This window comes from Artemia sp. Qi Xiang Cuo, chromosome 19, assembly GCF_049724085.1.
Source record: "Artemia sp. Qi Xiang Cuo chromosome 19, ASM4972408v1, whole genome shotgun sequence".
NCBI lineage: Eukaryota > Metazoa > Arthropoda > Branchiopoda > Anostraca > Artemiidae > Artemia > Artemia sp. Qi Xiang Cuo.
Genome location: NC_142812.1, coordinates 41,856,694 through 41,958,921, shown reverse-complemented (window position 1 = coordinate 41,958,921; position 102,228 = coordinate 41,856,694). Strand labels below are relative to the sequence as shown.

The 102,228-nt window shown below is 35.4% G+C and overlaps 1 protein-coding gene and 1 pseudogene across 3 annotated transcripts; one reads left to right on the top strand and one right to left on the bottom strand.

The window, feature by feature from the left end:
* Window positions 1-22,360: 22,360 nt before the first annotated feature.
* LOC148940854 (tyrosine-protein phosphatase non-receptor type 5-like) lies at window positions 22,361-99,464 on the bottom strand. Of its 3 annotated transcripts, XM_089104776.1 has the most exons (7): window positions 99,371-99,453; window positions 65,956-66,485; window positions 61,616-61,874; window positions 37,644-37,901; window positions 35,252-35,533; window positions 32,892-33,100; window positions 22,361-27,484 (listed from the first exon to the last, which is right to left on the bottom strand). In XM_089104776.1, exons 2-7 carry the CDS (start codon window positions 66,444-66,446, stop codon window positions 27,394-27,396), a joined length of 1,590 nt encoding a protein of 529 aa, XP_088960902.1. In that variant the 5' UTR covers window positions 66,447-66,485; window positions 99,371-99,453; the 3' UTR covers window positions 22,361-27,393. The 3 variants fall into 3 exon arrangements, with proteins under 3 accessions (XP_088960902.1, XP_088960901.1, XP_088960900.1); XM_089104775.1 differs by lacking the exons at window positions 22,361-27,484; window positions 32,892-33,100 and having other exon boundaries at window positions 35,197-35,533; window positions 99,405-99,464; XM_089104774.1 differs by lacking the exons at window positions 22,361-27,484; window positions 32,892-33,100 and having other exon boundaries at window positions 35,198-35,533; window positions 99,375-99,443.
* On the top strand, window positions 80,680-81,579 carry LOC148940855 (uncharacterized; annotated as a pseudogene).
* Window positions 99,465-102,228: the final 2,764 nt, after the last annotated feature.

Here is a 102,228-nt window from a genome sequence, read left to right as displayed (position 1 = left end):
GCGATCGCGCTGCCTATGATTTCTGTTTGTTTTGAGTTTCATTTATTTATTGATAGTGACTTGCCGTAGTTCTACGCTTGGAAGATTATTTGACTTTATATCCGCTAATTTTTGGCTTATTGGAGCTCTTTACTTTTCTTTTAAAAATTTGTTTTGAGAAAAAAATTTGTAAACTAATTTCTATAAGAATGCATAGTTTGGGTTGCTATTTGTATGTCGGAGAAACTTTTTCAACAATTTTTAACCCTGACACAAACACTATTTTTTAATTTAATTCTATAACTTATGAAGTTGACCTGAAAAATAAAACAATATCATTCCCAAAAGATTCTATTTATGCTCTTTGACAACCTGTATACATTTACATTCTTTATTTTTGAAATTGTATGAGCAAAAGTAGTAATATTATTAGCCCCAAAAGTTTTAACTTAATACTCCCAGTTGCTCTCCATATATTGCTGAGATGTCTTCTTGGCAACCATAAACACAATGCCTTTTGATTTAGTTTAAAGCAACATTTAGTTTTAAATCATAATGGGCCAATTGCATGATTGTGGGGGTTGGAATACCGAATCATAGGCAGCTTAATAGCGCTGCTGTCTAAATAAAGAGCAGTGTGGCCACAATGTAGCGCTGCCTAAGTAAGGAACGATGTTGGCACAATGTATTATTTTTTTTCTTTTCTAGACCAGGCCACTTCGTATCGAAGAAGTTGTCATAGGAACTTCGAAAAGGGCTCATTTGATTGGAAATTAGAAGGGATTTTGCCCTTGTTAATAGCTGAAAGTGATTGGAGGGCAACTAACACCCCTTCCACACCCACCATTTCCCCAAACACATCCAATGAAAATTTTGAGATAGCCATTTTGTTCAACGTAGTTGTAAGGTTCGGAAATTATGTCTTTGAGGATGAGCCCCCCCCCCAGTGCCCTCAGGGCAAAGGTTGTAAGTTATGCTCTGGGCGCATATAAGGTTTATATAGAAAGGGTAATCAGAGGCAACAATGTAGCGTTGCCTATAGTAAAGGCCATACGGTTCCAATGTTTTATTATATAATGAGATGTCAGCGCCTACCTCACTGGTAGCGTGAATACTAGCTCTGATAATACCCACTTCACTGTATACCCTTCACCAGGGTATGATAACGTGATCGAGCGGTCAAATTGTCACTTTAAGGCCAAGGTTAGCCGACCTGGGTTACTTATGATTTCTAAATGTGTCCTTAGAGGTAACGAACCCCCCTGTCAATATAATAATGACGGTATCTCGTAACTCTGTTCCTACCCTGTCTGGGTTACGGGAAAATTAATACAGAATTTGTAGAAAATATCTTACTTGTATTCCTCCAAACGGTCACAACAAAAACATCTATAAATTCTCATTACAGACTCCGTATACGGGTCTCAAAGTAGACTAACTCAAAAATAATATTCTGTACAGCAACTTTTCATAGGGGTGGACCTTATAGACAACTTAATTACACGCCTTTGATAAATCAAACGTGATTTTTTCACGCAACAATGAATGGATCGAAAAAATAGCTTCAAAAGACAGTAGTTAGGCTATTTCATTTGCTGATGCAGAAACAACAGGATCATTTTGATTAGACCATTTTTCGTTTTTTTTGTGCCACAATAATTTAGAATTTATCGTAAAGTATGTATTTTAACCTTATTTTAAGTATGGCTGTAATTTTAAGTATTTTAGCAATTTCAGTTTGAGAGAATTTCTGGGAGTAATTGGATAGAAAATTCTTTATCTAGTTCTTATTAGTGAACTTTGATGTATCTTAACATCCCTTCAAAATTTCTTGAAACTTTTAAATTTCGTCCTATACAAAACTTAACCTTATTAAAGTCTTTGGGGTGGGGGCAGGTAGTTGGCACAAAAATGATAACTTTACTGTACATTGTAGGAGACGGGAGAGGGTGAGGTCTTTGAACTATTTAAAAAAAATATGTCTCAAAGATCTTATTGGATGGGTTTGAGAAAAAAAGGGCGCGAAAGGGAGAGGGGGGGGGCTAGGTGTCCTCCAATCTCTTTTGACTCTTAAAAATAAGACCCATATATGCCCCCAGGGCATAACTTACAACGCCTGCCCCCAGGCCCTGGTGGGTTGTGTCAACACCGGAATTTTTTTTATATGATCTTTGAACTATTTTTAACAAAATAGCTATCTTAAAATTTTTATTGGATGTATTTGGGAAAAAAGGGTTTGGGGGGAGCTGGTTACCCTCCAATATCTTTTGAAGCTTAAAAAGTGACCAAGATATTTAAATTTCCAATCAAATGAGCTCTCTCTGAGGTTTATAAGAGCATTCCTTCCATAAGGACCATATATGCCCCCAGGGCATAACTTATAACCCTTGCCCCTGAAGACTTTGGGGGGAGTGTCCTGCTCAAACATATAATTTCCAGAGATTTCAACTACGTTGAACAAAATGGCTATATCAAATTTTGATTGGATGTGTTTGGGGAAATGGTGGGCGTGGAAAGGCTGTCAGTTGCCTTAGAATCACTTTCGACTATTAACAAGGGAACTAGACATTGAAATTTCTAATCGAATGAGCCCTTTCTGAAGTTTCTACGACATAGTTGTCTATACCAAACCTTATATGCCCCCCGGTCATAGCTTACAACCCTTGCCCTGAGGGCTGTGGGGGAGTTGTCATCCTAAAAGACCCAATTTCCAGAACTTAAAACTACGTTTAATAAAATGACTGTCTCAAAATTTTGATTGGATGTGTTTGGGGAAAAGGTGGGCGTGAGAGGGAGGTTAATTGTCCTCAAATCACTTTCGACCATTAAAAATTGCACTAGCCCGTTGAGTTTCCATTCAAATGAGCCTTTTTTGAAGTTTCTACGACACACGCATTCTATAAAAGCCTTATATGCCCCCAGGGCATAACTTAAAACCCTTGCCCTGAAGGCTGTGGGGGAGTGTCCTTTTCAAAAACATATTTTCTATCTGGAAATCAACTACGCTGAACAAAATGGCTATCTCAAAATTTTGACTGGATGTTTCTGATGGATGTGGGGGGGCTAGTTGCCCTCCAATCGCTTTCGACTATTAAAAGGGGCATTACCCCTTTGAATTTTCAATCGAATGAGCCTGTTTTGAAGTTTCTACGACAACGCCTTCTATAAAAACCTTAGATGCCCCCAGGGCATAACTTAAAACCCTTGCCCTGAAGGTTGTTGGGGAGTGTCCTCCACAAAAACATATTTTCTATGGGGAAATCAACTACGCTGAACAAAATGGCTATCTCATAATTTTGAGTGGATGTATTTGGGGGAATAAGGGGCGTGGTGGGGGGCTAGGTGCCCTCCAAGCCTTTTTGACGAGTGACACTGGTAGGAACGCTTTGAATTTTTAATTGAATGAGCCTTTTTTTAAATTTCTGCAACACCATTTTCTATAAAAGCATTATATGCCCCAACTCTCAGTTCAAGATCTTTGCCCCGAGGGCTTTGGGGATGTGTCCTTCTCAAAATTATACACTATTGTGACTTGAGCAGCGTCACACAATCTTTTATCATAAACCAAAACTCATTCACTCTTTCTACTCTTATCATACCATTCAATACAAATTAACTCAATTTAACTTTTTTTTAACCTTTTGTTTTACAACCTAAATTTTACTATAATTTTACTTTTTGTTTTACTATAGGCAACGCTACATTGTTGCCTCTGATTACCCTTTTTATATAAACCTTAAATGCGCCCAGGGAATAACTTACAACCCTTGCCCTGAGGGCACTGGGGAGGGTGTCATCCTCAAAGACATAATTTCCGAACCTTTAAACTACGTTGAACAAAATGGCTATCTCAAAATTTTCATTGGATGTGTTTGGGGAAATGGTGGGTGTGGAAGGGGTGTTAGTTGCCCTCCAATCACTTTCAGCTATTAAAAAGGGCAAAATCCCTTCTAATTTCCAATCAAATGAGCCCTTTTCGAAGTTCCTATGACAACTTCTTCGATACGAAGTGGCCTGGTCTAAAAAAAATAATAATACATTGTGGCCACACCGCTCTTTATTTAGGCAGCAGCGCTATTGCGCTGCCTATGATTGGGTATGCCAACCCCCACAATCATGCAATTGGCCCATTATGATTTAAAACTAAATGTTGCTTCAAACTAAATCAAAAGGCATTGTGTTTATGGTTGCCAAGAAGACATCTCAGCAATATATGGAGAGCAACTTGGAGTATTAGGTTAAAACTTTTGGGGCTAATAATATTACTACTTCTGCTTTTACAATTTAAAAAATAAAGAATGTAAATGTATACAGGTTGTCAAAGAGCATAAATAGAATCTTTTGGGAATGATATTGTTTTATTTTTCAGGTCAACTTCATAAGTTATAGAATTAAATTAAAAAATAGTGTTTGTGTCAGGATTAAAAATTGTTGAAAAAGTTTCTCCAACATATAAATACCCACCCAAACTATGCATTCTTATAGAAATTAGTTTACAAATTTTTTTCTCAAAACAAATTTTTAAAAGAAAAGTAAAGAGCTCCATTAAGCCAAAAATTAGCGGATATAAAGTCAAATAATCTTCCAAGCGTAGAACTACGGCAAGTCACTATCAATAAATAAATGAAACTCAAAACAAACAGAAATCATAGGCAGCGCGATCGCGCTGCCTAAGTAAAGAACGATGTACGCACAATGTATTATTTTTTTCCTTTAGACCAGGGCACTTTGTATCGAAGGAGTTGTCGTAGAAACTTTGAAAAGGGTTCTTTGGATTGGAAATTGGAGTGGCTTGTGCCCTTTTTCATAGCCGAAAGTGATTAGAAGGCAACTAATACCCCTTCCACGCCCATCATTTCCCCAACAACATCCAATCAAAATTTTGAGATGGCCATTTTGCTCAGCATAGTTGAAAGTTCTGAAAACTATACCTTTGAGGAGGACACTCAAATATAAATAATGAAATTATGTTTTTGAGGAGGAATCCCCCCCCACAGCCCTCAGGGCAAGTGTTGTAAGTTATGCCCTGGGGGCATATAAGGTTTTTATAGAAAGCGTTGTCGTAGAAACTTTAAAAAAGGCTCATTCGATTGGAAATTGAAATGGCTAGTGCCCTTGTTGATAGTTGAAAGTGATTGGATGGCAACTACCCCCTCTCGTCATTTGTCCAAACACATCCAATCAAAATTTTGAGATAGCCATTTTGTTCAACGTAGTTGAAAGGTCTGGAAATTATATCTTTGAGGATTAAACTCAACCCATAGCCCTCAGGATAAGGGTTGTAAGTTATGCCCTAGGTGCATATATGGTTTTTATTGAAAGCTTTGTCGCAGAACCTTGCAAAAGGGCTCAATCGATTGAAAATTCAAAGGGCTAGTGCCCTTTTTAATAGTCGAAAGAGATTTGAAGACAATTAACCCCCCTCTCACGCCAACCTTTTCCCCAACCACATCCATTCAAAATTTTTAAATAGCCATTCTGTTCCACGTAGTTAAAAGTTTTAGAAATAACGTCGTTGCGAATGATAACCCCCTCCGAGCCCTCGGGGCAAGGGTTGTAAGTTATGCCCTGGGGGCACATAAGGTTTTTATAGATAGTGATATTGTAGAAACATCAAAAAGGGATCATTCGATTGGAAATTAGAAGGACTTGAGACCTTTTTAATCGTCAAAAGTGATTGGAGGATACCTAACAATCCTCTCAGACCCATCCTTTTCCCGAATACATACAGTCCCAGTAGTTAAATAACCATTTTGTTTAGCTTGGTTGAAAAGCCCGGAAATTATGTTTTTGAGGGGGACATTACCCCCAAAACCCTCTGGGCAAGGGTTGTAAATTATACCCTGGGGTCATATAAGGTTTTTTTTATAGAAAGTGTTGTCGTAGAAACTTCAAAAAGAAATCATTCGATTGGACTTTGAAAAGGCTAGTGCCCTTTTTAATAGTCGGAAGTGATTGGAGATAGCAATTTTTTCAACGTAGTTGAAAGTTCTGGAAATTAGGTTTTTCAGGATGACAATCCCCACCCCCCTATCCCTCAGGGCAAGGGTTGTAAGTTATGCCCTGGGGGCATATAAGATTTTTATTGAAAGCGTTATCGTAGTAACTTCAAAAGGGCTCATTCGATTTGAAATTGAAAGGGCTAGTGCCTTTTTTAGTAGTTGAATGTGATTAGAGAGCAACTAACGCCCCTCTTACGCACATCATTTCTCCAAACACATCCAATCAAAATTTTGAGATAGCCGTTTTGTTTAACGTAGTTGAAAGTTCTGGAAATTAGGTTTTTGAGGATGACAACAGTAGAGTACTAACTTATAATTTGCTTGTCTTATGTTCCTTCCTGTGCTATTTGCTTGCCTTATGTTCCTTGGTACCTTTCCAGAGCATGTACTTATGGATTTGCTTGCCTTATGTTCCTTCCTGTGCTATTTGCTTGCCTCATGTTCCTTGGCGCCTGTCCGAGCACAGTGATCACCCACTTTTTGGGGCCAATCACGGAGAGTGGAGGCTATTCCATATACGATAACCTGATTTGTAATTGGATTCAAATATAAGGAGTGATTTTCATTGCAGTTCATATTAGTAATAGAATTGAATTCAGAGAGAATAATTTATTGGAGACGATATTAGTAGAAAAAATGAGTGGAACATTTACACTATTGGAGGTTCATGGTGGAGCAGGTAGCAGCAGCAATGATACAAGAGTACCAAACGTGGCTGTGGAAATAACACGAGGATGTAGACTAAGCCTTGAATGGGACGATATGTATGGTAGATACGTGATATCATCTAGCAAATTTAAAATGGAGGAGCAATTATGCTTTGCTGCGAAACTGAACATTGTGCATATAAATAGACTTCAGGCAGCATTAGATGCACTAGTGAAATATATTGATGAAAACAAATTGAATCAGTGATTATTATTGTTTTAATTATGCTCAATAGAACTGTTTCTAAATCAAAGATATTTTTTCTTTCTATAGTAGGTTAACGTATATTTTTTTTTAGCGTGGAAAAAAGAATCCGGGTTAGTCTGAAGTTGGTTGTGAGAGTGTTAGGACTCTAAAAAAATGGATAGATTTGAGAAAAAGTGAATCATGGGGAATCTTGTGTTTATGGAAAAAAGTTTGATTCTAGATGATGATTTTCTAGAGTTGTCTATTCAAAGGAAGATATTTTCTCAGGGGATGCTTGTTGATATAATGAAAACTGATTCTCCATCATTAGACTATTGCATGAACCTTTTACGTTTTGGTCCAAATGCATTTACACAATTTATTGACATAGTAATCACGACACAGCAAAATGACGTTGTGGATATGCTTTTAAACACTAGTTTAGAAATTTATGATTTTTTTTTCATGAGAAAAATGGAGTTCAAGGATGATTTACTCCTCTCTCTCTCTCTCTCTCTCTATCCCACTCAATTTGTTGTTGGTAGCTGAGTTTCATTTTGGCGGTGAGAGTGTCAACACATGAAAAAATGTTCCATACATGTCCACTATGCATGTACACACTGGGCAGCTGGTCATCATGTGAAAATTGTACAATGATTGATGAGTATGATGAAAAGTGTAGATTATGTAACCCATATAAATTGCATAGAGGATATGCTGTACAAATTAAAGGTTGTAATTCATGTCTTGAAGTGGTGTGTGACTCTCATCCTAGAGGGCAGCTATTCTCAAAGTAACTATGATAAATGTAGTTAGTGGGAGAATACATATCCTGGTATGATTGAAAAGAATCCTAAGCGTGATTTTAGTTTATTGCTAAGAGATTTGTATTGTCATGGCTTAAAATTGTACTGGGATGAGGAGCCAGGTCAACGATTCAACTGTTGGAACAACAAAAGAATTTTGTTTCTACGTCATCGTTGTGAAGACAATGGCTGCTATGATTACAAACCCACTGATTTTTATTTGGCTGTGACGGAATGTGATTCGCCACTTGAGACACTGTTTGTGACATTGCTTCAAATAAACAAATTTAAACATGCGAATTCTATAAAATGAATGAGAATAGTATCATTGACTATACAAAGAGATATGACAAGAGTGAAGTTACACTCTACTGTAGAAAATGTGACCCTGACATTGCAGCACATCAGGATCAGTGTGCTATGAATTCAGATTATCTACCTGCATTAGTTGTTCTCTACAAATACCTTTACCTAGTAGAAGATGAAATCTAAAGGGTAGAAAAGTCGTTTTTATCATGTATATACATTATTTTTATTAATAAACAGTTTCACATACATTTTTAGAAAATTTTATTCGTAGGGCACTAAAATCAATATTAAACACGCTTGTAAGTATAGTTTCTACTACAAAGTCAGTCAATCAAGTAAATTCAACGTAGACGTTAAGAAAATGCTTTTAGGTATAACCGTGACATATGAACATGAAAAAGAGTAGTGTATGAAAGCCACATATTATATTTATTAAATCCTTTACTCTTCGCTGATTTTGAATAATAGTTTTCTCACTGCTCCGAATAAAGTTGTTGGTATGTGGGGTGTATAATTTACATAATAGGCCAAGAGATAAAAAAATTCGATATTCTTCGTTGTTTGAAAGATGCATAGCCAATGGCCTGTCTTCAAAGTCGAGGGACTGCTATTAACAACGATTAGGGTATTGTTAACACTCGGAATTTTTTCAATGAAATCCGATGGTATGCAATAGGACTTGTACTGGGACATGTATGAATCCATACTAAATATGTTTATTATTTGGTTTGTGTTCATGGTGCTAGGTCTTATAGAACACTGCCGTCGGGTGTGATTTCCCAATAGGTTTCAAATTGACTCAATGATATTAGCGTGATACTCTCAGTCAAAGCATCGGCAAATGTACACTCTAAACGTACATTCCCTGTTCGTACTATGCTCATATCCTGGGTCCCCGACAGGTACAAAACAATTACGCCATGATTTTTTGAAAACATTGAATCGGTTATTCTATTTTCAAATAGTTGGGAGTCATGAACGGCACTGCCACTCTTCACAAAGGCCAAAGGAAGTTTTGATGGGATTTCTCCATTGATAAATGATGAATCAGTGTAGCTACAAGACCCGGTGGTAATGTGACGTTGATTGGTGATTGTATGGAGGACAAGAAGTTTAATGTTGTTGCCATTGGCTCTTAGGTTTTCCACTGTCAATGCAACAGAGCTCATAACCTGTTGTTTTCGGACATGAAGAATTGCCAAAGTGATAATGTCATTCGCATCGGATGCTGCAGGAAGTGTTTTCCTCAAAATAAAATTCGACGGGGCCAGTTGCAACTTTATGTCAATCTTGACATTGGGGGTAACCATTTTGATATATTGAATATCTCATGATTTAATTTTCCAACTAAATGCTACTCCTGGGTCACTGCAGTAGTCAACTCACCGTCAGTATCAACACCTGAACGATATTCATAGCCCAATGACTGTCCTCTCAACTCCTTATATGCCTTTGGTGTCATCATCATAAATTGTATGTACCTTGCATAGTTGGATAAATTATTGCTAGTGCTCACCATTAATAAATACATTAATTTGTTTGAACAGGTTGTGGAGAATAAAGTTTTCGTAGGACAGACCATCGGCAGCAGTTGGAGTTGTATTATCTGACTTTTTCTTCACCGCAACATTTAAATCAATAAATGATGATGACAAATCAATGAAATAGTCTTCATTGGAAAATATTTGAAAGTGTATTTTCCGAGAGGGGTTGCTGGGGATGAAATTGTTCATAGTAGCCATACTTGACACTGACATCAACATTTTCAGCACTGAACAAATTCAATGAAGAACTGATTGATGGATGTGATTCCTTGTGAGGGAGATAAGTCATCTTAAGAGAAGAAATCCTTCTTTGTTCTAACAATCTTTTTCTTTATCTTCTTATTGGTCTTCGTCGTTTTATTCCTAGAAGTCCTTGTTGATGTCCTTGGCTTCCCACCTGGGTAGAGACTGATGAGTGAATGACGCGCAAGCGTCCTTTTCAACCCCTTACCATTTTGCTGAGATTTTAATTGCTCACCAACGGCTCTTGCTGAAGATCTAATATTTTCTTTAACACTTTCGTTGAAATTTTACTTGATCCCTAGTCTTGTAGTCTTGGGGCAGCAAATTTGATGCAGCAGGTAGAAGATATTTTCTGGCAAGGGGTAGTGCAGAACGAAATAACCTAGCAAACCAGCTACCAAGACCAAAGCCAGACATTGTAGTAGCCTACGCCCCTTGTATGCCCTGGACTCAGAGCACCAACATAGCAATTGATATCAGGACAGACAAATGGAATTTTTCTATTGTTCATTTTAGGCGGTGCTGGTGGTGTCGCCGACAATGGGTCGAAAATGACATGTTAATCACTGCTAGACCTTTTGTTATTGCTAGAGGATCGCCCAATTCACTTCTTAGTGTTAACTAACAGAGCTCCAAATACGAAGTGTTTACAGGAACATACTGAAGATGCTTTATATTATAGTGATGAACAAGTTCATGAGTTGTTTTTCGTTCAAGAACACATAGAAGGGGGACATTTGAATTACCAACTCGATATTTCTACAAAGGATGAATAGCGAAATAGGCAAGATTCCGTGGCGAAACCAGGTGGATAACGATAAAAATTAACTTGATCCATTCCGTTAACAGTGCCAGCGTTTTCCCCATGGATCATATTCTATCTAAAGCCAAGAACTTCTCTCAGATTATCATTGAGATAAATTATTTCAGTTTCAACAGATGAGGTAATGTAAATCCTATCGTGTTCCATTGAATAATTAAAATGGAATGTACCATTCCTACGATATGAGATTTTTCTATTGATTGTACGACACAAATCTGTCATACTATGATATTCAATATATTTCAATTTGACATGTGGATATTCACTAGATTTAACTGCTTCAACCCATTCATACTCGACAAAGAGTGACCAATCGAATGGTATAACTTTTATGTCATACACACGATCCTTTCTCAGGATGTCATAGGTATTTTTGAGAATACAGTCGACAAGAGCCACTTCATACCCACCGTCAAATTTGATGGCAGGGGAGAGTTTCGTCCAAAATCACTTGTTTTATTCAAGTCGTTGTAGAGAGGATCGGAAACGTTGGACATAAATGTTACATAGAAATCATTGGGCATTGTCAATATCTTCAACACGGATCCAAGAATCAAAATCAGAGTTGTATCCTAGCCACCGAACAAGTAACTGTTTCTTACCCCTGTGAGTACGAGTCTTTAATATATTTTCAATTTGATAGATTTCACTATTATTTTTAACTTTTTGTAGTTCATAATCATAAAAACCGACAAGAATCTCTTCATCTTTGGTATCGCACAAAAGATAAGTTCTGGGTTTGGTGTCTAGGACTTTTGCCACTTTAAAAAGTTCTGTGGACCACAAGTAATTACCCTTTTCACAAACATTAGTTGTTCTATTAATTCGAACAGTATCACCAACATTAATTTTTTTTTTCTTGACAATCGTTTCATTGGAATATTGTTAAGAAAGGTGTCAATTGTATCATGATCAGAAGGATGAACTTCCGTTGGGGTTGAGTTGGACAATGATCGATGAGGTCGTTGATTATAAATCAACTTGATTTTATCTAAATCATGAATAAAATCTGATGAGTTTTTCAATGTGCAATATCTTAAAATTAAAATTCGAACAGTTCTAATCAATCATTCGGCCAATGCAGCATTTATAGCACTATGAATGGGATAGAACATTGTGTTGTATTTCGCTAGTACTTTTGCAACATGGGGATTAACAAATTCACTACCGCGATCCGTTTGAATTTTTTTATATGAATCATGTTGGAGAATACTTTCTATAGCCTGAGCAACTTCAAGATCTCTCTTTAACCGCGAAAATTATTTGAAAAAAACTACGTTTTCTAAAGAGTTAAAGAGGCTGAGTCACAAGTTCGAACCTTAAAACGTACAGGGATTAGGGGATACAGTTAGGGGGCTGCCGCCCCCAAAATCCCCCGCTTTCGCAGCCTTAAAAAAAACAAGTTTTTTAAACTGAAAGTAAGGAGCGACATTAAAACTTAAAACGAACAGAAATTATTCCGCATATGAAAGGGGCTGTGTCCTCTTCAACGCCTCGCTCTTTACGCTAAAGTTTGACTTTCTCACAACTCTTTTTTTTAAACAATAAAAAATTTAGCGTAAAGAGCGAGGCGTTGAGGAGGGCACATCTCCTTTCATATGCGGAATAATTTCTGTTCATTTTAAGTTTTAATGTCACTCCTTACTTTCAGTTTAAAAAACTTGTTTTTTTTTATTTAAAGGCTGCGAAAGCGGGGGGTTTGGGGGTGGCATCCCCCCAACTGTACCTCCTAATCCCTGTACGTTTTAAGGTTCGAACTTGTGACTCCGCCTCTTTAACTCTTTAGAAAACTTAGTTTTTTTAAATTAATTTCTGTAAATTTTTGTACAGTTTATTAATTATTTGTGCTTGACTAACTGTTCGCTGATCGTGTCAGAAGTTAATGTGTAGGGGCTGCCGCCCCCCAAACTTGCCACTCTTGAAGATTCTTGTGTTAAGGCTTTTAATTCCAGAATACTCAAATCAAATACACAGTAAGATTTTCTTTTTTCAACTTGTCTTCGAGCATGCGGGTATACGGCATGTTATCAAAGCAGTTGAGACTTGCCTGTAACCTGAAGGCCGACTGTGATATTCTTCTGGAGACGCCTGTTGAGCCAAAGGATTTAATAGATTGGATTCAAAAAAGAATCTGAGTTTCTTTTTTAAACTTTAAATTCAATATATAAAAAATTTCCTCTGACAGGGAATCGAACCCGGGTCTTCCGCCCGACAGTCAGGAGTAGCGAACACTGTACCACAAAGACACTTGTTACATTATTTTTAGTCTCTGCAATCTATTTTTGACGCAAGCAAATCCCCACAAAACTTGATATTTGGTTTTAAAACAGAGGAGCGATCGGATTCAGCTGAAATTTTGAGGATAAGCTCCCAGGCCCCAGGAAAGCTTATCCTCTAAATTTCAGCCCGATCGGACAACGTTAAAGGGGGGCTGTGGTGGGAAAAATTAACATGGACTCTAATAGGAAAACGAGGTTTTTCGTAAATGTAAATTGGGGGGAAAATTTTTTCGGTCTGAAAATATCAAAAGGCCCTAACAGGTCGAATTCCGCTTCGAATGAGTCCTCATTCATCCGGATTCGTTGCCAATGGCGTGGCTAATAAAAAAAAAGAGAACTGAACATTCAGTGGCTATGTCTGGTTTTTGGAAAACAGGGAAGGAGTGATCCGATTGAGCTGAAATTTCGAGGATAAGCTCCTGGTCCCTATTAAAGCTGAACCTATAAATTGCAGCCCAATCAGAAACCGTTAAAGGGGGCTGTGGTGGGAGGGTCAAAACTTCCGGCCCACTTTTACCCATGAAGATAAAGTCGGAGGGGGTGAAATTTTGCACGTTTCTTATTTGGAGCTTGGGCTACAAAATGCAATCACCGCCGTCTCTCTGCGACCTCTAGGACCGGAAATCGCGTAATATTGTGGTGGGTCGCCTCTTTAAAGAGGCACAAGTGTGCCTCCTTGATGGAATGGCATATGCATAGCGACTAAAAATATTGATTACAAGAAGAACTTACTTTTCCGGTGTATTGGGACATATTTGAACCACATGTAGATTTAATAGATCTACTTGCTTTATATAAAGTCGGAAAAAGGATTCAATTCTTCAATAACGAGTAGCACAAAGCCTGTGAATTTTATGCAGAGTGTAATTTGTTTTATTTTGTAGATAGTCTTGTAGACTTTTAGTGGGAACACCAGTGAATTTGGAAAGACTGGTGGGGGAACTTAAACTTCCCACTGCGCCAATATTTTCATAAACACGTTTCAGAACTTCAACCATTTTGAATGTAAACACGCAGTGTGACGTCCACTGCCCTTTTGTATATTGGTGGTTGGCGGTGGTGGTGGGGACGTTGACTTGATACGTTTTCACTTTCGTCTAGCTATCAGTGGTGTGCTCCTCATTGTCAAATCAATGTTTCCACTAGGTGTGCTAGGATTTTCCAAGATTGATTTAAAATCTTTTTCTTCTTCTTCGTGTTCATGATTTAATGGTGTTGAGGGTGCATGATCATTTAATTTTTTTATAGTTTGCCTATTGCTAATAAGGCTTTTGGGGAAGTTTAATGTATTTAGAAAGTTGTATAGATGAGTGTCAAATGATAAAAGTCCTTTACGATTTGTAACCATATCAAAGATTAAATCAAGTAGATTATAGCTCTTGCCCTGAATTATAATCCCCTTCCCATTGATAGCAACTTGAATATAAGCTTGACCGCCTTCCATGAGATATGTTATGAGTCGTGTAAAATTTTAAAGAAAATATTGCGGCCGTAGATTTACAATGGTTTACATAAATTAGTACAAACACACCTTCTTTAAATGTGTTCCAGCAGCAGAAGAAAAAGAATCCTGAGGGGATGATTCTTTTTCTTGATCAATACCATTGGTCTTGGCATGATGGGGCTTACGTGTGTCCACTCGGCGAAGTGCATCTTGAAGTAAAAGTTGTTTTTTATCATCCTCAATATTCTCGTTGTTAGTGAATTTTCTCAGGTTGTCCTCAAAGTGTTCCACGGGTGAGAGAGCGAGTTCTATTGGAGTCAGTTTATAGGGTTTAGCAATCTAGAGAAAACTGTTTACAAGTACTGCATTTATCGGTAGTAAAAGCGTGAAAAAGCTACCACCTGTCTGAAGAAGACGCTTCCTTTTAAAATTCTTTCCTTTCTTTTTACAGGCCAATGTACGTACAATGGAACGATGTTGCTTTGCCTGTTGTTTAACTACTTCTGGCAGTTAAACATTGCCCTCGGTCAAATTTAAACAAAGTTCGGATATTAGATTAATGAAACCATTATCAATACGATGTTTGAGTATGGCTTTCCTAAGTGGGGGTTTTGAAGTGCTTAAAACTGAAAATAAATGTCTATTTTCATGTAGTTTCTTCAGAGTCATGATAGCAACTAATAAGTCTTTTTACAGTTCACGGGGAGATATACTGTAATTGCCTGATTGTATGCTGAGAGCAGAAATTTAGGTGCCTCGGGGTATATTTGTCTTTTGAGGGTTATTAGCGAGCTAGAATCACGAACAACTCTGTATATGATATAGTAGGTGCAGTTCAATGCAATTGTTCGCATACATTTGCTCTGATGAAAGAGGTTGTGTAAAACCAGAGTAATGGAAATCTGTTCACGATGAAAGCGAACGGTGAACAATTGTAGCATTTCCTGGGACCATTGTTCAATAGATTCAGCCAGATCGTCAATTGGAGGGCAAAGACAGGAGCAAATTATGTCTTTGCCCCAGGGGCAAAGACATAATTTCCGAACCTTTCAACTACGTTGAACAAAATGACTATCTTAAAATTTTGATTGGATATGTTTGGGGAAATGGTGGGCGTAAGAGAGGGTTAGTTGCCTTCCAATCACTTTCGACTATTAAAAGGGCACTAGCCCTTTCAATTTCCAATCAAATGAGCCTTTTTCGAAGTTTCTACGACAACAAATAGTCATCTCAAAGTTTCTATCAGATGTATTTTGGTAAAATATAAGGTGCGAGGGGGGGTATCCACCTTCCCATCCCTCTGTATCTCAAAAAGCGCACTAAAACTTTTGATTAGCAATCCAATGAGCCCTTTTCGAAGTTTATACGATTACCCTTTCTATATAAACCTGATATACACCCAAGGCATAACTTACAGCCTTTGCTCTGAGGGCACGGGGGGGGGGGGTCATCCTCAAAGACATAATTTCCGGACTTTCAGCTACGTTGAACAAAATGGCTATCTCAAAATTTTGACTGGATGTGTTTGGGGAAATGGTGGGCGTGGAAGGGGGGTAGTTGCCCTCCGATCACTTTTGACTAGTTGCCCTCCAATCACTTTCAGCTGTTAAAAAGGGCACAATCCCTTCTAATTTCCAATCAAATGAGCCCTTTTCGAAGTTCCTATGACAACTTCTTCGATACGAAGTGGCCTGGTCTAAAAAAAATAATAATACATTGTGGCCACACCGCTCTTTAATTAGGCAGCAGCGCTATTGCGCTGCCTATGATTGGGTATGCCAACCCCCACAATCATGCAATTGGCGCGTTTCATGATTTAAAATAAATGTTGCTTCAAACTAAATCAAAAGGCATTGTGTTTATGGTTGCCAAGAAGACATCTCAGCAATATATGGAGAGCAACTGGGAGTATTAAGTTAAAACTTTTGGGGCTAATAATATTACTACTTTTGCTCTTACAATTTCAAAAATAAAGAATGTAAATGTATACAGGTTGTCAAAGAGCATAAATAGAATCTTTTGGGAATGATATTGTTTTATTTTTCAGGTCAACTTCATAAGTTATAGAATTAAATTAAAAAATAGTGTTTGTGTCAGTATTAAAAATTGTTGAAAAAGTTTCTCCAACATACAAATAGCAACCCGAACTATGGATTCTTATAGAAATTATGCATTTCGGGAAAATACAAGGTGTGGGGGGTATACACCATCCGATCATTCTGAATCTTAAACAGGGCACTAGAACGTCTGATTACCAATCCAATGAGCCCCCTCCGAAGTTTATACAGTCAGCCTTTCTATATAAACCTTATTTGTACTCAAGGCATAACTTACAACCCTTGCCCTGAAGGGTCTGGAAGGTGGGTTTTCATCCTCAAAGACATAGTTTCCAGAGCTTTCAAGTATGTTGAACAAATTGGTTATCTCAAAATTTAGATTGGATGTGTTTGGGGAAATGGTGGGCGTGGCAGGGGGGCTATTTGCCCTCCAGTCACTTTGGACTATTAAAAAGTACACTAGCCCTTTCAATCTCCAATCGAATGAGCCTTTTTCGAAGTTTCTCGTTAAAAAATAGCCATCTCAAAATTCTATCAAGTACATTTCGGGAATCCTTGCCCTGAAGGCTCCAGGGGGGGGGGGTCATCTTCAAAGACATAATTTTTGAACTTTCATTTACGTTGAACAAAATGGCAATATCAAATTTTGATCGGATGTGTTTCGGAAAAGGGTGGGCATGGGAGGGGGGTTAGTTGCCCTCCAATAACTTTCGACGATTAAAAATAGCCCTTTCAATTTCAAATCGTATCAGCCTTTTTTGAAGTTTCTACGACAACAAATGGCCAGCACACAATTCCTATCGGATGCATTTCAGGAAAATACGAGGTGTTGGAGGGGAGGGGGGAGTATCCACCCACCGATCACTCAGAATATTAAAAAGGGCACTAGAATTTCTGATTACCAATCCAATGAGCCCCTTCTAAAGTTTAAACGATCATCCTCTTTATATATACCTTATATGCTCCCAGGGCATAACTTACAACCCATGCAATGAGGGCTCTGCGGGGTGGTTTCATCCTCAAAGACAAATTTCCGGACCTTTCAACTACGTTGAACAAAATGGCTATCTCAAAATTTTAATTGGATGTTTTTGGGGAAATAATGGGCGTGGGAGGGGCTTTAGTTACCCTCCAATTACTTTCGACTATTAAAAAGGGAACTGCCCCTTTCAATTTCCAATCGAATGAGCTTTTTTCAAAGTTTCTACGAGAACTAATAGCCAGCGCAAAATTTCTATCAGATGTATTTTGGGAAAATGCGAGGTTCGGGGGGGGGGGGGGGTATCCATCCTCCCATTACTCTGAATCTCAAAAAGCGCACTAAAACCACTGATTAACAATCCAATGATCCCCTTCCAAAGTTTATACGATCACCCTTTTTATATAAACCTTATATGCCCCCAGGGCATAGCTTACGACACTTACCCTGAGGGTTGTGAAGGAGAGGGGTTGTCATCCTCAAAGATATAATTCTGGACCTTTCAAATACGTTGAACAGAATGACTATCTCAAAATTTCGATCGGACGTTTGGGAAAATGGTGGGCGTGGAAGGGGTGTTAGTTTCCAATCACATTCGACTATTAAAGAGGGCACAAGCCCTATCAAATGAACTCTTTTCGTATGAACTCTTTTCGAAGTTTATACGACAACTCCTTCGATACGAAGTGCCATGGTTTAGAAGACCCCCCCCCCCCCCAAAAAAAAATACATTGTGCCTCTATCGCTCTTTACTTAGGCGGAACCATTGCTCTGCCTATGAAAACTGACAACACATAATTTTTTTTTTCATGAAAAAGACAATGTCAATGAAAACGAACAGAAATTAATTAAAAAAAAACTTTTTCCACAAAATAAGTTTTTCAAAGAAAAGTAAAGAATCCCATTAAGCCAAAAATGAGTGGAAATAAAGTCAAATAATCTTCCAAGCGTAAAACTACCACAGACCACTTTCAGTAAATAAATGAAAATCAAAACAAAAAGAAATTACAATAAATATCCGAGTTCAACTCAAAAAGAGCAAAAATTAAACATTAGTACCGCTGATAATCCACATGCCTTCTCAAGACCAGAACATGATTCGCACTTTACTGAAAACAAAACACCTTTTAAATGTTTTTGCTTTTTTACTTTCATAAATAAAAAATTGTAAAAACCTTAAGGAATAAATATCAGTACATTTCAATTAAAGTGACAATCAACGGTCATTCGTTTTCTTTTCTTTCAGTAAAGCGCAAATTATGTTCTGGTCAAACAGTTCGTGGTAACGAACTGTAAGTAAGGAGCGACCCGGCTCAATGGTAACCGAAACTCTAAAAAACGGAATTTTGATACCAATAAAAACATCAAAAGAATCAGATTTTAATTCTGATTTCAAATATATAAATTTAATCAAGTTTAATCTTACCCATCAAAAGTTACGCGCCTGAGAAATTTGGCTGATTTTCGAAAAAAGGGGGAAAGACCCCCTAAAAATTATAGAACCTTAATGAAATTCACACATCATATTCAGCATATTAGAGAATCCTACTATGTTGGTTTCTAGATCCTATTTACAAAAATATTGAATTTTGTGTTTTTTGCCAGAAGAAAGATCACGGATGCGTGTTTATTTGTTTGTTTTTTTTTCCCCAGGGGTAATCGTATTGACCCAGTGGTCCTAGAATATCGTAGGAGGGCTCATTGGAACGGAAATTAAAAGTTCTAGTGCCTTTTTTAAGTGACAAAAAATGGAGGGCAACAAGGCCCCCTCCCACGCTAATTTTTTCTCAAAGTCACCCAATTAAAATTTTGAGATAGCCATTATGTTCAGCATAGTCAAAAATCTAATAAATATGTCTTTTGGGATGACTTAATCCCCCACAGTTCCCAGAGGAAGGGCTGCAAGATATGAACTTTGCCCATTGCTTACATATTGTATTGGTTATTGGGAAGTATACAGACATTTTCAGGAAGAATTTTTTTTCTGGTGGTGGGGGGGGGGGGCTGGAGGAGGGGGTTACTCGGGAGATTTTTTTCGTGGAGGATGTTTCTTTGGGGTAAGGGACATTTCTACGAAGAGGGCGCCGGATTTCCAAGCATTATTTAAAAAACGATCAGAAATTAAATAAAAAAACAACAACAGTTTTTTCAACTGAAAGTAAGAAGTAACTTTAGAACTTAAAATGAAAAAAAATTATTATGTATTTGAGGGGGTTCACCCACAATTCAATACCTTGCTCTTTACGCCACAGTTTTTTTTAGTGGTTTCGTAAGAACTATCTATTATAATTAAAAGGCTTTTGTGATTTAGGTGTTTTTGAATTAAATTTTTTTTAAGTTTTAACGTAAAGAGATTGATATTGACTAAGGGGAGAACCCCATCATATACGTAATAACATATACGTAATAAAAAAAACAATAAAAAAAAACAAGCGATACGGCTCATTAGTAATCGAAACTTTTAAAAACGGAATTTTGATGTCAATAAATGTAACAAAAGAATGGGCTTGAGGAAACATCCCCTACAAATGAAAGAATTATAATGAAAATCACACCGTCAGATTCAGTGTATCAAAAAACCCTATTACATAGGTTTCAAGCTCATATCTGCAAAAATCTGCAACTATATCTGCAACATATTTTTTGCCAGAAGAAAAATATACGAATATAGAAGTTCGTTACGTAAATTAATTTGTAAATTACGTCAGAACCAAATTTAGAGACAGCAATTTAGCAAAAGAAGAGTAAAATTTTTATGCGAATTTTGTTTACTTATTCAATGACGGTGAGCCAAAACAAAAGCTGCATTAACTAAAAAAAAGATCAGAAATTAAATAAAAAAACAAAACAAGTTTTTTAAACTGAAAGTAAGGAGCGACATTAAAACTTAAAACGAACAGAAATTATTCCGTATGTGAAAGGGGATATCCCCTCCTCAACGTCTCGCTCTTTGCGCTGAAGTTTGACTCTGTCTCACAACTTAATTATTTAAAACAATAAAAAACTTTAGCGTAAAGAGCGAGGCGTTGAGGAGGGGACAGCCGCTTTCATAAACTGAATAATTTCTTTGGGTGTATTGTTTAAAAAACGATCAGAAATTACATAAAAAAAACACGTTTTTTAAACTGAAAGTAAGGAACGATGTTAAAACTTTAAACGAACAGAAATTATTCCGTATATGAAAAGGGCTGTCCCCTCCTCAACGCCTCGCTCTTTACACTAAAGTTTTTTATTGTTTAAAAAATAAGAGCCGTGAGAAAGTCAAACTTTAGCGTAAAGAGCGATGCGTTGAGGAGGGGACAGCCCCTTTCATATGCGGAATAATTTCTGTGCGTTTTAAGTTTTAACGTCGTTTCTTACGTTCAGTTTAATAAACTTTTTTTTTTTTATTTAATCTTGAGAAGGGATGGGGGTTATCAGCCCTGCTCGTGTTAATTTTTGTTCGTTTTAAGTTTTATTAGGCTATATATTGTAATTTCAGTTCGTTTTGAATTTCATTTATTTATTGATAGTGGTTTGTGGTAGTTTTACACTTGAAAGATTATTTGACTTTATTTTCACTTCTTTTTTTTATTTCACTTTTTTGTTTGACTTTATTTTTGGCATAATGGAGCTTTTACTTTTCTTGGAAAAAGTTTTTTAAATTAATCAACAGAAAGATCACATGTAATCTTTTCAACATATTCAGGTGCAATGTCGCAACCACCAAACTGCAACTGATTTTGCAGTAGAGAAGTTACTAGCATGAAATTAGGTTGCATAAGAGCAGCAGGATTTACAAAGAATGATCACACAGTTTCATCAAAAATAGCTGTTTATCGCTTTCTTTGCAGACAAAATGTCATTTATTGAGTGTCCAAGCTCGTCCTCGTCCAAGTGTCCTCGGGAATAACCAAGGGAGCACTCTTGGTTATCGACGTTCGTAGCAGCTACAATACTAATTTAAGGCAGCCTGTTATTGTTCGGAGAGGTATTTCATGATTTGGAGTTTCTACGCATCGATCCTTAATTCAGTACTTGAATGTCGAATCAAAATTAGGAACCCCTCCGCTATTTAACATGACGCTGTTTCAGTGCTTCCTCTACAGACAAAGTGCTACATAATAAATGTCCAAGCCTAGAGGCAGGAAATAGACAAATTCAGATCCCTGCCTTAAACTTGCTTTTTAGAAGTCTCAATTTTTATATACGACGCTTTATCATTAATAAGAATCTGTTTGACACCGGTGTCAAGAAGTAGTAAGTAAAGTAATTGGATTAAGGATGTTTCTTGACTACTACGGTCTCTGAGTCGGCCTTGAGGCGTGTTGCTGCAGCAACGTTTGATATCTGGGTCCCGTATTACCAAGCTAAGGTCAAACATACTGCGCCACTATAGAACAGGTGTCTATGAGTTATAACTTAATTTATTGTTTTCGAATATAATATCAATATGTATAAATATCTTGATTTTAGCCCTCTAGCGATGATTAATATTATCTTTAGACCAGTTCTTCTTTTGCAGGCAGAATGCATATTAGTGAATACCCAGGTTGAGACATTGGAAGCAGTCGAACTCCGACTCGTGCCTTTCAATATTAGCTCGTATGAGTCTATATGCTTATCTAGGGTAGTTTGTCGTCAATCGAGGTTCGCTGGACACCGACCTTTAAGAAATATCACTTATTTTCCCGATTCCAAATCGAAAGCATGAGTTTATAACTACTCCGAGTCTTACCCCCCCCCCCCCCCCACAGTCAAAATAGGTAAGATATTTTAGTTCTTCCCTTGCAAAAAAACAATTTTACTCGATAAACACCGAAGCTTACACTAATGTAGCAGCCGAAATAGAAAAGTTCTTTTTAATATCGATTTCTAGCAGCAATCTGACATGGTTTAAAATTTAGGACACTGGCCACAGAGCCCTGCTTATTGCAATCTAGTTTAGCTCTACCTTTGGAGATACAAATATTAATTAAAAGGTTCTCCAGCTTAGACTTTAGAAACAGTGAAATACTGATATCATGAGAAATAGTGGTTTAATACTGAACAATACTGAACATGTTAGTAATTAACACACAAGTATATAAATATACCATATATTCAGCAACAAAACTATACAATAAAGAGTACCGGCTCCCTGACAAAAGTAAAATATGTGGTCATGGCCCATTTGTACTATCAGTAAATACAAAGATTTAATATGGCCGATTAAAAAAAAAAAATCTTTAAACATAACTTCAAGTCAACCTGGCATCAACAACACTGATCTAGCACATCTGAATATATACGAATGGCAATCAGATGAAAAAATAAATTATCCCTATAAGCAGTGCGAACAATTTAGATGATCCAATAATGCTTTATAGCAATAGATAATACGAGGAGCAAAAGAGTAATAGAATTCATAGAAAAAACCCCTTGGCCCTAAATTCTGGCTATGGTTTGCAGGAAAAGATTATAATTGTCATAAGAACTTTAAAACGTTTACACACAACAACTTGCCTATTATCAGCATGCTATCTTTCCACTGGCGCAATCTATGACACCTGAATGCTAAGCATCTATTTTATCTGAGTTCCTTCTACTTTTAGTTTGTTTTTTCCCAACATAATTATTTTTTTTTACTCTATTGCATTTCCGAATAGCATCTGCTACAGATAAAACTAGATGGCGATATTTTGGGATGGAAGTATTTTGCATGACATGATTTTTCAAAAATAGCTACAGTTTTGCAGCATAGTCCGAAAACGGAATTTTCAATTTTTACGAAATGATTATTGGAATAAACTGTAAACAAATTGTAGAAATCAATATTGGTGTAAATTAGCAGACTGTAAGCCAAGTTAAAACCACATTTTAATGAGCTATTAGCAGGTATGTTATCTTATATTCCGTTCACAATATTAATTACTAAAATTTAGAGGCACCAGTTCATGAAAATCTTGGGGGGGGGGGGTGTATTCCGAAATCAAGGCGGAGGGGTGATCTTTTTTCGGTTTTTCAGAGGAAAAATACCAAAAACAGTTGTTGTTTTTTTAATGAGAATACCCACAAATATTTTTCGAAATCAAAGAGAAGGGGAGGAGGTGCCGACTTGTCCATTAGGCACCACTGCCAAGGTAAGATTCTTGTGAATAACAAAACGGATATTCAAACTATTCATCTATTAAATACAGAGATCTTTAAAGACAGAAACACAAATATTACGGTTATGTCCGTCGGGTTATGATAAAATCATAACCCGAAAGGAGGGTCTTAGGACCCTTCCCCGAGAAAGAAATTGCTGCCTAAATGTACTTTTTTTAGGGTTTAAGAATAATCTCTAAGACCTCTCATTCCAGATTTTAATGCTAAAACATTTTCGACGATAAAAAGAACTAATAGCTTTAAAATTCAATTACAATTGACCACGCAATGTCTTTGTGGCAGGGTCCTCCATATAAATTTAATATCTTGATAATAAAAAAGAAATAAAACATTCTCTAAATATCTACAAATGTATCTTAGGCTGTGCATAATCATTCCTATTGCCATCCAAATCCATGACGCAAATTCTGACACAAAAACACGTTCCAAGTTGCATCATTATGTCAGTTGCAACTGTGTCGATGTGCTATGTATGCAGAATTGTCAGACATTTCATTTTCAGTATATGCATACTCATAACATAGATCCACAACCCAAGGATCTTTACTTCAACTGCTCAAAACTTGTGTTAGCGCTGAATCTGTTTTTACATAAATGACCAAACTCACGGAACATGACCAAAAGTATAAAATACTATAATAAGTAATCTGCGAAAATAAAAAATATTCAGATGTGCTATTCCTGTTAAAACCAATAAAAAGCAGTTACTTTGAAACAAGCAATACAAATTTACAACACCAACTTCGACATAACAGAAAAGCTAAAAATCCTCATTATTAAGCTTTGGTTAGGCCAGATAAATACACAATACAATGGAAGATTACGTACGTCTAGCACCATTTGTATTAATTACATAATTTTTGGTATTTGACGAAACAATGTGACAAATATACGGTGTTACGGTGTTTGTACGGTTTCATACAAATATATACGACTCGTATGAAAACAGATTGGCCGCTAGTTAATTAATTAACTTCTGGTTAAGCTAGGCTAGTCAATATAAACACTACAAACTCTGGTAATAATTTGAACCCAAATATTACCACCTTTGATGGTAGTCCCTCGTCCCTAAATATCATGCCCAGGCATTTGGAGGGGATGTGGTTGTGTCAAGTTTTTTTGTCAATAGTTGGAATAAAATAAAAACTGCAAAGTTAAAATTTCCTTTAAAGTAAAATTTGCTCAAGTTACATTTCTTGTTGCTTGTCTTCCGGACCTAACAATTTCCAGTTCCAGTTCCAAAAATTTGTAATTAGGGATTTGAACTACCAATTAGTCCTTTCACCGCTTTGACTCTCCAGAAAGAGACACCGGATATTCAGAAATCCCTTGTCCTTCTCTGTAGCCAAGTCTTCTTATCAGTTAAAAAAAAACCCAATCATCCCAATTAAATTTCTTAATTCTATTGATGGGTTGTGGGACCTGCGAGTACTTGAGTTATCTATCCCCAGCAGTTTGGAATCGATAAACCTATAGGCCAATTTAAGCCAGCATGATCAGTAATTTGAGAACCACGTCAATTTTTTTCAATTAACGGAAGTCATAGAGAAAGAAATGGTCAGAAACAATTATCTCGTAACACTAAAATGAAACATCTGACTTGATTGCCTCTTGCAGCTAATAGATATAATAAACACAGAAAAAGAAAAGCCGCCAGTTTAATTCAGGTAACTATAGATGTGGAAGACATTTATTGGTCTGAACAAATTTAATTTTAGAGAATTTTGACGAACTTAGTAATGAAGATAATTATTACCCCATACCCCATCAAAGACGGCTGTGTAATTTATTGGAATTGGTGGAATTGTTTCATTGTGAAGGTAAGTATTATGTCTAAGAAACTTTGGAATGTTTCTTGGTTATAATTACATAAACTTGAACAAGGTTAATAGATCTTGAGCCATTTACATGTAACGTGGACTCGGACAGGCTCATATTAAATTTTTTGTTTAATTGTATTGGCGATCGATCGTAAGCTACTACGAGCAGTCGCAAGATCTTTGAGCACCCAACATGCTACGTTAACAAATAACAAGAGTATCCTCGACGCACGAGCGTGACCTTAGGGCAAAAAATCCCATCATTAAAATTCCCTCATTAGCTTTCTGGCCATTATTGCCTAGTCTGTGATGTAAATACTGAAGTTTTTCTTTTTCATCTCTTCTTATTTTCCAGCAAAAAGATGGTACCTCACATATGATCCCTGATGTCCACATCAATAACAAATATAAACAATAGAGCATGAATAACGATAAAATTCCAAAAGATGAAGAAGGGAAAATAACCTCACCCTCACCAACAGAAATAATACCAAAGAAAAAAAAAGTTGAAACTCATTTTTTTTTTTTTCGAAAAACAAAGCTGGGAAAGAACGAAATAACAATTATTAGTGATACATTAGGCTTTAAAGGGGAGAGAGTCAAGACATCTTAATCTCGATTCACTTCTGGTTAGGCTTCTCGCGCTTAAAAGACGAACGTCCATCTTTAACTTTATACACGCAGAATCCTTTATATATACTTTATACCGATGATCAAAAATGCCCCTAATTATTGAGAAACAATAAAAAAAATTTCTGCTTTTTAACCTTGACAGTTCATTCACACAAAAGTCATGAAACTGGATGATTGGGAAATCACGTTCGAATGTCATCTATTTCTTATTGATCTCCAACCAAAAAATGTCAAATTTTGGGTTTTAAAACCATTTCTTTGTGGCACCTTGTGGCTCCAACAGTGCGTTACCGACACGCAGGGTCCGAAACCCCTCATGCAAACAGGCTCTAAGACAAAGATTAGATGAAAAAGATTTTCAAGCTAGGGTGTTTAATATGCACCCTGGGATGATTTAGGCGCGGCTAGCGACCCAATTAACAACAACAAAATGTTACAAATTGTAATATAAGAAGTTTCAAAACATTTCAAAAACATTAACCTTAAACTCAAGAATGCTAAATGCTAAATGACCACTTCATTAAATTAGCTCACTGGTGTATTTTGAAGTAATTAACATTCTTAAAGAATTGAATCTGACAACCCTATTTATGGAAAATATTCTACTAGAGGTACTCTATTATATAGAATCAATGCTCGCTTTTTCTCTGTAAAGATATTTGGAAGGAGGCCTAGCCTCATCGTGGCTTTTTTCTAAGATTTAGTAGAATTCGCACGAAACATAAAATCAGAAGTAAAGCGCACCCTGTCGTTTTTACAATATAAAACAGCGTTTATCAAACCAGCACCGACTGACTATTCATCATAGCCTAAACCAGTATTGAATAAAGTTTCTAGTGATAAAAAATTTGCGACTAAAATTAGTTTTTCTTGAGATACCATTCTTAGACTTAGGAAGACAGCATTTTCGCATTGAGGAATTACTCGTTTCAATATCTCTCAACATGTCGTTTCAACCATTAAAACATAAAAATAGATATATATTTTTAAGTAAAAGTAACGTACAGCAATAAAACTTCAAACAAACAGAAATTATTCAGTATATGAGGGGAGCTGCCCCCTCCTCAATTCCCTGTTATTCACGCTAACGTTTGAATTATTGTCCCAATTCTTTAAAAACAACTCCTGAAACCCAGGGGCCGTAATTGGAACCAAGATCTTTTCTTAAAGCTCTAAAAACAAACGTAACGAGCGAGGGATTAAGGATAATTTCTGTTGCGTTTTATGTTTTACTGTTGCTCCTTACTTTCAATAGATGGTTTTTTTTATTTAATAGCATTGAGATATTATTTGTTTCAAAGAATCCCTCATGATGAACGGACCTCTCTAATAACAAATATAGAATATTAAGAGTGATTCACTCTACACATCAACAATTCAACCCTGTCAAATAAAATAAACCAAAGTCATACTGAAAATAAAACGATTCAACAACGCTTAACATGTGATACTTCATTTGTCGAGCAAACCAAGAGCCGTTCTAAACAAACACAGACCTCGGTGAATGAATTCGTATTGTTCAGCGGTTTGAACCATACCACCCCTGAAAGAAAAAACAGTGTTGACGTGTAACTTTCCCAAAACATAAAGCCCAAAACTGAAACCTTAAGAAGGAACCAATTTTGAAGTACTTTCTTTCATTGGAAGATAGATTGTCACTATTCCGGATTATCATCCAAAAACAAATCACAGGAAAGCAGATTAAAAAGCATTCTCTAGAGCACCAGCTTTTAAGCTAAGCTCTTTTTTTTTCAGGATAAAGGGATTGAGTGCTTTTTATCAGGAAAGTGGCATATTTGGCCCAAATCTTCTAGAATTTCATAGTTTTTGTGGGCTTTCAGTCATCTAGGGGCGAGGGGCGGGGAAAAAACATTTGGTATGCCCCACTTTCTACTGGCTCTCATACATTTCCACTCAACATTTTCCTGACATCGACAAATTAAAAAGAACAATCTGAAACGAGCAAGATATAAATATAGATCTTTAAACACTTATTATTGTCAGAAATAATTCTTTACTTATTATAATAATAATAATTTTAATATATTTACTTAATAATACTTTTATTATTTATACTATAAATAAAGTATATATTAATACTAATTAAAAGTAAATATTATAATTAAAAAGCAAATTATAATTTACTTTTATATAATAATTTAATATAAATATAATTTAATATAAATAAAAATTTAATATATTTAATATAAATACAATTTAATATATAATTTAATATAAACATTAAAAAAGTAAATTATAATTACAAAATTAAAAAGTATAATTAAAAAGTATATATTAATAATACTTTTATTATTTACTTATTAATAATTTTAATAGATTTACTTAATAATTTTAATAATAATAATATATTTACTTATTATTATAATAATAATTACTTATTATTGTCAGGAATAATTCACAGGTAAAGTGTATGCATGCTAAAACTTTTGGTGTCCTATAGTTAAAAATTGGGCATAATGACTAGCAATAAAAACACTTTCACAAAATTAGAAAGCTCCCGATTTAGTTATCTATCGAAGTCAGTTTTTAGAAATAGGAGTATCCACTATTACCGTCTATAAAAGTTTTCAATCATATTCAGTGGAAAGGTTATTGAATTTTTTTCACAAACTAAACGGTTAACAAATCAGAAACTTTTATATTTATAGAATCCATAATATCCAATTGAGTGTTATTTATAATTCCCTGTTATTCACGCTAACGTTTGAATCATTATCTCTTTGAGTTCCAATTTTTAATGAAAAAAACTCCATATGCAGTTATGTAATTATTGATAGTAATGGACGCTAAATTATTAAAAAAATAAATGTGGGTAAACACATAACACCAAAAAACTTAGGAAGAAGTACTACTTTGACTGTGTACTTGTCTCCCGGGATCAACATTTAACGTTTGAATAATTACGATAAAACACATTGTCTAATTTAACGAATTAATTTTAATTATTTATTTTCATGGTTCAACATGGCAATACTGGCGAAAATGCGCCAGGCGGTAGTGCCTTAAAAACTTCATAATCCTAAAACTACAAGAATTTTTGTTTTTCTGGTATAAACTGATCTCCTTGGTACATTAAGTTGTTTAAGACGTACGTTTGATGTTTAAGATGTTTTTAAAAATATTTAAGATTGTACTTTAAGATGTTCTTGGTACTTTTAGGATTACAGAAACGGCTAGAAAATAAACGATCTAAAGTACCTAGGTTGCTATGAAAGGCATTCCAGTTAAAACACAGAAAAAAAAACAACAACACTGTACTCAAATATTTTCAAATAACATCTTCGAATGTTAGGGCATGCTCATATTTACAAATTAGAACTTGGCTAGATTTAGAGAACAGGGAGCAAGAGTACATGCCAACCCAGGTATCAGAGAGAGATAAAGAAAGAGAGAGAGGGAGATAAAGAGAGAGAGAGAGATAAAGAGAGAGAGAGAGAGATAAGAGAGAGAGAGAGAGAGAGAGAGAGAGAGAGAGAGAGAGAGAGAGAGAGAGAGAGAGAGAGAGAGAGAGAGAGAGAGAGAGAGAAAACACCAAAGGCACAGTGATATGAAAACTCTTTAGACTATAAAGACGCATACCAAACTATATGATTGGATTCTAGTAACATTTGTACAGAAAGTAACATTATTAATTCAAAGCTGAAATTTAGGAAGGGTAACTACGTTCCGGGAAACTACAACGTCGATAGACTCCAGGATAAGGATTTCAGAGAAACTTTCCAGGAACAGTTCAATACCGAACTGGAGTATTAAATTTGACAATGTGGAAGATAGGTGGCATAATTTAAGGAAAAAAGTTCGGAACGCAGCTAGGGATATTAGTGAAAATATTTATATTTAATTGAGGAGGAGGGGCCTCTAAGAGAATTGTTTGAGTGACAGATCATATGAAAATAAGAAGAATGTAAAAAAAAGTGAAGAAAGCATCAAAATATCAATTAAGGAGGTGTGAAGTGGAGGTCATGGACAAAATTGCAAAGATCTGGAAGATGCAGACAGCATAATAGTTAAATATTGTACTGGCATGCTAATAAATTGAGAGGGAGTAGCCAATCTGGACTTGCCCCAGTTTGAGATAGGAACGAGGCTATAATCACTGATAAGGATAGGGTTAAAGAGAGATGGAGAGAACAATTAGAGAATGTGCTAAACCACGATAAAACTACGGGAAAAGATATGGAAATGGGTGCAAAAGTTTGTGATAATTTAGATTGGATACTTACTAGAGTAGTCAATCTGGACTTGTCTCATTTAGAGATAGGAACCAGGCTATAATTACTAACAAGGAAAGAGTTAAAGAGAGATGAACATAACAGTTAGAGAATGTGCTAAAATGTGATACAATTACAGGAAAGATACGGAAAAGGGTGCAAAAATTTGTGATACTTTAGATGTGAAGGAAGATTTTGTAAAGAAGAATCAGTGATAGCATTATGATTTTTGAAAAAGGAAAAGTACCTAGCAATTTTAGGAAAAGTTGATTTAAGCAGTGTTGCGTCCTATTCCCATTTACGGATAATTTTGATGGACTTCGTCGTATGGAGCATAGGAAAGGGAATGTGAGATCAAAGAATCGAATGGCGAAGTGAAACTCCTCTAAACTTAGATTATGCTGATGATTTAAGCATCTTAGGAGAAAATGTGAGCAAAGTAGATGAATTTTTAGAGGTTTTGATAGTTCATGGTGGAAGAGTAGGTTTAAAAGACTAAAGTCGAAGACTCGGTCATTATGACTAAGGATAGGTGAAGGTTAAGAGGTGATGTTGGGTAATGAGTTGATCGATCAAGTGGACAGCTTCACTTATCATTATCATTAGTAAATACTCTACACATCAGTATCATTAGTAAAGACGGTGGATGCAGTTAAGCTGTCAAAAGTAGAATAACCAAGACCTAGGGTGTTTAATCACAATTGAAAAAGTTTGGAAGAATAGGAAGGTGAGTCTGAGAACCAAGAGTAGAAAATTGGACTATACAGTTATGACAGTGATCGAGCAAGATTCTAAACCGTGGGCGCTCCGAAAAATGGAGGAGGTTTTGCTAGAGGTTTTCCAGAGAAATTGCCTGTGGATATCCAACAGACTAACCGTATCTCAAACAATAAACTGTGCAAATAAATGCCATTCAATCCCACTTTCTTGGGCTTTAATGTAAGAAAGACGGAGATGGCCAGGATACGTTCTGCGGATGAAGGATGAAAGATTGCCAAAGATTGTCCTTTTTTACCAACCGTCTAGGGCCAAACGAAAAGCAGGTTGTCCCCGAATGGGGCGAGAAGATGTTGCAAGGAAAGATTTAAGGGAAATGGTAACTTCTTGGGAGGGTGTAAATAGGGAGGCTTTGAATATATTGGGAAGGAAGAGGGGTGTGCGTGACTGTGTTAGCTTTAGGCGGCTTGGTGCTGCAGCGAGTTAGTAGTAGTAGTAGTAATTTGTACAGACATATTAGCAGCAGTAGTTTGTACAGAAACAATATCTATTAACGATGATCCAAACCAAAATTTAATTAAAATAAAGCCAATAATATTTATAATATCAATAATGACATAATTTTTGATGTTAATAACATTAGATTCTTAGAGTTCGGATTTCAAATTCTTTGTCTTCCTAGGAAAAAAAGAAAAAAGGGCCCTCGCTGTTGTAGTTCCATTGATACTTAAAAGCAATCATAGGCAGCATAATAGCGCTGCCTAAGCAAAGAGCGATACTGGGGCAATGTTTTTTTTTTGCCAGGGCACTTCGTATAGAAGGAGTTCTCGTAGAAATTTCAAAACGGCTTTATTCGATCAGAAATTGAAATTTTTAGTGCCCTTTTTAATACTCGAAAGTGATGGAGGCAACCGCACCCCCCCTCTACCCATCACTTCCCCTAACATATCAAATCAATATTTTTATGTAGCCATTTTGTTCAGCATAGTTAAAATGTAATTATGTCTTTACTGAAAACAAATACATTTTACATTTTTACACTTTTTTGACTTTAATAAAAAAATTTTTTATGAAAACTTAAAGGAATAAATATCATATATGTATATTAAACTGATAATCCACGGTTATTAGTTTTTTGTTTGTTTGTTGTTGTTTTTTTTTCAGCAAAGCGCACATTATGTTTTGTTCTGTAGAAGGAATGTGGTTGTCAACCTTACTCATGTTAATTTTTGCTTGTCGTGATTTTGAATCGATTATTTATTGTAAAATTCGGTTAGTTTTACACTTCGAAGATTATTTGACTTTATATCTGCTCATTTTTGGCTTAATGGAGCTTTTTTCCTTTGAAAAAGTTGTTTCGTGGAATTTTTTTTTCAAATTAATAAAATTAAAGCAACAAGCTTGCTTGCTGCATCCTCTCTTTATTTGTGGATATATCTCTTTCAAAGGGGAAAAATAGGATTAAGCCTCATTAGGTATATAAGCAAGAAACGAATAATTATTGTTTTTTTTATTATTAAACAATGTCTAATTTTTGTAAGGAAAGTGAATATCCAAACGTTTTCCCATGCTTCCATAGAAATGAGATTGTGGGCTGGATTCTTACAAGGAGGGGGGTAAATTGGATGTTGGATGTTTATTCTTTAGGATAAGAATTTGAAAAGAACTTTCCAGGACAAGTTGAATATTAAGTCAGATAGTCTAAGATTTGATAATGAAGATGACGGATGGAATAATTTTAGTAAAATAGTTAGTGAATTAGCAGATGTGATTTAGAATGGAAACTTAGAAACGCAGTCAGGAACAATAGTGAAAATACTTTAAGCCTAATTGCAAAGAGGCGAGGCTTGTACAAGAAGTATTTGAGCTGATTTTTGAAGCTGGATTACTTTGTAATGCTGGTTTTCTTTCTCCCTGCATTCCTGGCCATAGGAGGGGGCATTCGATGTTTCATTTTTTTTTAGGTTCAGTTAATAAAACTTATACAAAAAAAAAAATTACCGATCATGTCTCAAGGCGCAAACAGCACCAAGGACGTCAACTACTTCTTCTTCTATGAGTTGTTGCAACCCCAGACAAAGTGCTAGGAAACAACCAGTACGACCTAAGCCTGCACTGCAATGTACTATCACTGGTCCACACTGGGACGATTGAGCGATTTTACTCTCAGGTGGAGCTGAGCGAGGAGCTTTTGGAAGGCCAGGTACAACCTGAAAAACGATTATGTTGTAGAATAGTAGATACATTGTTGCTTGAAAAAACAACTATGTTCGGGAAAACCATAAAAATTGCTTTGATTGCTAAAAAGAAGTCCATCCTAAAATATGGCCGTAACGATTTTAAATCTTCTAGATCAAAAAGGCTATTTAAATAAGCTTGCGCAGCTTATATCCAATGGTTGGAGAGACAATAAAACATGTACAACCCAAACTAGATATAGAATGAGAGGCCAACGTGAAGTGTTATAGAAACCCTTTGTCAGCCTTGATCAGCCTTGGAAAAAAACAAAATCTTATCTAAGGTGAAAAGTTGATTTGCTTGCTGCAGATCAACTTTCTAATATCAATACTTAGAAACAAGCAAAGGACAAATTATAATTTCTTTGGTGATGAGGCCAAGTAACCGTTGCATATCTTAAACACTTTCTAATTTCGGTCCATCTTCGATTTCATAGAAATGCCTGCCTCTTTGTCTACTAGAACGAAGCTTTTTAGTCAAAAGCAGAAACATGGCTCGATTGAACGAGAGCTTGGCTGCATAAATTCCAAGATATACCACGAAACTCCATTTAAAATCATACACTCTAGAGCCTGGCTCATTTATTATTGAAAATCATCCTTTTTGGCCCAAGGCAAGAGTTATACGCAACTTTCCAAAATCTAATGTCATATTCACCAATCTAGCCACACATGGTCCAAACTTTCTGTAAAATTGCAGAGGTTCGCCCTTACGACCTTCTAGCAAGCTGTAGCCGACGGGATATAAAAAAAGAGGAAAAAAATAAGAAAAAGAATTGCTCTCGCAAAACAATTACCAAATAAAGAATTATTATATATCTTAACTGAGTGTAATACTAAGAATAATGCCTTTCGGGTATAGAAAATTTAGTGGGTTTTCATTCATCTTTTAGGAATGTGCTGAAGTTTAGCTTCAATATCCCACTTGGAGACTAAATTATAGATACATTAACTCAAAAGGATGGCAACAGAAATTACAAAAAGTGTATAATTTTCTTTAGGTTAGTTAAGTTTTACTTTTCCAGGTTAGTTCTTCCCATTATTATTTCACAAAACACTTTCACAAAAACATTTTCTTCGATATCCCGCTTCGATACTTGTTTTTTAGTCTGATTTACTCATACTGAATAGTGTATACCACCCTACCGTTAAACTATAACGGTTATACCATTATACTGTAACGGTTATATATAACGTTATACTCTAAAGGTTATACCGTTATACCATAACTGTTATATATATAAAGTTATGGTCTAACGGTTATACCGTTAAACTATAACGGTCAATATTAAAAAATAAACAACCAACCTCATGAGATAAATAAGAACGGGATTTGGCATCATCAAACGAAAATGATTTAACAGTAAACTTAATCGAGTCCCGCTTAGACGAGCTGTATAACCGTTAAACTATAACGGTTATACTTAACAGTTATATATAACGTTATCATCCAACGGTTATACCGTTATACTATAACGGTCAATGTTATAGTATAAAAAATAAACAACCAACCTCATGAGATGTATCAGATCGGGATTTGGCATCATCAAACGAAAATGATTTAACAGTAAACTTAATCGATTCCCGCTTAGACGAGCTGTATAACCGTTAAACTATAACGGTTATACTTAACAGTTATATATAACGTTATCATCCAACGGTTATACCGTTATACTATAACGGTCAATGTTATAGTATAAAAAATAAACAACCAACCTCATGAGATGTATCAGATCGGGATTTGGCATCATCAAACGAAAATGATTTAACAGTAAACTTACTCGATTCCCGCTTAGACGAGCTGTATAACCGTTAAACTATAACGGTTATACTTAACAGTTATATATAACGTTATCATCCAACGGTTATACCGTTATACTATAACGGTCAATGTTATAGTATAAAAAATAAACAACCAACCTCATGAGATGTATCAGATCGGGATTTGGCATCATCAAACGAAAATGATTTAACAGTAAACTTAATCGATTCCCGCTTAGACGAGCTGTATAACCGTTAAACTATAACGGTTATACTTAACAGTTATATATAACGTTATCATCCAACGGTTATACCGTTATACTATAACGGTCAATGTTATAGTATAAAAAATAAACAACCAACCTCATGAGATGTATCAGATCGGGATTTGGCATCATCAAACGAAAATGATTTAACAGTAAACTTAATCGATTCCCGCTTAGACGAGCTGTTCCAGTGAAGTTGACCAGATGATACAATTTTCTCTTTGAGCCCATCATAAATGTCATTCAAAAATACACCTCCACTTCTCGCATTTTCCACTTCAATAGCAAGGTTAACTAGAGAACTTGGATTATCTGGAATCTTATGGTCTGGCCAATCTGTGTACCAGAAATGCAGGATTCGGTGATTCTCCTCTTCCCTCTAGAAATATTATTAAAAAATAATAAGAGCATATTGATTTGATATGGGGGAGAATTCCATGATTCTCCTGTTCCCTCTAAAAATATTGCCAAAAAATAATAAAGGGAAATTGATTTGATACGGGGGAGGATTCGGTGATTCTCCTCTTCCCTCTAAAAATATTATTAAAAATAATAAAAGCATATTGATTTGATATAGGGGAGGATTCGGTGATTCTCCTCTTCCCTCTAAAAATATTATTAAAAATAATAAAAGCATATTGATTTGATATAGGGGAGGATTCGGTGATTCTCCTCTTCCCTCTAAAAATATTATTAAAAATAATAAAAGCATATTGATTTGATATAGGGGAGGATTCAGTGATTCTCCTCTTCCCTCTAAAAATATTATTAAAAATAATAAAAGCATATTGATTTGATATAGGGGAGGATTCGGTGATTCTCCTCTTCCCTCTAAAAATATTATTAAAAATAATAAAAGCATATTGATTTGATAGGGGGGAGGATTCGGTGATTCTCCTCTTCCCTCTAAAAATATTATTAAAAATAATAAAAGCATATTGATTTGATATAGGGGAGGATTCGGTGATTCTCCTCTTCCCTCTAAAAATATTATTAAAAATAATAAGAGCATATTGATTTGATATGGGGGAGAATTCGATGATTCTCCTGTTCCCTCTAAAAATATTACCAAAAAATAATAAAGGGAAATTGATATGATACGGGGGAGGATTCGGTGATTCTCCTCTTCCCTCTAAAAATATTATTAAAAATAATAAAAGCATATTGATTTGATATAGGGGAGGATTCGGTGATTCTCCTCTTCCCTCTAAAAATATTATTAAAAATAATAAAAGCATATTGATTTGATATAGGGGAGGATTCGGTGATTCTCCTCTTCCCTCTAAAAATATTATTAAAAATAATAAAAGCATATTGATTTGATATAGGGGAGGATTCGGTGATTCTCCTCTTCCCTCTAAAAATATTATTAAAAATAATAAAAGCATATTGATTTGATATAGGGGAGGATTCGGTGATTCTCCTCTTCCCTCTAAAAATATTATTAAAAATAATAAAAGCATATTGATTTGATATAGGGGAGGATTCGGTGATTCTCCTCTTCCCTCTAAAAATATTATTAAAAATAATAATAGCATATTGATTTGATATAGGGGAGGATTCGGTGATTCTCCTCTTCCCTCTAAAAATATTATTAAAAATAATAAGAGCATATTGATTTGATATGGGGGAGAATTCGATGATTCTCCTGTTCCCTCTAAAAATATTACCAAAAAATAATAAAGGGAAATTGATTTGATACGGGGGAGGATTCGGTGATTCTCCTCTTCCCTCTAAAAATATTATTAAAAATAATAAAAGCATATTGATTTGATATAGGGGAGGATTCGGTGATACTCCTCTTTCCTCTAAAAATATTATAAAAAAATAATAAAAGCATATTGATTTCATATGGGGGGTGCGATGAAAATTTGTGTTGCAAATATCGAAAGAGATAAAATAACAGTATCTAATAGATAATTCGGTTAATTTTTTCGGAAAGGAAAGACTAGTTACATCATTCGAAATGCTGAAGATTTTTAGCATTTATTTTAGCATTTTAGTTTACTAAATTTTAGCATTTATTAAAGCTACAGCCTCAGGCACAAACGTTCTGAACACGCTGGCATATTCATACCGACCTTTAATTTTTTCCAGATTGACGCGGGTACTCCGTGCATACTTTGTTATTTGATTTGTACTGATAATGACTTTATCAGTTCACGGTACAGCGTTTCAAGAAGCGTTTTACGGTTGTTGCTGTGAAACAATTACATTGTTAATACTTATGCATTATATATATATATATATATATATATATATATATATATATATATATATATATATATATATATATATATATATATATATATATATATATATATATATATATATATATATATATATATATAATATAATATATATATATATATATATATATATATATATATATATATATATATATATATATATATATATACATATATCAAATATATTAGAGTAAGTACATGGAATAAAATCCCTTTCGTAAGTTACGTTTTATTTAATACCTCTAGCAGTAAATTACGGACAGTAAAACCATTCATCTTTTCTTCCTTTTCAACTGTGACTCTGACACCACCAAATTCACCTACAGCGCCTTCTTCTGGGATATACCTCTCACACTTCACTTGGTGGCTTTCTTGTAGTTGGGTTATTTGTACTATTATGGGTGCCTTCTCTGAAAATACCATTGTCCAGAAATCTTGAATCGTATGAGACATAGGGCCTTGGGTTGCGATATATGCTTTTGTCTGCCCATTATGTCCCTGTAAATATAATCATTAAGTAAACAAACAACAACAGGTAAAACAATAAGGAATTTATTTTTTGGAATTAACTTGCCTTGTTTCGTGTTGTTTTTCTTAAGTTCTAGTTGAACTTCCTTAAAATAATGACTCTAGGACTGCTTTAATTTCAGTTTTAATGACCGAACACTTTACTTAGTTTTTTTTTTTTTTATATGTGCTTTGTATTCAGAACTCCCATCAAATCACGTGCCTGGCACCGCAAAGTACAGATAGACAAAAGTACATAGCCTAGATTCTCGCGTTCATTTTTCACGTTAATCCAGTCAAGCTAGTTTTGAAGATGGAATTTCAAAATGGAAGATTGGAATGAATGCCACAAACAATCCACAATCTGGCCCCTCTTTTTTTCACTATACGTGTTGCCAAGCAAAGTCGTAGCCAGGACTTTTTCTCGGAGGGGGGGGGGGGAGCTCCCTCCCCTCCTTGAATAAGGCCTTGTATAAAAAAAACTAAAGTAACTGTGTCATAAGGACTATTGTTTTGCACTGTTTTAGGAGTAATTATAAGCTCTGAAATAGCCAGACAAGCACAGTTTGACGAAACCACTCTCCAAGAACATCGTTTAATTTCCATCCCTTAACTTAAACAAAACCTCCACAACCAAAACCTTAAACCAAAAGTAAATACAAGACACAGCTCCATACATGACAAGAGCAGTAACTCAAAAGGTGTTTATGAAGTAATCCCTAAAGGGGGAAATGGAAAAAATCAACTTCGGGGCATAAACGTGTTTCCTAGAAAGTTCCATTCTCCTAACTGAACCTAACCAACCGAACTTCTAACTCTCCCATCTTCCAGCCAAGATAGCAAAACCTCTAATCCAGAATTCCACCTAATTTTTAATAAAATTCCTAAGGCTACAGCTGATAGGGTAATATTAGCCTGCTTCGAAAATCTTGCCCCTGGTCGAAGAAGTTATTTCTATAAAATCTACAGTTCATTTACTAGTTGCTTTTTGAAATTTAGTACCCAAAAATTTAGTAACCTGCAGTGTTTGTGTGGATATAAAAAAAATAATTGTCTACAGCCATCTATCCTCATTAAAAAGCACATAGTTTTCCAAAAGATGACTCAAACCAAAATAAGAAGTTTTATTTGGTCGCAGAACCTTGGTAAGAAAGATGACTTAAATCTCATTGTCAATTTTTATTATTATTATTATTTTTAAGACAAAAATTCCCTACGACAGAAAACGTGACGTCATTAAAATCAAAAGCTAAAGTATGTCTTTTAGCTGTCATTGGTCCGGCTACGGTTTTTATCAGACATTTTTGATTAAACACAACACAAATGACGTAATCAAGGGCTGCAGAGGTTTCAAAAAAAGGGGCGGAACCTAGCGAAGAGCATATAACACACAGAACATGCCATAAGATTTGAGTTCATTTTCAGAAGCGTTTGACTAAGTATAATGAGTAATAAGACAAATATGAATATAAGTTGTGCGAGTCAAATATTCAGTTCTGTCGATGCAGATTGGGAAAACTTTGTCTGAAACACATATTGGCATGCAGACAGCGGAACAACAGTAACTGCAAGCAAACAAAATATACTAGACATGCTATTTGAAAAATTTAGATAAGGAATTAAGTCAATTTCAGTGTTCAAAAATTAAGATAGAAACTAGACTACAAAGTCAGACGAACACAGGAAATATAGAAATGGGTGTTTTTATGAACGAAAAATACAGCAATAATTCATACCCAAATTCAGAAGATATTTCATCTTTGCTACCAGAACATGGTTTCCAATTTCTTTTTAAAGCTTGCCAAAATTCAAACAAGATTGATAGCTTTGCCTGTCCGTCCAAAATGCAGGCTAGTATTAACAACCCTGTCAGTTTCAATAAAAAAGAGGATAACCAGGTTGAACTACAAAACCAGGCAAACACATGGAGAGCAGAAATAGACAGCTTCAGGAATGATAATTTTAACACTGATCCCCATCAAAATATCAAAGGAGCTTCGTGTGTGGTCTCGGTACCTATGTACGCCATCAGCTTTTCCATAGAAGGTTACCAGGGTACAAATCCGCAAGATAGAGCAAAGGACAACAAATATAAAGGCCAGAAAAGCGCTGCCGAGAGATCTAAAAATCGTCCCCGCTATGCTGAAAAGAAATGTTCAAGTTATCCTCAAGAACATGTGAAAAGACTCAAAGAAATAAATACGGAAGCCGCCCGAGCTTAGAGGAAAAGAAAAAGAAACCAGTATTGAGAACTTGAAGCAAAGTTAGAATTATTGAAAAAGATTGCTTTTGGAGAGATTTCTTTCAAAGATTTTAAAAACTTCTTTAAACACAGAAAAAGGTTTACATTTATTTCGGTACTACCTAAAATTTTCTTTTTTTTTTTTTTTTTTTTTTTTTCTTTTTTTTGATTCTACAGTATTTTATATGTATGACAGTTGCCGGCTGTATACGATTGTATAGCTGGCAAATTTCAGGCTGTACAACCGTATCAACGCTAAGCAGTTGCCTCATGAAGTCATGCAGCATTTTTTCCAGCTGTATATGCATCTTACTGTTGTTCAGCCCAAGCCTGATCAAATAGCATTTTCCTGGGGAATTTTTCGTTTAATTTTGAATGATAATGCTGATTTAACAGTTTCCTTAGGAATAAAATAAACACTTTGAAAAAAAGACTGAGACTTCAAATGTATAAAATCTATAATAAGCTATACAGGTTCAAAAGGCTCTGCAGTAATAAAAGGGGTTATGTTAGACCTCTGGTGTCCGGTTGGCTCAAAACTCTGAAAGAGCATACATAAGGGAAACAGGAACATACATTTTTTTGGGAGATGGGGGCCCAGAAATGGGCAAAAAATATGTTGGTCCCTGATCTCTTTGAAAACATTACAAATGGAAGCCCTTGGGACAAGAGGAGCCGAATGTAAAAAGATATGTTTTTGGGGAGGGGGGGAGGGGGGCTCGACATGGGTCCACAAAGTGCCATATATGTTTTTTCTGGTGGATTAAAAACTCGTGTCTTTAAGAAGTCTTTTTGTGTTTACTTTAAATGATATTTTTTTTTTTACTTAAAAGTAATTTACACCCGGAAGTCAATGGGCCAAGAGGAAGCCAGTGTACAAAAATAATTGTTTGGGAAAGGGGTTCCCTAGAAAAGGGTACTTTTTTTTAGTTTTTTTATTATTGGCCAGAAATATATTTAAGACTAACAAAGGGCAAAAAATGCCAATTTTTTTTTTTCTGAACGACATGGAACTATGAACCAATAAGCAAAAAAGGTCCAGCAAGTTTGGCATTGTTTTTTGTTTTTTTTAGATACTTATTGGACGTTTCGATAACTTAAAAAAAATATCATAGGCACTGCCTATGATAATATTTTCTTGGTGGTGGCACTGCCAAGTATACAGATAGACAGAAGCACAGAGCCCAGATTCTTGCAATCATATTTCGCGTCAATCCAGAGTCAACCTAATTTTGAAGATAGGATTTTTAGAATAGAAGAATGGAATGAATGCCACAAACAATTCACAATCTGAACTTTGTAATTATTTTCATCTCTATGATGCCAAGCAAGGTTGTACCCAGGATTTTTGTTCCGGCAGGGGGGGGGGGGGGTATAAAATATTTTAAAAACACATCAAGAATTTTTTAATAAGCATTTTTGTTAAATAATACAAGTCGGGCAAAAAAATGAGGGAAAGGGGGACCCCCTCCCTCTACCTCCCTGAATACGGCCTTCTAGCCAAGAAATCAAAGTAACTGTGTCATAAGCACGGTTATTTTGCACTGTTTTCGGAGTAATTATAAGCTCTGAAATAACCAGGCAAGGACACTTTGACAAAATCACTCCCCAACAACCTCCTTCAACTTTCAAAAATTACATCCCCTTCTAAAACACCACTATGAGACGAATTGAACGAAGAGTGTAGGCTTTAAGCTTTCAGATTCTTATCTTTCTGGAATTTTCCTCGGGAAGAAATTTCCCAAGCTTCCATAGTCAGGAGGGATGGTTATTTTATTTGATAGCCTTTTGGTAGGATTGGGGCGAAACTCCCTCCCGTTTCTAAAAAAATTCTCCAACAACACCTTTAGGCATCAACCTTGTGTAGATTCCTTTTAAATCTCGATCTTCTATCCAATCCTGGTGATCTTTCACTGACACCTAATGAACATATTTCCAGTAGCTCTTGATATATATTATATATATATATATATATATATATATATATATATATATATATATATATATATATATATATATATATATATATATATATATATATATATATATATATATATATATATATATATATATATATATATATATATATATATATATATATATATATATATATATATTTGCTTTTTCTGTCGCATTACTCTGTCGAGATGGTATCGGAAGTTACCGCTACCAATGAGTGTTTACCCGCAGTTGCCAACGGAAACATTTAGATCATAAGACTATACCTACCCTAAGCCCATTCAAGGATCGATAATATACTAGATACATACTAAAAAAAGAGAAGAAAAAAATATATTGACTTGAACCATAAGAATTCTTGAAAGGTTATATTTTTTCGATTATGGAGCCTAATGAGAATGGAAATGAGTTTGACGTGAAACTCGGGACTTTGTCAAGATAAAAATTCAAATATTTTGGCTTTAATAGTCAAGAGCATCATTTACAAAATGTACTATTAGAATTAGAAAATGGCGATCTAAGCTTTTAATAAAAAACGAGTCAAGACTAAAAAAAGACAGAGCTGCATATATGACAACTGCAGTGCCTCAAAAAACGTTCATGAAGTCATTGCTAAAGGGGGGAGGAAAAAAACTAGGAAGAGGAAAAAAAAAATCAACTTTGGGACATATATGTGATTCCTTGACAGTTCCATTCTCCTAACTGAATCTAATCAACCGAACTTCTAAGTCTCCCAGCTGAGATAGCAAAAGCCTCTAACCCAGAATTCTACCGATTTTTTAGTTAAAATTCTAAGAGTACAGCTGATAGGATAATATTAGCCTGCTTCGAACATCTTGCCAATGGTCAAAGAACTTATTTCTATAAAATCTACAGTTCTTTTACTAGTAGTTTTTAAAATTTAGTAGCCTACAATTTAGTAGCCTCTAGATGTTTGTGTAAAAAAAAAAAAGGTTTACACCCATCTAGCCCCACTAAAAAGCACATAATTTTCCAAAAGATGGACTCAAACCAAAAAAAGACATTTTATTTGGTCACAGGACCCTGTTAACAAAAAGTAACATAAACCTCATTATCAGTTTTTTTGAAAGAAAAAAAAATTCCCCATGAAAGAAAACGGACCAAGTGACGTCATTAAAATCTATAACTAAATTATGTCTTTTATCAAGTTCAAACTTTTATCCGTCATTTTTTTCTCTAGTCAACGAAGATGACGTCATCAATCGCTGCAGAGATTTCGTAAGAGGGCGGGACCTAGCGAGGAGCATACAACACAGAGAACAGACCAGAAGATTTTAGTTCATTTTCAGTAGCGTTTGTTTAAGGAAAATGAGTGATAAGACAATTATGAATATAAGTTGTGTGAATGAAATATTTAGTTCTCTCGATGTAAATTGTGAAAACTATGTCTTTAACAGAGATTGGCATGCAGAGAGCGGAACAATATTAGCTACAAGCAAACCAAACATACTAGACATGCTATGTGGTAATTTAGAATTAGACGAGGATTACAGTCAATTTCAGTGTCCAAAAATTCAGATAGAAACTAGACTACAAAGCCAGACGAACACAGGAAAAATAGAAATGGGTAGTTTTACGAATGAAAAATACAACAGTATTTCATACCCAAATTCGGAAGAGATTTCATCAATAGTGTTGCTACCAGAATATGATTTCCAATTTCCTTTGAAAGCTTGCCAAGATTCAAACACGGTTGACATTTTTGCCAGCCCACCCCAAACTCAAGCTAATATCAACAACCCTGTCAGTTTCAATAGAAAAGAGGATAACAAGGTTGAACTACAAAACCAGGCAAACACATGGAGAGCAGAAATAGAAAACATCAAGAATGATAATTACAACACTGCTCCACTTCAAAATACCACTGGAGCTTCGTGTGTCGTTTCGGTACCTATGTACGACATCCGCTTTTCTATAGTACGTCACCAGGACGCAAATCCACGAGCAAGAGCAAAGGAAACCGTCTAAAAAGACAAAAAAACGCTACCGAGAGATCTAAAAATCGCCCCCTATATGCTTAAAAGAAACGTTCATGTTGTCCTCAAGAACGAGTTAAAAGACTCAAAGAAATAAAAACGGAAGCAGCCCGGGCTTACAGGAAAAGAAAAAGAATCCAGGATCAAGAACTTGAAATAAAGTCAGAATTATTGAGAAAAATTGCTCTTGCAGAGATTTCTTTGGAAGATTTTAATGACCTCTTTAGACTTAGAGAAAGCATCCCCTTAAGTGGAATATGAGCCAATGTTTCAAATGATCAAAATTATAAGTTTCAATCTTAGTTTTAAATTTTGGCTATTCTTGTTTAAATAAATTATTTTCTTACATCATGTCTTATGTTACAATTTTGAACCTAACCTGAGTGAGTCTCAATTAGTCACGAAGCCAATACTTTGGGTGATCTGGCACCCTCCTCCCTAACAAAGATAGGTTAGACATAATATATGAATAGTCACTCTAGAAAAGCCCAGGAACATATTGAGAACCTTAAACACTGATATGGGAATTAAAAATGAATGTGCCAATAACAACAGTTTCCCCAAGTAGAACTAGATAAATTCATACCAAGCTACAGGTTAATTTATTGGACTTGGATTTCAATTTAAAGTCTAAATTTAAACGGCCCAACCTAAAATTTTCGGACATTTTTAATTTCTTGGTTTAAAATATTTTTTTAGTGATTTCATAACATTTTATATGGATGACAGCCACAGGCTGTATACGATCTCGTATACAGCCTGTATACGATCTCGTATACGTAGCCGGCGACTGTCAGGCTGAACAACTGTATCATGACTAAGCAGTTGTCTCGTAACGTTATGCGATATTTTTTTCCCGTTGTACATGCATCTTACGGTTATACAGCCCAAGCTTGATCAAATAGAATCTGCCTGAGAAATGTTTGCTTAACTTAGAATGATAACATTGATTGAATAGCTTACTTAGGAATAAAATAAAGCTTTTAAAGAAAAGACTGAAACTTCAAATGTATAAAATCTGTAATAAGCTATACAGGTTCAAAAGGTTTTGCAGTAATAAAAGGGGTTATGTTAGACCTCTGGTGTCCGGTTGGCTCAAAACTCTGAAAGAGCATACATAGGGGAAACAGGAACATACATTTTTTTGGGAGATGGGGGGCCCAGAAATGGACAAAAAATATGTTTGTCCCTGATCTCTTTGAAAAAAAATTACAACTGGAAGCCCCTGGGACAAGAGGATCCTAATATAAAAAGAAATCTTTTTTTTTGGGGGGGGGGGGAGTCCCTAGAAATGGGTCCGAAAAGTGCCAAATACGTTTTTTATGATGGGTTAAAACTTGTAACTAAGTATTTTTTTCTTTGTTTACTTTAAATGAATTTTTGTTTCTTAAAGTAATTTACAGCCCGAAGTCCTTGAGCCAAGAGGAACATAATGTCCAAGAAGAATTGTTTGGGACAAAGGTCCCCTAGAGAAGGGTACCAAAGAAGAGTCCAATACTTTTTTTCATATGCTAAAAACATACATCTTTAAGTGTTAGCACTAAAACGAATGCAATGCAGAAGTATATTTAGAAAGAAAACATTTACTCCCTCAAACCGGGGCCTAACAAAGGGCAAAAAATGCCAAATATACTTTTCTCTGAACGACATGGAACTGTAAACCAACAAGCAAAAAAGGTCCAGCAAGTTTGGCATTGTTTTATTTAGATATTTATTAGAAGTTTCGACATCTAAAAAAATGGGAGGGGGGGGGGGTACGAAATTCTGAAGAAATACAAAACAAATAATGTAAGACAATAGCTTTTTTTTCTGATTTGTATTAAAAGAAGTGAACTAAAGAAACAAACCAAGAACGAAAATGTAGGAAAGGCATAAGTAGGTTTCTCATTGTAAATGAAATGAACATACTATAATTTAATATAGGTGACGGTGAAAAATGTTAACGCATCAAAACTTTTTTTTTCCCTTTTTTCTTAGTGTTATGTCTTTTCAACTCGTTTCAGTTTTTCTCCAATTACGATGATCAATCGTTGCAGTTAGATCACACACAGGAATCAAACCAGTGATCAAACTCATTATCGTCCCTATGACAAAAACAATCAACGGCATCTAGCAATCTAGTGTTACCCAGCAAAATCATAAACTTATTTATAAAATTTCACCTCCTTTATTCGAAAACTAGAAGGAACTGTCCCAGTGGAATTCCAAAAACAAGGATGATCGATGGTACTAGATTTGCATTACAATTTTTATACAACAATAGACCACCAGCAAAGATTTCAGTCAAGGCGGTAGGCACAACAGGGAGCTCTCAAAGCTGTCACATTATTCAGTGAAACTTCTTTTCAGCTGATTTTTAATATTTTCTAATGAGGTATACTAGAATATTTTTAGGGACCGTCCTTCCTGTACCTTAGAAAGAAATTTCTCCTCCATTCAACTGATAAAACAAAATTTACGCTTTCTAATTATGTAAATTTCGTTAAAACTGAACATCTCTAAAAGGCCAAACATCGGCATTTGAGCAACAGAAATGTTTTTGGCACCGAAATGTTCCGAAAAATTTACTTAATAATATATCAAAAATCGGCCTTGCAGAAATACCACTTTGTTCAGGGAAAAAAGAAGGAAAGGAGGGGGGGGGGGAGGACAAACTTTCACTAAAGATTCAACTTACATTTGGGCAATATTAAAGAACTCAAGATCTTAAATGAACGGTCTAATAAAAGGAGTTATCCCTATTTGAGCTTTTATTTGTGTTACTTGAACCACAATGTAAAGAAGTATGCTTAACACGGAACTTAAAAACAAGGCATGAAAGATTTGCTTATACACAATCACCATAACTTTAAGACCCACAACTGGAACTGGTTCTTCCATCCAGAATTTTTATGTTTTTGGATATGCATTGCAATTAGGAAAGTGAAGGCTGGAAGAGAAATTAACAAATTTAATGATGAAATTTTAGATTTCAAAGCATTTGTAAAAGTTTTATTTTACTTGTCTTTTGAAGTTTCGTGGCGTTTCAGGATACCTTTGAAATTCCCCAAAAATCTTTTTCGAAAAGAATTTTTACTACTAAGATTCATTGGAATAATTGTTACCATTCCTGTACTATTTTCAAATGACGATTCTCCCTGTCTTGACACTTATTATTTGATCAAAGCACCTTTTTAAATTTGTGGTTACTGTGTGCTAGAATTGGTTCTCTAGTAGGTTGCAGCAGAAACCTTGATATTGTTCAGTCAATGCTAATGGCCCTTTTATTAATGAATTGACGTGTTTCACCAATAGGTGGCTAGCTTATGAGTTGCGCTCCATGCAAGTTGCTGCACGCTAATTTGATGATTCAGCCTACGAGTGTCATACTTTGTTCGAGAAAAAAGGTGTGCTGTTTTTTTGGTCTTAAAAAAAAAAAAAAAAAAATTACGCAGTAGATTTGTTTCAAGAATTGCAAACTTAATCGATTCCAACGATACCGCTAAATAACATTGTTCCGTAGTTATTAGTGAGGTATTGTGTGTGGCACCCTTTTGGGGTTAGAGAGAGTTAAAATTATTCCCACTGTCAAATTGAACAGAAATAAATAATAAGTTTTATTTTTTAGGAAAAATAACGTAGCCTTTACTTCCATATGAATCATTTTTAGAAAACGTTAGTAAAGAACAGACTTTATTCCCAATATAACGAAAATCAAAAACACATTTTTGAATAAATATTCAAATATAAAAAATCGCAATTTGACACGGATTCAACGCAGGGAACTATTTTTCACATTAAAGATAACAGTTATAAGAATTTACGAAAGTAGGTTTAAGGGAATTTCAAAAAAGAGATTTAAAACGGTTGTGAACATTAGCAGAATACCATTGGAATCACCATATGTGAAAACCCTTAACCGAAGGTTTTCTGCGCCCAAATAAGAAAACGTGACAAAATCATACTTAAACCAGTGATTTTTTTTTTTTTAACTATATAGATCGGCTTAGGTTATATGTTTTGCGGTGAAGTATTACAACTCATTAGTTAATACAGATGAAGTACAAAATGAAGTCGATTTCCAGAAGAACTACCTTATTCTATTGCCATCTTCATGGAGTGTCTCATCATGTTTTTTTCCAAAAAAAAAAGATTATTCGACACAACTATCATGATAAAAAATAACTATAATAATAGATACTGAGATAACCGGACCATTTAAATTATTTGCCGCTATTCCTCTGTAATTGAAACTAGTGTTCCGTCTTCTTCTTTTTTTGTCTTGCCTCTTTCAATGCAAAATAGAGCTTTAGCTTGTTGTGCGCTGTTGAACGTCTTGTTCTTAAGGCTGTTCGATACTAGAAAGGATCACCCTATTTCGTCCATTATAAACTTTATTAGTTTGTTTCGCCAAACTTTTCAGAATTGATTAGGCGGTCTTGCCATAACTTCTATAGCTTTGATTAGAGATCCGAGTAGCATCAAATAAGTAAAAGCAGACACCTACTGTCCCAAAAATCTTAAGAAAACCATTCAATCTTTCTCAATTCTTGCCGTAGATATAGTCCAGTAAAAATACAATTTTGACCTGGCATTTGAGTAACATAAATATTTTGGCACCAAAATGTCCAGAAAAATTCGCTTTATAACATATCCTAAATCGGACGTGCAGAAATATCCTTTTTTCAGGAAAATAGAGGAAGAAAGAGGTGGGGGGGGGGAATATAGAGAGAAAGTGGGGCGGTCGTTTCCTATTAATTCGAGTCCAGGGTGACCAAAAATGATATCAGAATTGTAAAATTTGAAAGAATTGGAAAAACATTAAAATCTATCATTTAGTACCCCATTTCCATCCTAAGCGAGGTCAGTGGGAAATGAAAAACCAGAGTCTTAATTTGCTTTCACCCCCTTCTGATCTTGCTTAGGATGGAAATGGGGTACTAATTAATGTAATTTTTCAATTCTGATATCATTTTCGGTCTTTCTAGACTTGAATTAATAGGTAACGGCCTTTCAAATTAAGATTCTGCTATTTCATCTAAGCCAATGAATTTGTTTTAATTGTAATACTTTAGTTTATCTGCTGATGACGATCACTGATGTATGTAGTCAAAATATCCAGAACAATTTGTATCTGTTTTTCACTGTATAATAAAAAGACTTATCCCTATTTTAAAATATAGTTTTAAATTAGAAGAAGGGAATAGAAAAGAGAAACCAGCGAGGATCTGCCTCTTATTCTCATTTTTGTTTTTGCGTTGCCAAGAACACCCAAGTTACTGTTTAATCACCGGCAAATCGACAACCTTTTTTTTCAATTTATGAGGACAAAAACTGGCTGTATGGCAGCCAAGAGGCCCGAGAGCAGGCCTTTTCGGCTAGCATTGAACATGCCAAGTCCTAATCTCTCTATTTCATAAATCTTTCTTTATAATAGGAGCCTCTTGCGTTCCTTATCCGCATTGTGATAGGTCTATCTCACCATATTAACACAGTCAGGAAAAAGGTGAAATTTTACTCAAGCTTCCATAGTCGAGTAGGATTTAGGAGCCTATTAATGGGATCTTTCAATGTATTAATTAAATATAAGCTTTAAAAGAATAAACTATCACTGGACCCCTTTTCATTTGCTAGTAATGTTTCTTAGATGGCACTGGAGTCAATTAAATAGAAATTTAAAAAGAATAAACTATTAAGCCACAGATAGAGCACACACCAAGCACACAGATAGAGAGAAATACAGAACCCAGATTCTCCCAATCATATTTTGCGTCAATCCAAAGTCAACCTAATTTTAAAGATAGGATTTTTAAAATAGAAGAATGGAATAAATACCACAAACAATTCACATTCTGAACTCAATAATTATTTTCATCTCTGTGATGCCAAGCAAGGCTGTAGCCAGGATTTACGTTTTGTAGGGGGGGGGGGGGGGTAAAAAAAACTTTTAAAAAAACATTAAGAATTTTTCAATAATAATTTTTTTTCAAATTTTACGAGTCGGGCCAAAAAAAATTGAGGGGACCCTCCCTCCCTCTATCTCCCTGAATACGGCTTTGTAGCCAAGAAATCCAAGTAACTGTATCATAAGCACGGTTATTTTGCACTGTTTTCGGAGTAATTTCAAGCTCTGAAATAAACAGTCAAGAACACTTTGACAAAATCTTTCCCCAAGAATCTCCTAAAACTTTCAAAAATTACCTCCCCTTCTAAAAGACAGCTATGAGACGAATTGAGCAGAGAGTATAAGCTTTAAGCTTTCAGATCCCTAGCTTACTGGAATTTCTCTTCGGAAAAAATTTCCAGAAATCCCATAGTCAGGAGGGATGGCTATTTTATTTGATAGCCTTTTGGTAGGATTCGGGAGAAACTCCCTCCTGTTTCTAAAAAAAATTCTCAAACAACACCTTTAGGCATCAACCTTGTGTGGATTCCTTTTAAATCTCGATCTCTTATCCAATCCTGGTGATCTTTCACTCACATCGAATGGCCATATTTCCAGTAGCTCTTGATACATATATATTTTTTTGCCTTTTCTGTCGCATTACTCTAACGAGATGGTATCGGAAGTTACCGCTACCAATGAAAGTGTTTACCCGCAGTTGCCAACGGAAACATTTAGATCATAAGACTATACCTACCCTAAGCCCATTCAAGGATAGATAATATCCTAGATACATACTAAAAAAAAGAGAAGAAAAGATATATTGACTAGAACCATAAGAATTCTTGAAAGGTTATATTTTTTTTTTCGATTATGGAGCTCAATGAGAATGAAAATGAGTTTGACGTGAAACTGGGACTTCGTCAAGATAAAAATTCAAATATTTTGGCTTTAATAGTCAAGAGCATTATTTTATAAAATGTACTATTAGAATTGAAATTGCGATCTAAGCTTTTAACAAAAAACGAGTTGACATAGCTGCGTATATGACAACTGCAGTGACTGAAGCAACATTCATGAAGTCATGGGAAAAAACAGGGAAAAAGGGAAAAAACAGGAAAACACAAAACAAAAAACACAAGGGAAAAAACAGGAGGAGGAAAAAAAAAATCTTGAAAGGTTATATTTTTTCGATTATGGAGCCTAATGAGAATGGAAATGAGTTTGACGTGAAACTCGGGACTTTGTCAAGATAAAAATTCAAATATTTTGGCTTTAATAGTCAAGAGCATCATTTACAAAATGTACTATTAGAATTAGAAAATGGCGATCTAAGCTTTTAATAAAAAACGAGTCAAGACTAAAAAAAAGACAGAGCTGCATATATGACAACTGCAGTGCCTCAAAAAACGTTCATGAAGTCATTGCTAAAGGGGGGAGGAAAAAAACTAGGAAGAGGAAAAAAAAAATCAACTTTGAGACATAAATGTGAATCCTTGACAGTTCCATTCTCCTAACTGAATCTAATCAACCGGACTTCTAACTCTCCCATCTCCCAGCGGAGATAGAAAAAGCCTCTAACCTAGAATTCTACCTGTTTTTTAATTAAAGTCCTAAAGATACAGCAGATCGGATAATATTAGCCTGCTTCGAATTGAGCTTCGAACATCTTGCCCCTGGTCAAAGAACTTGTTTCTATAAAATATACAGTTCTTAAACTGTAAAAAAAAAAATAATGAATAAATAAAAATTGTTTACACCCATCTAGCCTCACTAAAAAGCACATAATTTTCCAAAAGATGTAATCAAACCAAAATAAGACATCTTATTTGGTCACAGGACCCTGGTAACAAAAGGTGACTTAAACCTCATTATAAATGCTTTTGAAAAAAAAAATATCCCCTAAGAGAAAACGGACCAAGTGACGTCGTTAAAATCTATAACTAAATTATGTCAATTATCCGGTTCAAGCTTTTATCCGACATTTTTTATTGTAGCCTACGAAGATGACGTCATCAAGCGCAGCAGAGGTTTCGTAAGAGGGCGGTACCTAGCGAGGATCATGCAACACAGAGAACAGAGCAGAAGATTTTAGTTCATTTTCAGTAGCGTTTGTTTAAGGAAAATGAGTGATAATACAATTATAAATATAAGTTGTGGGAATGAAATATTCAGTTCTGTCGATGTAAATTGTGAAAACTTTGTCTTTAACAGAGATTGGCATGCAGAGAGCGGAACAACATTAGCTACAAGCAAACCAAGCATACTAGACATTCTATATGATAATTTAGAATTAGACGAGGATTACAGTCAATTTCAGGGTCCAAAAATTCAAATAGAAACTAGACTACAAAGCCAGACAAACACAGGAAAAATAGAAATGAGTAGTTTTACGAATGAAAAATACAGCAGTATTTCATACCCAAATTCTGAAGAGATTTCACCAATAGTTTTGCTACCAGAACATGGTTTCAAATTTCCTTTGAAAACTTGCCAAGATTCAAACACGGTTGACATTTTTGCCAGCCCATCCCAAACTCAGGCTAATATCAACAACCCTGTCAGTTTAAATAGAAAAGAGGATAACAAGGTTGAACTACAAAACCAGGCAAACACATGGAGAGCAGAAATAGAAAACATCAAGAATGATAATTACAACACTGATCCACTTCAAAAAACCACTGGAGCTTCGTGTGTGGTCTCGGTACCTATGTACGACATCTGCTTTTCTATAGAAGGTCACCAGGACGCACATCCACGAGCAAGAGCAAAGGACATCGTCTATAAAGACAAGAAAAACGCTGCCGAGAGATCTAAAAATTGCCCCCGATATGCCGACAAGAAAAGTTCAAGTTGTCCTCAAGAACGTGTGAAAAGACTCAAAGAAACAAAAACGGAAGCAGCCCGGGCTTACATGAAAAGAAAAAGAATCCAGGATCAAGAATTTGAAATAAAGTTAGAATTATTGAAAAAAATTGCTCTTGGAGAGATTTCTTTGGAAGATTTTAATGACCTCTTTAGACTTGGAGAAAGCATCCCCTTAAGTGGAATATGAGCCAATGTTTCAAATGATCAAAATTATAAGTGTCAATCTCAGTTTTAAATTTTGGCTATTCTTGCTTTAATAAATTATTTTCTTTCATCATCTCTTATGTTACATTTTTGAACCTAACCCGAGTGAGTCTCAATTAGTCACGAAGCCAATACTATGGGTGACCTGGCACCCTCCTCCCTAACAAAGATAGGTTACACATAATATATGATTAGTCACTCTAGAAAAGCCCAGGAACGAATTGAGAACCTTCACATTGATATGGGAATTAAAAATTAATATGCCAATGACAACAGTTTCCCCAAGTAGATAAATTTATACCAACCTACAGGTTAATATATTGGACTTGGATATCAATTTAAAGTCTAAATTTAAACAGTCCAGCGTAAAATTCTCAGACGTTTTTCCTTTTTTGGTTTAAAATATTATTTAGTGATTTCACAATATTTTATATGCTTGACAGCCAAAGGCTGTATATGATCTCGTATAGCCGGTGACTGTCAGGCTGAACAACTGTATCATACTGTATAACAATACTGTAAACTGTATACTGTATAACAACTAAGCAGTTGTCTCATGACGTTATGCGGTACTTTTTTCCCGTTGTACATGCAACTTATGGTTATACAGCCCAAGCCTGATCAAATAGCATCTGCCTGGGAAATTTTTTGCTTATCTTTGAATGATAACATTGATTTAACAGCTTACATAGGAATAAAATAAAGCTTTTAAAGAAAAGACTGAAACTTCAAATGTATAAAATCTGTAATAAGTTATACAGGTTCAAAAGGTTTTGTAGTAATAAAAGGGGTTATGTTTGATCTCTGGTGTCCGGTTGGCTCAAAACTGTGAAAGAGCATTTATAGGAGAAAGAGGAGCATATATATTTTTTTGGGGGCCCAGAAATGGGCAAAAAATATGTTGGTCCCTGATCTCTTTGAAAACATTACAACTGGAAGCCCTTGGGACAAGAGGGACCCAATGTAAAAAGATGTTTGTGGGGAGGGGGGGGGGCTCGACATGGGTCCAAAAAGTACTATATATGTTTTTTCTGATGGATTAAAACTCGTGTCTTTAAGCCTTTTTTTGTTTACTTTAAATGATATTTTTTTACTTGAAGCAATGACAGCCGGAAGTCCTTGGGCAAAGAGGAAGTTTACAAAAAGAATTGTTCGGGAAAGGGGTCCCCTAGAAAAGGGTACCGATGAAGGGCCCAAAAGTTTTGTTTTATTATTGGCCAGAAATCTTCATCTTGAATGGATTATACTAAAGCGGATCCAATCCAGAAGTATATTTAAAAAGAAAATATTTGCTACCTCGAACCCGGGACTAACAAAGGGCAGAAAATGCCAAGTATTTTTTTTCTCTGAACGACATGGAACTGTGAACCAATAAGCAAAAAAGGTCCAGCAAGTTTGGTATTGTTTTTTTTTTTAGATATTTCATTGAAATGGCTAGTGCCATTTTGTGATGGATAGCCATTTTGTTCGACGTAGTTAAAAAGTCTGGAAAAAATGTTTTTGAGGATGACACTCCCCCCACAGCCCTCAGGGCAAGAGTAGTAATTTATGCCCTGGGGGCATATATGTTTTTTTTTATAGAAAGTGTTGTCGTAGAAACTTCAAAAAGGAATCATTCGATTGAAAATTGAAAGGGCTAGTGCCCATATTAATTGTCGATAGTGATTGGAGGGCAACTAACCCCCCACTCACGCCCACCATTTCTCCAAACACATTCAATCAAAATTTTGAGATAGCCATTATGTCTTCGAGGATGACAACCCCCTCAAAGCCCTCAGGTCAAGGGTTGTAAGTTATGCCCTGGGGCATATAAGGTTTATATAGAAAGCGTTGTAGTAGAAAGTTCAAAAACGGCTTATTCGATTGGAAATTGAAAGGGCTAGTGCCCTTTTAAATAGTCGGAATTGATTGGATGGCTACTAACCCCCCTCTCACGCCCAGCATTTCCCAAAACACATCCAATCAAAATTTTGAGATAGCCATTTTGTTCAGCGTAGTCGATTGCCAGATAGAAATTATGTGGTTGATAAGGACACTCCCCCACAGCCCTCAGGGCAAGGGTTTTAAGTTATGTCCTGGGGGCACATAAGGTTTCTATAGAAAGCGTTGTCGTAAAAACTTCATAAAGGGGTCTTTTGATTGGGAATCGAAAGGACTAGTACTCTTTTTAATAGTCGAAAGTCATTAGACGGCAGCTAACCCCCCCCCTCTCACGCCCATCCTTTCACCCAAACACATCCAGTCAAAATTTTGAGATAGTCATTTTGTTCAACGTAGTTGAAAGTTCTGGAAATTAGGCCTTCGAAGATGATTACCCCCCTCAGAGTCCTCGGGGCAAGGGTTGTAGTTATGCCCTGGGGGCATAGAAGGTTTTTATAGATAGCTATGTTGTAGAAACGTCAAAAAGGGCTCATTCGAAAGGGCCCAAATCAGCATCGATAAATAACTGAAACCCAAAACGAACAGAAATTGCAATAAATAACTAAGTCAAACTCAGAACGAGCAGGAATTAACATGAGTAGGGCTTAAAACCCCTATGCCTTCCCAAGCCCAGAACATAATTTACCCTTTACTGAAAAAAATACAAATGGATGTGCATTGTCAGTTTAATATATATATATATAATGATATTTAGTAATTATAAATATTAATATTATTTGATTCATTAAAGTCATAAAAGTACAAACATTTATATTTTTTCAGTAAAGTGCAAATTACATTCTGGCTTTGGGAAGGCATAGGGGTGTTGAGCCCTACTCATGTTAATTTTTGCTCTTTGAGTTTGACTCGGTTATTTATTGTAATTTTTTTTTCGTTTGGGTTTCATTTGTTTATCGATGCTGATTTGTGGTAGTTTCACGCTTGGTAGATTATTTGATTGTATTTTTGCTCAATTTTGGCTTAATGGAGTTCTTTACTTTTCTTTGAAAAACTTATTTTGTGGAAAAAGTTTTTTTTAATTAATATGGTAATAAACCGGTTCTAAGCAGGCTTAAGCACTTTGGTGTAGACTTAAAAAAACAGTAATGGGTACAGGCTTTTGCAATTTTGTAGGTATAACAATCTAGTTATAACCAACACGGTGTTTGGTCATAAAATGGCTTATAAGTTAACATGGTATTCACGTGATCGTAAGACAGCAAACCTTATTGATTATGTTACAGTAAACCGAAGACTGGCAGGATCAATATAAGATACTAGGGTATATAGGAGTGCTGTTATTGATGTTAAAAGTAAAGATCACCATCTGGTAGTGTCAAGGGTTAATTTGAAGCTCAAATTTCGGAAGGGTAACTATCTCCTGGGAAGTTATGATGTTGGTAGACTCCAGGATGAGAATTTGAGAGAGACTTTCCATGAACAGTTGAATACTACACTTGAGAGTTTATATTTTGATACTGTAGAAGATGGATGGAATAATTTGTGAAGTAGCTGAAGGTGTCATAGGGAACAATTATTTAAACCAAACTGCTTTCCCATTTACGCAAAATTAAGCAGTGATTATTCACTGCTTTATCAAAATTAAAATTCGTTTTTCTTGCTTAATTTTTCGTGTCGTAGGGAAGAGAGCTAGGACTGCAACTAAGAATATTAGTGAAAAAGCGCTATGTTTTGTAGAGAGAACGGGCTTGTACAAGAGTTATTTGAGTCACAGATAATATGAAAATAAGACAAAGACACGGAAAGTATATACAATAGTAAAGTATGAGCTAAGGTGGTTAGAAGTAGAGGTTATAAAATATCTAAGGATCTGGAAGATACAGCTAGACGGCATAATAGTAAAATATTGTACTGGCATGTCAATAAATTGAGAGGGAGTAGTCAATCCGGACTTGGCCCAGTTAAAGATAGGAATGGGCCACAATTAGCGATAAGGAAAGAATTAAAGAAAGATGGGCAGAACATTTTGAGAATTCGCTAAACCGAGATACAGTTGCATGTAAAGATATAGCTCGTAGAAGAAAAAGAAAAAGTTTGTGATACATTGGATGTGAGAAAAGATTTGTTTTACGAAGAAGAATTAACGACAGTACTCAAAGGATTAAAATACAATAAGGCTCTAGGTGCTGATAGGGTAGTAAATGAGTTTCTTAAATATGGTGGCTCTAAGGTTAGAAACAAGTTACTGAATATTATGAATATGATTTTTGAAAAAGAAGAAGTACCAAATGATTTTAGGAAAACCTTAATTAAGCCACTTTATAAGAAATGTGATAAAAGTGAGTGTGGTAATTATCGAGGCATTAGTCTGGTCTCTGTAGATAGCAAATTACTTAGTAAGATGATGCCTTTTAGACTTTTAGAGAAGAACAGTGCGATTTTAGAAAAGGTATTGGATGCGTCGACCAAATTTTCACTCTTAGATTAATAATTGAGAAAGGCCTGAGTCGTCAAACACCTTTGGTACTCAGTTTTATAGATTATGAGCAAGCGTTCGATTCTGTCGATAGAGGAGCTTTAGCAAAGGTTTTCTCCTTGTATGGTATACCAGACAAATACATTAAAGTGATTAGTGCTATGGACGAGAAAAACACGGCTGCGGTTAAGGTAGGAAATGAGGTTAGCAGCTAGTTTTGTATTAAATCAGGAGTTAAGCAGGGCTCTGTTCTATCTCCCTTTATATGGATTATTTTGATGGATTTTGTATTAAGGAGCAAAGGATTGATAATGGGAGACCACAGAATCAAGTGGGGAGGAAAAAGTCTCCTGGACTATGATTATGCTGATGATTTAAGCATCCTAGAGGAAAGTGTGAGCAAAATGAATTAACTTTTAGAGGTTTTGCAAGTTCAGGGTGCTAGAATAGGTTTGAAAATTAATGTTGAAAAGACTAAGCCACTAAGGCTAGGAAGAAGTGAAGATGAAAAGGTGACGTTGGATAATGAAAAGATTGATCTAGTGGGCAGCTTCACTTACCTTGGTAGTAGTATTAGTAAAGATGGTGGGAGCAGTGAAGATGTTAAAAATAGAATAGGTTAAGTAGAATTAAAAAAAGTTTGGAAGAATAGGAAGATAAGTCTGCAAACAAAGATTAGAATATTAGAAGCTACAGTGATGACAGTAGTCAAATATGGCTTGGAAGCACGGGCGCTTCGAAAAGCGGATGAAGATTTGCTAAATGTATTCCAGAGAAATTACTTAAGGATTGTTCTGGGTACCCGGATGACTGACCGTATTTCAAACAACAGGCTGTACGAAAAATGTGGTTCAATACCGCTTTCTAGGGATATAATGAAAGAAAGGTTGACATGACTAGGGCAAGTCCTGCGGATGAAGGATGACAGATTGACGAAGATTGTCCTTTTCGGCCAACCGTCTAGGGCTAAACAGAAAGCAGATCGTCCTCGTCTGGGGTGGGAGGAGGTCACAAAGAAAGATTTAAAGGAAATGAGAACTTCAGGGGAGGGTGTAAAAAGGGAGGCTTTGAATAGATTGGGATGAAGGAGAAGGGTGCGATGCTGTGTTGGCCTCAGGGGGATTGGTGCTGCGGTGAGTTGTTAGTAGTAGTAGTAGTAGTAATAAACCAAACAGATTATGGATAAAGGCATAGAACATAGTAATAAAATTTTCATACGGCCCTGGGAGTATGTATTTACATCTTGATGGTTTGCCATTTGCACTGAAAGCCTTTAGCCGGGCAATAAAATTCCAAAAAAAAATCCAAATTTCAATTCCGGATTACAAAATCCGGAATTTGAACTTCAAAAAATTCATAATTCCGGCTTTTGATAACAATTGGCTCATTATTGCAAACGGGAAAGTTCGGAACGACCGATTTGGCTGGTAAGAACTTTCAAGTTATCGCTAAAAACAAAATACCTGATAGTTTTAAGTAATCGGATTAACGACGCTTTTCGAATACTAAGGTCCCTGCGTCGGCCCTGCAGTACGTTGCAGCAGCAATGTTGGATCTCTGTGTCCCGTATTACCAAGCTCAGTTCAAACCCACTGCGCCCCTACTGGACTACCTGATAATTTTGCTGAGTAGATAATCTATAATGATTTTAAAATTGTCTGTCATTTGCTAATCCATTAAAACCGGAGGACAGCGGAAAAAGAAATTGCTAAAGAGCACAAACCTTAACAGAGGCAGTAGATCAATTCGTTACAAACCTCAATTTACACATTCCTGTGTACATATTTATATTTATTTTTATTTCTATATTTATATTTATTTTATCTAGTTCACTGTCTTGGTCAATGGTTTCACCTATTGAGTTACATTTTTATATTTCCATTTTAATTGTAAATTGAAAGCAGAAATTTAATAAAAACTCCGATAGTTTTCCTGTTTATAGGAGCATAAAACGCGCCAGATATCACAACATTTATATCAATGAAGAAGATATTAAAAACAGTTTTTAACGTTTGGATCACTGTTTAAGACACGACTACTGTACCAATTCAGAGATATTGTAATGAGCAACAAAGAAGTTTTCAATAGAGTACAGAGTCTAAAAAATACGTAAACTTTCTTCAAGTATCCAAAAAGTAGCAATAATTTTCGTTCCTCACATAAAAAATTTTATGTTGTGGAACGTAACGTCTAGCTGAACTACCAGTCAAACTGGGCATTTGGCAAAATGGTAAAGCAGCCATGTGGACAAGTTAAATCTAGACCCCGCCTCTCCCCTTCCCTCCCTAGTTACGTCCTTGTTTGATGACGTAAAATCGAAAACATTCAATGTAGCTGATAGTCTTGCCCCTGCTTCCATAAAACTCATGTTGTGGGACATAACGTTTTTTGAGTTACCACAGCCACATTGGCAATGCAGCAAAATAGATAAACATCCGTTTAAACCAAATCAAATCCTGAACCTCCCCCCCTTTTTTTCTACCTCTCTGGTTGTGTCCTTGTTTCATGAGATAAAATCGAAGATATATTCCAAAACCAATTATGCTTGATCCAGCTATTGCTTGCTCCTTCCGTCCTCAAGACCACCCAAGAGGATGGACTCAAATCAAGACCTCTCTCCTCCTCCCTCCTAGTTACGTCCTTGATTCATGACATAGAATAAAGGTACTTGTACGATATACCCCTGCAGCTCAAGATGTGAAGTTAGGTTAATCCTGATAAAATATACCTAAGTATGATAAAAATAAAATACTTTGGAAACAAATTTGGGCTATATATTTGCACATTAGGTTGGGGGTGGGGGGGTAATGTATAGTGGGTCTGCATGCAAAATATGTTAGCTACAATTATTCTGATATTATGAAGTAAGAACTGTTTTCTAACTTCACACTGTTCAAATACTTTACCCCCCCCCTATTGTGCAAATATATAGCCCAACTTTTTACAGTGCGTCAATGCATGAACAACTTGAGCTGCAGTGTGTATATCATACAAGTACCAGAATAAAATACATGCCCTCTATTGGCACACTGTGTTTGATATCAGCTTGGTAATAAGGGACCCAGAGTTCAAACTCAGCTGTAGCAACACACTGCAGGACTCGGCATTTGACCCCAGTGATGAGATTACACGGAAGCGTCTCCATATCAATCCAAACAAGAAGAAGAAGAAAATATAATCAGAATCATAATTATTCGGTGCAGGTAATCCATCCTCTTCCGTTTGTTGCTGCATAGGCACTAAGAGCTGTGCCTTTGATCGTTTTGACCTTTATGAGTAAATAAATTGTCAAAACTCCATCTATCCATTTTTTCTTTTTTTTTTTCTTTTTTTTAATCTTCTAAGGCTATTTATGACAACTATTCCCCTGTCATTAATGTGACTGAATCAAAATTAAGAGAATCAATTATTACCAAAAGAATACTGAAGAAACAAAACTTCTTTATATATCCAACATTTACCAAAAATAATTTAGATATTAAAATCTCTATTTTTCGTAAGCTTCTGTAAGCAAGAAAAGTAAGCATAATGCGTTTTGGAAAAACTAAAAACCAATCAATGTCTTATCAAGGAAGAAAAAACGTTCAGAGGTTTGCGAATTCCCATTCTCCCTATGGGAATTTCGATAGGGAGTTTTGTAATTCCCATTTGGAGTATGGTTTGGATTTTTTTCTAGCTTTTTCGTACGGAGGACTGAAGTGATTGGGAATTTGTAGCGGTATTTTTGAAATTTTAAAAACGTGTCGATTATCAGCCATCACAAAACACCCAATTTGATTGCCCTTGTACAGAATCATCATGTATGATGCTTCAAGTTTAGACTACAGAAGCTAAAAAAGCAACTTCCAAGTCCGTATCTTCAGTCATGACTTCTGTTGTTTCAACATTTTGCCAATATTTGCAGTTTGGACACGTGTGAACATTCTCCCCATTCTCCCTATAGAATATCCCATGCGTTTTCCCCAAACGTCTGAAGTAACTCTTAGACCAAGTGATTTATCTCGTTTGGTTTTGAAGAGCGACCTACAGACCAAAGTTCGAGATATCTAATAACACATTTTGGATTAATCAAAGATACCTGACATTAGTTTGAAACATTGAAAAATAGTACCCCCCCCCCCCCCAATGCAATTTGTTCGTATTTCTAACCCCGTCCACCCCCGTGTAGTTGGACTTGTGGGTATCTATACGTTTTCATCTTAACCAAATGCTTACCTTGACATAATTGGCGTTAATATATTCAGCCAAAGGATCTATGGCCTCAATGTTGGGCAATTTTACTCTGGAATGCGCATTGGGTATCACAAATTTGTACCGATTTTTCAATGTACTGCCAGCTATTTCTACTTTATGCGGATGATTGTTTGGAATTGACCAAAATTCTTCATGAAGACGAGGTATATCACATAGAGCTTCTTTCAACATATCAAAAGTTAGCAGCTTATGAGCACTCATTAAAAACCTTTCTGGAGACCTAAAATGAATAGAAACAAATCAAAACTAATCCCATTATTCTACATTTTAATAAAATCTTAGAGCATAAATATGAAGAATCAAGGTTTACAATTGTACAGCTGAGAGTTTGTGACCATGCAAAATATATACAGCAGTTTCATTATTAGTGGTTATAGGTAGTTTATTATTTAAAAGAACCAATTACCGTCAGTTTGCTAGTTTCTTTGGTTTGATAGTTGAAAAACGATGTGGTTATTGTTCAAATACCTGGTAACTCAAAATTTCAACCCTTTTCAAAATAAATTCCTAGAGGAGGAACACTGACAGACTGTGAGGGCAGTGGACAGAATTCTCCCTGTGTATTTGTGGATGTTCCCATAAAATAAATACACACATGTTTAAGCCAGGGCATAGTCTAGGTTGTCTGGGGATAGTTTCAAGGAAACTATCTCCTGAAAAGAATGTGTCTGAAACGCCTGAAAATGCTGAAATTGGGAGTGTCGAATCTCCTTTCTTAAAAGAATCAGACTTTCCCCTTCACAGATTAGGTAATTTGATCCATCAACAAAGGTTTCACTTTCTGTCTCTTCTTTCTCCCTGTGTTCTAGGCCATATAGCCAGGGGGGGGGGGTACATGATGACGTATCCGTCTGTAATTGTTTAGTTTCTTAGTTTAATAAATTCTTGCATCTACCTACACACCTACGCGAGAAAACGTACCAAAAGAAAATAGGAAATGAAGGAGATCTGAATCTTTGGTGATTTAACACAACTTTTATAATAAGTTACTATAAGTAATTATAGTAATTGATATATTACTATAGCTTATTTTTATAGTAATTGAGCCATTGGCAGGGGCATACATCCACTAGAAATATAAAGGTACAAAGCAAAAAAAAAAGTTTTAACATCCACTATGGGGGAGGGGGGGGAATTTTCACCCACTTTTTAGTTTAACAAGAAATAACAAATATTTTAGTAACAACTCCAGGATACATAGTGTTGCCAAATACTCAAAACGACCCCAAAAATATCAACACTCCCAGATATTACATAAGTGGATTGACAGTATGAAAACTGATGACACATATAGAAAATACTTTAGACACACAAATAATACGCTTCGGCTGAAATTCATTTCTAGCACTGTGCAAAGTAGTTGCACTAGAGTCCAGAATATGGCACTATCTTAGATATAACTATAATCCTAATGTTTAAATAAAGCTATGATATTTTTTAATCTTTTTATGGATTTTGCCAAGCATAAAGATTACTTCTTGGCATTCAGGAAAGAAGATTTTGGAATTTAGTTTTATTTTTGTTATAAAGATCACAGAAATGATTGTACATTTGAAACATTTTGGACTTAGTTATGGTTACTGACCAAGCCATAACCAGTAAAGATCTTGGTACGTTAGTCCTAATCTAAATTTTCTTTGTTGCTTCGTCCTAATGAAACAAATTTGATCCATCCCACTAAACCCATTGAATCCCACCCCATTCCCACTAAATAAATTCCTACCTAAAGGGTAAAGAAAAATGGATTAACTTAGTTAGATGAGAGGTTTCATAATGTTGCAAAAAAATTAAATCAACTTTCTTAGATGAGAAATTTCGTAAATTTACCAAAAAAAAGTTAAAGTCCCCAGATGAGAGGCTTAATAATTGTGAGATGGATTTTAGACTGCATTACTTTCAAGGTAAATCCCTACCATGCCGTCCTTTCTTAACAAGATCAGCAATGATCCTTACTTCTGGTTTAAAAAGAGGCTACAAAATATGTTCAAACCTAAGGAAACGAAACAGTAACTTATTTGTTCTCAACTTTCTTTGCCATTTTAAGATTGAGCTATTGCTATCCCTATTTGGATTTTTCACAAATGATTTGTTTTAATCTTTACTTATCTTTCCCTTCTCTATTTTTGACATTTCTATGCAGATAATCATAAATCATTTTACATTTCATTGCATGGAGATAAACATAATCATCCATCATAAATAATTTACATAATATATGTATATATATATATATATATATATATATATATATATATATATATATATATATATATATATATATATATATATATATATATATATATATATATATATATGTATATTTCATGTTATAATACAAATTATTTAAATTGTTTTTATTTTCCAAATTTAATTGTGATTTTATCGTTTTTATGTTAATAAATTGTGGCTGTTTTTATATATTCATTACTAGCCAGTCCTTAGAATGGTTTGCTGCATCTACTATAGCTGCCAAAAACATGTTCACAAAAAATTAATTAACTCAAGATTTTACAAGAAAAAACTCAGTGCTTGATTCAAATTTTTAGTCTTACATTATCTGCTTGAATATTTTGCTGTTCAAATTCAATTTATGTATTATTTGAAACAGGCGTTTTATCTTACTTAAAATTTGGTAAGAATAATAATAACAATATGTACTTTGTATCTTACAATTTTGGATAGTTATTGAAGCAGATATGCTATCTGGTTTTAACTATAATAAACAAACACACTATATTCTAAGCTGTTGTAACAAGGACCAGTGGGCATATCTGACTTGTTTTTTAATAATTAAGCTTGCTACTGACAATCCACTAGTGTGTTAGGCATCAAGAAAAATGTCGCCCTCACAATCAAACAATGCTGACTGACATGGTTGGGACATATCTTGCAGAAGCCACCAGAATACCTACCTCCCTGAATCCTTCTAGCTGAGCCCCTCAGCTAAAAGAAGAGACGTCCAGGAAGACAGGGAAAAAAGTGGTGAAACTAGGTCATCAAATCAGATTCTGAACCTATTAGGGGGTTTAGAAAGTTTGGACACAGACAGACAGGTCAGTGGCTCCCGCATACAGAACAGCTGGCAGCAAACTGCACTACATGCTTCAAACAAGTCTCAAAGATCCTTGATGGATTGCCTGATGAAATATGTCAAACGCCTAATTCCTGCACAAGCACAAGTAAGCAGTGTTTGGTTGATTGGGTGCATTATCACAGTCAAAGTTATTTCGCAAAGGTAAGGGAGATCATCAGTGATTCACAAAGAATTCTTTTTTTTTTTAATATTTCTAGCTCAAACACATGCTATAATTTTATGTAATACAGCCAGCACCAAAATTCAACCATATTATTTAGCTATTCACCTTCTTTTTTTTTTTTAAGTTTTTCCTTTATAAGTCTTCCTTTGTAATTTTTCCATTTGTATACAAAAAAGAAGCATCTTGAAAGAAAAGCTTCGAAATATTAGTTTCAGTCTTGGTTGACACTGCAATTGTTTTCCACTCCACTCAAAGCAGCTCACAGATAACAGATACATTAAATTCACAAAAAATATTATCACAGAAAGGGTTAATAGAATTGTTGAAGCAAGAAAACTAGTATGAGACACTTAAGCAGAATATAAATAGGCTAAATCAAGTTCTAGAAGCCAACTAAAAACATTCAAAAGGCTAGCCTGTATTAGTCAAGGCTAGCTACATCTAATTAATAATGGAATTCTTATCTTATATGTTTATTTCCTTCTAAATATCCCCTCAAGCTTCAAAGATTGTTTCTTTAAATGGCCTTCATGTCCTTTGTCATATATTAATGCACAACTCTTGACAAATATATTAGTTTCTCAGTTGTTTTACATTTTATGATGCAGAGAAGCAGGGGTGTAGTTTCAGCATTTTTTTTGTTGGGAGGGTAGGCAACAGGGGTCCACATCCACAGAGTCAAGTGGCATGGGCTATATAACAATTTTTTCTCCGAACTACCGCCCTTGTCCCCCACCCCCCAAGTGATGGCACTGCAAAAAGGTTTCAATTCAAAATAATGGGTGCATTTTTGCAGCATGGAAATATTTTGACACAGTCATAGAACCATTATGACACATAAGCTTACAGAAAAAAATTGGTTGAAATTTGATGTTGTCAAATGTCAATAGCAGAAACGGCACAAAAATGGCGGTTTTTGCCTGAAAATGCAGCAGTGCAAACCAAGGGTTATTATCCTTAATAATTGTAACATATACTCTTAGGTCTTTGTCATGTCAATATTAACCTTTATACATTTTTTTTTGTTAAATTATCTAAAATTACTTCTCTTGAGGTAGATCAATCAATTCGTCACTAAGATCAACTGCTTTCAGAGCCAAACTTAAACTATGGGTTGATCCTCTTCTTTCCTGCAACTTCATACACCGGGAATGGGTTGGAGTGCATTGGGAGCTACCTGTGTCACTATCCAGTTTTTCAACTGATTTCTTTAAACACGTCTCTGATAGATCCACACTTTTCACAATATCAGGAGTTGAGTATTGTAACTTTAACTTTGTAACACGTAATGAGCAGGGACTTAGTTGTTCCAAAAAATCTTCACATATAATTGCAGACTGTGGGTCCCATAGATTTGGCACATGTTCTTTGGGCCTTTCATCATTTTCATTAATTGAGTCATATGAAAACTGCTCAAATTGGTTGGCAAAATGATTATCCCATATAAAAACACTATCAGTGCTTTCATAGCTGGCACTGCTTCCAGTAGCAGGTGTACTTGTAGAATCCTGATCTGAGTATTTCTGGCTTTTCATGGCAGTTTATGGCACAGCAAATCTTGTTGGGCTCAAGGGCTAAAATAAAACATTTAAAAATAATCTTAAGAAGAGAGCAAAAAAAAAGAAAAGAAAATGGTAAGCACAACAGCAAAAAAAAAACACAAAGAACCAAAATAAAACATTCATAGAGACTAAAACACTTGTTAGAAGAGAAATAATTCAGGAACCACAAAAAATAACAAGGAAGATGTATGTTCTATTAGATGTATTTCTGCAACTAGATAGGGGATTTATCTACTAGTCTTTGCAGACTTAGCATTTCTGGATTAAATGTATTGATTATTTGCATCCCAAGTCAACTCTTAATAAGCCAAATAGTTAATTTTTTGGTAAGTCAGCTATAGAAGAAAATTAGCAATTATCATGGAAATTATGCCATTTTTATGTAAAGAAAGCTATGCTATTTTGGAATTTATGTTTTACTTCATTTGTATTTGTCATATTATCATATTGCAAATGTTCATTTTGAGTTACATTTTATTCCTATGGTTACCAAAACCTCGTTATATGTGATTTCAAATAAGAAATTATTCCAGTAGCCTAATATTTTTAATTTTCATCTTTTATCATTATTTTATTATATGCACATGCAGCAGTAAATTTTCGAAAAGATTCCCAAGAAATCTCTAATTAATTACAATTATCTCACCTTCTTAATATATTTGTACTCTTTTGTATTTTTCAAAATTAGGCTTGATACAAGGAAGTCTGAAAGTATGACAAAAAAATTGGAGCAATAGGCCCCTCTTTGTTGTTCCATGCTTATGATACTAGATCATTTTTTTTATAGATCCTTGCTTGAGAGAGCCCTTATTGAAATATAATTTACAATTCATCAAAATAAACAGATTTTTTTTTTTCAATTTAAAACTAAATTTTAAAAACCAAAATTTCAAAACTATAAGCTACACCTAAAAGAAAAAAAATAAATCATAACTTTAAACTAGAACTTTTAAAACAAAAACCCGACAAAAATGTATATTTATTCCAAGAAAATGCAGCTGAAATTATCCAAATTCATTAGCTACTTGAAAAACACTTTTTAGGTCTAGAAGATTAAATCAAAACATCAAATTTCTTGATTTCTCAAAACAAAATCTTATGTTTCATGAAATGATTTAAAACTACCAGAATGATTTTAAACACATTTTAGAAAATGAACCGAAATTAACTAAAACCACCTACTCAATTTGAAATACACCCTTTTAGGTTTAGGATGATAATCGAGACATAAAGTAACATTTTACTTTATTTTACTGGTCTCTGAGTGGATCACATAGGCTAGTTTCGTATAGCAAAAAAGTCTCCAAAATCATTGAAAGTTGAAAACGTTAACAGAGACCCAGGTAACAAAAGAAGAGGGGGTCTGGGACCAGTCTTTCTGAAAGTTCAAAATTCATGCAGTTATAAAAGTTGTATTATGTATTGCATCTACAGAGTCATGCCTATCCAATAGAACTATTTCAGGATCAAGAAGCACAAACAATAATTTGAATCTCAAGCTTTAAGACTGGAAAACATAATTTTAGGACTTTCCAGCAAGTGATCCACTCTTGAGTGGGGGGTGGGGGTTCCCTACACCCTTTGCTATTTTAACATATATTACAAATAAAGTACATACTACTTGGAATCAATGACAGTTGTTGAATACAAAAAAAAATTAAAAAAAATAAAACGTAACTGTTGACACAGCCAGAAGCCCACAACCACTTACAACACAAAAAGCAAATAAATTCGACAATGAAAAAAATACAACTCTTTAGGGAAGTCACTGTCATTTGTAAGTAGTTTTCCTAGCTATGCCATTGATGAAAATAAACCTTAACTTCCAGAAACCCAATTGAGTTTAGAGTATAACAACATTACAAATGTAAACTCAGCCACAGCCAGAAGGTCACAGCCACTTACAGCACAAAATGTAAATAAATCCACCGAGAAAAAAATACAACAAACACAACTCTTCAGGGAAGTTAATAGTCATTTATAAGTAGTCTTCCAAGCAAGATCACTGAAGAAAATAAACGTTAACTTTCAGAAACCCAATTGAGTTTAGAGTATGCTTGTTTTTTATATTAGTTTTGCCTGAAATTTGGGCAGAGAAAACTGATGATAATGCACTGTTGCATCAGAAAACTTTTTAATACCAACTTGATTAGTCAATTTGGCTACATGAAGTCTTATATTTATAATAAATACCATTAAAAAGCATAAGCACATCTTGGAATGGAGAATTACATTGGAATCAACATTCCCTGGTGGAATCAGAATTAAAATCAGAACCAAGTTAAATTCTGAAGTTGTCTCTTGACTAATATTTATGTGATAATATTTATTGAGAGAATACTAACTCAGAAATAATGGCCCTTTTCAGGATCACTATTGAAAAATTAATTGTACTCATAAAAGACTATTTGTGGTAATAGTCAGCAAAAGAACAAATATGACTTAATAATCTTAGATTACCTATATAGTTAATTATACCTTAACCTTTAAATTCAATCATAGGTCATAAGTAAGATTTTAAAAAAACCTATTTCACGTGTATTTAATTATAACTGTTTGAACCTAGGGCATATGATTTTTTTTAAATAAATATATATATATTTTTTTTTGCTGATTTCATTACCAAAATTAAATTCTACCAAAGACAAACTAACGTGTCATTCTGTTGTGTGTATTTGTGCTATTGGCAGTTATTAAGATGTGAGATTTTCAATGTTTCTGTTTTCCTTTTCTTTATATGTTTTGCTTAATTTAGCTTAATTCATTTTTAGTTCCTTGTTGTTTTTTTTTTCCTGTTGATAAAGGCATACGGACATGTAGTCAAAATATTTGAGTATCTTTATTATATTAAATAAAAAAATACAAGTTTTTTTCAACAAAAGTAAAGAGCAAAGCAATGTCTTGAGCAGAGCAAAAAAACTACAAGCAATTATAATGAACAATGAAACAAAATTTCAAAGAAACAGACATTAGACTTAATAAAAACTGAAACCAATAATAAACTTATCAAACAGTTCATGGTAAAAAACTGTAAGTAGGAAGAAGTGCGGCTCAATACACATACTATTTTCTGATTTAGTTCAACTTTCCCCTCAAAACTTCCTAACATTTTCACATCAATATCCACAGTGTTGGTAATACTTGTTACAGAAGCAGTAGTCGTACTGGTAGTAGTAATAGTGGCATGTAAATATTGCCTGATGGTCAATTTATCTTCCCCATTAAGCATTCCTTAAAAGTTCCAACTTAATACCCTAATCCATAGTCTTAGTCTTATAGTCTTTCAGTCTTATTTCAGAGTTCAGAGCAAACACATCTAAAATCTAAAATCGGATAACTTATGAACATTATTAAATCAGTGAATTTCGTAACAACAATTGGCTTGGGATTATAGTGACGTATAATCCTGTCCTATGTGTATCAATTAATTCGTTGGTGATAGACATTTGGCGAGAAGTGGATATTTTTCTTGAAGTTTTTGGTGAATTTGAGATTGGATAATTACTGATTGGATAGTTCACTAACGCTGGTCGGAGAAACGTCAAATTTGGATTTCTCAAACACTGCATTTTCTGAAAGCGGGCCCCGAGTGATAGTCGGTTCTACTACGATACAGGGGCCCCTGCAAGTAAGTATCACTCCATGTTTTTTTTGAAAATTTTTGAAGGCATAGTGGCATAATAGTCGAGAATTATGGCACTCACGAAACAACATTTTGATGACTGAATGGACCAAGTCCTGCAGAGAATCGTAAATCTCCAGCAGGAAAATGAACTTCTACGGTCGGAAAACAGGTCGCTCAGATCCGAGCTTTTAAGAGTTAAATCGACCGCTCTTCGGTCAGAATTATACTCGAGAAAAAACAATCTTGTAATCCACAGTCTAGAATCTTCAGATGGCGAAGATCTCCGTCAGAAAGTAGTTGGTTTCTTCGAATCAAAACTCGGAATAGCTACCGCGAATGAGATACGGATGAATGTGGTACACACAATTTCGAAGAAACCGTCAAATGCCGAGTCGTCTGGCTCTAGCGGTCCAACACTGAGAAACAGCGCGCAACGAAAAGTCCCCTGATCCGATTTTCGCTAGCCTTGAAAATTTTGATCGGTCAGAAATAATGAAAGATAAGATAAGATAAGATAAGGGTTTATTCCAAAAACAACACAACGCAAAAAACAAATGACCTTCCATAAGCTAACGCTTGTTCGGAAGTATTTACCCTCTTAAAATTAACACTTATAATAACATAATAAAGAGAAAGAAGAGAAAAAACGAGAAAAAGAGGAAAGAAAGAAAAAAAGAAGAAAAAATGAAAATCCTACACTCACTCGGCTCCTGGTCGCAATAACCAAAAATCAATACTTCACATACTCCAAAACTTCCCGCCGCCATCACATAAATAATAAATAAACAAAATAAAAAAAAATAAAAATATATAGGAAAAGAGTGTGGTAAACTGAAAAAAAACCGGTTTTAGCGTATCTGTTGACTTGCCAGCTGATCTCGGGAAACGACGCAAAGAACTTTTATCACTTGGTTATAAGCTGCGAAATTAAAAAGTAGCGAGTGAGAAAATAGCGGAAACGCGTCTGATCCAAAAAGGGATCAAGCTTTTGTTAGAAACCAAGAAAGCAAAGACGGCTCAGTGGATGAAGTGTCCAGACGAATGCTATGATCCGCTCAAGCTTCCCCGCGCTGGCTCGGACGATGCAAATGATTCTAATTCGGACGCTTAGAATTTTTCTTTTTTTTTGTTAATATTTTGTGAGGTTTATGGGGCAGCTATAATACTGAAGTAGGCCTAATAAGGAGTGAATATTGGTAAAATTAGAGTAGTAAAATTGATGAAAAATTTAAACTTAAAAAGTATTATAACTGCGCCATGAGTGTTTATGTGTAATTTGCCGCTTGCATATTCTTGATTTCTGTTTATCCAATGAGATGTTTTTCCTTTTCGTGTGTTCTTGCTTTGTTTTTCTTTTCCAGAGTTATAAGAAAAGTACGGGTTTATAAACTTCAGAGTGGTCTACTATGCTTCTTAAAGGTACAGCCATTGCCTCTCTTCAGTATGTTGGTAAGTAATGAATTCATGTTCTAATCCTCCCGGGGGTGCCTCCTCATCAAAAAGCCAAAGTAATGCTAGATTAGTAGAGCTGGAAGAAAATTTTTGGATTTAGAAAATATTTTTGATTTAGAAATTAATAATGAATCAGATACCCCATTATTTGATAAAAGTAAATTTCCTAGAAGCCGTTATGAAGAAGTGTGTAATTTAAGTACGGGACGCTCTGGGTCTCAGCTAACTGTTCTTCAACTGAACTGTCAAGGGTTATGCTCATCGTTCGCGGATCTAATGACTCTTTGTCAACAGTTGCAGCCAGATGTAGTCGGACTTTGCGAAACCTTTTTAACAAGACAAACAGATACCCTTCTGGAAATACCTGGATATACTTCCCATTTTTTGCACAGAACAGCATTGAAGAGAGGAGGTTTAGTTATTTACACACGGCAAGAGTACTCGGTATGCATTAATAAAGAATTAACCCGGAATATAGAAGGAATTTATGAATCACTTTTCCTGGAAACATGTTTACCTTCACGGAAGAAATTAACAGTTGGAGAAGTATACCGCCCACCAGCAGGATCTGTTTCTTCATTCTAGGAAAACTTAAGCCAAATATCGGATCATCTAGAGAAACAAGGGAATGAAGCTATCTTAATGGGGGACTTCAACATCAATCTTACTCTTCCTCTATCTTCCGGTGCGACAGATCTGCTTAGTATAATGTCTGCTTCGAATATGTACCCCTCGACGACGATTCCATCCCGAGTAACTGCCACTTCCCACTCACTGATTGACACCATTTTTTCGACTCTGCCTCCAACATCAGCCTCAGTTCTGCTATCCGACCCTTCAGATCACTTCCCTCTGCTTACAAATTTCAACATACAGCATAAATATCCAAAGCCTAATGCTTCGATTAAGCAGGGGTTCACTACCTGGAAACTGAATGACGAGAACTTGAAAACTCTTAATCAAAATCTGGAGAGCACATCTTGGGAAAGTGTTATGAATACAGATGATGTTAATTCAGGATTTGAGGAATTTCATAACATTTTCATGAGAATATATACGGAATGCTGTTGGGAAAAGCGTTCAAGGAAGACGGGACGGAAAAATCAACCCATAAGCCCTTGGATTAGTCATGGACTGCTCCAGTGTATTAACAGGAAAAATAAACTGTGGATGGATTACAAAAATGACCCATGCATTGCAACGCTGGAGAAATATGAAAAATATAAAAAATGTCTTCTATCAGTTTTACGTAAAGCTAAACGAGATTATTTTAGTGGGAAAATAGCTGAAAGTGGCAAAAATTCTCGGAAAATATGGAAGGTTGTTAACTCTATACTGCGTCCCTTCAGCCCACACCTGAGCTTCCATCTAAATTATCTGTCAATGGGGAGACAGTAACAGGACCAGATAATGTTGCAAATGCATTGGGAACATTTTTTGCAGAAGTGGGCAAAAAAACAGCAGATTCTGTTGGGAATTCCGCGAAGAGTTTTAAAGATTACCTTGGCCCGGCATGCACTATGTCCATGGCAATAGTACCTGTATCTCCATCTGAAATTCTGCTAATCGTACTAAGTCTAAGAGGCAATTCGGCTTCTGGGTTCGACCGAGTACATACCAAAGTGTTAAAAGCAGTTGCCCCTTCAATCATAGAGCCCCTTACTTACCTCATAAATTTGTCTCTGCACAAGGGCACTTTCCCAGAACTGCTAAAGAAAGCTAGAATAATTACACTGCACAAAGGGGGTTCTCGAGTTGACCCAGCTAATTACAGACCTATTTCTATCCTCTCAGCTTTTTCAAAAGTTTTTGAAAAACCTATGCAACAGCAGCTACTCCAGTTTCTGGAGAAGAAAGGGTTTCTTAATAATTGCAAGTTTGGGTTCAGACCAGGGCACTCCAAACAGGATGCACTAACGGCGTTAAGTTTATGGATAAACAAAGCTTTGGATTCTGGTCTACTACCTGCAGCGGTTCTGCTTGATATCAGGAAAGCATTTGATAGCATGTACCATTCAATTCTCCTCGGAAAACTGGAACATATAGGAATAAGAGGTGAAGCTCTGGATTGGTTCAGATCATATCTGAGGGACCGTAGGATTTATTTGGGAGAAGATCCTGGAAACAATGTGCTCGTTAACTGCAGTGTCCCCCAGGGCTCAATATTAGGACCATTACTTTTCCTGATCCATATTAACGATTTAGCGATCTGAGTCGAGTGCTGAACCCGGCACGAACAAATCTTTGCTGCTGTAACTTGTGCCAGGATGAAAACTCCCTCCGGTCTGAAGGTGAAGATGATGAGCTCGTGGCCTTTGCTGATGACACCACGCTTCGGTGCTGTGAAATGGATAAGACAACACTCATTTCTAAACTAAGGGAGGTTCTGGAGGGGAAGTATCTCTGGATGGATGCTAACCGACTTGTTATTAATGTTGAGAAATTTTGCGTTCTATTTTTCCCCTGGTTGGAAGTGTCCATCTGGAGATATGTGGTATCAAGACATCCAGAGGTGTGATTAGTCGGCCAGAAAAGCATTTTACAAAATACCTAGGAATCCTCCTCGATGAGAACCTATCATTCGTGCATCATATTCAAGCAGTAGAGTTGAAGCTATCCCAGAATTTTGTAATAATAAAAAAACTGAAAAGCGCTTTGCTGCAGAAAACGCTGGTCCTCCTGTACAACGCTCTTATAAAACCCCATTTACAGTATTGTGCAATGATCTGGCAATCAAATTTTAAATCCCACCTGCGAAAACAGAATTCGATTCATCAATGATGCCTGATATTAATTGGAAATAATGAAGAGTACTTGTCATTAGGGTCCCTGCATCAATTATCATGCTTGACCTTTGTGTTCAAGTTTTTAGCTGGAGAGCTGCCATCTGCGTTTAAAAGATTATTTCAACCTATTTCAGACCAGCATAATTTGCATACCCAATCATCATCAAACCTGCAAATACCCCTTACCCCAACCATGCAATCAGATTTCGCTCCTAACATAGCTTGTGCAAAGATATGGAACCTGATCCCAGAAGAGCTGAGAGGTAGGAGCTCCCTCGCATCATTTAAAAAAAGAGTAAAAAATCATTTAATAGATTTACAAATGAATAGTTAAAAAAAAAAAAGAAAAAAAGAATAGAATAGAATTAAATGTAAGTAGTAAATTTAAATTAAAAATGTATGATTTTTAAATATGACGGGGTGGTTTCCCTGAGGGTAAGGAACGGGAAGGTAATAGTTTTAGTTATTTGGTAAATGAGGGGTATGGTTGTGTCTGAGATTAGGAGCAGTGACCATTCTGCATATTATGTTAAATTGTAATGATTTTGGTTCTTGGCGTCCAGGAATGGACTGAGTATTTTGATTATGTGTGATTTATTATTTTCATTTATTAATAAACCCATTGAACATTGAACATACCAGAGATATGCCCTTTCAACAATCTACAACAATCTTTTGATTTAATTCAAATTTCGTCTCTATATTCTCTCAAATTTTCACCTTTATATCCTTAGTCTTAATAGTACTAGTATCATATAGTAGTGCTACCAATAGGAGCAGTAGTATGCACATGCTGCCTTTTGTCCAGTTGAACATCCCCTTATTATGCCCTGCAATTTTCAGTTTGATATCATTAGCCATTCCAAAGTATTGCTGATTATGCCCTTATGGCAATATGTATGCACATGGTATGTTTTGATTTAGTTCAACTATCCCCTCAAGATTTCCTCAAATTTTCACAATAATACCCTCAGCCTCAGTAGTACTTGCTACAAAAGCGGTAAGTATAATAGTAGTAGTTTTAGTAGTTGTAGTAGTAGTAGTAGCAGTAGTATCATCATGCAAATATTGCCTTTTTGGTCAATTGATCATCCTCCTTGCCATTTACTGAAATTTCCAAATTAATACACTCAGCCATTCCTGAGTTACACCCTTTTTGACAACCCATACATACATAACATGTTTTGATTTAGTTCAACATTCCCCTCAATATTCTCTGAAAGGTTCACCTGAATGCCCTTTGTCTTTTTGGATTCTATAGTTCAAACATACTGTCTTTTCTCAATAACAAATACTATATGTAAACAAAGGGCAAATTGCATATCTTACAACCCTTGCCACAAGGGCTGTAGGGGGGTAGGCCAGTTTACATGGCCACCCTTTTCATAAAAACCTTATATGTTAACAATGGACAACTTCCATAACTTACAACCCTTGCCCTGGGGGCTGTGGGGGTTTTATCAATCCAGAAGGCATAGTTATTTAAGTTATTTAATGCATAAAGGCTTATACAGCCACCCATTCCACAAAAACCCTTTATAACTCCAGGGCATAGCTTACAACCTTTGCCACTGGGCTCTGAAGGGTTGTGTCAACCCTGGAGGCATTATTATATGATTTTCGGACTATTTTGAACAAAATGGCTATCTAAACACTTTATTTAAATACATTTGGGGAAAGGAAGTCATGGGGGGGGGGGGGCTAATTGCCCTCTAATCATTTTTTACTCTTAAAAAGGAACTAGAACGTTCAATTTACAATCAAATGAGTCTCCTACAAAATTTACACAACCATTGCTTCCATAAAAACCTTATATGCCCCTGGGGTATAACTTACAACCCTTGCCCCTGGGCTCTGGGGGTTGTTTCAACCCCAGAGCCATTTTTATAGGCTCTCTGGACTATTTTGAACACAATTGCTATCTCAAAATTTCATGGTCACCCTCCTATGACTTTTGACACTTAAACAGGGCACTAGAGCTTCCAATTTCTGGTCAAATGAGCTCCTTCCAAAGTTCCTACAACAACTTCAATATGAAGTGCCTTGGTCAGAGAAAAAATACATTGTGGCCACTTCTCTCTTTACTTAGGCAGTGCTATTGTGCTGCCCATGATAAAGTTTGATGCTTTTCTTGTTATGTCCACTGCCTTGTTTAAAATATACCCATTTTTGCTATATTTTCAATGGTTTTTAAGGTTCTGGAAAGGATAGTCAATTCTGAAGTCAACCAGCATCATGAAGCAAATAATCTCTTGCAAAACTTGCAGCACAGTTTTTGTTCTGGAAGATCTGTTGGTACTAATCTCATAGAATCATGCCTATTTACCACTAAGCTACTTGAAACATGGGTTCCTGCTGACATGATTCTACTTGTCTTTCATGAAGCTTTTGTTAAAATTTGCCACAAGCAACTTGTAATTGCACTACAGGCACCAAAGCTTGAAGAGAAATCCTTGCTCTGGAATTTTCTTCAACTTAGATCTCAACATGTTTATCTATTTAATGGCTTTAGTTACCAGATTCTTTCCTCTTCAAAACAAGTTTTGAGTAAAGTGCTTCAGGAGTGCAGTGTGTTCTACACTGGTTATGTCTATATTAAGCGTGCTTCTTCTACTATTAGCAGTAAACTAACCCTCTATGCTGATGACTCAAAACTTCTTGGGCTAGTCCCTCATTAGAAGATCGAACCCTTTTTCAGAATAATCTTGATCTGTTTAGTCAATAGGCTTAGCCTTGGCTTCTTGAATTTAAATTGTTGGCAACTCCCATGTCAATCACTTTGGCAAAAATAAAAACATTCTTGTTGCTCTTATTTTATTTTTGGCCATCCAATCTCTTCTGTAAATGACAAGCAAGGTTGTGACGACACTATCAACAATGAATTAAAATTCAGTATCTGTGCTAAGAAGTCTGCTGCTAACATTACTTGAACTGTATTTTACAAAATCATAGGCAGCAAAATATGATGTTATTTTTTCTTTATTAACCCCCCAAAGTCTGGGGGTAAGGGTTGCAAGTTATACCCCAGAGGCATATAAGGTCTTTATGGAAGGGGTGGTTGTGTGAACTTTAGAGGCTAGTTCCATTTTAAGAGTCAAAAGTGATGGAGGGCAACTAGTCCCTTCACTCTCTGAAACCCTCTTTTCTGAAGTTGTTGATAGCCATTATGTTCATAATAGTGCAAAGGAAATATAACAATGCCTTCAGGGTGGACACAACCGCCCAGGGGCAAGGATTGTAAGTTATACCCTAGGGCATATAAGATTTTTATGGAATGGGTGGTTGCATATTCAGATTAGACGGGGCTCAATTGCTTGGAAGTTCTAGTGCCATTTTTTAAGATTCAAAAGTGAATGGAGGGCAACCAACCCCTTCCCTCTCTGAAACCCTCTTTTCTAAAGTTGTTGATAGCCATTTTGTTCATAATAGTCCAAAGGACATATAACAATGCCTTCAGGGTTGACACAACCCCCCAGAGCCCAGGGGCAAGGGTTGTAAGTTATGCCCTAGGGCATATAAGATTTTTATGGAATGGGTGGTTGCATATTCAGATCAGATGGGGCTCAGTTGCTTGGAAGTTGGAAGTTCAAGTGCCATTTTTTAAGATTCAAAAGTGAATGGAGGGCAACCAACCCCCAACCCTATTGTAGCATTCCGCTTTGCTTGCGCTTAATTCCCTGCTTGTGCCTATACCATGCTTGCACTTACTTAATGCTTGTGCTGTGCTTAGATGTTGCTTTATTTTGTAGGTAGCCTGGGTCAATAAACCTTTATACTAGAGAAGTATTACATGGTGTCAGAAGTGGGATCTCATGGATGTACTACAGCCATCAATCAACTGGGAAGCCAACTCCCTAGCAGAAAAATGGGACCGTTTACAAGAGCATGCCCAACTGATGTTTGCAGGCCAACTGGCAGGCAAAACAGAGAAAGCTCTGTGCCTACCTACTTATCTGGGCTGGAGCAAAAGGACGAGAAATATTCAACACCTTCACCATTGCAGACGAGGAACAGAACAAAATTGAATGGTACCTTGAGAAATTTAAGGTGTATGCATCACCATAGAAGAACACAGCTTTTGCACAGTATCTGTTCCAAAAACGAGACCAAACCGAGGCAGAAAGCATAAAGAAATATATTACAGAGCTCAAGACTTTAGTGAAACCATGTTCTTACTCGGGCCCAAACAAAATGGTCCGTGATCACATAGTTTGCAGAATACTAAACCAAAACGTACGTGAGAAGCCCCTCGCTGAAGGTGATGAACTTACGCTTGAAAAAGCATCAAGTATGTGCAGAACCCACAAAGTGACCCAGGCAAAGCTTAAAACATTCCATGGAACTAAGTCTATTCCCGTAAAGCAAGAGATTGATGCCATATAATGCTACCCAAACCAGAACAACAGCAGAAACAAACAGGAAGCAAGCAGCTCAAAGAGCAAACCATGCTACTTCTACGGCAGAACATACTCCCCCTCCCATGTCTGCCCAGCAAAGGGCAAGTCGTGCTCCATTCGCAAAAAACTCAACCATTTTGCACAAGTTTTTTGAAGTAATACAGTAAACACAGTGGAAGAAGATACTGTCAAATCAGACTCTGGTGATAAAACCATATTCCTGTACTCCATCAAACAAAACAAAAACAAAGACGAAGCAGTGATACCTTTGATCATCAACAATCAGTTCCCTGTCCAGTTCAAAATTGACACAGAGGCCCAGGTCAATATCATTCCAATGAAGTACTTTGACCTTATCACCCCAAAGCCCACCATGAAACCCACAAGCCAGTGCCTCGCCAGCTACTGTGGAGCAAGGATCCTTGTAACAGGAGTCTGCGAATTATCATGCAGCTACAAAGATAACCTGAGCAGCAGGCAACAATTCTTTGTAGTAGAAACTTCAGCTGCCCCCATCATAGGCTACCATTCAAGCCTTGATTTTGACCTGATTAAGCTGGTACTGAACGTAAACTCAACATCTTCAAGAGTACCTGAAGGACAAGCACAAAGAAGTGTTTAAAGGAATCAGGAAACTCGAAGGAGAATGCAACATATATCTGAAAGACAATACCACCCCAACTGTCTACCCAGCAAGATGAGTACCCGCAGCCATGCAGGATAAACTCAAGCAAGAACTCAGCCGCCTAGAAGACCTAGGGATAATTGAAAAGGTCGTTACCCCAACTGAGTGGGTCAATTCGATGGTCATGGTTGAAGAAATGTCCTTCTAATTTTAGAATTAATATCAAGTTGCTATGAATCCGGCTTAAGCCAATGCCTTTTCAGGGTATGTTGAACCCAATGAACTTATCTTTGTAATCCTTTCCTTGTACACAGTTTGCTTATTTTGCAATAGAAACCCTTTCTTAGAAGGGTTGAATTTAGCTACGTTTGTTTGACAAATAAGGGGAACATATCTTTTGATATAGCGTGAGACTGACGAGAGAAGTCAGTTGGGTTTATGGCTTTGCTCAAGCTTTTCGTATGCATGTAGAATGTAAGTCTAATGTGTTCCTTGCTCTTTCTTAATTTTATTATGTTAAAATCCTAGTAAATGAGTATATATCCATTTATTTAATATTATTATTAAAGTATATTCAGCAGGCACACATTATTCTCAATATATTATTTATACTTCTTGATTCTCATTAATAATAGTAGACTTCAATTCCATAAATAATATTAGCAATTATCTATCTTTTATTGTGAATGATATTTATCGAATTTTGATTTGTTAATAAATAAATATTTAATAAAAATTTCTGTTATTTAATAATAAAATATTAGTTTTTACTATACATGTGTTGTCTTGTATATTTTATCACGATGATTAGGATTTTGGCAAGATATCTTTCTCACTTGGTTCATTTCTTCTATTGAGGATTAATTTGGGGTTCTTAGGTCTCATGGATGAGTTGGACATGGATTCATCACCATGACAGGACCCTCCCCCTTTTACAAAAGGGTAGCAGCGAGAACGCTATGCGATTATATTGAATTAAAAGCGCCTCTTTTAACTCTATGATTAGTTTTGATAGAGCAGAATATTGATCATAAATCATTTTTCTAATATTTTTTAATAATTAATTTAACATCATTAATTGAATCTATTTAATTTTTTTTCGCCTCCACTGCTGGCCTGTAAGCTTATGCTTTTTTATAGATCTATAAAAACAAGACTAACCGCAATAATAAAATTAAAACAGTCAAATAATAATTGGATATTGCTCAACCTCTTACACTTATAAAAGACTTACTGGTTTGTAGAGTTTGAGAATAGATAGTAGCCTTTTCCTCAGTTCCAGGATTAGTTGATTGCTTAAATTTGGTAAGTTATAAATTAAATTCTCCTTAAGTAATGTCCCTACCTCGGGAAAATGATAAACCGGAAGCTTCAGCCCTTGGGCAAGCTTCTAATGTTAATACGGGAGCTACCCCAGCTCCAGTATTCCAACATGTAGCTTATAGCACAATTGACCCATTTTCCACTATAAAAAGGTTGATTAAACCACAGCAAATTTCTAGTTGGGTTAAGGACCTTCAGAGAGTTTGTAGACTACTGGGATTAGGATAATCAGTAATGATCGAGAGATACGCTGCTATAATGTCAGAGAAACCGTAGAGATCGTATATACAAAAATATGTTACCGCTACAAATTTTTATGGGCTAAAGGAATGCCTGTGCTCTGCTTTTCTTGATAAAATTTCACCGGCTGAAAAATTTCAACATATTATGCAAGTTAGACAAGAAAATAAGGAGCCAGTCGTAAGATTTTTTATGCGCATTAATTCAGAATTTGAGAGCTATTCTTCTTTAGTTAAAAAATGTTCCGGGAAGCGAATCCCTTCTTCCAGGTATCAACTTATTAAAACAGCAGGCCTTTGAACAAGGATTAAATGAGAAAATCAGAAGATTCATTCGTGAAACATGGTTAGGTGCAAATATTACAGAAGTATTTCAAAGGGCTAAATTGTTTGAAGAAATTAACGGAATTTGTTCAGGGATGGCCTCCTTATCAGCGGCGGTGTCGACACCCTCTCATAATTTTAATAGCCGAGATTCTCGTTATGAGCCAAGAAGAGGACGGTTTTTGATTAATAGGGCTAACTTTCATAGAGGTCGTGGGAGCTATATTCCTCCTAATAATGGTTCATATGTCAATCCCCCCACCGGGGTAATTTCAGAGGAAGAAATTCCAGGAATTTTCGGTCTTCTTATAATAACCGAGGTAATCACGGTCTGAATCAATCTGGGTACTCTAGACAGGGTAATTTTTATAACTCGTTTAATTCTGAAGAAAATACTCATGGATACCAAGGCGCTAGTCCGAGTCCAATAAAGACAACTAATGCTAATGCTTCAACTTCCGTTAGTAATAATCCTGATATACAACCTAGAAGAAGTGTTTTCTGCTTTATATTTAAAACATATAATCATCACAATTATAACTTTGAAATTGTTAAAAAAGGCCGACAGGCTATTCAGACTGAAAATACATAGACGGGAAACTAACGGGGCAACTTATTACTGGAAATTATCTTTTTGATTTTGATTTTTCAAAATCTATTAATAAACCTTGTTTTTTTAATTTTGTCAAATAGTAATAGGAATTATTTTACGCTTTTTAATAAGGTTTCAATTTATAATGTTGAGTGTGACTCCTTTTGGATTGTGGTTCAGAGAAGTCTCTCATTTCGAAAGCCTTCTTTGATTCCTTGCCTCAAGCCTAATAGAGAACCTCTTAAACCTACAAATACTGTGATTAAATTGCTTTCAGGACATCAGTTACCTGTAGTGGGCATTGCAAGGTTACTATTGATATTACCTGGTACAAATACGACAGTTAATTTTTACTGGGATTTTTGGTAGTTGATTGTCTTTTGCCGTAATCTTAGGGTTTAATATTATGCAAGAACTGGACAGGTCCTTGCACTTTCGTGAAAGGAAATCAGAATTTGGAACCAAGGTCAAAAATCAAGCAGGTTATAATAAAGCATTAGCATACGGGAGTGTAGTAGTGAGGTCTGACACACGAGTTGACCCTGGAACATTTAAAAGTATAGATTGTAAGCTGATCACTGCAGAAAACATATCAATTATTGATGGCGATAACTTATTTATTAGCCCTAAACCAGAATATGGAGAATTTTTACATGATTATTTAGGTATTGTTCATTGACATAAGACATATCTCCTCATTTTTAATGACTCCGAGGATACTTCGGAGCTAAAACATTACACAGAAATAGCAAACTTTTCGCGTGTGCCCAAAGAACATTTAGTAGCATTTTTAGAAACTTCTGATGAGGTAAAGTCAGTTGAGGACAATTAGGAGGCTACGTGGGATTATAAATAATGTCTGTCTAAGTTTGATCTTTCTACCGTACCCAAAGTAGTTTTTCAAGAGTTAATTAAATTGCTCTTAGCTCATAAAGGTTGCTTTACCCATCATGAGTATGATGTATGTAAAGATGATTGAATGGTTTTTCAACCTGATATACCACTTGAAACAGATTTTAAACCACCCAAGTAATTTAGAATTCCACATAAGATGGCTTTAGTGCTAGAAGAACATATACAAGCTATGCTAAGATCCGGCATAGTAGAGGAAAGGGCATCTCCTTTCCTTTCTCCTTTTTTCATTATAAGGAAACATTATGTCAGTAAAAATGAGGCTCTTAACAGAGAAAATACTCGATTTCTAATTGATTTACGTACAGTTAATAATAACATGAAAGACACATCCTTCCTATTTCCTCGAACTTCTGACATTTTACAAAATTTGTCGAAAGGAACGTTCTATAGTGAATTTGACATGCGCAGTGGGTTTTTCCAAATTTCTATTGATGAAAGGTACCAAAAATTCTTCTCGTTTTTATCACCTTTAACTGGCCGCAGCCATCGCTACACAAGAATACCACAGGGAAGTGTATTTGGGGCAAAAACTTTCACTAGCATCATGGATAAATTATTTCTAGAAGGTTACCATTCCTTTATTTTAATTTTTTTTGATGATAAATTTATTAAAACAAAACCTTTAAACCCTAATGAGCACTTATTTCATCTCAAGGGATTCTTTGCGCGTTTAAAAACTCATAAGATTAAATTGTCAGCGTCTATGTCACTACTTTTTAGAGAATATATTCCAGTATTAGGATTCATAGTGTCACGTGAAAAAATTAGACTCAATTATCCAAATTAGATGCTATTGAAAAATTAGTAAGGCCAGAAAATATTTCTGAATTAAGATCTCAATTAGGACTTTTCAACTATTATAAATGTTTTTATCTTAATTATCATGATTTAATAGCTCCTTTGACAAAATTATTAAAGAAGACCCAAGCGTGGACATGGAAGGAAGAGCAAGAGATCGCTTGTTGTCCTTAGTTGGACAAATAACTCGTAAAGATAGTGAAATTGTAATTCATATGGCAAACCCTGAAAAGTATTTTGAATTTTATGTTGACTCCTCTGAAAATGGGGTCGGGGCTATTCTTTGTCAGGAAAAAGATGACGGAAGGATGGGAGTCGTTTTTTCTTTTATTAGAGTTTTATCTAAACCAATTTACAAGCAGTCTTCTATCGTTAGGGAATTATACGGCTTATATGAAACTCTAAAAAGCTCTCAGATTCAGTATTATATTTGGGGAAGACGGTGTAATATTTATGTGGATGCTAAAAATTTAGAGTATTTACGTAAACACCGGGATCTCTCTAGTAAGATGTACCGAGTATCATTACTGATGGATAATCACTTATATACGTATAGACCCATTCCTGGGACTAAAATGATAGCTGATATTTTATCGAGGCCATGTCGGGAGATTATAGACAGCAGTCAGACCTTATATATGGTTCATAGCGAACTGGAATTTTTAGCAGCGGGCGTGTTTATTATTAATTTTAATATATATTTCATATGTATTCAAGCTGGGGACTTTAGCCCTGGACCCATGCGAGATCCCGAGATAATAATTGCTCTTGATTTATTTAAAGATCCGGATGTGTTGAAGGACCACCGTGCTCAAAAGAGGAGCTTCATATATGAGAAGCTCGCTAAGTCACAAGCGGATACTAACCCACATTCCTGGTGTTAACCAGGAACACAGAAGGATTGGCTAATTCACGGTGACTATAGTCTCTACCGCATTTTTAATTTTGATGATATGGATATTGGAAAAAAGATTATATTCGGTTAAGTCTCTTCATGGCTCATTACTATTAATAAAGAGTTTGTTTTAATAGATGATGTTCTGTATAAAATTGAGTGTTCACCAAACAGTTATTTTAGGATAAGCCAAAAAGTAGCTGCAGAACCATCTATTTAAATAGTTTTGCATAGAGTGATAATTCAAGGCATCTTCAAATTATTTAATAGTCATTTATCGCTTGGTAGCCATGCCAGCTACGAAAGAACGTTATGGAAACTCCGAAAGATTTGTATTTTTGAAAATATAGACTCCATTATTAAGGAATTTGTCACTAGTTGTGATTTATGTAACCGCGCAAATTGTAAGAAAATTAAACCTCCTCTCGGAGACAATGTGACACCCAATATGCCTTTTTTGGCTTGGGGACTTGATGCTGCACGCCCGTTCCCAATAACAAGTGCAGGTAATCGTTACGTATTGTTAGGGGTAGATCTTTCAGTGGATTAGTTGTTTTGCATAGTGAACCTTCGTTAAATACCGAATTTACTATGAAATTCTTATGGGAAAGAATTTTCGCTTATTGTGGACTGCCTGAGGCTGTGCTCTCTGACCATGGGTCAAATTTTGACTCCATAGAGATCAGAAAAATGTTCAAAGAATTAAATTGCGAAAAGCTATATTCCAGTCCGTATAACCCACTAAGCAACGGTGGTGTGGAACAGAAAGTAAAGATATTGAAAAAGATTCTTTCACACACATGTGCAAATCTTTATCAAGTAGAATGGGATCAAAAATTACCACTTATTATGTTAAGTATGAATGCATCTTTAAATAGTGTGAAGAAATTTTCTAGCTTTACTACAGTACATGGGTTTAATGGGAGAACCTTGGCCGATTTGGCAATCTGAAAACCAACAAGCTTAAATTACTTCGACGGTTATGAATCATATGTAACACGGTTAGTTCAAAATATAAGCGAAATACACCAAGTGTGTGCTAATGAAATTAAAATTCAGAGAGCCAAACAAGCTCACCATTACAATAAAACATCAAAGGAAGTTACTATTGAGGTGGGTGACATCGTATACTGTCGGGACATTACTTCAGTAGGAAGAAAGTCAACCAATTACTCTTTTCGTGGTCCATATGTTGTTTTGGCAAAATTGTATGAGAATGTATTCTATTTAGGATAATTAAATCTCTCTGAAGGACTTAAAAGAACTGCCAATCCTAGGCATTTAAAAAAATTAGATCATGAACCTTTTTTAAAGTATAATCCAAAACACGCGGAGCCTTATGACAGGCTCATCACTAAATCAGAGAAAAGGATGGAGAATTCCAAGTCAGAATACAATGACTGTACACCTGATACATGTGAAAAAGCACCCTATACTCTTATGACAAAAAGAATAAATACATTCATAATGTCTGAAAGATTCGGACCTCGATCTAATCATTACTCAGGACAAGAGCTAGAGATTCTGTATTCTCTTACTGATCATCGTACCACTTGGAAAATTGTGTTGCCGAACTTAATGATATGTAAATTTCTGCTCTGTAGCAGGAACCTTTAATTGTCACCGAATTTCATTCCTCTATAAAAAGTACAGATTCTGATCCAGTAGTTGTAGAACAACAGACTGTAGCAAAAGAAAAAGAGGGTCATCCATTCTACTCGTTAAGAAGGTTAAAATAACCGTTGTATTCAGCTTATCCATATTAGCAACCTCATCCGTTTCTTTCAATAGTAAATTGAACTCTTGCTATTTATGAAGTTCTTATATACACTGATTGTTATATCCTCCTTTTCAATAAGAAAAAAAAGTGATAAAAATTTCTGAATTAAGTTTTGAGTTAATAATTTAAAACCCTAGAGATTTTAGTTTAACTTAGGGGAATATTCATTGTCTCATATTCATTTTAATCATATGAATTTCAATTTTTTCAGATGTTTATTACAATGGATCGATGTTGTATTTTAAATTAATTTCCTTCTTATGATATTGTTGCCAAATAATTCCTATATTACTGAGGAACCAAAAATATCTGAAGACCGGAAAGTTGGATTTCAATTTACGAGTGAACTGGTCAACTGAGTATGGTCACTGAATGAAAATACAAAATTGCAATTCATTAGAATTGATCTTTTCTTGCTTTCTTCTTTTGCCCTTAGCCCCAACGGAATAGATGTAGCTAGTACTTAACTTAGAAAGACAGTGACGGATTTAGTTGTGATGGATGGTTTGGTTATGTTTTAGCTTAATGTTTGGGTTCTGTGTGATTCTTCCCTAGTTACTGAGTTTCTATTAACTTTTAAGCACCAATTAATATAACAATAATGTATTTAATAATTAATAGAAAAAAATATATATATACATAATTTAATAAGAAGAATATTTACCTTTAAATTATAATTGACCTTCTAAACCTTTTACTTATAAGAAAAATGATAGTCTTTTGTTGTCTTTATTCTGTTCAATGGGCTTGAAGAAAAGAAAAGGGAATAGTGTTGTAAAAAGGTACTACGTTCCTTAATGACACGATAAGGCACGATCGTAGATGTGAGGAAAATAGACCCAGTACCGCAAATGATAAAATAGTATTAAATCATTAAAGGCTAGCGAACAGAAGCTACCTTCAGCTGATAATCTTCTGTCTATTAATAGTCTTACAGTTTCTTGGTCACTTACTCATTCAATAGCGTTGCAGCCTAAAATTCAATTGATTTTCTATTGCTGTATACCAATTATGTATTTAATTCTGTGTTTCTCTGTTTTCTTGTCTCGTGATTTATCCTTGTAAAGGCCAGCGCCATTGAGTGAGACGACCATAATAGTTTCCTGTAGATATTTGAAGTTATCATCACAACAAAAACTTTAAAAACTTTACGTAAGCTTATGTTACAAGGTCGGATTTGTAAGAAATGTCCTCCTAATTTTAAAATTAATATCAAGTTGCTATGAGTCCGGCTTAAGCCAATGCCCTTTAGGGTATTGAACCCAATAAACTTATCTTTGTAATCCTTTCCTTGTACACAGTTTCTTATTTTGCAATAGAAACCCTTTCTTAGAAGGGTTGAATTTAGCTACGTTTGTTTGACAAATAAGGGGAACATATCTTTTGATATAGCGTGAGACTGACGAGAGAAGTCAGTTGGGTTTATGGCTTTGCTCAAGCTTTTCGTATGCATGTAGAATGTAAGTCTAATGTGTTCCTTGCTCTTTCTTAATTTTATTATGTTAAAATCCTAGTAAATGGGTATATATCCCATTCTTTAATATTATTATTAAATTCTTTTAAGCAGGAACATATTAGTCTTAATATATTAGTTATAATGCTTGCTTTCCTTTAATAATAATAAATTTTACTTCTAGCAATTATATGAACAAGAATTGATCTTTGATTGTGAATAATAATTATTGAATTTTGATTTATAATGAAATAACTATTAACTAAAAAGTTCTCTTCTTTAATAATAAAATCTAGTTTTTCTTATACCTGTGTTGTCTTGTATATTTTATCACGATGATTAGGATTTTATCAAGATATCTCTCTCACTTGGTTCATTTCGTCTATTGAGGCTTATTTAGGGGTACTCGGGTCTCATGGCTGAGTTTGGGCATGGAGTCATCACCATGAGAAGACCCCCCCCTTTACATGGTTGAGAAGAAGGATGGGACAATAAGACTGTGCATAGACCCCGTGGACCTAAACAAGTCCATCAAACGGCCCCACTATCCCATTCCCACTCTAGACAATGTCACCTCCAAGCTATATGGAGCAAAAATATTCACAAAACTTAATGCCTGTTCTGGTTACTGGTCAATTCTGCTCTGCAAAGATTCGTCTTACCTCATGACATTCAGCACAACATATGGAAGATATGGTTTCAAGCAAATGCCCTTTGGAATCATCTCAGTGCAAGATGAGTTTCAGAGGAGGATGGAAGATGCCTTTGAAGGCCTAGAGGGTTTCTTCATCATAATTGATGACATGATTGTGTACAGCAGGATGCAAGAAGAGCCCAAAGAATGCCTAGCAGCAATACTCAAACATACCCTAGCTAAGGGAATCCATTTCAACAAAGATAAGTGAGAGCTTTCAGCCTCCAGTGTCAGCTACTTCAGACACATAATCAGCTCTACAGGGATGCAGCCAGATCCTGAAAAGATTTGTGCCATTAACCACATGCCAAACCCATCATGCCGAGAAGAACTGCTAACCCTCCTTGGGATGATCAACTATCTTGTCAAATACATACCAAACTTATTGACAAAAAACAAAGCACTCTGTGACCTGACCAAAGCAGACCCATTCATCTGGTCAGAGGAACACCCAAACACTCGAGGACCTGAAATGCTCATTAGTGTCAAACACCCCATTCTTCAACCATCAGAGCAAGAATGTCAAACTCATTGTCAACGCCTCCATCCACAGGCTTGGCGACCACCTTGTTTCGGGAGGGCAGGTCACAGCATATGCATCAAGATTGCTCAGAAAGACAGAGCAGAAGTATTCAAAACTCGAAAAAGAGTTATACACCACTGTGTATGGCTGTAAACACTTCCACCATTATCTGTACTGTTGCCATGTTGACATCACAACTGACCATTGCCCACTCAAAACCATTGTAGCAAATCCTATTCACAAAGCCCCACCACAAGTGCAACAATTAATGCTTCAGCTCCAGCCTTACAACCTAAGTCTGAGGTTCCAACCAGGATCCAAAACCCAGTCACTGACGCTCTGTCACGCCTCCATCTTAGCAATACAGATCCAAAACTGGAAGAAGATCTGGATATCTATGTACACCACATAGGACAAAACCTTCCAGCCAGCAATCAGAAGCTTGAGCAGATACAGATGGAGATGATGCAGGATGAAACCTTGAGCACCCTAGTCAAAACAATTCAAGAGGGCTGGCCGAGTACTAGAAAAGAGTGCCCAACCAACATCCTAACCTAATGGAATGTCCAACACAAGCTGTCTTTCACAAAAGGCATTCTTCTCAAGGGAGAAAGATTGATCATTCCCAAGAGCCTGCAGTTAGCCACACTCCAGCAGCTACATGCAGCCCACCTTGGAACCAAGAAAACCAAACAGCAGGCAAGGATGTTAGTGTACTGGCCAGACCTCAGCGCAGACACTGGACAGTACATAGAAAAATGCCAAACATGTGCCAAGCACATGCTAAACAACTCAAAGGAGCTGATGATCAACCACAGCATAGAAACGCTCCCTTGGCAAAAGACCACTACAGATCTGTTCAAATGGAATGGCTCCAGTTTCCTAGCAACTGTCGATTATCACAGCCGTTTCTTCAAAGTCAACAGAATTACAACAACATTGTCCAACACAGTCATAACACGACTTTGCCCAGCATGGCATACCATTGCAGCTAATGTCTGACAATGGCCCTCGGTGTACTTCTAGGGAATTCATCAATTTTGCCAAAGCCTGGGGTATTGCTCTGAGCACTTCTAGCCCCAGGTATCCCAAATCCAATGGACTTGCTGAGAAAGCTGTGCAGATTATAAAAAACATCATGACCAGGGCAACAGAAAATGGAGAAGACCACTTTCTGGGTCTACTAGAATACCAGAATACAGCAGTTGATGGGTTTGCATCTGCTGCTCAGCTCCTTATGTCTTGCCAACTGAGATCCATCCTACCATGCACCTCACATCACCTAAAGAAGAAGGTCATCCAAACCAAACAGTTCACTCAGCAAAGAACTGAAATGCAGAAATGCCAGAAATTTTACCATGACAAATCAGCCAAGGGTTTAAATCAGCTCAACCCCAGAGATGCAATCCACATTCAGAAAATTCCCAACAGAATGTGGAAACATGCCGTTGTGGTTTCTCATGCAAAACAGCCGTGATTGTAACAGGTGCAGACAAACAAAGGTACAATTCTGCAGAGGAACTGCAAGCACCTATCAGCTGGCCCACATCAAAGTCTGAAAGGAACGAGTTTGGTTTGCAAAGGACTTGATGATTCCATAGTGCCAGACACAACTGCCAAGGCACCACCCTTGCCATTGCAGGCAGACCAGTTCATGTCCCCGTTGCCAATCCAGGATTGGAATCACATCCCTAGCCCTGGCCAGAGCACTACCGCAGTGCCACCCCTAGAATCAGGCACAACACCAACGACAGCATGCACAAGATACGGCCGACTTGTAAGAAACCCCTGAAACTGGACCTGTAAAGAGTGATTTTAAAAGTAGACCTGTAAATAGAGACAGTATGAGAGGAAGAAAAAGTGAACTAGTTAGTGAATATGCAAGAAGCAAGCCTAGCACCTTCTTACACATACTTTTCTGAAGGTACTTAGTACAGTGTGGGATTTTAAAAGTAGACCTGTAAATAGAGACAGTATGAGAGGAAGAAGAAGTGAACTAGTTAGTGAATATGTAAGAAGCAAGCCTAGTGCCTTCTTACCCATACCTTTCTGAGCAAGTGTGGAGTGTTGGTGTAAGAGGAAATACAGGCAGCATAAATGACAAAAGAAGGAAGATGTAGCATTCTGCTATGCTTGCACTTAATTCCCTGCTTGTGCCTATACCATGCTTGTGCTTACTTAATGCTTGTGCTGTGCTTAGATGTTGCTTTATTGTGTAGGTAGCATGGGTCAATAAACCTTTATAATACTAGAGAAGTATTACACCTCTCATTTCCTAAAATATTTCCCATCAAAATTTTAAGAGAGCTATTTTGTTCAGCATTGTTGAAAGGTTCAGTAAATATGTCTTTAGGGGTGTAGACCTCCCCAGAGTCCTCAGGGCAAGGGCTGTAGGTTAGGTCATTCATTCACTGTTTGCATATTGTATATGTTATTGAGAAAGGTATGCATGCTTGAACTTTACTTGCCAAAAAGACAAAGGGCATTCAGGTGAGCCTTTCAAAGAATGTTGAGGGGAGTGTTGAACTAAATCAAAACACATTATATATATATATATATATATATATATATATATATATATATATATATATATATATATATACAGATTATCAAAAGTGTGTAACTCAGGAAAGACTGGGTATATTAATTAGGAACTTTCAGGAAATGATAATGAAGATGATCAAAAAGGCAATATTTCCATGTTACCATTACTACTATAACTACCACCACTACTACTATTACCCCACTACTACATTTACAATATTGAGGGGAAATTTGAACTAAATCAAAAGACACTATGTGCATTTACATTGTCGAAAGAGTGTACCTAAAGAACTGATTTGGGTATAAGTTGGAACTTTCAGAGAATGCTTATAGGGGAATATCATCTGACCAAAAGACAGTATGTGCAGGCTACTACTAAAACTACTATCACTGCTACATTTATTACTTCTACTTCTGTTGCAACTACTTGTAAAGGAAAAACATTAACACTACTGCTGCTACTACTACTGTGACTACTATTACAACTATCCCTAAGGGTAAGAAGGTGAAAATTTCAAGGAATTTTTTTTTTGGGGGGGGGAGGGGTGTGGAAGGTGAACTTAATCACAGCAAGCCCTCTATATGCAGGTTGTCAAAAGGGCACAACAGCAATATCTTAGGAACAGTTTGGTATGGGAAGTTGAAACTAACAGGGCTTGTTATGGGGGATATTAAACTAACCAAAAGAAAATATTTGAATCCTAATGCTACTACTTCTACTCATACTACTGCTAAAATCATTACTACCTCTACTACTAATACTGCCATTATAGCTAAGGCTACTACCATTAATTCTACTGCTACTAAAACTGAGCATATTAAGGCATAAGTTTGGGGAATATTGAAACTATGTGGAACTAAATCAAAACACACTAAGCCCAAACAGGTAGTGAAGTGAATTATCAGAGATGCTTCAGGACTGGTGTATAGTATTAAGTTTAAACTTTCAGCATGTGTTGAAGGGGATGTTAAAGGAACCATAGGTGCTATATACATACTGCTAACAATGCTGCTATAGCTATTGCTACTATGCAAGCTAAGAATATTATGGGGAAGCTTTTAAGGATAATTTTAGGTGGATGTTGAACTAAATCAAGAATTTCTAGTGCCCTTTTTAAGAGCCAACAGATATTGGAGGGCAAGCATCCCTCCTCCCAAGCCCATCCATTTTCTAAACACATCAAGTCAAAATTTTGAGACAGCCATTTTGTTCAGCATATTAGAACAGTCCAGTAATATGTCTCTAGGGATACTGGGTACATCAAGCCCCTACAATAATGTAATTAGCCCAGTGTGCTTTAAAACTAAATCAAAGGCACTGTGTGTATAGTTGCCAATAAGATACCTCAGCAACATATTGAGAACAACTGGAGGTATTAAGTTGAAACTTTTGGGGCTTCTACTAATTCTGCTCTTACAATTTAAATAAACTAAAAGAGTGTAAGCATCTCCAGGTTGTCAAAGAGCATAGGTAGACTTTTTGGGATGAATGATATTATGTTTTATTTTTCAGGTCAACTTGAGGAGGTATAAAGTAAAATTAAACAATACTATTTGTGTCAGGATTAAACATTGGTGAAAAAGTTACTCTAATATACAAATAGCAAGCAAAATTATGGACTCTTGTAGAAAAAAAAACAATAAGAAATAAATAATTTTTTCCATAGAAAAGACTATGTCAATAAAAAATTAACAGAAATTAATTTAAACAACTTTTTCAAAAAAAAAAAATTTGCAGAAAATTGAAAAGCTACATTAAAATTTTGCAGAAAATTAAAGAGCTACATTAAACCAAAAATGAGCAGAAAAGAAGTAATATAATCTTCCAAGCATAAAACTGCCACAAATCACCATCAATAAATAAATAAAACCCAAAATGAACAGAAATTACAATTAATAACCAAGTCAAACTCCAACCAAGCAAAACTTAACATGAGTAGGGCTGACAACCCTCGTGTCTTCTCAAGACCAGAACATAATTTTTACTTTACTGAAAACAAAATCTATTTTAAATGGTTTCACTTTTACAACTTTAATAAATAAAAATTAAATATTATAAATTTAATCAAATATTTGTATATGTATATTAAACTGGCAATCTATGGTCATTTGTTGTTTTGCTTTTTTTTTCAGTAAAGTGCAAATTATGCTCTGATCTAAAGAAGGGATGGGGGTAGTCAGACCTACTCATGTTAATTTTTGCTTGGTTTGAGTTTGACTAGGTTATTTATTGTAATTTCTGTTTGTTTTTGGTTTTATTTATTTATTGATGGTGATTTGTGGTAGTTCTATGTTTGGATGATTATTTGACTTTATTTCTCTTCATTTTTGGTTTAATGGAACTCTTTACTTTTTGTTAAAAACTTGTTTTGTAAAAAAAATATTTTTAAATTAATACATCTCAAAAGGTTCTGGAAGACACACAGGGATATGTACCTGAAATGCTATCTGGCATTTAGGTACTCTCTCACCCTGCAGGACTAGCAAAAGTGTAACTCTCAACAACTGTTTACTGGAGAGGAAGACCAACGAAATTGATAAAAACCAAACCTCTCCTAGCATTGTTCCTTGTTGTTGGGCCTAATTTAAGAACTGACTGTCATCAGCTAAGACTTTCAAAGCAGTCTACCTAAACCAGAATCTGCAATCATTTCTAGATACAGTTTCTGTTGACTCTGTTGACATTTCCAAACAAAGACTGGAAGCTGAATGGTCCTTGAAGGAGTGAAACTTGACTGGGAAGCTATTGGTAATCTAACTGCACCTGGTCACTAAACAACATAAACAACTCATCAATCATCTAAAAAGGAGTATCACAAAAAAAATCCTTAAATTGCTCTAAAATGCAATTTAAGTTAGGTGGAAAATCAGGCAAATATTTTGCAGTTCATATTATTGACATACAAATAAAGTAAAAATATCACTTAATACCCCCCTCCCCCTCTAATGTGCAAATATATACCCTGAATAGGCATATATAGGGGTGGGGGTAAAATTCATTTGCAACAAAAATGATTATAAAATATGGAAAGAGCATCAAAAAAGGCATCAAGTGGTATGTTTACTTTATTTGTATGTTAATAATATGAACTACAATATATTTACCATAAATCATATACAGATGTGTTAAGTGGTATTTTCATATTCTATGTAGCTTAGTAATACAAAAAACGTTATCCTTATTAGACTTTAATAGGTAAGACCCCCTACTACTTGTAGGATTGTTCCTAGGGCTAGTGGCACTTGGGGCAAAATTAATTACATCTACCCTTTTAAATCAAACATAAATGATAAAAACCAACCACTGCCCTTCCCCTCTCTATCTAGCCTAGCCACTGAACTCAGGGCAGCTATGGCCTGGTCCCCCTTCTTTATGAATAGCCATAGATACTTGGATATTCCCTTATCTTGGAGATATATTCTGACTAAAAAATATTTGTCCTAAATTAGCCTAGCTGATGACTAGACTAGTTAATACTGGATGACTACAATCTTGGACAACTTCTGCTTTTTCAGCATTTGAATTTAGACTAAGTCTAATATTAGAAAATGCTGTCCAAACTTGGATTTTGAAGTTAGAACAACATAGCCTATCCTAATCATAGACATAGTCAACCTTGGTAAAATTCTACTTTAACTACTTTTGGCTATCTTGGAAAGGGGTTAGGTTAGGAAAATGAAACTTTCAGGGATGGATCTACAGGCAAAAGTATGTCATGGGAAGTTATTTTAAAGTACCTATCTCCACTCCTTCACTCTCTGGAGGATCCTGAAATTAGCCTACATGAAGGTCTATACCTATTGAAATTATGACAGAAAAACATTTTGGTAATTTTTTACCAAATCATATTATTGACTTACAAATAAAGTAAATATACCACTCAATGCCTTTTTTATGCTCTTTCCAAATATAATAATCATTTTTGTTAGAAATGAATTTCACCCCCACCCCTATATACACCAATTCAGGGTATATATTTGCACATTAGGGGGGTGGGGGCAAATTTTATTTCTTGTGTAAATGGGAGGTAAGTTTAAACTTAACCCCTACCCCCCTAATGTGCAAATATATACCCTGAATTGGTATATAGGGTTGGAGGTAAAATTCATTTCCAACAAAAATGATTATTATATTTGGAAAGAAATTAAAAAAAGGCATTGAGTGGTGTATTCACTTTATTTGTAAGTCAATAATATGATTTGGTAAAAATTTACCAACATTTTTCCTTAATTTCCAGTTATCAGTTTCTTTTTTTCTAGCTTTAGTTCTGTAAGATGCAATTCCTGTTATTTGTGTAGAATTTTAAGCAATATAAATGTTTTTTGCTTTTAATTTATAAAATGTATTTGCATATCTTTAAAACCTTAAAAATTGGTATTGAGCAAAGTTGTGAAGCTGAAAACAATTTTTTTGTAGGCTACTTCATTTAAGCAGAAGATCTGGGGACTCCACCCTTTGACTATTGGAAAAAATTAGTTTATAAGCTTATATAGAATGGAAATATCCAATCTCCTTATAATTAAAAACACTTTAGTCATTTAGTTGGAAAATTTGGCATATCTGTATAGGAAAAATCTAAATTTGCCAACTAGTTGACTAATAATTTCTCCCCAGCAAAACTTGATTTTTCCAACTAGTTAACTAATAACTTCTCTGCAGCAACACTTAAATTTGCCAACTAGTTGACAATAAATGTTCCCCAGCAAAACTTTCCTTTTCCAACTAGTTGACTAATAATTTCTCCCCAGCAAAACATAATTTTTCCAACTAGTTGACTAATAACTTCTCCCCAGTAAAACTTAATTTTGCCAACTAGCTGGAAAGAAATATTGCCCCAGAAAACAACTCATTTTCCAACTAGTTGACAAATAACAGTTAGAATTTATTCTGAATAGCATAACATATGTTAATAATATAGGTTTTTTTCAAATTTAATTATTACTATTGTTATGGGATACCACCAGATAGCTAATTTGACAGTGTATATACATACACATCTTTGAATTATCCAACTGACCAATCAGTATTTTAAGCCTAGGAGTTCAGCTGGACATAGAGAAACATATTAAGAAAACAATTCCTACTCCATAATATGCAGAATAATCCTAGTTGACACATTTTGCAGGGGGGGGAGCCTTTATCTTCCCTTCTTTCCTTGTTTTTCAAATTTTTCTAAGAAATTCATGGATTTTCTAGAACCTATATATTCACAGTAGATACAACCCCACCCCTAATGTGCAAATATATACTTAGAATTGCATCCTCAATCTAAATATAACATCCATTTGCATCACAAATGACATTTACTCCCATATTAGCCATGTGGTGGATGTCCCTATTGTTACTATTGTTTACAACTTCTGTCTCTCTCCCTATTAATGGGAGATTTATTTTGAGTTATGTATTGGGCTTTGAAGCCATAGATTTTTGCTTTAATTCCCAGGATAATTAGTCTTTTACCTGGTCCCAAAAGTGAGATTGAATTTGGCAAAGCTTAGAGGATTATTCCTCCTGTCTGTAAAGAAAACAGATGCATATTTGAAATTTTGTTCATTTCTATCTTGCATTTAATGGACATAAATTGTGTATGTTCCTTCATTTCTGTCTGTTTCTTTTTTGAAGGAATATTTTTGTCTCATTTTTAGAATTTTTAATTAATTTTTCTAACTACTTGACTAATAACTTCTCCCCAGCAAAACTTAATTTTTACAACTAGTTGACTAACAACTTCTCAGCAGCAACACTTAAATTTGCCAACTAGTTGACAATAAATGTTGCCCCAGCAAAACTTTCATTTTCCAACTAGTTGACTAATAACTTTTCTCCAACAAAACTTAATTTTGCCAACTAGCTAGAAAGAAACATTGCCCCAGAAAACAATTCATTTTCCAACTAGTTGACTAACAACTTCTCAGCAGCAACACTTAAATTTGCAAACTAGTTGACTAATAACTTCTCCCCAACAAAACTTAATTTTGCCAACTAGCTGGAAAGAAACATTGCCCCAGAAAATAATTCATTTTCCAACTAGTTGACTAGTCACTTCTCCCCAGCAAAACTTTATTTTTCCAACTAGTTGACTAATAACTTCTCCCCAGCAACACTTAATTTTTCAAACTAGCTGGAAACAAACATTGCCCTAGAAAACAATTTATTTTCCAACTAGTTGACTAGCTATTATATTCGTAATCAGCATAAAAAAAGGTATCAAATGGTGTATTCACTTTATTCCTAACTCAATAATATGATTTGGTAGAAATTTACCAAAACCCTATATTATTAACATATTTTTTGCTATTCAGAATAAATTCTAACTATTATTAGTCAACTAGTTGGAAAATAAATTGTTTTCTGGGGCAATGTTTGTTTCAGCTAGTTGGAAAAATTAAATAGCCTATTGCTGGGGAGAAGTTATTAGTCAACTAGTTGGCAAATTTAGATTTTTCCTAGCCTATACAGATGGGCCAAATTTTCCAACTAGATGACTAAAATGTTTTTAATTAGCCTATAAGGAGATTGGATAGTATCATTCTATATAAGCTTATAAACTAATTTTTTCCAATAGGCCTAGTCAAAGAGTGGATATCTGAAGATCTATTTTGAAAGGTTTCACTTTAATAACACATGAATTTTTAAAGGTCTGGACCCTCTAGAGGAAGAAGGAGTGGAGGTGGGTACTTCAAAATACCTTCCCAGGACATAATTTAGCCTGTAGACCATCTCTGAAAGTGTCCTTTTCCTAAACTAACCCCTTTCTAAGATAGCCAAAAGTGCTAAAGTAGAATTTTACTGTCAACCTTGGATAGATTTGAAATAAGGCAAAGATTATAAAACAGAATGATTATACGATAGGCCTAGGATATTTTAATAAGCTAGGCTTTTGGGGTAGGCTAGAAGATTCTGACACATCAAATAGTGAAACAATCTACTTTATAGATGATAAAGTAAAGATTTCCAATCATTTACCTGCTGAAGAGGAGATTAGCCTAGCTGTCTGACTATTAGGAATCATACCATTTTTGAACAAAAATCAAAGTTCTGTGACAAAACATGGCAGAAGACACCACTTTGTTGCTGCAAGATTTTTTAGTTACTTAAAAGGGGACATAGATGTTACAATTTTCTTTCAAATGAATCTCCTAACATTTTATGACCACACTGGGCTAGTCCAAGTAGCCTAGTGATGCTGATCTGTTTCATGGCCTTTTTCTTAGCATTACTCCTACTTTTCTCAATCATTTGATAAAAAAAAAATCATTTTAATAAGTTACTTAGGTAAAATTCTACTTTAGTTACTTTTGGCTATCTTGGAAAGGGGTTGGGTTAGAAAAATGAAACTTTCAAGGATGGGACTACAGGCTAAAGTATGTCATGGGAAGGTATTTTGAAGTACCTACCTAAATTCGTCATCCCTCAAGAGGGCCCTGAAATTTGCCTATATGACAGGTCTATACCTATTGAAATTATAACAAAACAACATTTTACCTTAATTTTCAGTTGTCAGTTTTTTTTCTCTGGTTTTATTTCTGAAAATAAAACTTCTATTATTTGAGAATAATTTTAAGTCATATCAATGTTTTTTTTCAAAATTAGGAAATTTATTTAAATATCTTTAAAAACTTATAAATTATGATTGAAAAAAGTTTTAAAGCTAACAAAAATTCATTTCAAATCTATTTAAACAGGAAATCTATTTTTCAGGATTTTACTTTTATAACATTGGTTTTTAAAGGTCATCAAAGGTCAGGACCCTCTAGAGAGAGGCGTAGTGGAGATAGGTACTTCAAAAATTTATTTGTCAGGATGTTTGACCCTGTAGACCCATCCCTGAAAGTTTCATTTTCCTAACCTAACCCCTTCCCAAGAAAGCCAAAAGTAGCTAAAGTAGAATTTTACCAGTTACTTAAACCCACACATTGAACAATAGCTACCTACTAATTATAACCACAGTTTAGTAATTTAAACCTCATTATTTGTCCCTAGCACATCAAAAATGGTGGTAGGCTATGTTTTCTTCCATTTCTTCACTAAAGAGGATTGAAATGTCCTTTTCACATCCAAAACGACAGTCATACTGCAGAAGTGATGCCAAATTAAACGAAAAAAAAGCAACAATCTAAAAATGCTTTACTTTTATATAGTTAAAAGTCTCAAGTTTCAAGCATAAATTTCTTGACCGACCAATCAGAGTCAATGTTTAAGGTATAGTTTTTGAAACTAGGAAAGACAGAAACTTAGAACAGCGGTTTTTCTAACTGGGAGAGGAATCTGACAAAAGTTAAGAAGACTTAGTAATAGTAGAGAACAGTTGGAGCAAACTCTTTAAACTAATTGTTTGCCATTTTGTTTTTTTGCTTTTTAAATAAGTCTGACGTTAAAATCAATAAAATTGCCATGTCACTTATGATATTTGGCTTTCTTTATCGATAGATGTGACTATGATGTGACACGGGCACTAAAATTATAACTTAAAATTGATACAAAAGAAGAGGTCCCCAAATCATATGGCGACATATTGATTGAAGTTTGCTTTCCAATAAGGACCTTGTGGTTCAATCCCAGCTGATGTACGGCCAGGGTTGTATGGGGATTGTAGGTGTTTTCCACTGACAAGCCATATTTTTAAAAAGGGCTGGAGCATCGTCAACGGAATAGAAAAGTATATAAAAACCGATTTATAAAACTGGGTTGCCAAATCGTAAGCAATAGTTTATAAGGGGTAAACAAAAACCAATAAACAAAAGTATATGGGCTTATGAAAAAGTTTATAAGCCAAACCGATGAAAAGTTTATAAGTCCAACAAAATGAAAGATTTCTTTCCCAGTTTCCCACAGTTATCTGCAATGCCAATCTGGATTGAAGGATTAAGCAAAGAATACTAAAAAGTCGCAATCTGAATTGAAGAATATCAATCCGACGTGAGCCGTGCGGAAAATTATTTGCAGAATAAAAACGGTGCCATTGACTATCTTGATAATGTTAAGGTGTTCGCTAATGGATTGAAGAGGACATTGTAACTTAATATGAGTAGAAATAGAATTATTAAATAAATAAAATTTCTAGATAAACAGAAACTACTGTGAATTAACAACTTATGGAATTTATTAATAACTCCTAAAAAAACGAAAAACGCACCATATTGTATAAAAGAGAGAAAAAGGAAGGAAAGTAACAAAAAAACGAACTCGGCATTTGCAACATAATGGAAAAACATAATAATATCACAACAAAAACACGGTACAATTCAAACAAGATGCCATAATTTACGCTTCTACTCCAAAAGTAGGTAACGGTGGTGCAGAAGGAAGGAGATATTAAAATGACCATTGACCCGCTTTGGTCATATAGGTGTAAAACATCCACCTTTCTTCTAAAAAGTCGGTAGGAGGAGGGATAGCTTAAAGACGCGAGGCCCATTTTAGCCCCCAATAATGTATAATGAAAATGTTTGCATGATTCCAGCTCATTCTAGATACAGAATACCCACCTCTATGCAAAGAAGTAGGGGGTGAGAGAGGCTAGTGGGCTACATCAGTTTTCCAATGACAAAGAATAATAAATCTTTGCTGAAGTGTTCTCTACCTTTTTCAAAAGAGTTACAACTGGGAGGCGTAGGCAGGACCTAATAATGCCAATTGAAATTTGTTGCGTGATATTCCTTTAAAAAAGTTGCAACATACCTATATTTTTAGCAAAAAATTGACAGAGAGAGGGTTAACGAGGGTATACGGAATGATTGAAGGGGTGATTTTTGCCTATGGCTTATTTTTTAACCAAATCACGACTTGCCACTCTTTTACACCAGATTAGTACTTAGCTTGCGTTTGTATATTCACTATCTGACTTTTTTTTCCTTTCCAGATTCACTCTTTACTAGGTTGCGGCAGGTGCCACAACCAAAAGCTTTCACTGAGCCACAGCACTGTAGTAAAATTGTCAGCTCATAGAGAATTTCAAAATGGTGTATCTAAATGAAAAAAAAAGTAATTAAAAAAGATTGATGTTCTTCAGCTTCCCCATGATTATTAGCATACATTAAAAGAAATTATTTCTTTCTTAGTTCAAAAGTCGGGTTTCTTGTCATGCACGAAATTATTAATATCTCCACTAAGAAAGGATTATAGGTTAAGCTCAGATTTCTTAGAAATGGTGAAAAAATAAAGATTCTCCAAAGCCATTTATACCACAAGGGGCATTGAATCAACTTTTTACTTAATGTTTTTTTTTTTACAGAAACAGGTGGCAAGCATGTCGCTCAGCCTTGAGGCTGCTAAAATTGAAATCTGGTTTTTGACCAGATTTCCTGGTCACTGAGCCACAGCACTGTAGTAAAATTGTCAGCTCATAGAGAATTTCAAAATGGTGTATCTAAATGAAAAAAAAAGTAATTAAAAAAGATTGATGTTCTTCAGCTTCCCCATGATTATTAGCATACATTAAAAGAAATTATTTCTTTCTTAGTTCAAAAGTCGGGTTTCTTGTCATGCACGAAATTATTAATATCTCCACTAAGAAAGGATTATAGGTTAAGCTCAGATTTCTTAGAAATGGTGAAAAAATAAAGATTCTCCAAAGCCATTTATACCACAAGGGGCATTGAATCAACTTTTTACTTAATGTTTTTTTTTTTACAGAAACAGGTGGCAAGCATGTCGCTCAGCCTTGAGGCTGAACAGTAGAACATCAATCCACACTAGCATCAAATAGTAACCTTAGAAATGAGAGACCGAAAAAAATTTAGCAGGCACCTCTGATGCTATTCCTCTGCCTCTGTGCCAAACACAAAAA

Bases quoted from the DNA above. Each gene is read 5' to 3' on its own strand.
- LOC148940854 (XM_089104776.1), bottom strand. From the start codon at position 66,446: ATGAAAAGCCAGAAATACTCAGATCAGGATTCTACAAGTACACCTGCT. The intron at 33,101-35,251 runs GTTGGTTGTTTA...ATCGTTTTTCAG, and splicing joins GATCTGATACATCTCATGAG to GTTGTACCTGGCCTTCCAAA. The intron at 27,485-32,891 runs GTAATTTTTTTT...TTTTTCTTTCAG, and splicing joins TGCGCCTTGAGACATGATCG to GGGTGGTATGGTTCAAACCG.